The sequence below is a fragment of the Mesoplodon densirostris genome, chromosome 10 (assembly GCF_025265405.1).
Source record: "Mesoplodon densirostris isolate mMesDen1 chromosome 10, mMesDen1 primary haplotype, whole genome shotgun sequence".
NCBI lineage: Eukaryota > Metazoa > Chordata > Mammalia > Artiodactyla > Ziphiidae > Mesoplodon > Mesoplodon densirostris.
Window position 1 is genome coordinate 107,547,547 of NC_082670.1, and position 141,462 is coordinate 107,689,008.

Below are 141,462 nucleotides of genomic sequence, written 5' to 3' on the forward strand. Positions count from 1 at the left end.
AGGCGGGAAGGGACCAGGTTTCCAAGAATGTGGCATTCCAAGATTTCCAGGTCTCTAGTCCACCACCATCTGGCACAGGGGAAGCTGGGGAGAAAAAGGAACCCAGGCGCCACGGCCTGAAAAGCGCCCACCCTGGCAAGCTCCTTCCTGGAGTTCTACAGAGGCCCAGCACCGGCTTGTCAGGGAGAGAGGTGACCTCCCTGGGGGTGTGCAAGCAGGGCCTGGACAGCCACTGTGGGGAGGAGTGTCCAGAGCTGGGTGATAGGCTGGGGACAGGGGCCTTGAAGGCGGAGGCTCTCTGGAAGGGCAGGATAAGCTGTGGCCACAAAGCGGGCATCCTGGATTCCAGTCCCGTGTCAGCTGCAGGATGGCTGTGGCCGGGCTGTCAGGCAGTCTTGGCGGGACTCCCCGCCTCGTTCCTGGCGAGTAAAGTTGGGCAAACCACCCTCCCTCTCCACAAGCTTCAGCTTCTCATCTGAAGTGCAGGTCTCTCTCGGCTCTGTGCCCCCCAGTCATGACTGCGCTTGTCGTGACTGAGTATCACCGTGCAGCATTTACTAAGAGCCAGGTTCTGTGCTGGGGCCCTGCTGTGCATGACACATTTTGTCAGTTTTCTTGCACAAGCTTCCCCGCCACTGTTCTGCCATCATCCCCATCTTACAGTTGGGAGACTGAGGCTCAAAGAGTGTAAGCAGGTGGCCCCAGGCCACATAGCTAATTGGCCGAGGCACACAGGACGGCAAACAGACACTGTTACTGGGACCTACGCGCTCCTCGAGGTGGAACTCCGTTCCCACCTCATAGATGCAGATTCCAGTCTCCAGGGGGAGACTTACCTCAAGAGCTGGAGCCAGGACTGTAGCATGTGTCCCTGCTAGTTAGAAGGGAGGGGCTTGAGAAGAGAGTAGCAGGATGGGTGCAGAGAAGCGGAGAGGGAGGGGCCCAGTAGTCAGCCCTGGTTCCCAATGGGGGTCCCGAGAGCCCGCAAGGCGCTCAGATCCTGCCCAGCCTCCACAGTCCTTCCCAGTGGTGTTCTCTGTTGCCCCCATGTGGCCAAAGGAATCGACACGGCCCCTTGGAGACGGCTTTGGGGTCTTGGAGCCAGCTTGAGTGAGGACGGGGTGACTGGACTGGGCAGGAGGCCAGGGGGTCCTGGGGCATGGGGCACAGCCCTTTTCTGGAGTCTCACCCACCCCACTCCAGCCATACCGGCACATTCTTACTTCCTGGCTTTTGCTCTTGCAGATCCCTCTGCCTGGGACCCTTCCGGCCTTTCACACGGCAGCCACCTTCCCATCATCCAGGTGTCTGGTCCTGGGACACCTCTGCTCTCCAACCCAGGACCCCATGTTCTCTGTGCCCCAGACTCTGCTCTGTTGCCCCTCTTCATACTTGTCACCACCTGCCATCACATTCTAATTTTATTTGTTCACTGTCCCTTTCTCCAGCAAAATAATGTCAGCTCCAGTATCTGGCATACAGTAGGTTCTCAATGATGACTTTTGAACAAACAGCTGCATGAGCATTCCTGTCAAATGGCCATCGCAACCTGCTAACCCCCATTATGGGGCAGCTTTGAGTAAAATGGGGGCACTTCCTCACAGGTTTGGGCCCTATCTTCCCAAGGGTCCCAGCCCAAGGGTGCCAGCCCAGAGGCCTCCCAGGCCCTCCTGCCCCAGGACAACCCTGCAGAGAATTAGGGACAGCAGCTGGAACCCCTGAGGCTGTGCTTCTCCTGGCTGAGCCACTCCATCTGTCCACAGGAAGGAGTCTCCAGGAGCTGCTCCCCATCTCAGAGTCCACTGAAGGATCTGGAGCTGAGCACAGGAATCAAGAAACTCAGAGAAGAGCAAAGCAGAACCAGACATCCCCTCCCTCATTACAAGCATAGACCTTTGGTAATGTGGCCTGACAGACACAGTCATTCACTCAACAAGCAAATCTTCATGCCGAAAGGTCTGCAGAAGTGAACCTGGCCTGGATATTGTTTGCAGGAGAGGCATACGGGCTCAGCCCTGCTTCGTCCCACCCTCCTCCGTCTAGCCACGTGACCCTGGGCAAGTCCCTTATCCTCGCTGGCTTCAGCTCCTCTTAGGTACAGTGTGGGGCTAATGAGATGGTCACGAAGTTCCCTAGGACCCTGGCAGCCCCCATCTCATTGCCAATGATGCTGTCCCCATGCTGAATCTGTGCCTTTCACAAGAACCTGCCCCTGATGTGCTTTCCTGGTCCTGCAGCGACTGCCCATGGTGCCCTGATGCTCAGGGAATGGCATCTTCAGCAGGGGGCTGTGCCCAGGCGAGGCGGACAGCCAGTGGAAGTGAGGGCTGCCATCCACCTGCCCGGCGCCCTTCCAAGATGGCCTGACAGCAGCTGCCGTTGCCCTCTTCCAGGTGAATGGCCTGGCCTGTCCCAGGCCTCCCCATACAAGCCCCTCTCCTGCTGTGTGGCGGAACTAGAAGAGGCAGCCACCCACGTTTATTAAGCACCTACTGTGTGCCATGAGGCATCCTGGATGCGCCTCCTCAGTCCTACATGAGAGGCATCTGCATCCCATTTACGGGCGGGGAGACAGGTTCGGAGCACCCCACAACGTGCACACAGCACCCAGCTGGCCGGCATCTCCCAGGCCACGGTCTGGACGCCACACAGACTTCACCTTCTACAGCTCAACCTCCTAGGGCCTCTGGTCCTTTTCTTCCCAGCAACAGAAAAGTCTGGGCCAAATGTCTCGTGGACGCCCCCAGCCATCAGGGTTCACACAAACTGCGTCTCTCAGCTTCCTGACTCTGCACCTCCAACTGGGTCTCTGGGTTTCTGAGCCCATGAGTCAAACACGCTGTGATGAGTGATAATAATCCCCACTTCACAGAGATGGTGATGTGCAGCCATCTCTCAGGTGAGGAAACAAGGCACAGAGAAGTTAAGGGCTTGCCCACCGGCACTAGCTACTTAGTGGCAGAGTGGGGATTTGAAGCCCAGACATCCGGCTCCAGGCTCTGTGCTAAAATTTAGAGCGCATGGAGCCCAGAATTCTGGTGCTGGGATTTGGAAAACGCAGTATTACAGACACCAAAGAGACTGCAAGCTCTGTCATGGAACGTCTTTGAGAACTCAGCCTTCGGCTCTCCAGGAAAAACATCGGTGCCCAGAGATGTCTGCGCACCCGTGCCCTTTTGAGAAGTGGCCCAGGATGCCTTGAGGGGGCGGCTTCCACCACGGGCACCTGTCGGTGGGCGCTCAAGCGGGAGCCGCGGCGTGTTGGGGTCTGAGCCACCGGCCCACCTCCCCAGGCAGCGATGAGCAGCCAGACCAAGGGGTGAGGTGGGCGGTCCATCGCCTGGGCCTGGGGAGCAGCCGGGAGACCCGCAGCGCCGCAGCGCCCCCTGGCGGCATCTGGCGGTGCGGCTCCGACCTTCCTGCGGTACCCGGGGAGCCCAGCGGGGAGCCCAACGGGGCGCCAGGTGGCAGGGGAGCGGGGATGGGGCGCGGGGCGGCGGGAGGGAGCGACTCCGCACGGCCGGGACCTGCCACCTGTGCGAAGGGCGGCCCTTCCAGGGGGCCCGGGCTTCCTACCCCTCCAGACCGGGCAGCAACAGGACGGGAAGAGAGCGGCCACACCCCAGCCCGGGGTCAGGGACCTTCCGGCCGCGATTGGCCAGGAGGCAGAGGAGGGCTTCCTGCAGCGCCGGCGCCCTGACCTCTCAGGACGCGTCTTTGGTGGAACCTAGCGGGGACCCCCCCCCCCCCCCCCGCTCAGCATAACTGCATACTGCCCCGTAGGCCTGGGCACTGGGAGGGGGCTCAGCATCGATCTTCTCAAAGCAGAGCTGTGAGCTGATGGAAATGCCAGGGCTGGGGGTGCAGAGAAGGGCGGGGGACTTGCCTAAACACAGGGTTGGGTCCAGATGCCTTGGTTCCCTGGACCCCTGATCCTCCACCCTCCCCCCCGCCCCGTGACGTCTGCCCTTCCATCAAGTGTCTCACAAACTGATGGAGTGAACGGCAGGCTGGAGGGTGAGGAGGATGGCCGGCCTTGCCCCTAAACAAGCACAGACCTCAGGCAGCATTCTTCCCCGAAACCAGGCAGCGGGGGCCCCCAGAAGGCAGCCTTCCCTGGATCTAACAAAGGGAGGAGGATGCTCCCTCCGCTGGAGCCTCAGCCTCTGTTTCCATGGCAACCTCTCTTCCAGGACAAAGCGAAGACTCAGAATTACCCACATCACATTAGCAGGCTGTACCAGAGGGAGGGCCCAGGCCTTAGGGTACAGAGGAGAAACTGAGACCGAGAGAGGGGCTGCGCCATGCTCCGAGTCCACCCCCAGAGCCCCGAGTCGCCCCCATCGTACCACTCATCACACCACTGGGTCGGTCTAGCAGGGACCCCAGACGGTAATCACACAACTAAATATACAAAACATTACCAGTGCATGTGCTTTAAAGGTAAATTAAAAAGGCTAAGAAGACAAGGAATGCTAGGCAGTGGGGTCGGGGGTTTATTGAATATGTGGGGTCAGAGAAGACCTTTGTGGGGAGGTGACCATTGAGGAAAGACCCGCAAGAAGGGAGGACAGGAGTCTTATGAGTACCTGGGGAAGAGCAGCGCAAAGGCGGCGATGCACCAGGTGGGATGAGGACCAGCGAGGAGGACGTGGACGGGAGTGAAGGAGAAGAGGTCAGGTCGGGGGGCGGGGGGGGGGGGCGGGGCGCGCAGGAGCCGGAACGAGGACGGTCTCAACAGGCCACGGTAGGGAACGGACACTTATCCTGGGTGTGATGGCAAACCATGGGGGCGGGGAGGGCCTGAGAACAGGCCAGTTGCTTAACATAACTGCTCAGGCAGTGAGGAGAAAGGGTTGTGCAGACGGGAGGGCTGTGGCTCAGGGATGAGGCTGAGGCCACTGCCAGGACCCAGGTGAGAGATGCTGCCGGCTGGAGCAGGGCTGCTGACAGGACAGGAAGAGGAGCTGGCTGGGTTCTGAAGTGTTCTGAGGGTTAGGGGAGGCGGAGCACCCGGGGAAGAGGTCGGGTTCTGGAATGTTCTGAGGGTCCAGCGGGCAGGGCTCACTGATGGTTTGCATGTGGGGACTGACAGGAGTCCAGCCACTCCAGATTTCTAACCTGAGACGCCACCGCCGTGCACCCCCTGATCCAACTCTGGCTCACCTGCCCCTTCCCCCCAACCCTGTCCACTGTGACTTCTGGAACTCAGTTTGCAGCCAGAAAGCCCCCTAACACCACCTCTCCCTTGACTCCTTGAACATCTGAGCCACGGCCAGTGCCTGAGGACCCCTGCTGAGGAGGCTCCCTCTTCAACCCCGATGCCTGGAGGGATGGACGGGAAGGCGTTTGGCGAAGACCACGTGGATGGGGGAGGGGAGCTCCCCAAAAGAACATGGGGTTGGGGTGGCTGGTCCAACACGTAGGGAAGAGCCCCCCAGACAGACACAAACAGCCAGTGTCCCACGTTAACCAATGTGGATGTACACTGTCTGAGGGGCCCAAGGGGTGGCTGCTAAGATTTATGCCCATTGACAGTTGAGGAAACTGAAGCTCTCACCAATGCCCTAGCCAATGTCTCAGCTGGACCAGGCTGGTCTCAGCTCAGGCCCCCTCGCTCAGATGCTCCCCCCCACCACGGGAGTTCCCATCCCGCATCAGTGACGGGGGACCTGTGTTCACTCTGGGCCAATCTGTGAGGGCAGCCAGGATCTCAGAATGTCTCTGCTCTTCCTGACACCTCCTGGCCAGCTCCCGGCCCGCAGGCCTGGCCAGGCTCCCTGCAGGGATGGCCCAGCGTCAGCCCAAGGGCGTCAGCCCAGTGACCAGCTCTCAGGGTGGGGGCATCAAAGCATAAATCCTGACGTGGCTGACAGTGTCCCGGGGCAGGCGCAGAGACCCACTGTCCCCTTCCTGTCCCCGCCCTTCCTGGTGTGTTTCACAGGGTCAGAGTGGCTGGGGTAGGGAGGACAAGCACATAAACCTTGGCCCCAGCTGGGCCGGACCAGCCTTGAGCTTCCGACCTGATAAATGGACAGAGGAGAGGATAAGGTGTGGCCCAGCACTGACCTTTTAGGGCCGAGAGTGAAAGAACCACAAAGGGCTGAGCCCATGGGGGACCATCGGGGAGACCCCCCCCAAGGAGCATGCGGCGGGTGTGCAGCTCCCAGACCCCAGCCTCGGACCCCGCCCAACGCTGCCGTCACCACCAGCCAGCCCTGCTCCTCCTGGAGCTCCGGGCCCAGCCTAGACAGTTAAACCAACTCTGATTACCACCTGAATAGCTGGAGAGGACCCAGCCTTTCTCACAAGCAGCGCATGGGTGGGTGTGGGGGTGTGCAAACATGTTTGTTTATTCATTCAATAAACATTTATTAGTGCCTACTTTATGCTGTGCCTGGTGCTAAGTGCTGGGGAAACAGAGATCATGTTTATCTGGGTAAATCCTGACAAGGGCTGCCCCCAGGGCTGTGTGAAGGCGCTGGGGGGCAGAGCGGGACGTACCAGCTCTATGTGGGGTGGTCAGAGCAGAGGTCTGCAGGGTGAACGAGTCTGCCAGGCACTCCCAGCACAGGGAGCAGAATGGGCGGAGGCCTGGAGGTGTGAAGGCGCTCAAGGGAGCCAGGAAGGGCTAGTGCTGGGGTGGCTGGAGCACCAGGATGGACTGGGAGTGATACCAGGCCGCGGAACTTGGACTTGAAGCTGGGAAGGATGAGGAGTCGGGATGGGAATTGCACAGGAGAGGGGCCAACGCTGAGACCCCCCTTCTAGCTCGGCCTCAGGCATCTTCCTCTCCTGAAATGACAGGCAAGGACGCCGAGGTTCAGAAAGACCAGGAATCCTGCCCCTCATCATCCACGGCTGCACTCCCTGTGTGGCCTGGGCAAAATACTCAACCTCTCTGGGCCTCGGTTTCTGCATCTGTAAAATGGGGGTGATCACGGGAGGGAGGATGAGTTTGGTGACGCAAGAAGGCGACACGGAGCCCACCTGTCTCCCTCAGACGAGGCACGTCAGACCCCCCCCCCCAATACCACGTGCCACCCCTGGAAACACCTGAGCAAAATCCCCTCTGAGGGCCAGAATGACCAGGCTGAACATGGGGCTGTAGGTCAGGTGGCTGCCAGAACCCAAATACCAGAGAGAGACCCCCACACACACACACACGCACACGGGCCCCCCCACATCAGATGCACTCCACTGGTTCCTCCACACTCAGGCTCACTCACCCACAGACACAACCACTGACGCCCCATAGGCCCCCGATGCGAGGGAGAGTCTGTGCACACCTGCTGCCCCTTTTGCACCCAAGCGTGCAGATGCAGACGATAAATTATATGGTCAGCACCTTACACGGGGCACTCGCTGGTGTCGTCATTCCTCCTGGGAGGGGGTCGCAAACACTGTGTGTGTGCATGCATGTCTGCCTGTGCATGTGTGTGCACATTTGTGTGCACGTGTGTGTGCCAGAGGCACCTTTGGCAGTCTGAAGGACACTGTAGGTTTTTAACTGCCAATTAGATTGAAATTATAGTTATCAAAATACTAAAAAGAAGTCTATACTACGGCACAATGTGGGCCTGCTTCCTAACACGATTCAGCGGCAGGTGGTAATTTCAAAGTACTGACGAGACTAAGCGCTGTTTTGAGATTCCTGAGATGTGATGGCAACACAGCTAACGCTACTGCGGTTTGTTGCCTGCGCTCATAATGAAAGGAAACGCTTCATTTCCATTAGAGGTTAGTGACAAACAAAAGATGTCATATTTTGTGCATCTATATTCACGGACCCCTTGATTTCTGCTCCAGGACCGGGCCGGCACTCTGCCCAGCCCTGCCCGCCCAAGCGAGCACAGCTTCTCCCCGGTCTGCGCCTGCGCGGCCGCCAGCAGTTCCGCGCGCTACCGCCAGGTGTCGCCGCGGACCCCCCCACCTCCACCCCCGGCCCAGAAGAGCCCGCCCAAACCCAGACCTCGCCTCCAGCCTAGCCGACCTCCTGCCCTCGAAACCCCACTCTGCACCTCGAACTTCCGCTGTTCCCCCAGAGCCTCACACCTCCGTGCCTTTCTTCGTGCTGGTTCCTCTGCCCGTAATGCCTGCCCTGCTACTCCACCTGGGCAGTGAAAGCCCACTGGAAACAACACTTCCTCCAGGGAGCCTTCCCTGATGCCAGTGTAATAGCTCCTCTGAGTGTCCACAGCCCCCGTGGCTTCCTCATCATTGCAGTGACTGTCCAAATGGTTGTACCTGTTTCTGTCCAAACCCCACCAGACTGTGAGTTTCCAGAGGCTAGTTAGGGCAACTCAGCGATTTTTTTATTTTTCTGAGCAGTTTTAGGTTCACAGAAATATCGTGTGGGAAGTGCAGAGTTCCCACATACCCCCTACCTGCACACATGTACAGTCTGCCTAACCATCGGCATCCCCCATCACACAGCTGCATTTGTTACAACTGATGAGCCCTGCTGCACTGTTAGTAATAAAAATCCATCATTTATATGAGGGTTCACTCTTGGTGGTTCACATCCTATGGGTTTAGAAAACGTATAATGACATCTGTCCACCATTATAATATCATAAAGAATAGTTTCACTCTGGTCTCCACTTATTCATCCCTCATCCCTCCCTCCCCCCAAACTCCTAGCGACTACTCCTCTTTTTACTGTTTCCATAGTTCTGGCTTTTCTAGAATGTCATAAAAGTTGGAATCGTACAGTTTTCAGCGTTTTCAGATTGGCTTCTTTCACTTACTAATAGGCATTTATGGTTCCTCCTGTCTTTTCATGACTTGATAGCTCATTTCTTCTTAGTGCTGAAAAAATCCCATTGTCTGGAGGTACCACAGTTTATTTATCCATTCACCTACTGAAGGACATCTTGGTTGTTTCCTAGTTTTGGCGAATATGAATAAAGCTGCTATAAACATCCATGTTCTCATTTTTGGGTGCACGTAAGTTTTCAGCTCATTTGGGTAAATACCAACGATGGGAACTGCTGAACTGTATGTTAAAGAGTATTTTTAATTTTGTAAGAAACTTCCAAGTATCTTCCAGAGTAGCTGTACAATTTTGTGTTCTCACCAGCAGTGAATGAGAGGGCCTGCTGATCCACTTCCTCACCAGAATTTGGTGTTATCAGCATTCAAGATTTTGGCCATTCTAATAGGTGTGCGGTGATATTTCCTTGTTTTAATCTATAATTCCCTAATGACATATGATGTGGAGCATCTTTGCACCTGCTTGTTTGCCATCTGTAGATCTTCTCTGGTGAAGTGTGTGTTCAGATCTTTTGCCCATTTTAAAATTAGGTTATTCACTTTCTTATTGTTGAATTTTGAGTTCTTTGTGTTTTTTAGATAACTGCCCTTTGTCATCTGTGTCTTTTGCAAGTGTTTTGTCCCTTGTCCTCCCATTCCCTTGAGCCATGAGCTGTTGCAGTCAGAAAGATCTGGGTTTGAGTCTCTGTATGACCTTGGGCAAGTCACATGCTCTCTCTGAGCCTCAGTTTCCACTTCTGTAGAACGGGAACAGAAGCCCTCCCTCACAGGTCACAGTGGGATGAAAAGCAATCTTAGTGATGCAGAGCCCCGAGCACAGCGGCTGAACCCCTGTGGTGTCTCCCGGTAGATGCTGGTGGAGCCCAGGCATGTCAGTTCTCTGGGTGGCACCATTTGCCCCCAGTTCCACCATTAAAGCACCTGGCCATCAATGGTGGTCCCATCCATGGCAGGGCAGGCCAGGCGAGGTCAGTAAATCCACTTGCCAGGAAGATTCTTATGGGTGGGAATTCTTGGTCCCACAGAAAGGGCAGAGGGGCAGAGCCCAGGAGACCTCAGCACTGGGGCCACGGACACACCTGCTGTTCAAGGGAGGGGTGATCATGCTGCCAAAGTCAGGGCGCCACTCAGGCCTATGTCCCCTCGAGGACCGCTCCTCGCTCCGCGTCTGGTGCCCTCACCATCTGGCCTCCCCCAGACCTCCAGCCTCCGCTCCCACTACAGCCTTCCCTCCAGCCACACTGGGCCATGGTCAGGGTCTCTCGTGCGCCGCCATGAGGTACCACGGCCCTCCCGGCCACCAGAAACGCCTTCCTTCATCCCACCTGTCCAAATCCATCCCTCTCCATTGGTCATAGGTAGAGCTCCTGGGCTGGGCTGCAGCCACGAGGGGGCACCATTGCCCGGCTCATGTGCCTGGAACGCCCAGCCTGTTGCAAAGAACCTCCTCCACCCCACTGGCTTGCAGAAGAGCAGGAGGGGACAACGCCTGCCTCACAAAATCATGGAACGTGGACAAGACAGAAACTCCAGGGCCCCATTCCATGTCCAGCGGACCTTCTGGACCCAACTTGCACACCTCCCGTGACGGGGCGCTCACCATCTCCAGCCAGGCTGTCACTGCTTTGCCATGGTCTGTTTCACAGGGGCCATGAGGTTCTAAGGGGCCATGGGGGCTACCGAATCGACACATTTTAAAAGAATAGCTTTACCTGGGGAAACCACAGGAAGGAAGAGGCCTGGGGTTTCCAGAAAAGCTGAAAACCTACAAGTTTGGGTGAAAATTCTCCATGTTTACATGTTGGCTCAAAACTTTTCTAAACACTGTGCCAGCCATGCAATGGAGCCCACGGGCCCTCAGCTCGCCGGGAGGGGCCCTGATGTTGGGGGAGCTCAGTGACTTGGATGAAGCAAGCCTGGGCACCCACGTACAATGCTCAGAACCACCACTGCCCACCTCCCCGCACACAGGCCAATGGCCCTGCCCGCTCCTCCGCTTGGCATGTGTCAGCAAGTGAGACCACCCATGGGACACAGGGCACAGGAGGCTGACTGGTGCCGCCTTTCTGGAGGGCAGCCTGGGAGGCATCACAGGGTTTACTGTAGGGGGGCACCCCAAGGAGGGCTCTGCAGCAACAGACCAGACCCACAGTGACAATGATACAAGTTTAAAGCGGTGCAAAGCAATTAAGAGACTGAATGACACCTATAACAAGACCATTACAGAACGAAAAATACTACCAAAAAAAAACAAGACCTATAACAAGACCATTACAGAACGAAAAATACTACCAAAAAAAAAAAAAAAAGCCCCCTACAGGGCTTGCCCTCATGCCTACCATCTACTCTCCAGACTGCAGCCAGAGGGATGTTTGTAAACTGCAAAGGTGGCCCCCCAGTGCTTCAACAGACCCCCACTGCCCTGAGAATTAATTAGGGTCGCACCTGAGGTCTGCTGTGACTCCGCCCACCGCCCCCCACCCTCCAACCACGCCCCTCACTCCTCACGTCTCCAGCACACCAGCCCTCTTCCCCAGCTCAGAAGCTTTGCACGTGCCATTCCCTTTGCCCGGCACACCCTTCCTCACTTGTTACTGCATTCTGTTGGACTTTGCCTGTTGCATCTGACAGAAAACAATCAAGCTAGCTTACACAAAAGAGAAGGTAAAGGCAGAAAATTCAAAGGTCGGGTGGCCTCAGGCCTGGTAGGTTTCAGAGCTCAGGCTCTGCGGTTGCGCTGCCACCTCCAGGGCTCCACCCAGCCTTCAGTCTCAGCTTTCACCCGCTGCCACGTGGAGGTGGCCGCTCCAGGCCCGACAGCCCCTCAGGTTCAAGGCCAGGGGTCAAGAGAACCACCTCCATCTCAGTATATCCGCAAAGACCTCGGGTACATCCGGGGCCCATCCTGGAACCAATCACAGTGTCGGGAAACACGGGTGTGATCGGCTCAGGACCATCACATATGAACTCCACTGTGCAGGAGGGAAAATTCCCAAACAGACTGAATCTGTTATCAGCCTGGCAGCCAGCAAAGGAGGCGAGGGCAGCTCCTGCGGGGGCACCTGCTGCCTGGTGGTGGTGAGGGAAGGTGGCTAACAGCAGTCTCTTCAGGCACAACAGCGCTGGCTCTTACTGAAAGGGCCGGCCCCCTCCGCACCTCCAGAGGGTCTCCTCCATTTTGAGGACCCCGGGTTTCCACACCAGCCCTTAACGTCCCATGGCAGCCCTTGGCTGAGCAGTCAAACGCCCCTGGATCTCTGTGACTCTCACACGCAGGTCTTCAGCCTGCCACACAGCTCGGTCTGCCCTTCCACTGCAGGGGCCAGGTGCCTCTTTGGGAGCTGCCACCGAGGGCCCCTGCCTCTCACCCTTAGCCAATACCTGCCTGTTAACCGCTCCAACTTTCTCACTGTCCCTCTGCAGGGCAATACAGCTTAGCGGCAACCAGCCAATTCTGCTGTTATATTTTTCAAATGCTTGCATCGTTGCATCTGTTGCAGCATCCCCTCCACCAGGACATGTTCCCGGGTCACCACTGGTAAAATCATTAGCAATTGTGCTGCTCCCTTGTGTCAGGGAATCGGTGTGCCCCAACTACCAACCAGCTCCAATAAAAACTCTGGACACCAAAGGCTCAGAGGAGCTTCCCTGGTGGGCAATGCTCATACATGAAGGCTGGGAGGAGGTCATGCCACCTGAGACTCCATGGAGAGGGCACAGCCAGAAGCTGTGTTAGGACGCCTCCTGGACCCTGCCCTATGCGTCTCTTCCCTCGGCTGATTTGGATGTGTATCCTTTTGCTATAATAAAACCGTAAAAATAAGTATAGCACTTTTCCGAGTTCTGTGAGTCATTCTAGTGAATTATTCAACCTGAGGGTGGTCATGGAATCAGCAGCCAGCCGATCTGAAGTGAGCGCGGTCCTTGGAAATTGCAGGTGGTCTGAAGTAAGACGTGATGGTTAACTTTATGTACCAACTTGATCGGATCATGGGGTGCCCAGATACTTGGTTAAACATTATTTCTGAGTGTATCTGTGAGTGTGTTTCTGGAAGAAATTAGCGTTTGAATTGGTGGATTCAGTCAAGTAGCCAGGCCTCTTCAGTGTGGATGGGCATCATCCAGTCTGTTGAGGGTCTGAATAGAACAAAGCGACAGAGGAAGGCAGAATTCAGCCCTTCCTGCTGACTGTTTGAGCTGGGACACTGATCTTCTGCCCTCGGTGCTCCTGGTGCTCAGGCCTTCAGACTTACACTGAATCACTCCACCAGCTTTCCTGGGTCAGATCGTGGGACTTCTCGGCTTCCATAACTGAGCAAGCCAATTCCTTATTTTATCTACCTATCTATCTACCTATCTATCTATCTACATACACACACACACATATGCATATATATACACTATTGGTTCTGTTTCTCTAGAGAACACTGACTGATACATAAGGGCAGCTGTGAGAGGATTATTTCCTCAAACTGTGCAATTTGCCAAACGTGGATTTGGGACCAGAAGCTTTCCATTTGAGAGACAACTACTGGCTGGCTACTTTGATTGAGACTCCTCATGTCTGAAGACCATAAAATAATCTTGAAACCTGAAATACCCATAATGTCTTGGGTGATGTCAGAGAAACACTAAAAGGGAGGGCAGTGTCCGGAAGAGTTCCATAACAAAATGGAAATGGTTTGTGCAGGAAGATGCTCCAAGCGGAATGAGATGAGGTACTCAGCAGAATCACAGGCAGGCAGATTTCTCACCTACAGCCGACTTTGGAAGCACATGAGGCTCTAACCGAGGAGCTGCCAGGTCCTACAGTCACTTGCATGGCGCCCTGTGAAAGCTCTTGACTGACAATGGCATATGGACAACAGCCTGTTTGGAAGGCTGCCCCTCGGCTGGAAGAAGGTATAAACAAACGAGCTTGGTGGGCTGAACTGCATGCTGTTTGCCCCCACGTTTGGCTTTTCATTGACTTACAGGTGGTGGCCAATGGCCTGGCCCTACAGTCAGGCAGAGGGCAATGAAAACCTGGCCTATTACAGGGATGTCCATATGGGCACACCCTATGGGAATCACCATGGGGACTGGAGAGGTGCCTTAAAGTGGGACACACCGACGCCCTTCAGATGAACCCCCTTCTGGGATCAGAAAGTGATTGGAATTCGCAAGGAGGTACCCTGGGGTGCTCCTTGGAGGTGGCCACCTGGGTCCATGGAGTAAGTGGGCATTTGGGGGCCGCAGCAACACAGGGATGGGTTGAACGTAGACAGACTCCTCTCACACCCCCTGAGACACAATATGTCAACAGAATTGTTGTACCAACTAGAGATATGGACATCATAGGCAGCTATGGGGTAGAATCCCCGGGGGGAAGGCCTGCCCATAGCTGGCCGGATGGACTGATTATGGAGGCCCCAGGAGCCTACAAACGGGTCCTGACAGGAAGAGACATCTACTCTGGAAGGGGCTTTGCACATCCAGCCCAGTGGTAGATGCAAATGCTCAAGATACTACAAGAGTGTGGGCACGAGAGACAGTGTGCCAGTTTGGACCACCAAATCACGTCTTCAAACCGAGGATCACACGTTACACCCCACAGTGTCAACAGCAGGCAGAGAGACCTCCTCCTTGGAATGATGTTGAGGCAGAGAGTTAGAATGGCATCTGACACCAGTCGTCTAACATGGGGCGGGGAAGATAAAGACGCAAAGGGCTGGCTTTCAAGCCTTCCTGAGTATGTGTTCACCCTCAACACCAGGAAGCCAAGGCAGGCCCCCACTAGAAAGATTCCTCTGCTTTTCTAGGTGATCTGGGATGGGGGGTGGGGGTAGGATTCTGTTGTGACCGCACAATTCTTCACACAGGGGGAGGATGCTGGCATGACACCATCTCAGCTTTCTTTTTTTGTATCTGATGCAGCTGTCCCAGGAGCAAGGCTGCAACTGTGCATGCAGGAAGCAGGGCTGATTCCTAAGCAAGAAACCATAACTAGACTTTTAAACCTTGGTGTCAGAATTCCTAAGGGCCTGATGGGGTGGACAATGCCTTCACCCCATCTGGCAAAGTCAGGGTTGCAGCTGTGTGTCGCCCGCTGGTTGAGACGGCCCCCTGGTTAACTCTACCTATAGGAACGGAGTGAGCCGGGGGCCGGGGGGGAGGTGCTCGCTGGACGAGCATTGCTGCCTTTCATCTAGACCAGCACGATGGCCAAACCTAACATCCATTCCCAACGTGGAAGAACTGGGGTACAAATGGAGAGACAGGGAATCGTAGCTGAGGGGAAAGGAAGAATGGGTTACGCAACAACTACGTTTGTCCAGGACATTAATATCTCATGAGGCTTGGAGAAACAGGCAATACCATCTCTCAGCTCCATTATACCAGACAGCTGAAAGGGTGAAGCCGAGCTCACTCCTGCCTTTGGAACCTGACAAAGTGAAATGGACGCTGCAAACCTGAGTGGCCTTGTCCTGGAAGATATATAGTCACATGAGAGACGATTCGCTGGATGAACTGCTAATGACTGGCTGGCACTCCAGTCTCATTTTGCAGGTTACTCCTACCTTCCGTGATATGTCCCCATAGCCCTGGCACCACTGGTGAAGCTATAATACCGACAATGGCCAAATACACTGGGACACGGAGTTACAGCCTCAGCAGGATGGAACACCAATGGGAAACGGCTGGCCCGAGAGAGACCTGGATTTACCTAACCGTTAGCTCATTTCTATGCTAAGCAGCTTCACACACGTTCGTCATTACGTGCGAAGAACGGTCGGTCAGGAAGTGAGAAAAGTACCACTAAATGTAGATGTCCAGTTTCTGGACAGTGTCCAAAGTGACAAGCCAGGTGAGGCCCACATTTGGAGGAGAGGAGGGAAGAGGGAAACGCAGGCGGAGGAGAAGTAGGATCAGAAGCGAGCACGCTCCCACTTCCATCCTTTCGGCAACCCAAGGTGAGGCCCAAGGCAGGGCCCCAAGACACGCAGGCACTGCACAAAAGGAAGCGGATTTTCTGTTTTCACTTTTTTACTTTATAACCCTTTTGTACTATTTGAATATATATATATTTGCAATATACATGTACTACTTTTATAATTAAACAAAAACACTTAAAAACTATTTTTTAAAAAAAGTGAAGAGCTAATCACAGTGGAACATGAAACAGAATATCATCACTGGGGACAGGTCACCCAGCTGAGTCCAAAATCTCCAACGTGGTCGCTGATTCCAGTCTTGGTCACGTCCAGCCTCGGATCCTCCGACCCCATCCACGGGGCACCAGCAGTGGCCTGCGCAAAACTCCCTCCAGGGGCACAGGAGAGGCCGAAACGCGAGGAACAAGTCAGCAAAATTAAGTTAATTTACAGGGTCAGAGTAAACTGGCCCCAGCGCCCGCCCCCGACGCGGCCGGCAGGGAGCACGGAAAGACGCGTGCGCCGGACCAGCGGGGGATCGGGGGTCTCTACGCGCTCGTCCGCGGCCGCGCCTCACAGGGCAAAGGTGGTGAAGAAGATGTGCATCTTGGCCAGGAAGGTGGTGACGGAGCCCTGCCGCCAGAGCTTCATCTCCACGTCCAGGGCGAAGTCCCGCGGCTCGCGCACGGACCGCTGGAGGAAGACGACGCCCGTGTAGGCGTTGAGGCGGCGCGTGCCGAAGTAGCCCTCCTCGTTGCCCTTGGTGATGGTCAGCGCGATGGTGTCGCCGGCGAAGGCGGGCACCGGGCTGATGCGGAAGATGTGCGCCGGCACCAGCAGCCCGGTCTGGAAGTTGAGCCGGTAGTACGTGATGCGCGCCGGCGCGTTCTGGCACTCCATGAAGTCGTGGCACAGCGCGCGCTCGCACTTCCTGCGGGCGCACGCGGGGGCGTCAGCGGCGGGCTCGCTCCCACCCAACACTCACCCAGCCCGACCGGGCGCAGGCCTGGGCGCCGGCCCCCAGCCCAGCTCCGCCCTCGGCAGCCTCGCAGCCCCTGCCGGGTCACGTGACCCCCCTGGACCTCAGCTTCCTCGTAGGACGGGTTAATGGCCTTGCGGTTTCGCTGGTGGGAAGGGGTGAGGTTATAAACATGCGGCTCTCAGCACAGCGCCAGGTAGCCTGTTAGCAGCTCGCTCTCGTCCCGGTGCTCCTTCCTACCTTCCTTCCTTCTTACCTCCCTGCCTGCATTTCTTCCCCCGCACACTGCCTGTTTGCATGGATTCCCTGGCCACGGTGTTTTTACTCTTGTCATCTTTTCTCAGATTCCCTTTTCTTCCATAATTGACTCTCCTTCAGAGCCATTTCCTCTTCTGACGGGATGGCCTGCCCTTTCCCCTCCCCGAGGATCAGAGAGCTCCGAGTCACACCGGCCCCAGAGGACGCCGGGAACTCAGCCACGCTACAGGACCGTGATGACAGAACCTGCACCAAGCCCCACGGGGCCCAAGGCCTCGATTTCTAAGCTCAGCAACAATCTGGTCTCTTCTGGGTGCAACGAGACACTGTCACCTCCATCACTAAATCCCTGTCTCAAAGCTCAGTGCTTCCAAAATGTGTACCAGGGCTCAGCAGGTCTAGAGGATGTTCTGAGCAGAGTTCCCCAGCTGGGGGACCACAGGGCACAGCCACGCAGGGTTGGGGTATGACGTCGCCAACACATGGCACTAATGCAGCACCAGGCCGTGCCATACACTGTGTAAACTCATGACAAGTTTTCACTCATGCCGTGCTGACACCCACCCTGGGGCTGGCACTACCATCACCCATGTTGCAGGCGGAGCAGCTGAGACCCAGGGAAGGGAGGTCACCTGCCCAGGGCCACCCAGACACACTCACCCAAGCGTCCCAAAATACCTGCACATAGACACTCCCCGGCACCGTGTGTATTAGCAAGCACGTCACAGGGTCAGCAGGGCAGCCGGCAAGTAAATCACGAGCGCATACATGCTAAGAAGAGCCACCCCAGGCGGGCTGCACACACAGACGCAAAAGACGGCGACCAAGCACAGAAAGCAAGCTTCGAACAACCGAGCACGTCCACGTGACAGCACCACGCAGAGAAAAGAAGATGGACACTCCAGCAAGTACTCTACGGAAATGTATGTTTAGTAAGGAAAGGACAGGAGATACGGCGAAACACCAAGAGGCATCACTAGGCAGTGTGGTCACCAGCCTGCGAGAGGGCCCCTCCTGTCAGTCACACTTTGAATGTTGCCTCCCAGGGTACCCCGTGCAGTGCTGGACTGTGTGGCCAGGGGCAGAAGTGATGATATGTCACTTTTAGGATTAGGTTAGGTTACAAAGGACCATCACTTGCCTTCTTGATGACCCATGCTGGGGGAGCTCCGGCCCCATGGAGAGGCCACATGGTGAGGCGCTGAGGCCTCCCGCCCAGAGCCATGAGGGGGCAGCGGGATCCTGCAGCCCCGGTCAAGCGTTCAGAGGACCCAGACCTATGCGACCCTTAGCCAGGACCACCCAGCTAAGCGGCCCCATGGCTCGTGACCCTCCAAAACTGTGTGAGATGATAACTACTTGTCACGTTAAGATGCGAAGTGCTGGAAAAAACTTGTTACACAGCAAAAGATAACGTGTGTGTGTGTGTGTGTGTGTGTGTGTGTGTGTGTGTGTGTGTGTTTGAGAGAAGAGAAGATTTTTTTTGTGAGTCTTCTTCCTTTCATACTCTATGCTCCAAGCTTTCTGCAAGGTGCTCTTTTGTACCATTTATGGTCATCAGACCACAGACCTGGCAGTGGGGCCTGTGAAGAGCAGGAGGTGGTGAAGGCATGCGCCACCGGTCACCTGGCCTCCGCCCTGGGCAGTGTGGATTGGTGCAGGGTCCCCGGGCCCGAGGCCGGGGTCGGGGCACTCACGTTTCAGAGACTCGGACGTAGTTTGGAGGACACTCGAAACGCAGGCAGCGGAAGCTGCCCTGGATGTTATGGCAGGTCTCAGCCTCAGAGCAGTTGTGGGTGCCCAGGGCACACTCGTCCAGGTCTGGGGGAGCAGAGGAGGGCGATGGGAGGGATGCCCAGAGCTGGAGACCCTCGTCCGAGCCACCCCAGCCCGCCCCAGGGGCCTGGGTCTCAGAGCAGCCCGTCCTGTGGGCGCACAGCTCACATGCCACCCGAGCGTCACATACTTCCGTCTCTTCCACTCTGTACAGTAGCCAATGGCCTGGGAGCCTCTGTGCTGCCAGCACAGGCCATTCCCCAGGCCCCGCGCCAGGATGGCCAGGGAGGAGGGGTCGGGGGAGATGTCCTGAACGCGAACGGGTTTCCGGCCTGAAGCGCTTTCAAAAGCAAAATCACTGCGGCAGCTGAGCTGTCCGAGAAGCCCATGCTGTGTCCCCACCATCAAGCAGAACAGGGCCTCAGGCTCAAAACTGAAATCACGCTCTAGGCACATATATTCATTATTCCCACACAGCTGTTTACGGGTAAGATCCTCACCTTTTACGGAGTCCAGACTGGTTACTTTTTAAATTAAAAAGCAGATAGCTCTGCAGCCAGGAAGCCTTGGCCAGCTTCTGGGACCCCTGAGGCTTTTCTTGTATAGGCTGGGTAGGTCTCCTGTCTCCCACAGGACCCCCGTCCCGCTCGCAGGGCAGGGCCCAGAGCAGAGTCCAAGCCTTGAAGGCTCTAAGCTGGGTCAAGCAGCAGAAAGACCGCCACCTGCCTCATCCCAGGCGCAGACCTCGGTGAACACGGCCACCAGTGGCATCGGCCATTCTCTGCCTATGCACTTGGTGTCAGAGCTCTGGGAGCACAGCCAGCTGCATGAGGCTTTCTGGGCCTGCTCGGAGGCTGCCTGAGGCCCCGGTGGGGCGGACCCCTCACTCACCCTTGCAGGACCTCCCGTTGGCCGTCATGGTGTAGCCGCGCTCTGGGCACACGCACTGGTAGCTCCCTGGCACGTTGAGGCAGCGGAAGGTGCAGAGAATGCCGGCGCCCTGAGCACACTCGTCAATGTCTGCCGGAGAGAGTGTCCGCCCCCGTGAGCCCGGGTCATCCCGCCACAGCCGTGGAGGCCGGGGGCCCATCTTACAGATGAGGACGACAGGGCTGAGAGAGGAAGAGAGCTGCCCGAGGCCACAGAGCACCCGGGACCCGCACTCCAGGGCCTGCTTCCCGGGGCCGCTCCATACGTGCTATGCCAGCTGAGGGCCAATCAGGTACCAGACAGGGCGTGGACAAGGTACAGCTGACCCCTGAACAACACAGGTTTGAACTGCACAGGTCCACTGACACGAGGACCGTTTTCAATAAATACTACAGTACGACGCAATCTGTCCTTGGTTCAACCACATGTGCGGAACCGCGGATACAGAGAGCCGACTGTAAAGTTATATGTGGATTTTTGACTATCGGGGAGGGGAGGCCCTAACCCCCGTGTAATTCAAGGGTCAACTGTAATTAACTTAATCCTTCATCCCACTGAGATCAGATGTGGGAAGCATTTGTCCAAGGTGGCACAGCCAGGAAACGCCCGGCTGGTACTCAAGCTCTGATACGACGCTAAGGCCTCTGTCTGCTGTGTGTCCCCAGCCCGGTGGGGACTCCAGGAGCCTAGCACACGGGAAGTGGTGTCTCTCAGGAAGGGGGCCCTGGGCAGAGGAAAGGTACCTGTGCAGGTATGCCCGTCCTCGGCCAGCTGGTAGCCCTGACGGCAGTAGCACTGGTAGGAGCCGTAGATGTTGGCGCACTCCTGGCTGCAGCGCTGGGCCTCACACTCATTCACGTCTGCAGACAGACCAGCCGGAGGTCACTGAGGTATCCTCCCAGCCCAGAGGGCCAAGGTCCGGCTCACCTGGAGCCTTATCTTGAGAGACCATCAGTTCCACCCTCCCTTCGGGCCAACGGAGAACCAGAGGCCCAGAAAAAGGCAAGGGGCCTGCCTGAGACATGCGGTGAGGCAGGGGCAGCAATGTAGTATAGCTTGCTGGTGCAGTCCCGGCCTACTGCCTGGAGGAAGCAGCCACAGGTGGGGCTCAGATCCCCGCACAGGGAGCTAGATGCTGCCCTACTGAGGGTCCACAGCACTGGGCAGAGATGGCTCTGGGAGATGTCACCTAGATGCTAACAAGGACCTGCCCTTGACCCCCAGGGCCAGCCCTGCTTGGGGGTGGGGGAGGGGTGAGAGCCGGCCTGCGAGGCAGCGGGTGAGCTGTGTGAGTGGAGGACGGGTGAGATGGGGCATCTGCTGGACTCGAAGCTCCTTGTGGGCAGGGACTTGTCTCTCATTCATCCAACTAAGACCTGCCGGGCTCCGACAAGCGCCAGGCCTGTGCTGAGCGTGGGGACACGGCCACGAGCAAGACGGACAACCACCTCCCGTCGTGGAGCTGATGTTCACGCGTGTGCCGGGGAAGAAGTGGGGGGATTAAATGGGTGGAACACCTAGGACGGCAGAAGGTGGCGCGTGCTACGGGAAAAGAGCAGAGAAAGGGCAGGGGTGCATCCGGGAGGGCTGCAAGTGTTAGAGTCGTGCGGGCATCTGGGGAAGCGTTCCAGGCAGGGGGCACGGTGAAAGCACCGGCCCTGAGGTGAGGGTGCGCCCTGTGCACGCACAGAAGAGGAGAAGGCCGGTGTGGTCAGAGCAGAGTGTGGGGAGGGGGTCAGCTCGCACGTGGCCTTGAGGCCACTGTCTGACGCATGATCCTCGGGACCTCACAACATACACAGCTTTCACACAAAATGATGGAAGGCGTGAATGAATGAATGAGTGGCTTCTCTCCTCTACCAGGCTCTGAGCTCCCGGGGGCCAGAGGCCACGCAGGTTCCATCTCTGAGTCTCTACCGTCCAGCCACAGATGGAGCTGGAGAGAAGTGGCCTGAAGTAGGGATGGTGGGGGGAAGGCAGAGGGCCAAGAAGTGAACGAATGAACTACACCTGGGGCGGGAGTGATGCTCCATCCCCACAGTTGTCTGCAGCCAGCCTGGCCGGGGGGAGGGCTCACAGGTAGCTGTAGCCCCCGTGAGTGAAAGGGAGTGACAGGGTCTGTTTTGGGAGCCCATCCAAGTGCTGTCTGACACAGCCAGGCCTGGGGTCGCTCCCCTGTCCCTGGGCTGGTCCCGTCCCACAAGAGCCCGGCTCTTTGGCCAGGCCAGGCAATCAGAGAGAGGTGCATGGCCTTCCCAGGGGTCTCAGCAGACTCACCTCCCCAGGAGGGAAATGAGGAAAGCACCTCCAGGGGAGGTGCTGGGAAAGACGGTGCCAGCTAAATGGGGCCAGAGATCCCACATCCCCTTTACTCTTGGGACCCCTCCCCACTTCACTGAGCAGCCCGGGACCCCCGCACCCCGCCACACCAACCCCACCAGACCTGGCCCAACCACACCATGAACATAGGTGGGAACAGTGTGACGGTCCCTCACGTGTCCCCTCCATCAGCCCCAGGCGCATCCCACATGAGTGAGGACTGGGCCGCAGGTCCAGTTCACGTGCTTGGTTTAACACACAGTGTGTTTAAGTTTAGATCCACCAGCGACGTGTAAAAACCAGCAGACTTTGCATAAATATCTAGATTTCTGGGATCTGGGAAACCAAGATGGGGTCACTCGGGATGGCACTGACAGGTGCTGTGTGGCCGCCGGGCCATCCGCGTGGCCACGGGCCTACCTCTCATCTCGCTCACTCTGCCCCCTGCCTGAAGCCCAGGGCACCACAGTCATGACCAGGATCAGCACCTACCAAGGGGCAGAGAGAGGCTGGGCCGCCCCCCCTGCCTGCAGGGAGCTCCTGCCCAGGGGTGCAGACAACACAGACACCCGCCCTTGGGTCTGAGATGGCAGTGGGGGGCCCTGGCGCGACACAGCCTGCAGCTGAGGCCTGGGGCCCTGCACGGCGGGCCACGGGTCAGAGGCCGGGTCGGCCGTACCTTCGCAACGCTTGCCGTCGGCCGCCAGCACGAAGCCGGAGCTGCAGGAGCAGCGGTAGGAGCCGAGCGTGTTCTCGCACGTGTGCTGGCACAGGCGGCTGGGCGAGGTCCAGCACTCGTTCACGTCTGCGGGGCAGGCGGCAGGCACAGGGCTCAGGGAGGGCGGAGGCGGCCTGGACGCCAGCCCCCTCCACCCCCGGCGAGGAGAGGGACCCAGGAGCCCAGAAGGAACGCGGGGGAAGAGGGAGCAGGGGAAGAAGGCAGAGGAGGTGTTGGACGGAGACCAGAGGCAGACATGGAGACAGACGGCATGGCAAAGGGCAAGCAAAGAGCACGATGGGGACCGAGAGCAGAGCCTCAGCTGGACGGGACGGCAGGAAGGCAGTCCAGCCCAGAGAGCGCCGGGCACGTGGTCAGAGCAAGGCTGGCCGGGGGGAGGGCCTGGGGCAGGCGGGCACCTCTCAGGGGAGCCGGACGGGGTCCCGGCCACCAGTCCCACCTACCGACACAGGCGCGGCCGAAGGCGTCCCGCTGGAAGCCAGGCTTGCAGTCACAGCGGTAGGAGCCGGGGAGGTTATGGCATACCTGCCCCTCGCCGCAGCGGTGCACGCCCGCCTCACACTCGTTCACGTCTGCAGGGGGAGGCGAGCAGGGCACCCTGAGGCCCGGACTCTCCCCCTGCGCCAGCCGCCCCGGCCCAGGGCACCCGGGAAGCCAGAGGCTAGGGGGAGGCGGGCCTTACCCACACACTTGGTCCCGTCCTGGTTGGCATGGTAGCCACGCCCACAGATCACTGGGTTCCTCTGGCACGTGTAGGAGCCCACCGTGTTGATGCAGCTGAAGCCTGGCCGACATGGCTCAGAGAGTGACGTGCACTCATTGATGTCTGCGGAGGGGGGTGCGGGTGACAGGGAGCCTGCTGTAGCCCCTCCCGGAGCCCCAGCATCTGAGTCCAGGGCTGCACTGGGAGGTGGCCAGTCCTGGGCCCCAGACCAGCCCAGGTTGGGCTGGCAAGTCAGACTGTCCAGTCCCTGAGTCCCAGGACCCGAGGGCTTTCCCTCCCAGAACCCAAGCGCTGTTGGGTAGGTTAAAAAAAACGTGATACACCTTCATCCAGTCCAGTCCCACAGATGGGTAAACTGAGGCCACAAGAGAAGTAACTCAGCCACGATCAGACAGTTCAGGATAACAAGAGCTTCCATTTGGCACGTGCCTCGCGGGGCCCAGGCACTGACACATGCATTCACAGGGGGACACTGAGGCCAGGAGAGGGAAAGTGCAGCAAGCCAGGCCTCCCTGATCTGTAAAGCCCTCAGAGCCTATCCCCACAACCACCCCTCCTAAAGACCCCCAGGGCCAGGCAGACACAGCCCCTCCAAGCCCCACTCACCCACGCAGTTGCCCTCGGGGTCCTGCAGGAAGCCCTCCATGCAGCGCTGCCGCGCCTGGCAGTAGAAGGAGCCCTTGGTGTTATGGCACGTGGAGCCCGCCTGGCAGTTGTGTGTGCCCAGCTCACACTCGTCCACGTCTGCCACACAGACCAGGCTGGGGGTCAGGGGCTGGCGGGCTGGCAGGCCCCTGCCCGCACATCCCCACAGTGACCTTGACGGTTACAAGGGTCTTCTGCGTCACAGGGAGTGGCCCATGCCAGCAGTATCAACGTCACCCCCTCACTGAACTCTGCCGTGCTACGAGGCATTGTCCCAAGGGCTCTGAGACGTACTTATTTACTCAGTGCTTACATGTACCCAGAAGCAGGCTATGACGAGCCCCCTCCTTCACAGGGGAAACTGAGGCACAGGCAGGGTTCCATAGCTGGGGAACTGCTTCTGGGCAGCCAGGCTTGGAGCTTCCAACGATGGAACTACCAGACCTGGATGGCACTGCTGTCCCCACCTGCGGTGTGGCACCAGCAGGTCACAGGGGCCCCTCCCCGCTGTGCAGCACCCAGTTTACAAAGTGCCGGCCCCATGCTTCCCCTGTGCTTCCTGCACAGCAGGCATGTCGGGCTCTTTCCACAGACGAGGAAACCAAGGCACGAAGCAGAAAGGGGACACAGAGGGCTAGTGGCACAGCCGAGACTCCCTCGGCCTCCTGACGGCCTGACCAACCATGTGTGTCTGTGTGTTGTTCATCCATCCACCCCCTCCAGTTTCCAAGGTTTCCACCACTTTCCCACAGGAGCCCAGCCTCTAGGCAGCCCTGTGCTGGGTTCTAGAACCCCCTCCAAGGACCCCTGGGAGGCTGAGAACACAGCCCCTGCCCAGCCACTCTGGTCTAAGAAGGAGGCCCTGGGATGAGAGGGGCAGGGTGCTGGGGCGTCCAGGGAGACGGCCCCCCTCCCCACGTGTCAGGGTTCTCTAAAGGGGGGCTCACCCTGGATCTGTGTGAGCCCTGTGGGCATGCGTGGGTGTGCACAGCTGAGCGCCGAGGGGCCTGGGCTCATCTCCTGCCAGCTCATCCCACCCCTGCTCCGAGCCCAGCTCAGGGCCCGGCATGGAGTGCCTTCAGCACCTGCCTGAGCTCCCGCCGCCATTTTCCGGGCTTGCGACAATGGAGCACTGCTCTGGGTCCCACCTCCTGGGTGACTTTCTTCTATACGTTTTCAGTTAAAATAAAACGCTTCCCGTCACGGGTGAAACAAACTCCCAACTGCTCGCCGACCTGGGCCTGCCAACCCGCAGCCTCCTTCCGCCGGCAGCGTGCTCCCCCCCCCACCCCAGACGCCCTTTCTGATCTTTGTGCCAAGACCCCTCCCCTCCCTAAGGGCGTGGCACCTGCTGTTCCCTCTGCCTGGAACACCCTTCCCAGGGGCCTCTCATCCTGCAGGTCTCTGCCACAGGGGGCCGGCCTCTTTGGACCCCACCTAAAGCAACACCCAGCCCGTGCCTGTGGGCCCGCCGGCCCCCCCACCAGGAGGCCAGAGACAAGAACACGCCCCCACCGGTACCCCAGCCACCCAGAACCCTGCCAGGCCCACAAACGACGCTGGGGAAGCATCTGCTGAAACGGTTCAATGGAACCTCTCTCTCTTCTGAGGCGGCTAGAATTTTCTGCTAAAAAGGACAGAAGTGACCCTTCTGTGGAAACTGAGGCATAGGAAGGGGAATAACTGACCCAGACACACTTAACTCGGGCCCCCCCGCCCCGCCTCTGCCCCTAAACCATCATCTGTGGGGTCTTCCCACAGGCAGGAAACCCCAGGGCTGGGAGCTTGCCAGAAGGGAGAAGGCTCTGGGTGGGAGGTGGGCTGCGGGCGGATCAGAAGGCGGGGTGGGGGTGGGAGGCAGGCGGGGCCTCCAGCCAGCTAGCCTCACCTGTGCACTCGCCATCCTTGAGCATGTAGCCGGACTCACAGGTGAGAGCCTTGTGGCAGCGGAAGGAGCCCGCCGTGTTCATGCAGTGCTCGCCCCGGCTGCACGTGTGCAGGTCCGTCACGCACTCGTTGATGTCTGCGGGGAGGGTGAGGCCGTCAGAGGCTGCGGGGCGGGGCGCTCCCGGTACGGCGCCAGCCAGCCAGCCCTGCCCTCAACATGCTCACTTCCCAGAGAGCAGCACGGTCTGTGCAACCACCCATTCAACAAAGATTTATGGAGCACGTGCCATGGCCCCAGGGGTACATGGTGAACAAGACAGACAGAAAGTCTGCCATGGCGCGGGACACTCAGGGCGGGAGGACCAGCAGACAGACAAACCTAAGAGGGAGGGGGGTCCTGAGTCTTGTGGAAGAGACTGAAGGAGACCAGGAGTGGGAGGTGCAGGGGGCGGAGGCACGAAGGATCCTCAGGGCAGAGGACACTTGAGCAAAGCATTTGAGGAGGTGCCAGAATGAGCCGAGCACATATCCTAGGCAGAGGGGACAGGCTGCCAGGCAGGTTCAGGCTCTGGCCCAGAGGGGTGTGACTGGGGGGGAGAGGAGGGTGTTAGGAGATGCGGGGGAGGTGGGGACCATCAAGGGCTCCAGCAGAGGAGGTAAGTGGGCTGACTTATTGGTAACAGGGTCTCCTGGCTGAGTGCAAATACTCCAGGGGTGAGGGTATGTTAGACTAGTAGGTGATGGGGCTTAGGCTGCCACCCACGGAGGCGAGGAGAAGCAGTCGGGTTCTGGACGTGCTGTGAAGGTCAAACCGACAGGATCTATGATGGAGGCGACGAAGGAGAGAGAAAAAGAGGAGCCCATTGGTCTTGGCAAAGCTTTCTGGACGAGCAGCTCTACAGATGGGGGCCCAGCACCTGGGCTGGGGCCAGCTGGGAGGAACAGGCTCACAGGGGAAGGCTGGGAGCCCCTGACGTCACACTGGGCTTGAGGATCAAGAGGCAGCCAGAGGCCTGCCTCAGAGCTCATGGAAGGGGTCTGAGGGGAGACATTGACTTGCAAGTGGTCACTGCTGAGGTCACCCGGGGGTCAAGTACTGAAGCCTGGGATGCACGGGTGGGGAGGGGAGAAGCCAGCAAAGGAGGGAAAGAAGTAGCATCAGGGAGGGCGGAGGAGACCCAGAGAGGTGGCCAAGTCAGACGTCCCTGCAGGTGGGCAGAGGACACCCCACGTCTCCGCCACGCTCCACCCGGCAGGGGAGGTACAGCAGTCATGCGGATTCGTTCATTCACTGGACACACCTTAACGAGCACCTATTCTGTGCTAAGCCCAGGTGGCCTAGCGGTGCGTCACAGCCTCTGCCCCCAGGGAGCTGCCAGTCGGCAGGCAGGGAGAGAGGACAGGTCCGGTGGAGACGCTGGGGAGGAAAGCTGCGCAGTCCTGGGCTCAGGCCAGAGCACTGCCCGCTCTGGGTCCTGCACTGTCCGAGCTACTCTCAGGGACACTCATGTCTGAGCTGAACCTACCAGGATGACAAGGACCCGGTGGAGGGGAGGGGTACAGGGCTGTGGGGCAAGAGACTGTCCCAAACTCACAGGTGAACCAACTGGTGTACAGGCCCAGCCAAGGCTGGTTGGGTGGGGAAGAGGAGGAAGAAAAGGGAGAGTTCTGGCCCGTGGTTTCCAAGGAAGGGTTGGCTGGGCCAGACAGAGACTTCTGATTTATAAGCTGCATTAACAGAGAGAGACACATTCTCAGGAGCCCAGAAACGTCATGGCCAGAAGCCCCCCCTAGCCTGGGAGGAATCATGGTGAGAGATGACAGCAGACACCACTGATTATGTGGCTCACTTAGGGATCGGGCGGCTTACACGAACTGCCCTCGATCCCCCAGAGATACTGCTTCACAGATAAGGAACTAGGTCTCACAGAGGGGACGTGACAAGTCTCCCAGCCTGCACGGGACAACAGCAAGAACAGAACCCAGAGCGCCCAGCCCTTTCCCCACTGCTGCAGAGTGGGCCCCAGAGATGGGGCTCCCATCATCTCAAAGCCAAGCGCACCTGGAACACTGTTCCCAGGGCCCAAGATGTTCCTCAAAGGACAGGGCACAAAAGGCCAACAGCAAAGCACAGGGGATTCCCCACAGAGGTCACCTGTCTGTTAGAAGTCCTGTGGACTTGGCACCGCCCAATACTGTCCCACTTCAGCTTACATACCCCCAGTGATGGGGAGCTCACTACCTCTGCAGGCTGCCTCAGTATAACACATTTGTTGAATCACAATTACGGCATCAAACACTAGCAGGTTCTTTACATGGACTCATGTAACCGCCACAGTGCCCCTCTGAGGTAGACATTAGTCCTCTTTTCACAGGTGAGGAAACTGAGGTTCAGAGAGATCAAATGACTGGTCTCAGGTCCTACAACTAGAAAGCGGCAGAGTGAGGACCTGAACCCAGGCAGTCTGGCTGCAGAGGCCACTCTCTTAACCCGGGCACCCGTCTCCCATCTCACCAGCCAGGGTTAACAGAACATGCCTGGAGCTCACAAACGCACCGCGGAAGACTCGCCTGTGGATGAGCAAGTGACGGAAAGAAGGAGAGCTCACAGGTGAGATGAACACATAAGCGGAACACAAGGACCAAGAGGGGACGGGGGTCCGTGCCGGATGATGAGGAGGGAAAGGCTGAGAGAATGACCATAACCTTTGCTGAATGGAAGGCACCTCTGCTCTTTCATCCCAGAACCCATTTTCCAGCTGCCCGGCGACCCCTTTTAGGACAAGGTCTTCTCTCCAGGGAACCCTGCACACCTGCGTCCTGGGAGGGTGCTCACAGGGTGGACCGCCTTTTCCCAGACACACACAGACACGACCCGGATGGGAGGAGCTGCCCCGCCACTGACAAGCAGGCTCCAGAGGGCGCATGTTGGGCCGGCGGCTGGAGGCCAGGGGCACACATGTCTGCAGCGGCCACTCTGCTGCCCGGCGGCGGAGGGTGAGGAAGAGGACATGTCCAGGTTGGGCATGGTCCCCAAGCACAAGGACGACACACGGGGGTCTGGGCACGTGCAGTGCAGCTCCCACCTCCACACGTTTGTTGCAGCCGTTCCTTCCTCCCTCACGCCCCTCCCAACTCCCAAATCCCCATCGTCCTTGGAGACACGTGCACACGCCACCTTCTCCAGGGAGTGTGTCCAGACGCTGCCAGCTGGAATGGCCTCTCCCTTGGCCTCTCCTTGCGTCCCTGCCACAGCATTTCCCAGTCTGCCCCGAGCCCCTGCTATCCTGGGTCTATCTCTGTTCAGGTCCATGATGTTTCCTCCATGAAAACATCAGACCCCCAGCCGTGGGAGAACAGCAAGTCCTTGCTGCCCACAGAGCAGGCCTGGAGCCCCAGCCCTGGCCCACAAGGGCACCGAGAGGCAGGAGGGCAGGTGCATTACTGAGCACCAGCCCATCCATGCACAGGCCGGGACCTGGGTACCAGCCCTTTCCAGGCCTCCGAGCCCCAAGATTAGAGGTGAGGAAACAGGCTCAGAGAGGTGAGCACTACTGCTCAGGGTCACACAGCAAATGGACGCCTAGCTGGGGTATTTGCCTCTGAAGGGGCTCTGGCCGCATCTAAGGACAACCTCAGCAGCTGAGGTCACATGCGCACTGTGCCCCGGGCTCTGGCTACGCGATACACATGTCACAAAATCTCCACAAACGGGGAGCAGTGCCCTCAGTGCTCCCTTTTTACAGATGATAAAACGGAGGCTTGGGAGGAAGTTCAAGCCCACAGAGATACTAAGGGGTCCTGATTCGAACCCAGGCCTCCCTATCCTGCTGCCCACATGTCTCAATGACCTCATTTCAATGACCAGCCAGGTCACACCTCAGACAAAGTTCTGACTCAGGCACGTCCCTGGGGAAAGCAGCTTCCCGGTGGCGTCGGTGGAGAAGCAGGACAGGAACCAGGACACGAGGGGCATGACATGGAGCATGGGGTGGGGGGCCGTGCTGAGAGCTCACATGCAAAGGGCAGGCCCTTTAGCATGTGGCTGCGGTGTGGCGGGCTTGGCGTGGAGCACAGCAGGGAGCCGTGACGGTGGCGGCAAGCGGGGCTCTGGCTTACCCACGCACTTCCTGTGCGCGTTGAGGATAAAGCCCTCGGCACAGAGCACTGTGTGGTTGACACAGTAGAAGGATCCCAGGGTGTTCACACAGAACTGTCGCCAGCTACAATCGTGAGTGCCCAGCAGGCACTCGTCTTGGTCTAGTGACGGCCGCGGGAGGAAAAACAGAAGGGCCATTAGAGAAGCGTGGCCTCCAGTGACATGGAGCCTCCAGTGACAGATGGGGAAACTGACACCCAGACGGGCAGGGACCTGCCCAGGACCTCCCAGCCCATCAGGGGTCCCTCTGGGCTTTGGGCCCAAGTCCGAGTTTGTCCAACTGAAAGATGTCAGAGCAGGAGCCCTAGCAGAGACAGGTGGTGAAGTGAAGCTCAGAGAGGGTAGACAGCCTGTCTGGGGTCACACAGTGGACGGGACCAGAGGCCATCTCCCACCCATGCTCTGGAGACCCTCCACATCCACAGGCAGCCACGGGAGCCACACAATGGCAGGAGTTGCAAACCTAAGTGCTTAGGGGGCCAGGCTGGAGGCATAAACAGGAGAAGGGCCAAGGGGGCTCTAGGGCACTGCGGAGCCTGTGCTCTGTCCAAAGGGAGACCAAGGCTGTGGGGTCCTTGTGGACAGATGTTACAAAGTTTCAAGAAAAACCTGAAATTTGGACATTTAAAAAAAATTCTTGAGCTGTCACTGTTGGTAACTTCTTTATTTTAAACAGATGATAAAACATCACCTGCTTAAATATCATCTGCACGACTCCCGTGTGGGGCAGGCTACACCCACAGAACGGCCTCTGCATCCTCTGGCCTGGACCCCACAGCCTCTACCACTGGGGGCGCTGCAGAGAGAAAGGGAGGCCTGGAGGGATAGGGACACAGGCCCATGGCCTGAAGGAGTCCCAACCCAGAAAAGACAGTCCTCATGTCTTCAGGGCCCTGGGAGATGAGGAGCAAAGCCAGATCTGCCCCCACCATCTGAGAGAAAGGCCTGTCAGTCACCACCATGCTGTGTGCTCTGGGCAAGTGTCCTGTCCCCTCTGGGCATGAGGGTGGTTTTCACCCACACCAGAACAGTCCTGGGCGATCGGCTAGAGGTGGGTTTCGGCTTCTGACATGGATGTGGGTCTCTTACCAGGCAGACTTAACCCTGTTACCCATGGACCCAAACTAGGTTCATGCCTCCTGAACTTGAACCTGAACTAAAGCATCTCCTAGACCATCTGCACGCTGTCTGCCTGCCCTGCCTCCACACACGAGGAGGTGCTCAAGGTGTCATTCACTGTGGGAACCACCCCAGCAGGTGTCGGATCCGATGCCCCCCAATTCACAGGGGGAGGTCCCAGCCCGCAGAGACCCCATCGGGACAAGACCCAGACTGAGCGGGTTCGTAAGTAAGGGAGGTCCGTGCTTTTAAACCCTCTTCGGCCCTTCTGTGAAGGCAGAGTCACCAACATCCACCGTCCCTCCTTGATTTCAGAACTGAGAATGTGCCCTCCGGCTGGGGCTGCCGCTCCCCAGCCTTGTTCCCCACGGAGGCCAGCGGCGCGATGTCCTGCCGCAGGACAATAGGGCAGGCACTGCCCTCTGTCGGCTCCACCCGTGGCTGGAACGGGGGCAAGGCGGTCACACACCAAGTCAGGCCACTCAGATGGGGTGACCCTCGAGGACAGAGCTAGTCAAAGAGTGTGACCCGGGGAGTCTCGGGCCTCCCCCACTCCACGACCTACTAGGTCAGACCCCTGGGGCCATGTGGACTTCTCAGGATCCTGTGGTCCCAGGTCCCCAGGTGACCCTGTGGCACACTGAAGTTTGCGGAGGCCTGCTCCAGGGAGTGGCGGGGCCGCGGCCAGCCCGTGTGCCCACCTGGGCTGCATGCACACCTGGCACGTGATGTGGGCGGACGTGGCTGTTTCAGCTGCTCAGTTTGCAGCTCGTCGTCATGGCAGCCACACCTGCTCCCCGCTCACCAGCACAGCAAGGTTTGGCCCTGAAACACCTCCCCCGCTCCGGGCCCAATCAGGTGTGCGGGGCCCACTCAGGTGTGCGGGGCCCACGGCGGGGGGGGACTCACCTTCACAAGACACGCCGTCCGCCATGATGGCATAGCCGGGGAAGCAGGAGCACATGGCGGTGTCCCCGACCACTCTGCACACCTGTTTGCAGGGCCCGTTGTCTGCGAGGAAACCGCAGGGAGGTCAGAGACCACGCGGCTCCGGCCTACAGGGCACCCCACTCCTGCCCCTTTCACGAGGTCACCCCTTCAACCCGCTCACACGCCGGCTGGTGTCTGGGACCTCCCCCAACACACCCCTCCCTCAAGTAACAGGGATGGGGGTGAGGAGGAGGCAGGAGGACGGAGGGGAGGAGAGGAACGGCGCAGAGAACGCCCCGCACGTATCTGAACGCAGGCTCCGTGATGCCTGGGCGAGCAAGGATTGTACTCTCTCAGTTTTACAGAAAGCGAGGCTGAAAGCGGCTGATGGGCCATCCTGGGGTCACCCACGCGTGCCCCAGGCTGCGCCCCCCATTCTCACCTCTCTCAGCTCCTCACCCAACCTCCGATGGCGAGGCCAACCGACCCCCCGAGCCGGAGCAGCAGCACGCCCTGGTGGGGCCACCCCGCACACGCCCAGCCCCGAGGGCTCCCCGCCTGCCCATGGCCAGCTTACCTTTGCAGGTGTTGGGCTGCGGCACGGGCAGCGCGATGGTGTTGGGGGCCACCTGGGAGGATTCGGGCCTCAGCGCGGACTCCTCGGCGGCCTCCGGCTTGCGGCGGTCACCGTCTGTCACGGACAGAGCAGACAGGACGGGGGTCTCGCGTCTTCAGGCAGCCTCGGGCCCTAACAGGCGCCATGCCGGGCTCTCGAGGTCGGGGGGCAGCTCATTTTACCCACCCCCATCCACCCCACGGGAGAGGAAACTCAGGCCAGATCCGTCTCACAGCTAATTGGGGCAGGGAGGGTGGAAGAGGACCAGTCTGTGGACTCAAATGAATCTACCCCTGGAAGCTGGCAGGGAGAGAGTCCTCCCAGACCAGGTGCCGGAGCCTGACCACCGCGGGCCCGGTACTGGGGATGCAGCTGGGTAGGCAGGGGCCTCCGTGGCCCAGGTCCTGGCCCTGCACTTGAATCCACGGTGGGCCGCTGGGGCTGTCCTGCAGATGGAGCCCCAGGAGGGAGCCCGTCTGCCTGTTCTCACAAACCCATTGCTGGGGACCCTCGGCGCTGGCGGGTTCCACAGTGTGGGGTGGCGGGAGGCGAAGTCCCCCACGATCCCCACCCGAGGAACACCACGCTCTGCGGGCAAGATCAGCCCTGCCCCAGCTCCTGCCCCGACCATCCGGGCCCTCACCTGGGCGGCAGGTACGGCCATCGTCCTGCAGCGAGAAGCCAGGAAAGCAGGCACAGTGGTAGGAGCCCACGGTGTTGATGCACAGGTGTTGGCACAGCTCCCCCGGGAGGAGCAGGCACTCATCCTGGTCGTCACCGGGCAGGCTGTTGGGCAGCTCAGTCTCCGTGCCCAGTGACAGGGCCTCCCGGCTCGTCAACTCTGCCTCTGAAACTGGGGCAGGGGTCCATGCTCATGATGAGACCCAGGCTGGCGCCAGCCTGAATGGAGGGGTGGGTGGATGGGTGGATGGATGAAGGATAAACGGGTGGATGGATGGGTAAGTGAATGGGTGGGTAGATGGAAGGAAGAATGGATGGATGGATGGATGGATGGATGGATGGATGGAGGGGTGGGTGGATGGATGGGTGGGTGGGTGGATGGATGGATGGATGGATGGGTGGATGGATGGATGGATGATGGATGGATGGATGGATGAATGGAGGGGTGGGTGGATGGATGGGTAGATGGGTAAGTGGATGGGTGGGTAGATGGAAGGAAGAATAGATGGATAGATAGATGGATGGATGGATGGATGGATGGGTGGATGGATGGATGGATGATGGATGGATGGATGGATGGATGGAGGGGTGGGTGGATGGATGGGTAGATGGGTAAGTGGATGGGTGGGTAGATGGAAGGAAGAATAGATGGATAGATAGATGGATGGATGGATGGATGGATGGAGGGGTGGACGGATGGGTGGATGGATGGGTGAGTGGATGGGTGGGTAGATGGAAGGAAGAATAGATGGATGGATGGATGGATGGAGGGGTGGATGGATGGAAGGGTGGGTGGATGGGTGGGTGGATGGATGGATGGGTAAGTGGATGGGTGGGTAGATGGAAGGAAGAATGGATGGATGGATGGATGATGGATGGATGGATGGATGGATGGAGGGGTGGGTGGATGGAGGGGTGGGTGGATGGATGGATGGATGATGGATGGATGGATGGATGGATGGAGGGGTGGGTGGATGGATGGGTGGATGGGTAAGTGGATGGGTGGGTAGATGGAAGGAAGAATAGATGGATGGATGGATGGAGGGGTGGGTGGATGGAGGGGTGGGTGGATGGATGGATGGATGGAGGGGTGAGTGGATGGATGGATGGAGGGGTGAGTGGATGGATGGATGGATGGAGGGGTGGGTGGGTGGATGGATGGATGGATGGATGGATGGATGGATGGATGGAAGGGTGGGTGGATGGGTGGGTGGATGGATGGGTAAGTGGATGGGTGGGTAGATGGAAGGAAGAATAGATGGATGGATGGATGGATGGATGGATGGATGGATGGATGGAGGGGTGAGTGGATGGGTGGATGGATGGGTGGATGGGTGGATGGATGGATGGATGATGGATGGATGGATGGATGGATGGATGGATGGAGGGGTGGGTGGATGGATGGTGAATGGATGGAGGTGGATAGAGAGGTGGGTGGACGGAGGGGTGGATAGAGGGACGTGCATGGGTGGATGGATGGATGGGACGGAGGGGTGGGGGGTGGATGGAGGGGTGGGTGTGGGTGGTGGATGTAGGGGTGGACGGATGTGTGAATAGATGGATGAGAGGATGGGGGAATGAGTGGTGCAGTGATGGACCAGAGGATGGGAGGGTGATAGGTGAAATGGATAGGTGGATGGGGAGGAAGAAGTATGGATGTGTAGGTGAACAAAGAAACAGGAGGGAGGGTGGGTGGAGAGTGGAGGGAGATGGGTGGCACTAGCTGGGCAGAGCGGATGATAAGTAGAAAACTGAATGAGATCAGCATCTCGAAAATAACAGGAGTCCATCATCGGAGGCCACAGAAGAACTCTGTCCAGAGCAGAACTTGTGCCTTGAACCACAGACGAAGGTGACCAACGTCCCCACAGAAGGCCAGAGGACACCCAGCCTCGCCTAGAAGCCCCAGCAGCTCTCCCCCATCGCCCAGCTAGCCCAAATGCCTGGCCTGGGGAGCAGCACCCACCTCTCCGTGGTACAGCCTCAGGCTCCGGAGGCCGGCGGACCTCAGGCACGATGAGGGGGTCTTCGCCCTCACAGCAGGAGAGCATGACGTGGTTGCAGGGGTAGCCGAGGTTGGGGTTGGACTCACACAACTGGCTCTCGGCCCGCACGCGGAGCCCCAGGCCACAGCAGTCACAGCATTGCTGGAGAGAGACGTGCCGTCACTGCCCAGCCCGGCCGCTCAGGGCCTTCCGCATGGCCTGTGAGCCTGTGGGACTCACTCTGGACCCCCAGGCTCTGGGGAGGGGCTGATAAATGGGAGCGAATTCACCCTCGTCTCCACATTGTGCCCGGGATGCGCTCTCCGGGTGCAAAGGTGTCATCTGTCCCCATTTCCCATGTCTGGCTCAGCTAGTGCAAGTTTTTTGCAATAATTCATAAATGGCCTCTTATGAAAAGAACTACAAGTTAACCCACAGCCACACCAATTAACTGCTCCCATATTTACCAGCAGACTGCAAATCTATTCAGGCTACCTAAAAGGCAGCACTTCCCTTAAAGTTACAGATAAGAGATACTGGGTGAAGCTTTCAGGAGAGCTTTTAACTGGGGCTGACTCAACTTGAAAGTACATCTTTTTTGCTCTCCCCTTTCCTCCTTTTTGAAACAGATGTGATGGCTGGAGCTCTAGCAGCTATTTTGGGTCATGAGGTGACCTTAAAGATGGAAACTACAAGCTAAAGATGATCGAGCAGAAATATAGAAGCCTGGGTACCTGAAGATATTACATAGATTCACCCCTGTCCCAGAGTGCATGCCTCCAAAAATAAAGTCTTTGATTCGTTTAAACTACTGTGGTAGACTGATAACAATAACAGCCCCAGGTGTTCACTCTTCACCGTGTCCTCTGTCTTTGCAGTCTGATAGTACAGTTCCTCCTGTCGAAAGAGAGGGTGCATTTCCCAACCTCTTGATTGTGCCTCATGACTTGCTTCAGCCAACAGGAGGAGACAGAAGTGATAGTGTGCCTCTTCTGAGCCCAGGCCTCAAAAGGCCTTGCACACATCTATTCCCCATGTTGGAACCCTGCTCAGCGACTACCTAAACAAGCCCAGGCTAGTCTGCTGGAGGTTGAGACCACACGGAACAGGGAAGTGTCATCCCAGCTACAGCCATCCTAGATCTAGTGCCAGCAGAACCATTAGCTAGTGGCAGCCAAGGTCAGCTGGGCATGGCCCAGGTCAGCACAACTACCCTGACTCATGACCTGAGCCGGTCATCAGCCACTAGGTTTGGGATGGTCTGTTACACAGCAGTAGCTCACTGATACTCCAGACTGCATCTCCCAATGGTGAATATATCCACTTAGTGAACATATCCATATACTTGGTAAACAGTTTGCATTACCTCTGATCCTCACAACCAGCCCGAAAGACATGAACTATTATCCCCATTTTATAGATGGAGAAGCTGAGGATGAGGAAAAAGGACTGGTCCAGGGTCAAATATATAAACACAAATGGAATTCTAAACTCGCCGGTCACCAAGGTCCTTTCGCTAATATCAGTTGTTTTTAGGAAAAACTGACCCCAATGAGACAAAATTCGATGTCAAAATCCTCTGCCAAATGGTGCCCTCCTCCAGAGGCCCCTCAACCGTCATCCAGGATTGTGGTTTCTTCAACTCTGTCCCTTTCTCTCCCCCAAACACAACATCCTTCTGTGATACTTCCTGAAACTGTTCCAAGCTTGCCCTCATCCTCTACAGCACAGACAGCCAGCTGTTAGCCCCCAAAGTCCGTTTTCCCTCCTTCCAGATGTGCAGTGGGCACACGACCTCTCCAGAATAAGGACTAAATTTCCCAGCCTTCCTTGCAGCTAGGCAGCCACCAGACTAAGTTCTAGCCAATGTGAGGTAAGCGGACGTACTGCCTGTCCTCTAGAGAGGGGCTTTCTTACACCCACATTCACAGCAGCAATATTCACAGCAGCCAAGAGGAACAATCAACCCACGTGCCCATTGATAGACGAGGGATAAACAAAATGTGGTCTCTCTATACACAGACTATTACTCAGCCTCACAAGGAATGCAGTTCTGCCACAAGCAACAACATGGATGAACCTGGGGGACATTACACTCGGTTGAAATGCCAGTTACAAAAAGACCAAAGAAAAAGAAAGCCCCGTGAGGGAAGGGATTTTTGTGTTATTCATTTCTGCATTCTTAATGCCTAAAACAGGGCCACCACAGACTGGTGTTCAAACAGTACTTCCCGAATGAATTGGTCCATATGGTAACTGGTGATGTTTTCTACGCAGATGCAGAGCTCCCCTGCCCCCAGGCGTGAGCATCCTCCCCTCAGAGGAGCCCCACAGGGCGGCCCACCCCCTCGGCCCTCAAGGACCTTCAGGCTCAGGCCATAAGCGCCCCAGGGCAGGCTTGCCTTATACAGGGAGACACCGCAGGTGTCCTTGTCCTCATCCCCGCATGCCTCGCCCTCCTTGGCCCCCATGACGCCGGCCATGCAGCTCTTCTCCTTCAAGTAGGACACACAGCAGTGCTTCTGGGCCGTCCTGCAACAGAGGTGCGCCTCAGCCCCACCAAGCGCCCCATCCTCCCAGGGACCCCGCCAGGAGGGACCGCAGGCCCCGTTTCACAGAGGAGGCTGCAGCTCAGGGAAGAGAAGCCCCCGCCACGGTCCACCGCAGGTGGGTCCCCTGCTGGCGCCAGGGCATCGGCAAGGCCAGCACATCCTCACCAAGTGACGTGGGTTTTGTTCTCAGCTTAGCTAAGACGACAGGCCTGGGTCCCACTGGGCTCTGTGTCCCTGACCAGATGAGGGAGGGGGTCAGTACTCCAAGCCCCCCGACAGGGCTGAGAAGGAAAGGGAGACCCCATCTCAGGAAGAGCTGGGCGGTCGGCCTGGGACCGCCAGGGTCCCTGGTCATGCCTCCAATAACTGTAGGGCTGCCCCGGGCAGAGACAGCTGATGGGCCAGCACACAAAACAGGGAGACGAAAAGGTGGGCTTCAGTCTCACTTGAGGAAGGGGTTCAGCCTCACTTGAGGAAGGGCGTGTCCCAGCAAGGGCCATCCGGTGATGGAACTGGCTGACTATGAAGTAGTGAGTGTCCCGTCACAAGACGGATACAAGCACACACTAGTTCAAGCCTCCTGAATGCTGCATGCTCTAACTCCTAGGCAGCCCAAACTGGTGGGATGACCAAAGTGAAAGGAAAGGGACAAGGCTAGAATTTAAATGTTTCTAACAGAGGCATTGTGGGCTGGACAATAGGAAACATGGAGTCTAATCCTGGCCAAGCCCCCAACGAGCTGTGTGGCTTTGGGTGAATCACATCACCTCTCTGAACCTTTCTTCCTTATCTGGAAAGAGGAGTAGGCTGGACAAGATGGCATCCCTGGAATAAAGAAGGGGTAAATGGCTGAGCAGGATGTCACCCGGGCCTGGCACAGGGAGGGCGTGGGTATAACTGCTTCCTTTGCTGAGAACACTTGTCAGAAGAAGCAGTCAGCGCACACAGCAGAGCATGGGGAGCAGCCAGCCTTCCTGAGACCCCAGGGTAGCAAAGTGGGGAAAGAAAGAGGGCTGACGGCCCCGGCTCAAGGCTGAGGTAGGAAATTCGAGTGGGCTGAGCACCGCCCAGCAGCAACAAGCACCTGGTAAGAGAAGCACCTGGCCGTCCCCAGGTGACAGCGGTCCCAACGTGTGCTCTTCCGACCGTGCTCACCAGGCCGGCGACAAGTCTGCACGGTTAGTTCACTCTTGGGGCCAGTCTCGGGCTCCCCACACCCGGAGAGAGCCCGGCCAGCCAGCCAGGCAGCCACATCCAGCCACCTGCGGGCACCTGGACGCAGGTGGAGTGGTGCTCACCTGGCAGTGCGGGGCCCGGGGTGGGGAGGAGGACACAGGGACGTGGAGCCGGCGCCCACCCTACCTGCACACATCGCTCTCAGCACCGCTCTCGGGGATGTCCAGGCACTCGTCGTTGTCAATGGCCCACTGCTGCCCGGCCGCACAGCACGTCTCTATCAGATCCTTCGTGGACACTGTGGGTGGTAACACAGGCAGAGTCACCAGCTGGAGGAGGTGCACAGTTCCCAGGTGTCTAGTCCCAGCGGGTGTAGTAGATGCTGCTAGTGCTGGGCCAGATCCCCATGCATTACTGGACTGGGAGCTCACTCACCCACTGCCTGCGCCTGTTGCCACCAGCAGCTCACAAGCACAGCCTTCTCTGCAGAGCTGCCGGGGAGGGTAAGTCCACCCAGGGGGAGAGGGCTGGGAGGAGGATGGCCAATCACTGAGTAGTGGGGCTTCAAGGGCCAAGCCCGTCGCAGAGGGGACAGCCCTGTGTGGCCACTCCCACTCCAGAGCTCTCCGTGGGACCAGGAGCATCACCAGCTCCTTCCCTGCCCCCCTCCCTGGGCAGTTTCTCCAAATGAACCACGTGTACAAGAACCGCCAACTCAGGCTCTGCTTCCAAGGGACCAGATAAGACACCAAGACAGGACAAGACATAAGAAATAGCAACAGCATCGAGGAAAGCTCCTGGAGAGGAGGGCAGGAGTCGGGGGTTGGGAGAATGTCTTAAAACTCAAAGGCACAGACCATAGGCTAAAAAATGGATGAATTTTCCTACCTCAAAATTAAAATTCTCTGTATAACAAAGAACTCTGTGGAGAAATATAACAGACTGCTGACAGGTTAAGAGATGTTTTTGGAATGTTCTAAAACTGACAAAGAACTGCTACTGAGAAATACAGTAACCTCCTGAAAACTAACATGAAAAAAACCAACCCCAAAGTAAAATACCTATGAAACTGGAAAAATGAGAGTGATAAATGCCAGGCACAGGTGCGAACCCTCGTGCCCTGGGGTGTGGGAGTGGTGACTGGAGCAGCCAGTCTGGAGGGAGACCCAGCACCTCTTACACAATTAAACACAGGCATCATCCAGGACCCGGCGGTTCTGCTCCTGGGTGTGTATTGCAGGGAAGTTGTTACCTGGACCCGTAGGTAACCAGTACAGGGATGCTGACTTCAGTGTGATTTATGGAAGTGGGTTGGAGGGAGCCTGGATGTCCATCACTGGAGGAGTATGAATAGAACACGGGGACGTCCTCCACGGAGGACTCCACAGATGTCAGAAATGGCAGACAAGAAGTATACACAACATCATGAACCTGGACACGTGTACACACAGCAACACAGAGCAGCAAAGGACAGAGCGCTGAGGGGAAACAGGAAATAACCACGTGAGATCCATTACATGAACTGAAAAGACTGCATGCAAAATTACAATACACATCTACATAAACACATAAAAGCAAAAAAAAAAAGAAACCCACACAGATTGAAGAGAATGGTTGCCTAGGGTAGGTGGAGGGAGAAATGGCAATGGGGAAAGGGGATAAAAGGGAATAAATACATCAATGAAAAAAAAGAGGGCCTCCCTGGTGGCGCAGTGGTTGAGAGTCCGCCTGCTGATGCAGGGGACATGGGTTCATGCCCCGGTCCGGGAAGATCCCACATGCCGCAGAGCGGCTGGGCTCATGAGCCACGGCCGCTGAGCCTGCGCGTCCAGGCCTGTGCTCCGCAACGGGAGAGGCCACAACAGTGAGAGGCCCACGTACCAGAAAAAAAAAAAAAAGAGAGAGAGAGAGAGTCTTGCTAAGATGATAAGGAACCAGGAAATAAGGAATGCAATTAATGCAGCCATTTGCCTCCGAGGTCTGAAAATAAACGACATTCGAAGATGAAGCCCATCTCGGACACCTACATATGTGCTGAGGAGCACGAGGGTGTCACAGAATAACTATGAACCTGGGTCCACACCTTAGTACTACCATGTATAGCCATTTCTCCTCCCTAGAGACTCAGTGTCCTGCTCTGTTATGAGGACCTACAGGTGCACAGCTGCTGAAGCCTACAAGGATCTCTAAATGTCCTTGAGCAGTTCACATAAGCTGGCAGGGCTGAGGAAGAAATGCACCAAGAAATGTCAGCAGCCTGCAAGATTCTAGGAACAGAAAGAGCTCACTAAGAATCATCCTCTTCACTGGCTTAGTGGACGTTTCAAGTCATTGAGCTCTTCTGAGTTTCAATTTTCCTTCTGAAAACCGGGGAAATAAGCTTCAGTATCAACCTGAGGGCTGTTCTGAGGCACCAGGAAGAAAAAAATAAATTCTTGATAACCAGTGTCTACCTGAAACAAGTAGCAACATCACACCCAGTGGTGAAACATTAGACACACACCACACTGAAGTCAGAAATATGACGAAAGTACCTACTGATACTACTGTTTAACAGTGTCCTAGAGATGCTAGCAGATGCAACAAAGCAAGAAAAAAAGCAGCAGCAGGAGTATTAGAAAAGAAGAGACGACAGTCATCATTTGCAGATGTTACGAGTTCATCTTTCTAGAAAATCCAAAGGAATCAATATTAACACCATACTTAAATGAATACTAATTTATTATTATTATTATCATATGGTGGCCAAAAACAAAATCAACATACACAAATTAGCGCTGTCCTATACACCAGCAACAATTAAATAGAAAAGGTAAGACAAAAAAAATCCCACTGAAAAAAGAAATAAACCTGGAAATCAATCTATGTAAACACACTAAATCTACATGAAGAAAAAAAACTGTCTCACAGATATATAACAGTTTACTTTGTTAGAAATATATACCACGTGTCTAGATGGGAAGATTCAATACCGTAAAGATGTCAATTTTCCTTTATTTAACCTACAACTTAGGTGGACTCTCAGAGTCCCAAAATAATTTGTCATGAAATTTGTCAAGTTGATTCTAAAATTCATCCCAACTAGGAAATGTCTAAAAATACCTGAGAAAATTTCCAAAAAGAAAAGAAGAGAGCATACTTTAAAGTTTTAATAATTAAAAAGATAAGGAAATCAACGGAACAGAATAAAATTCAGAAGCAGGATGATGTGCATATGGGAATTTAGTATATGATAAAAGTGGCATTCACACTCAATGGGGAAAGGATTGACTATCTGATGTTGGGCTCTACCACACATCACACACAAAAATAAATTCCAAATCTATAAAGTCAATATTAGAAGAAAACCAAGGAAAATAATTTTAGGATAAAGAGAGACTTCTTCAGAAATAAAATCCACCAGAGAATGATGTTGTACTCTTGTCTCACACCATATACAAATATCAACTCAAAATGAATTACTGAAACCATACAACTCCTAGAAGAAATCATAGGGGGAAAGATCCTTAACGCTAGTCTTCACAACAAATTTTTGGTCATGACACCAAAAACACAAGCAATGAAAGCAAAAATCAACAGGTGGGACTACATCAAACTTAAAAGCTTCTATACAGCAAAAGAAACAAATTAAACGACAATTTACGGAATGGGAGAAAATATTTTCAAACCATGTATCTGATAACGAGGTTGACATACAAAATATATAAGGAACTCATAAAACTCAATAGCAAAAAACAAACAAACAAACAAAAATATATATATATATTAAAAAATGGGCAAAGGACCAAAAGAGACTTTTTTCCAAAGACATAAATGGCCAATAGTTATGTGAAAAGGTGCTCAACATCACTAATCATCAGAGAAATGTAAATCAAAACCACAAAGAGATATCACCTCACACCTGTCAGAATGGCTACTATCAAAAAGACGAGAGATAGTAAGCATTGGTGAAGATGTAGAAAAAAGGGAACCCTTGTGCACTGTTGATGGGAATGTAAATTGGTGCAGCCACTATAGAAAACATTATGGAGCTCCTCAAAAAAATTAAAACTAGGACTATCATACGATCCAGCAATCCCACTTCTGGGTATTTATCTGAAGAAAATAAAAATACTATCTTAAAAAGATATCTGCATCCCCATGTTCATCAAATTATTCACAATAGCCAATAGCCAAGACATGGAAACAACCTAAGTATCCATCAATGGATGAACGGATAAGGAAAGTGTGGTGTGTACACACACACACACACACACAATGGAATATTATTCAGCCATAAAAAGGAAGGAAATCTTGGCTTTTGCAACAACATGGATGGACCTTGAGGTCATTATGCTAAGTGAAATAACTCAGACAGAGAAAGACAAATTCTGTAATACCACTTATATGTGAAATCTAAAAAAGCCAACCAAACTCATAGAAACAGAGTAGAATGTCTGCCAAGAACTGGGGGAGAGCAGGTTGGAGGAATGGACAGATGTTGGTCAAAGGGCACACACTTTCAGTTACAAGACGAGTAAGTTCCGGGACCTAATGCACCGCACAGTGTTTATAGCTAACAACTTGAGAGTTCCAGTGAGAGTAGGTCTTAAATGCTCTCACCACAAACAAGAGAATATGGTAACTGTGTGGGGTGACAGGTGTGGGAACTAACTTTATTGTAATAATCATTTCACTACACGTGTGTATATCAAAGCATCACATTGTACATCTTAAACTTACACAATACTATAGGTCAATTACATCTCAATAAAGCTGGGGGAAAAAAAGAAATAAAATCCACAAGCAAAAAGGAAAACCTTAATACAACCGACTGGATAAAAGTCTAAAATGCCTGTATGGCAAAAGACAGCCCCAGTCTGATCACATCACTCCCTTTCCAGTCTCCACACAGCATTTATCACTATGTGATACCCTCGTGTTTATTTATGAGCTTACTTTTTCATTTGTCTGTTTCTTCCCCTACAATGTCAGAGTTGCGACTTGAGTCTCTGGGCCCCTGAGAGTGACGCCACCATTCCACGCTGAATCCTCTCTCATCACGCTCCGTGCACGTGGGGGTCTCACCTTGTTTGAATACCTGTGGTGGTGGGGATCTCGCTCCACCCAGGCAGCTTGTCCCTTTCCGCACAGCTCAGCTCAGAACATCCTTTCTTGTACTGGACTGAACTTTTTCTCCCTAAGCCTTCTCCAAGATTGCCTTACAGAGATTAGGAGATTCCGACAGAGCCCTGGGTCTCAGCTAGATGACACGAGATGGGTGCCCTATCAGGGGAACAGGAACGGCTGGAATGCACTGGTGCTCACCACCAGCCGGGCGTGAGGCCAGGCACTTTCACCCCCACCGGTATTATGGTGAGTACCTGTGCTACGCTCTCTCTAGATCAGGCGGGGAGTTAGAAGTCCCAAGCCTTAATTTCTCCTCTCCGGCCTCAGCTTCCTGGCTGTGCACGGGTAGCTTGACGCAGCCGATCCTGGAAGCCCTCTCTGAGAATCTAAGCGCCAGCCTGAGGAGGCTCTACTTCCCTGTGGACTGAATGGGGCTCCCTTCCTGCCCCTCCCAAGCAGGTTTCAGCCTGCGCTTGGCAGCCTGCCCTCCATTCTCTCCTGGCCTTTCCCACCCTGGCTTCCCCTCTTTCCAGACAAAGGAACTCAGGGGTGTGACCCCTTATGCTGGGGAGGCCACCCACGTGGAGCGGGAGGGGGAATCAGCACAGGGGCCAAGCGCGGCGCTGCCCAGTACCGTCCAAGGCGTGCGAGAGGGGGCCGGGCAAAGCCCACGAGATGTGTACCCCTGCTGCTTGTTCAGAGGCCACCCCTAGGCCCCCTCCCTGACCACCCCCTCCGAGGCCCTAGCCTGTCTCTCCCTAACCCCTCAGAGTTTGAGCCCCAGGGCCTCTTCTCCCCGGCCACGCCCCAGCCTGGCTGACCTCACCTGGGCGCCCTCCTTCATGTCCGTCTCCTGCAAACACACAGCTGGCTAAGCGACCACCAGCGGGCATCCCCGGCAATCCCACGGCCAGAATCTGTTCAGCAGCCAATTTTCCCCGGACCATCTCTACCCTGGTCTTCCCTGTGCCAACCTCAGGACCCTCCTGGGCCCGTTCCTTCCTCCTCACCTCCCTCCTCCCATCTGTCCCCCGCAGGGCCACCTCCAAAGTCACCCCTGTCACCACCTCGCCCCTCACTCTGCCACCATCTCTTGGGCCCGAGGGGTACCCTGCTCCCCTGTGTCCTCCTCTGGTCCATCTTCCAGATGGCGTCAGAATGACCATTCACAAGTATGAATCAGACTGTGTCTCTCCACGGCCTACAGCCCCCCAGAGTCCCCCCTTTCTTTACCAAGACCTACCTGGTAGGGCCCTGCGACCCCCCCACCGCGTCTCCTTTCCCACTCACTCTCTCCACTTGAACCCCTCAGGCTCTTCCTACCCCAGGGCCTTTGCACGCACTGTACTTTCTGCCTGGAATCCTCTGCCCTTTCCCTGAGCCCTGCCCGACCCCCACTCTCTACAGGGCTGTCCTTGTTTGGGACTCTCATCTCCTCAGGCAGGATCTCCCTGACTTTTGAATCTAAACTAACCTGCACCCCAACCCTCATTGCAGCACCCTACTTAGTTTTGCTCATAACACCCTGGCCTTCGTCACCTCAGAGTCATCTTGGGGAGCCCTGTGGTCCACGGACCCCACTGGAAGGCCACTGCCCTGCAGGATAAAGCACCCCTGCCTGGAGCGACAATCGGGGCCCTCATAGCACAGCCCAGACTCACGTCTCAGCTCTTATTCCACCAGCTAGCAGGCTTCTCTGTGCCACCGTATCTTTACATATGCCGCGCCAAGCTGGGAACGTCCTTCCTCTACCCTGCCCAACTACCCAGCCTTAACAAGCCAGTCTGCACACCACTCCCTGCCTCTCCATCCTCTGTGGTCCCGCCAGCATCCACCTCCGTCCCGGGCAGAACAAACAGCCCCTCCTCCAGCCTCATTCACAGCAGCACTTGGTACATACACAACGTCACTGCCAGGGACATGCCAGCCGCAGACAGCAAAGGGAGAGGGTATCAGGGGCCAAGAACGGTCGCAGTCATTTCAGGGTCCCCAGTGCCCGGCACAGACCTAGTACTTGATAAAACCTGGGGCTGGGTGGAGCACCCCAGGCCCGTGGTGTATACCATCTCACGCAAAGCTCACACTGACAACGTGAAATAGGACAATTACCTTGATCTCCCAGATGTATAAATAGCGATCTAAGGGTTTAAGACACACAGCCAATGGCACAGACTTAGGAAAAGGAGGGAGAAGAACTTTACACTCACACACATCACCTCCACATAGCAGTTTCTACCGAGTCTCAGAAGTGAGCCTGGGCGTGTCTGACCCATCACCGTGAGCGCTGGTGTTCAGCCAGGGCACTCCTCCCTGCCTGGGGGACGTAGCCAAGTCACTCATCCTCAAGCCTCTGTGCCCTTGCCGGTGAAATGGGCAAATCACCCCTCCCGCCCGCATTTCACAAAGTGGGGAGGGGAGAAGCCAGTGTCCGGCAAAGGACAGGAGCTCAGTAGGCAGTACCTCCCCACCCCTGGCACACAGAAGGCGTTTGGTGACTACTCTTCAGTTAATTAATGAATTCCAGAGGACCAGGCTGATAAAAGGATGGACGGGACGGTAATCCCTCCAGAAGAGGCAGGAGGGGCGCCCAGCAACCCCTCCCTGCTCTGCTCTGGGTTTTCATGGACTCCCCCATTTGTGTTCACTTTGCCTGCGCTCGGCCAGAGGGAGCATGGCCTTCCTTGCCTGCCGGTTAGGCACGAGCACCGTGGCCAGAGAGGTGAAGGCCACCTCCCACTGTGACAGCTGCAGGCTGGCTGGCAGGCTCTCACCAGCCTCGTGGGTGACCCGGGCCGGGATCAGCCTGGCTCCCAGATGCATCCCCACGGGCTGCCCCTCAGAGTCAGGACACCAGGCCCCGCCAGCCAGAGAGCACGACCTTGACTCTGGCAGGAGTCCCACCTCTGACACTCCTGAGAAGTGGAGGGAGGATAAATCCACTTTGGAAAATGATCTACCGTCATCCAGGAAAGCGGAGACAGGCAAACCCAATGACGTGGTGATTTCACCCCCAGGTCCATGCCCAGGAGAAATGGGCGCCCGTGGTCTCCACCTGGGGACCCACAAACAGTAGCTCCAAACTGGAGACAACCCGAGCGTCCAAGGACAGGAGAAGGTGGATACTAGGGCATGACCAGGCTGTGCAAATGGGCGCGCGGTGACCACACGGTGAATCACGGGGACACGGCCTCAGGGCAGAAGCAGTCACAGAAGGACACTGCGCACTGCCTTTCATGTGAAGTTCAAACCCAGAGAAAAGCAAAACACCTGCTGAGGTGGTAAAACTGTAAAGAAAAGGAAGGAACTCGTGCTCACAGAAGCCAGGACAGTGGTAACCAGGGAGGAGGTCAGGGCAGCCATGGCTTCTGTCCCCAGGGCTGGTGCCTTGGCGGGTGCCCTTCTTTAACTGTTGAGACAGTCCCTTATGCTCTTCTATTCACAAATACTCCATGACAAAAATATTACTGGAAAAGGTAGTATGATTAGAAAATTCTAAGACTGAAGAGGCAAACAGTCTTTTAAAAATGTGACCCAGGGCCTCCCTGGTGGCGCAGTGGTTGAGAGTCCGCCTGCCGATGCAGGGGCTGCGGGTTCGTGCCCCGGTCCGGGAAGATCCCACATGCCGCGGAGCGGCTGGGCCCGTGAGCCATGGCCGCTGAGCCTGCGCGTCCGGAGCCTGTGCTCCGCAACGGGAGAGGCCACAACAGTGAGAGGCCCGCGTACCGCAAAAAAAAAAAAAAAAAAAAAAAATGTGACCCAAAAAGTGATACAAGCCAGACACAAAAGGACAACTATTATATGATTCTACTTACATAAGGGCCCTAGAATAGGCCAATTCACAGAGACAGAAAGCAAAATAGAGGTTACCAGGGACAGGGATGGGGGAGGGAGAGTTAGCGTTTAAAGGGGACAGAGCTTCAGTTTTGGGAAGATGAGAAAGTTCTGGAGATGATGGTGGTGATGGCTGCAGAACAGCGTGCATGTTCGTAACGCCACGGATTAGTACACTTAAAATGGCCAAATCTAGGGGCTTCCCTGGTGGCGCAGTGGTTGAGAGTCCGCCTGCCGATGCAGGGGACGCGGGTTCGTGCCCCGGTCCGGGAAGATCCCATATGCCGCGGAGCAGCTGGGCCTGTGAGCCATGGCCGCTGGGCCTGCGCGTCCGGAGCCTGTGCTCCGCGACGGGAGAGGCCACAACAGTGAGAGGCCCACGTACTGCAAAAAAAAAAAAAAAAAAAAAAAAAAGGCCAAATCTATGGTATGTGTATTTTACCACAATAAAGAGAAAATAATGCATTGCAGTGTAAAAACAAAAAAGTGACCCAGCATTTCCCCTTCTAGAAATCTAATGGCTGACAGACGTGCCACGGGCACAGGGCAGTGATTAAATGATTGGTGTTATATCCGCCCAATCTCATGCAAGTGTTAAAAAGAACGCGTTAGATCTTCACTCACTTCTGTGGAACAGTTTCCAAATATATCACAAAGAATGAAGAAGACAGGCTCAGTGCTGAACAGTATGTATAGTAAGTCACCGATGATCTTTTTTAAAGTAACACGTGGACACACGTGGAGGATTTCTGGAAGGAGGTCCCAGAAACGGGTAGCAGCGGGTGTCTCAGGGAGGGACCGGGCCCTGGGGAGGGAGGGAGCAAGCTGACATCCACTGTTTACCTCTTTTGTGTCTTTTATGTGTTTTCCTTACCGTGGGCAGGTATTACCTATTCAAGAAACATGCTGTTATAAAAAGATCCTGAGATTCCAGGGAATCTAAGCTCCTTTGATCACAGGCAGTGGGTGCCCAGAACAATCCGACCTGGAGGTCATGACCCCTCTAGATAGTCCCCTCTCCCGGACATCAGAGCCTGAAAGAATGGTGGCTTCGGAAATGCTGTAAAAAACGCTACACCTGCAGGGTGATGAGCGGCCACCTCCACCAGCACCCTGTTTGGACAGGATGTTTGCGGGGCCTGAGCAAACAGTCCAGGGAGTGCTGCAGCTCTGATGTTCTGTATTCTGGGGTGGGGGTGGGGGGTGGCAGGGTTGTCACCCGCAGGCCCTGGTGGTGCCGGGAGTCCTTTTACAATGACTAGAAGATGGGCAAACAAGAAGGATCCTGAGTGTTGCCTTCCTGCCCCAGGATCCCAAACACAACGGCTGAGAGCCAGCAGGAGCTGCTGGGCTGAGCCCACCTGCTGGGCCCACCCAACCTAGCCCCTTAGAGATGCCTTCATCCATCACCTGGGGCAGGACAGCCCCCAGCGCCCCCTGCCCTTTGCAGCAGCACCTCCCCCAGCCTAGCTTCCTCGTAGGGGTGTTGACTGGCTCCCTCCCCCCGCCCAAGTCAGCACCCCACCCACCTGCTCACCACCCCAGCCCGGCCTGGGAGGCGCTGGGCCAGCCTGGCTGACTAGCTGGATCTCTGGCCTGGCCGAGCCGCCTGGCGGGCCCCAACCTGCAGCCACGGTACCTTCCCTCCAGCTCTAGGAAGAGGGTCGTCTCCCCACCATGGTTTTACAGGTGAGCAGGCTGCAGCCCAGGTCACACGCCCCAGCCAGGGGCAGCCACACGACCAGATATCAAACATGACCGGAGGACTCCAGTAACCCGAGGCAGTGCGCAAAGACAGCCTGACGACAGAACAGAACAGAGAGGCCAGAAAAGACCTACTCATCTGCACTTGGCTCCTGACTAAGGTAACAGTGCAGTGGGGGAAGAAGGTCTTTACCACACCCAGCATGGGGGCAACTGAACATCCACCTGAAAAAAGAATGAGTTCTGACTCCTACTCACACCACCCAGAGAAACAAATCTAAATGCGATCTAATGTGAAAGGTGAAACAAGTTAAAATATCTAGACTGTAACACAGGAAAATATCTTCATGACTCTGGGGGAGACAAAGATTTCTTGAAAAGGACACAAAATACAATCACAGAAAAGTAAAGATCAGTACATTGTATTTCCCTAAACCTAGGAACCTGTGTTCCTCAGAAGACAGCATGTGCAAGGTGCTCGTCAGAACATGTCCTCACGAGGGTGGAAAGAAATGTCCGAGAGCAAGATAAGGCACCGGTGATCCAACAAAAGACGCATCATCAGAATCTATCAAGAACTCCTAGAAATCGGCAAGACAAAGAAACCTAATTTAGAAACGGGCAAAGAACAACAGAATTCCAACAGTAACACGAGAGTGTCCCACTACACGGCCATCAGGTTGGCGACAATGAAAAAGAGACCACATCCAGTGTCGGCAAGGACTTTCACTCATGGCTGGTGGGGACGGAAATTGGTGATGCTTCGGAAAACTGTCTGGCAGTGTCAGCTAAAGCTGCCAAACCCCTCCAATACAGCAATTCCACTTCTGGGTAAATACCCGACAGAAATTCACACAGAATGTCCACAGCCACTGAATTAATCACGGCCCCACACTGAAAACAGCCCAAACCTCCATCCGCACTAGGACAGATCAATAAACTGTGATTTATTCCTACAATGGAAAAATAAAGAGCAACTTCTTTAAGTGAATTACTGCTACATGCAAGAGTCTGGATGAGTCTCAAACACAGGATCTTGAGCTAAAGAAGTTAAACGCAAACAAAATCATACCATATGGTTCCCACTACACAAAATAAATTCAAGAATAGGCAGGAGTCACTGATGGTGATAAAAGTCAGCCTCGTGGTTTCCGTGAGCGGTGGGGGGACAGTGGGGGGAGGGAGAGTAGAATTGGCTGAGAAGGGACACCAGGAAAATTCTGGAGTGCTTGAGATGTTTTATATCTTGATTTGAGTGGAGCTGCCTGGAACCCACTGAGCTATTTTATGAAGATGCATGTGCTTTACATACATAATACTTTATAAAACTACATAATCAGACATAAAATAATTTTAAGGGAGGACTGTTATATTAATCTAGATTGAAAGATATTCAAGAGTATCTATAGTATACTTTAATAAACACTTTCAGAAAGAAGGAAATTCAAGAGGTAAAACAACCAAATATGAACCAAAAAAGGTCTCACCACCCCTGAAAAAATATGACTTTACTAAACTGGCTATACGTTACACTTTGGGGGCAAGTGGAGAAGACAAATGTGGTACAAGGGAACTGGTAACTGTGTCAGGTGTAGGATCACAGTACGTAGTAATACAGGAGATGGCTTTATTTCTCCGTTGCAACACACCGTGTCAAGGCTGAAATGTTGCCATCATGCACACGTGCGCACATGCCCACGCACACACTGTATCTCAAACCAGAGAGAAAGAAGAGCAAGCACTGGACCGTTATGGGGCTGAGACTTCTTCCCTGAACCCCCTGCCCTTAGAGGGTCTGGCAGCTGGGGTCCCAGGTGGGACTCTGGGATGCTGGTGCGCTGTGGCTGGTGAAGCCGCAGTTACGAGGCGACTCGACGGCGGGCCTTGCTCATGTGGAGGGGCCCTGAGGCCCCACGGTGCTTGGCTTCAGGCTGGTCCCCGGGAAGCTTTGGGAGGTGGGGGGGGTGAGGGTTGGATGACCCGTGCACAGGCCCTACCCTCCCTCCATGGCCTCCCAGGGAGCGGGGGGTGTGCGTCTGTCATGGGCATTTTAATGGGCTACGTCTATTGGTACTTTCACAATGAGAAAAGCCGCTTGTACAAAAACAGGCTGCCCTGACGGGGAGCAGTGCAAAGACTTGCGACGAGCTCAGCTCTGTTCAAGAGGACTATGCGGCCCTGGCATCTGGGTTAGAGGATGCTGCCCCAGAGAGAGTCAGCGGCCACATGGAACCTGCAGGAAAATGCTGAAAAACGGAAGGGGACCAGCCTCATTTTCTGAGAAAATAACTTTCCCAGCACGAGGACAGAATAAAGAGATCCAAGCACTTGGACACGGGAGTGGACAGCTCGCGTCCTAAGAATGAACGAGTCACCGGGGAGATCAGTCTAGAATCACACCATTGCAAGCGTCCTTCCAGCACAGAGCGTGTGACCGAGGCTGGATGCCCATCAGGCGAGCCTTCACCTAAAAGGAGAGCTGTCCCTCCCTCCACCAGGCTCACCTCCGCCGCCAGCCATGTCCACCCCCTGCTGTGCTCCTGGAGGCCTCCGCAGACCCCCAGCCCCACCCAGCACAGCCTTCCAATGTAACTCACACTTCACACAAACCAAACGTGTGGACTTTCACCAAGACACCTGGGACGCATTCTGTTCCTCCTCAAAAAGAACTGCGAATTTTCTCTCTTTCATTATTAGTTGAAGAAACCGCGGCCACCCCAGACTATGCTATGGCTCAAACCAGAGTTTGATGGCATTTCGCTTCTTGGGATAGCACTTTGTTTTATAGATGAATCTTGTAAATGACTTAATTCTATTTAACTGTTCTTTCCAGATAGTTTAATTTAATTACCAGTCCATCGTACACGCACACAGTTTAATAAGAGATGATGTTGAACTTTAAGGCAATTTTGATTTTCCCGGGCCAGTATTTACTATAAGAGAAATGTAAACATAACCTTATTTCCCACCTTAATGAAAGGGATTGGTTAAAAAAATACAAAAATTGAAAATATCACATAAAAAACTGGACATGTTTTTTTTCTCCTCTTAGAGGCAAACAGGAAGCAGGTCACCAGCGTGGCTTCCTGCAAAGCCCCAGGTGGCAGTATTGGGCCGGGCAGTGGCAACATGGAAATCCTGCCTGGGGAGCAGGCAGTGGGCACCCTGGGGTCAGGCATCAGACGAGGTGCGGGGTTGGGTGGGAGGGCTGTTCTGGCCAAGGGTCTGGGGGTGGCAAGTCTGTGACCTCAGGCTCCTAGCGTTCCCAAGTGGGACTCCATGGGGCCAGGTTGGGCTCTTCTAGACCAAATTCCCAGTGACCCCACCCAGCGACTTTCCATTTCTCTTAACCCACATACCTGGGCCACGGCCCCAACTAGACCTTGACCAGATCTCTTCCCCTCCCCACCCCCAATATCTCCATCCTTTGTCCCACTCCCCCTGCAGCCTGCAGAGTGGCTGGTGAATATTCAAACTGAAGCAATGAGCCCCAATCAAGGGGCCCAGGACCCCCCCACACTGAAGACCCTAAACTGGGTGTAGGTGGAAGCAGAGCTAGGAAGCCAGAACCCTGCTCAGCTTCCCACTGGCTGAGCCATCTCAGGGCACACCCTCGGCCTCTCTGTTCCTGCATCCGGGCTTCAGGGGCCAAGCGGTGGTGGACAAGGAAGAGTGAGACCTTCCCAGGTGATCACCCACCACCCCCTGGCTGCCCACCTGCCAAGTGAGGCCAACCCAGGGGGGAAAAAACAGAAGCCTGGCCGATCGTTCTCCGCCTCCGGCCCGGACCTCTGCCCCGACTCCTGAGGCACCTCCCCTCCCCTGGGGGTCAGCTAGTGGCTCCGACACTTCCAGGATGGGACTGACCACGAGCCGCCCTCACCCACTGACCTGGGGTCGCCCATCTCAGGAAGCACGCTGCCGCACCTGGGCCTGGGAGGTGGAGTCCTGTAGACCCCGGTGCCTCCACAGCCACCAAACCTGCCGTCCCAGATTCACCTTCTACCCTGCCCACTGCTGATGGAGCCTGGCCCCCACTCAGGCATGGGCACCTCTACGTAAGGCCACAGCTCCCCTCCGGGCCTGGCGTGACAGCTCCCACTGCTGTTGTGCCCTCACCCTGAAGTCCCCTCTGTGACTCTCTCCAGGGGCTTTGAGCCTGTGCCACCTGTTTCCTGGGCTTTGACTCTGCTGGGCAGGGAGGTCTGGGGGGGAGCACACTGGCCTGGGAGTCGGAACTTCGGGGACCCCACCCTTGGAGCTCGCTGTGAGTCTCTGCCAGCCCCCTGCCTGCCTCTGGGCCTCTGCGACCCAGACGTATAATGAGAAGCAGCTGGCGCTCCGTGAGTCTAAACTGGCAGCAAACCGGTGCCCACTTCATGCTTTACTGAGGCTTTGATATATGTGAATTAGTTGCCAACATTTACAAACGGGGAGATTTTATATAAAATTCCAGATCTTAGGCTTCTTTCGGAAAACTTAAAGTGATGGGCCACGCTGGGCTCCGAACTCCAGGGCGACAACTGGAGCCAGGGAGCGGCTGCAGCTGCGTCCTCGTCCCCATGGCCAGCGGCTCCCCTCCACCAGCTGCCTCACCGGAGGCACCTGGCTTTGCTCCCTCATTGCGTCCGCCCCAGGCCTGCGCGTCCCAGCAGGCACCCCCACCCCGGGCAGGAGTGTGCTGGGCGGGGAGGTCTCCACCGTTCTGGTTCCCACTGCATCCCCAGCACCCGATACAGTCTGGTCCAGAGCACGGGGCCCATGAACTGTCATGAATGAGTACTCAAGTGGGGCAGGGAGTGGGGGGCTGGAAGGGAGACAAGACAGCTTGTCTCCTTCTCTCCCCGCGCACCCCGTCAGCTTCTGGGAGCACTGGGTCCAGGAAGGCTCCCCCCAGCCAGACTGGCTCGTTCTGCACCCCCCTACCCTCCACCATATGGACCCCAGAGAACCCCAGAATCTCAGACTCTGGGGCTGGGGGCCTGCCAGCCCTGCCCTGGGCCCTGCTTTGCCCCTCCTGGGCTGGGGACACAGGGCAGCCCTGGAGCCTCGATCTGCTGACAACAGGAAAATACCTACTCGTGCCAGGCAGCTGGGCAAACCCTGGGAGGTGCTGGGGCAAAGGCCGAGAGTCAGTGGTTGACAAACATCTGCTTCACTGCCCTCAGTGACCCTGGACATTCATGTGACCTCCCTGTGCCTCAGTCACCTCAGCTCTGAAATGGGCATAATGATCGTCCCCCTGCACATGGGTGTCACGAGGCTTTAACACACTGATCAATTCACATCCGAGGATGCCCACAGCCACGTGATAAACGCTGCCCCTGCGAGGGTGAAGGAGGAGACCCTCCCCGTTTCTGGGACATCAGCCCCGCAGCTAGGCTGTGCCACTGCAGGTGAGACCTCAGGATGGGGGTTTGCTGACTCCGTGGGCAGACGCTGGAACAAAGCCGCAGGGCAGGGACGGAAGAGTGGAGGGGCAGCACGCCCTGCACACCTGGAGGCAGATGGAGTGACCGGCGGGGTGGGAGCAGCCAGTGAGCAGCTGAACACCCTCAACCCAACCGCACGAGACCTGGCCCCTTTGCCTTTTCAACAGCAGGACAACTCCCGGCCACCAGAAAAGACCCACATCTGTTCATCTAAACAAAAACAAATCCATGCCCCACCACCCAGAGTGCAGGGCCCTCGGGCAGGGAAAGGAAGGGGTTCACAGTCACAGCAGCTGCTCTGAGCCAGCTGACGCACTCTCCCTACCCCTGTCAGTAATCCTGGGGGGACAGAGATTACTCTTCCATCTTGCAGACACTGAGGCTCAGAGAGCGTGAGTCCATCACCTGAGGTCACACAGCCAGGGCAGCAGAGGTAGGGTTCACACCCACGGATGCACCCTCCAAGGACCAAGCTGGCTCATCCCCAGCATTTCTCGGCCCCAAGCCCTCTTTCCCTGTATGGAGACCCCAGAGTACACAAGGAGGGCCCAGCAAAGCCCCAGTCCATGCAAAGCTGACCTTGGCAAGACGGAAGTTCCTCCTGAAAGCTCCAGCTGCTGCAGGACAAGGGACCCAGAGGCCACACAGCCTCTGGCCCGGCGCGGAGGAGGTGCTGTCAGGCAGACGACGTTGACCCTTCCCCAGGGAAGGTCACAGCCCAGACTTCTGACCTCCAGTTCACGGAGGCACCCGGGATTCCGGAAGGCTCAGGGTGCAGGAGGCTGGGGTGGGGTGGCTTGGCTCAGCCTCAGGAGAGCCGCTCGGCATGTGAATGGAAAGCAAGCTGGAGCTCAGAGGCCGCCGCCCTCCCAGCAGAGCCCTCAGGGCTCTAGGGACAACCAGGACACCAGTGTAAGCAGAGCCCTGCTACACGGCAGACCCCAGCGCCTGGTGCCCGACACCAGCTTTCTCCCAGTGAGAACATGCTCTAGGAGGGAGCCCTCAGTAAGCCCACTTTACAGATGAGAAAACTGAGGCCCGGGGCAGTGAAGTGATTTGCCTAAAAGTCTCACAGAGAGTGAGGGGCGGAGCAGCCTCAGCCCGGGGGAGCCTTGGACCAGGCCAGAGACGCCTGAAACACCGAAGGACCTGGATCCGGAGCTGGGCCCACCACTTACTCGCTGCTGGCCTGTGGGCCCATGTTCCCCTGGGAAGGGGAAGGGACTCATGGTAAGGTCGTGTGGGGACTGAGATGAGGCAGGAGGAACACCGGCCGGGGCAGGGGGTAGCTTCCTGTCCTGACCCCCCCACCCTCCTCCCTGCCTTTCCCACACCCCCGTGATGCCCATGAAGAGGAGCCCTCGACCCCGGGCCGGCCTCCTGACAGGCAGGCAGCCCAGCGTGGAGAAAGCAGTGGCCGAGCCAGTTCTAAGCCCGGGCCCAAGAGCTCCTGTGCGCGTCTCATCTTTCACTCAGAGCCCTGTTTCTGCGACGGGAACGAGTTCGCGGAGCAGAGGCAGCCGCCCTGGCAGAGGCTGTCCCAGACCAGCCACTCCCGGCAGCCACTCCCAGCCTGGGGCAGCAAGCCCGGCTGACCTGTGGACTTGGGATCAAGTAGAAACGCCTACTGTGTGCCACAGAGGTTCTGCAGTCGCCTGCGACTCGCATTACTGAGGCAAGAGACTATTCGTTACATGACCGAGGCCTGTCCCCGGCAGGCAGGACAGGCACGGGTTTGGCGAGAGGGCAGACAGACCACCCCCCAGGCCCACGTGCTGCTGGCGGGGGTGTGGCCGGACTCGCTGGGGAGCCCTGGGCCAAGGCGGGGGCACGGGGGTCGGGGGGAGCAGCGCACACTCACAAACTAACGCCCCTGCAAGAAAGCTCCCAGCAGCCAAGGTGGGAACATCTGGCTGCCCCTGCTCGGTTTTCTCCCTAGCGTTTTTCACCATGCAACACAGATTTTACCTAATGAATGACTGTGTGCCCCCTGCCCCTGCCCCGATCCCATGGAACACAAGCCTCGTGAGGGGTACCAACTTCATCCATTTTGATTACGGCTGTATCCCTGGCACCTAGAACTGTGCGGTAGGCACTCAATAAATATTTGTTGAATAAATAAACTGGGGAAACAGGCATTCCCATACATGGCAGGTGTGAGCAAAATCTGGTACACCATCAATGGAGGTGAGCTGGCAAGTACCGGGTTTTAAGTAGGCATCCTGTGGCCTCTACAGTGGAGCCCATGGCAGCCAGCACCTCCCCAGAGAAAAGTGTGCAGACGATCATCAAAAGATTGGTACGGCAGGTGCACGGCAACCCTCTTCCTAACGGTCCAGGGTGGAAGCAACCCCACAGCCCTTGGCAGGAGAAGGAGCCACCAAACTAGGGTCTGACCAGACCATGGAGCAGCTCTCAGCCGCAAAGAGGACCGACCACGGAGCCCCCAGCATGTGGACCTAGAAATGCTGTGCTGAGCACAAGAAGCCACACATGAGAGCAGACTGCGTGGCCCCATTTACGAAAGTCTGAGAGCTAGTCACAGTCAGGGAAGCGGTTCCCAGGACGGGCATGGAGGAGGGGACCTGGGTTGTCTCGGGATGTTTCATGATCTGAGTGCCGAGCACACGGGGTGTTCCTTTGTGAAATGTATTACTGATTTGCATGCTTCTAATAGGTTCTCCTGGTTACATTTGGATAAATGGCTTACAAAGAGAAAATAAAGAAACGCATGTGCACACGGACCCAGCGATTCCACACCGGGTGCAGCAGGAAGCCATTCACTGCGGCAATGGACACAACGCAGCATCCGTCTGCCAGGATGGTAACAGCTGGAACATGCACACAGAGGAGCCCTGGCTGGTAAAGGGAGCTCCCCACGTGCCCACAGGGAGAGTCCTGAGGGGGGCTGTCCATGGAGGAAAGCACAGAACAGAAAGGTGAGCACAAGATGCTAAACGTGAGGAGAACAGCGCACACACCTGCACGCTTGCCATCGTAGGACCTGTGGTTCCCAAGTGTGGTCCTATAGGCCCTGAGGGTCCCCGGGACCTAATCAGGGACCCACGGGATCAACATTATTTTCAGAACAACACTGCAACACTGGTTGCCTCCTTCACGCCCTTTCTCCTATGAGCATACAGCGGAGTCTTCCAGACTCTACGTGACTTGGTGATGATGTCATCACTTTGATGGCCAATGGAATGTGTACTTGTGTATTCTGTGTTTTCTAGAATGTTCTAAAGTAAACTCAAGAAAAGATGCTCGGGGCTTCCCTGGTGGCGCAGTGGTTGAGAATCCGTCTGCCGATGCAGGGGACACGGGTTCGTGCCCCGGTCCGGGAAGATCCCACATGCCGCGGAGCGGCTGGGCCCGTGAGCCATGGCTGCTGAGCCTGTGTGCCCGGAGCCCGTGCTCCACAACGGGAGAGGCCACAGCAGTGAGAGGCCCGCGTACCGCAAAAAAAAAAAAAAAAAAAAACAAGAAAAGATGCTCAACATCGTTAGTCGCCAGGGGAGTGCAAATTAAACCTTCAGTGAGATACCACTTCACACTTCACACACTAGGGCGGCTACATTCAAAACGACAGACGGTAACAAGCTGGTGCCCCTGTGCGCTGTGGCTGGGGATGTAACATGGTGCAGCCGCTGAGGATTACAGTTCGGTGTTTCATCTTATGGTCACACACAGAGTTCCCAGATGACCCAGCAATTCTGCTCCTGGGTACATTCCCAAGAGAAATGAAAACATACGTCCACACAAAAATATGTCATGAATATTAACGGCAGCAGTGCTCGCAATAGCTAAAAGGTGCAAACATAGTGTCTACCACCTAGTGAATGAATAAACAAAATGGGGCCCATCCACACACTGGAATGTCTGCCACGGAAAGGAATGAAGCTCTTATTCATGCTGCAACGTGCAGGGGGCTTTGAAAGCGTTATGCTTAGCAACGGAGGACCGTCCACAAAGACCACATATTGTATGATTCCATGTCCAGGAATGTCCAGAATACGCAAATCCATAGCGACAGGGAGTAGACTGGAGGCTGCTGGGGGCTGGGAGGAGGGAGTGGGAGGTGGCTGCTACCTGCATAGCAGTAGGGTGACAAGAATGACCTAGAATTAGATTCTGATGATGTTCTCACGGCCCTGACAAAAAGTACTGAACTGTACACTTTAAATGGGAGGGCTTTATGGTACATGAACAGTATCTCAATAAAGCTGTCTAGGAAGGAAGGAAGGAAACACAGTTTTTAAAAATTAAAGAACCCCACCACAGGCCGAGCCTTGGCCCCAGACCCTCTCTAGGCGGAGCGGCTGTGAAATGCACCCATTCCCTCCAAATGCCATAAGCTCTGGGGCAGCCAAACCCAGGGGGCCCAGCTACAAGCCACTCAGACCCACGCCTGCCCCAAGTCCTCCATGGGAGCCATGAGCCCAGCCCCTCCACTGGGAGACTAGGGCCCCCTGCCCAGCTCTACTATGACCACCAGAAAAGCCTCCTCCCCTCTCAGGGTGCCATTTTCTCTTCCATAAAACAGAACGACCAAACAGACTCTCTCAAGGTCGCCACAGGGTGAAACTCAGTGCCTGACAGATGCCCCCAGCAGAGGACCCAGCTCTCCTCGGTTTTATCACCTTCGTCACCTTCAGAGCCCCCCAACCTCCCCCGAAGTCTGACGGGCAGGCAGCCCCTTCTCAGCTCCCCCAGTGGCTGGCCCAGGGCACATGGGCCTGGTGTGCCCGCAGCTGCCGATTTTCAACGAAAGCCAGAAAGCTGGAATTTATGTGAAGTCTTCCAGCTTCTAAATGTTTGCAACAAAATTCTAGTGCTTACAAAGATGCTCTGCAGAAAGAAGCTGACAGGTGACAGGGGTGTGCACCATTAGCGGAACAGCAGACAGAGGTGGGACCAACCCCAGCTACGCGGGGTCATTGAGGAAACCGGGGCTCAGAGGCATCGCGGCCCAGGCCCCAGGTCACACAACGAGCGCACGTGAGCTTCGGCCCGGGACTCACCACGGATGAGCAGGGGCTGCGGGAAGCCCAGGCCCCTCGTTTGAGGGTCCTGCTGCCCTCGGCAGACCCTACGCTGCCAGGGAAGAGTCAGACATCCCAGGTCAAGGCCCGTGGGCTGGGGGTGAGGAGGGGAAGGGCCGGCTGGCCCACCTGCAAGCTCTCCTCGCAGGGCGCCCCCTCCCCAGGCCGCTTTGGGAGCCAGGAGCTCCTGTGGCTGATTCCGGCACACAGAACATGAGCTCAGGTGTCCAGACTCCCAGCCTGGCTCCCTCTGGTCCCCAGGCTGTGCTCAGGGACCACTCAGACCCCACACAAGCTTAAGTCTCCCACAGCTGAGCCAAGAGAGGAGAGGGGAGGGTCTGTAGGAATCCTCTGGGGAATAGGGAGAGGCCGGGCAAGTCTCCCTCTGCCCCCTGGAGCCACAGCCCAGTGATTCTGGGGGGCCCTGGAGACCCCCAGACACTGAAGGCCCAGGGCTGGCTCCTGGGGCTGCAGGGTGAGGCGGGGAGAGCCCGCTCCTGTGCTCTCCTCCCTTCACCCAAAGGAAGTGCTGCAGGACACAAATAAGATCCTCCCAGCTCCTGCCCACCACCTGCAGCAGCTCCCCACTGACCTCGGGGAAAGGCCCAAATCTTCATCCTGAGGGTGAACACCATCGCCCTGGGCCTGGCCCCTGAGCACTTCCCAGCCTCTTCTCACACCAGCTACACAGCCTCCTTTCAATCCAACTCCTTCCCTCCAGCTGCAGGGCCTTTGCACGTGCTATGCCCTCTGCCTGATGCACTCTCTTCTCTCTGCTCCCCACCTCTCACCCAGTCAGCAACTCCTTCGGCTCAAACATCACTTCCCAGGAAGACCTCCCCGATCCCCAGGGGAGTCCGATCCCCCGGACAGGCTCACAGAGCACAACCACCCCATTCCTCGGTCCTCGTCCTATGACTACCACGTTTTCTCCCCCACTAAACCATAAGGTCCCAAGGGCAGGGGCAACACGGTCCATCCGGCATCTGTCACAGCCCCTGCACACGCCGGGCACCAGAGATGACTATCAGGGGTGAGGACGCGAAGAAATGGCGGGGGCACCTGGATCCACCGCTTCCTGCACGTGTGTCCGTGGGCAAGTGGCCCTACTCCTCTGCTGTGCACCAAGGGGGTGGCTGTGATGATTAAAGGGGCCAGTGATCTCAGAGGGCTTACGATGGTGCAGGCACAGGTCATAAGCCGATATGGTGTCTGCAATTAATATACAGTTATTTGAATTTTAAAGCTTCTCTAGTAACTGGAACGTCAAACCGTTCGAGGAGCGCTGCCCCACAGGATCCGGTGACGTGAGGCCCCGAGGAAGGGGCTCCTTTCCTGCCACGGGGTCCTGGGGCCTGCAGGTTTTGCTGGAGCCCTTTTCCAGGAGAGGGGCTGCTGCTACAGGAACCTCCAGCTTCTGAGGGCCACCCTGACCCGGGTTCCCACCCTTGTGGCCCAGGAGGGCGGGGGGTGGTCCCCGGCTCCCTCCATCATGCCAGCGCCGTCGTAGAAGGAGCCCTCACAAGCCCCCTGAGGGACAACAGACGTCAGAGCCCTTCTCCCCGGCAGGGAGCCGGGCATGTGGCTTCCATTACGCTCCATCTGGACATGCTCAGAGGCAGCCTGGATCCCTGGCACAGCTCCGGCTCAAAGACAGGACCCCCACTGCAGCCGGGCCTGGGGCAAGGGCTGGAAACCTCCTTCTCCAGGCCCCAGGGCTGCCATGGCAACATGGCCGGGGGTCACTTCCGCCCCACGGCCCGCCTCTCAGCCGGCCCCACGGGCAAGCAGGACAAAGCTGCCACCTCCCCAGTTCTCCCCACCGAGGGCCCCTTCATCCCTTGGGAACCCCCAGGGCTCCCCCTACAACAGCAGTCAGAAGGCTCTAAGGCCCTCACTGCCCCAAGGATGCTCATCGGGCCCCTGACCCCCACCCACCAGGCACCCCCCCGCCAACCTCCCCACTCCGTGTGCATTGCTGTGACCACGGACAAATCTGTGTGGGCTCATCCATTACGGCCCTCCACCCCCGTCAGACCCCAAAGGGGAGAGGCTGTGCCCGTCCGGTTCACTGGACGGCCCCTGGTGCAGAGAGGGTGCGCCGCACCTATCTGCTGAAGAAATTAAGTGGGTGGATGGAGGAACAGATGGTGAATAATGACGGCTGACATTTTTAATTACTCGGCAGTGCTAGGCCCCATGCCGAGCTTGAATGAGTTAGCTCACTGAATCCTCAAAACACCCCCAGAAAGCAGGGCCTTCTCTGCCGCTTCCAGATGGAGAAAATGAGGCAGAAGGCGGAAAGCGGCTCGCCTGAATCACAGAGCACGTGCACCGGTGGGTGTCAGGCGGACACTGGGTGAGCACAGCAGGGAAGATGGATGGGGGAGGTGGACGGCAGCCAGCCTCTGCTTACACGGTCTGGGCCAACTCCTGGGTCCCATTTAAATTCACCCCGCCGGCCCACCACTCCCAACTTCCTACACCTCCCTTTCCCCGAGCTCCAAGAAGCACAGCCTGTCCGTGCCCTGCTCTGGGCTTTGCATGGGCTGGGCCTCTGATGGGATGAGGGGCACTCAGTCAGGGGCCCCACCCCCAGGCGACCTTCACCAACAGCCACACCCCAAAATCCATTTGAGAAAGCCTGGGGCAGAGGAAAGAACCCGGGGCTCCTGAGAACGAAGCAGCTCTCCAGGGTTCCAAGGCCCACACCACAGAGAGGCCTCTGGTAGCAAGGGGGTGGGTGATGGGGACAGGGACGGGGCCGGGTCTATTCTGGAAACCCTGGAGGCTGCACGTACCATCCCCGGCGCCAGGCCTTTAAGCCCGCCCGGGCACACGTGGACTTCATTAGAGCCCCGCCCCACGCACACGCCCCGCCCCCTGCAGGCTCGGGGCTGGGTGGGGAGGAGCCCCCGGAAGCCCCCTGCCCTGGTCCCCGCCGCCACGAGCCACACCTCTCCACCCTCAACCTGGTCGGCTGAAATTGAGAAGGAGCCCAGCTCCCAGCTTGTGGGAGGGTCGAGTCACAGACGGGGCCAGGCACCTAGGAGGTGCTCAGCAAGGGTGAGTTCTGTGTCCGTCCACCGAGAGCAGGATGGAAGGAGCCACCAGGGCAGGGGCCTGGGGGCTGGGGGAGCCTGCAGTCTCGGCCTCAGCACACAGCAGACGCCCAGCAAGGGCCACAGCTCTGGACACACGGGCCCCCTCCCCCAGGAAACCGTCCCAGATGCCACCCGGGCAGTCCCCGCTCACAGCCTGTGGACCACACTGGCCAGTTCCTGCCTCCCAGGGGCCTATTAGGGCCTGTCCACAGTTGCTACCTAATGAGGGTTTACAGAGTGAAGGACACAGGACTGAACAAGACATGGACTCGCAGCTGTGGAGAGAGATATCTAGACACCCAGACAACGCCTAGGGCTCCCTCAGAGCAGAGGGCAGGGAGCTACGGAGGGGGGATGGAGGAAGGGTCATACAAGACACAGACCCAGCGAAGGATTCCTGGAAGCGGTGCTGCCTGAGCTCACTGGGAAGAGTGTGAGCAAAGGGGTGGGACAGAGGGGAGATGACAGTGTAGGGTGCTCATAGGGTGGCAGGGAACTAGCAGGAGGGGGGATGACTGGCAAAGGGGTGGCCAGAGTTCCCTCATTAATTTGCCCAGTGTTTCCAGAGCACCAACTGTGGGCACAGCAGAGGAGATGGCAGACAGGGTCCCTCCACTCATGGCTCTAACGTTCCACCGGGGGAGACAAAATTAAACAAGGAACGATGTGCTACAATGCCAGGTATTACTGGGAGGAATTCAAGCAGTGTAAGAGGAAGGTGGGGTGCTCTTTGACTGGGGTGGTCAGGGCAGGCCTCTCTAGGCAGGTAACCTTGAACAGAGAGCAAATGGAACGAAGAAGCAAAATTCATGGACACCTGGAAGAGCACTTCAGGAAGAGGCAGTGGCAAGTGCAAAGGCCCTGGGGCTGGAAAGTACTGGAAGGGGCCAGGAGGCCGGTGCAGCTAAGCACAGTGCGGAGGGAGAGGGTTGCTAGGCACCGAGTGTTTATGCTCCCACCTCCAAACTCATGCGTTAAAACCCTAATCCTCAGTGGGATGGTATCTGGAGACAGAGCTTTGGGGAGAAAACTAGGTCTTGAGGGTGGAAGCCTCGTGATGGGATTAGTGCCCTTCTAAGAAGAGATGCTGGAGAGCTTGCTCCACCTCTGATGTAACCCAGATGAGATGTGGCCTCATCTGCTCTGCCAGGTAAGGGCACAACAAGCAGACAGCTCTGCAAACCAGGAAGCAGGCTCTCATCAGACAACCGATCTTAGACTTCCCGATGCCAGGGCTATGGGAAATAAACGTCTGCTGTTCAGCCACCCACTCTATGTATTTTTGTTACAGCAGCCAGAAGGGACAAGAAGAGGGTGAAGAAGAGAAGGCCTGGGAGGCCCCAGGGGCAGGCTGTGCAGGGCCTGAGGGCCCTGAGAGGACTTCAGTATCTACTCTGAGTAGGTGGGAGCCACAGCAGGTACTGAGCAGAGGAGGGACAGAAACCACTTGTATGTTAGCAGGACCCCTGGCAGGAAGCGGTGACAGACCCGGTACCGGGCTCTTGCAAGGAGCCCCCACAAGAGCCTGCATCCCTTCTGCTGCCATCGCAGAGGCCAAGAGCACAGCAGCCACGCCCAGAGGCTACTGTCAGGGAGGTGTGAGCAGGCAGCTGTATCAGGGTTGTGAGCTCCCACTTCCTGCCAGGGCACCCGTGGACCCCTCCGCAGGGGCCCCCCCAGCCCTGATAAGGTACATGTAAGAGGCCCTAGGCCACAGCCCTATCAGGTAGCCCAGCACCTACCGTGACAGGGACCCCACCCATCCACCCACCATGCTACCCCCAGAAGCTGAGCCAGGAGAAAGCTCCATCTCAGAGCCTCCAGCCCGGAGCTCTGGGGATGGTGCTGGCTGTCCCTGGCCTGGGCCCGCAGACCCAGCTTCCCCTGCTGCAGGCAGCTGTGCACAGACCTGGGCCAGGCTACGGAGCCCCGAGGCTGCCCCTCCCCTGGGATGAGTGGCCCTGGAGGAACCAGGAAACAGTCTTACCTGCAGGGTCACCTCTGGGGACAGAATGCACAGAGTTGGGGTCTGCGTCTTCCTCTGGCCGAGAAGGGGGCAGACCCTGTGGCTGCTTGGGCACTTCCTGGGTGGGTGGCACGCGGGCCGCCTCCTGGTGAGGTGTGGTCAGGATGGCGTGGGTGCTGGGCTCTGCCGGGCCCTCGGGAGCGCTCTGCGTGGCCTGTGATGGGAGGACACTGGCCGTGCTTGACGCTGGAATGGGCCCAGCTCCCTCCTGCCCGGCGCTGCGGGGGGTGGCCTGGGCGTCCGGGATGAGGTTCTCTTCGGGCCGTGCCCTGGCCTCTGCCGCCTCCTCTTGGACAGGGAGACCAGGGGCTGGACCTGCCGTGGACCGTCCATCCAGCCCCCTGGGGCCACCTGCTGCCGGCTGCTCCCTGACGGTCAATGCCTCTCTCTCCTCCTGTCTGTCCTCTGTCACTCTCCTGGCCTTGGCCTGCACGGGGGCTGGGGGACCCAGGGCAGCAGCTGCCGTGGGCCTGGGGAGGGCGGCCGGCCAGCGGGTGGCCTGGATGGCTGAAGGTGGCTGACCCCCAGCTCCCAGAGCAGCCGGGCCCCCGGCGCCCGCCTGGAGCTCGCCCTCCAGGGCCGCCGCGGCCTCCGCCTCGGCCACCTCCTGGTCGTAGCTGTAGGGGTCTTCGTAGTGTCGCTCAGGGTCACCCTCCTCGGCGTCTGAGAAGTTTCCGGGGGCGGCGTCTCCGTGGCAGTCGGGGAGCCGGTAGCAGATGAGCTCGCCGCCGGCGTCGGGACAGTGGCAGGCCCGGCAGGGCGACAGGTGGACGGTGTGGCCGGCGGCGTACTTGCGGCCAGAGTGGACACAGCCCACCTGGCCACACTGCGGGCAGCTGTCGGCCGCCACCACGGCCTCGATGCAGTTGGGCGGCAGCTCCGGGCACGGCATGAACTGGCAGCTGATCTTGCCGCCGCCCGGTGGGCAGGAGCACTCGGTGCTGCCGAAGTCCACGAAGTAGGACTGGCCGGCGGGCACGCGGCCGCGCACGAAGCCGCCCTGCAGGCAGTCGTAGTACTGGTAGCCCTCGCAGGCGCAGCCCTGCTGCACGCACGTGGCGCAGCAGGCACCCGGCTCCAGCGCCTCCTCGATGCAGTTCTCCAGCGGGGGGCACTCGACGCCCGTGCAGTCCTGCCCCGGGACCGCCGTGCTGGGGCTTGGGCCCAGGGCCAGGGCCACGGCCACGGCCAGCCAGGCTCCCACAGGCTCCCCGAGTGGTGCCATGCCCTGCAGCCGGCCACGCGTTGCCTCCAGATCCACCGTTCTCTCTCACGAGGCCCTGGGGGGATCGGAAAGGACACAGATCAGCACCACGTGGCGGCCACAGGGGGACACGTGTGCACGGCTGGGCAACCTCCCCACCTTCACTCACACGCGTGCACTCGTCCTCACGTCCCTACGCACACACTCCCACTCGCACCTGCTCACATGCACAGACAGGCACTGCCGTCGCTCACGTGTTGGCAGAGTCGCCAGCGTGGCCCTGCCCAGGGCCGCTGACCCCCACTCTCACCTGCCACCTGACACGTGTCCCTGGCTGGGACCCTCAGCCGATGGTCCCGCACACACTCACACTGTCACATGCATTCTCCAGGCACATGGCTGGCACGCCTGGGGCATCGGGGTCTCACGCCCTCCGTGGCAGGCACACAGAGGCCTGGTTACAGCCCTCCAGGCACAGTTACACGCGCTGTCTCACCCACAGCCTCACCCACGTGCCAGGCGGGACACCACGGGTGGTCTCACACACACAGTCACCAGCACCCAAACAGTTTATCTCCCCCCGAAACCCAGCTTGATCCCCAGCCATGCACCCAGAGTCCCGTGGCTGCCAGCCAGAGGGCATGGCCAGGTGGACGCTGGGCAGGAACCAGGCCCTCCCAGGCCTCGGCACACAGCCAAGCCCCCTGCCGTGGCCCTCGGACCCCAGGGCCCAGGAACACCCCCCAACAGATCCCCTTGCACTGCAAGTTACGCTGCAGGGGAGCCTCCTGCCAACCTCCTCAGATGCCTCAGCAAACAATACCACCGTCCCCAGAATTATCCTGGACACCCGCTGTCCCCCGCACGCGCGCGCATGCACACACACACACAAACACACACCAAGTCCCATCCATCCACTGAGCTGCGTGAACAGCTCTCCGCCCTCTGCCCACTTCTCTCCACCGCTGCAGCCCCGCCGCGGCTCGAGCTGTACTCCCATCTGCCCTGGAACACGCCTGCCACCTCCCTCCCCGCCATCCACTCCTGCCCTTTCTCTGCAAAGCTGCTGTGATCTGAAAGCAGCTGACCCCGATGTGCATGGCTTCCTGGCTTCCCAACCAGGAAGCAACAGTCTGGGTTCCCTGTGAGAGCCACCCTAACCCTCCCTCCAGGGGCCCTGGCATGACACTCCCGCAGCCCCTCCTTGTTACCCTCTACAAGCCACTCGAATGTCACCTTCTCACCGCCCGCGCTCCTCCCCCCACCTCCATCCTCGCCAAAGTCGCCGGTCCCACAGCCCTGGGACCCGCGTGGCTCGGGGCCAGGCCTGCACCCCCGGGCTGCATGCTCCTCAGTCACAGACAAGGGCTCCCTCTCCACCCATTCCCGGCCCCGAAGCTGCGCTATCATTTGCAGTCACTGCAACGATGGTCGGATTTGGAAAAAAAGACAATCAAGTGAGATCTCTACTATTTTAACTTTGTAAATTTCAAACCTAAAAAACAGAACAATAGGAACTTCTTTAAAGTCTTTAACAGAGAGGAGAAAGAAGCAACCCTTGTGCCGCCCACCTCCTGGCTGAGCTGCGGGGAGCATGACGGCACCGCAAGGACCCTGTCGGGTGGGGCAGTGACGGGGCGACTCAGCGGCCACGCAGCAGGGGAGGAGTTCTGCCTCCGAGGCCAGGCAGCCAGGATTGAGGGCACAGGCCCTCCAAGCCGGCACCCTCCAGAACTGGGGCTTACCAGCAAGTGAGGCAGGCCCCGTGCACACTCTGCCAGCACTGGTACTCTGGAGCGGGGAGCAACTCCAGAGGTTACTGAACACCAGGCAGTCATGAGGACAATGAAGACATGAATGAATGAAAGCCAGGAAATGGGATAGGAAGAGCCGGGGTGTGGGAGAGCCTACTTTAGCCAGGGTGGTCAAGCAAGGCTTCTCGAAGGAAGTGGCATTTGAGCTGAGGCCCGAGCCAGTCGGTGGACACAGCCCCATGAACGTCTGGAGGCAAAGCATGTCGGGTGGCAGGAACAGCGAGTGCAAAGGGCCTGAGGCAGGACTGCACAAGGGAGGTGGGGAGCAGCAGGGGCCACTACAGTGGAACCAATGGGCAAGGGCCACTACAGCGGAACCAATGGGCAAGGGCCAGGGTGGTAATGCCCAGATAAGCCCTGGAGCCTGGACTGACCTGATGGGACGCTCTACTTACAGGCTTCGTCTGCTGCTGTGCTGAGAATGGGAAGGTGGGCAAGAAATGGGCAGCGGGAGAGGACGTGGCAGGATGTGCTGACGGCCTGGGTGGGGGTGAGGAGGGGAGTCCAGGGTGAGCAGAAGTTTGGGCCTGAGCACCTGGAAGGATAGAGCTGGGGCTTCTTAAGGCAGGGAAAGCCACGGAGGAGGGCCACAGGCCTGCATGGGAGATGGGCAGCCTGGTTTGGGCCTTGTCGAGGTTAAGAAGCCCAGAGATGGTCCAGGTGAAGATGGTAAGGGCGCCTCCAGGGACAAGGGACTGTGCTGGGCGCGGAAAGAGGCCGGTGGGGGGTGTCTCTGGACAAGAGCTGACACGCACGTCCCCCCAAGCTGAACGGCCGCCTCAGGAGGGTGGAGGACCCCGTAGGACAGGGGCCCAAGATCCCATGACAAACCACGGAAATGGGAGGGACGAAGGCCCTCCCTCCAGTCTGCCCTCAACAGTGTCATTTAAGAAAGAAGCTTCCTTACCCCGTCCCCCCCACCCCAGCCCACCCCTGCCCCTCCTCATCACACACTCACAGGAACCCTGCATCCAGGAGGCAGTATATTCCCGCCACAGCCCACGCACGCCTCCCAGCGGGGCCTGGCCCTTGGACCCCCTACCGTCACAAACTGCCCACAACTATGTGAATCCAGATCTTGGGTGCACCCCAGGCCCAGAGGAAAGACAAAGAACATCAGCCCCCCGCTTGGTGTTTTCATTTGCTGTGCAACCCTGGACAAGACCCTTGCCCCCTCTAAGCCTCGGCTCTGGATCTGTACACAGCGGAGAGGCTCTACCACGCCTTAGGTCATAGTTGGGGCCCATGGGCACTACCTAGCCCACGAATGCATTGTGTGTCCCACGCAGTGAGATTTTTTTTTCAATTTTATTTATTTTAATTTATTTATTTTTGGCTGCGTTAGGTCTCCGTTGCTGTGAGCAGGCTTTCTCTGGTTGCGGCGAGCGGGGGCTACTCTTCGTCCCGGTGCATGGGCTTCTCATTGCTGTGGCTTCTCTTGTTGCAGAGCACGGGCTCTAGGCGCACAGGCTTCAGTAGTTGTGGCACACGGGCTCAGTAGTTGTGGCGCACGGGCTTAGTTGCTCCGCAACATGTGGGATATTCCCGGACCAGGGCTCGAACCCGTGTCCTCTGCATTGGCAGGCGGATTCTCAACCACTGCGCCACCACGGAAGTCCCCGACGCAGTGAGCTTTTAGTTTTCAATTAGGAACCAGCACTTACAGATTGGAAATGCTCACGTGAAAATTCCAGCTTCTTACTTCTCTGGAAAATTCCTGAGCCCCAGCCACCCTGAGGTGTCATGCAGCGTGTGGCTTCCCGGTTCCCCACAAAGCTTAGGCCACAGACTCTCTGCTCATTCACATGTGGCTGGACGTGCTTGAGCTCAGGGTCCCCCCAGGCTCACCTCTGAACTGGGAGCCCCATGGTCATTCCCACTGTGGTCTCCAGCTGGGAGAATGGAAGTCTGGGCCCCTGCATGCTGCTCAGAACCCCCGTCAGTCTGAAGGGGGTGTGCCCACCTTTGAGAGGGATGGGGCCGGCTGGGGTGTGTCCGCAGGAGGTGGCCCAGTGGCAGGGGCTGGGTGCCTTGGGGTGGCTGCCCTGGGGAAGAGCCGCCTCAGGGGCGCCTGGCACATCTCCACAGCTGCTCAGGACGGGTTATGGCCCCTCAGGTGTGTACGGAAGGTGGAGGGCAAGAGACTTCAGCTCCACATGGGGAAAGCTTTCTCCAGGTCAGAGTCAGACCAGGCTGCAGGTGCGGAGGGAGCTCCCCGTCCCTGGAGACAAGCTAGCGGGGCTGGGAACACGCATATGAGTGAGAAGTAGGAGGGCACGATCTCTACATTGCTGGTTCTCAGATTCAAACACGCCCCTCCCGGGAGGCTCCAGCTGCTGTTTCCCACGGCCCCTGCAGGAAGTGGCCCCCTGAATGTGTGGCTTCTGCAAATCGGCCCCCCTCCAATCTGGAAAGAGGAATCACGATGGGAGGGGCTGAAAAAGGGGCCCTGACCTCCCTGAAGTGGGGAGCCCCGGCAGGCAGACTGTGGTGACAAAGACCCCTGAGGCTGGGCCCGAGGCTGGGTCATGGGGCACACACTCCGAGGTAGGGGCTCATCGGGGACCCGGAAGACACAGAGAAAGACCCCCAGGATCACCCGACACCCACAAATGAACGAAGCTGGGTAATGCACTCACGTTAACAAGACTATGATTGTTACAGTGCCAGCTGGCCTCCACGAGCCCTGGAGCGGACACCAGGAGAGGGGCACGTACACAAGCAGGCCACCCGTGCGTGCGGGGTGAGTGCCGAGCTCTTCTGCCCCGTGCACTTCCCTGAGAACTCTGCACCATATGGCCACTGGGTATTCGTCCAGTGGTGGAGGGGACACAGGACACGGGTGCAGGCCACTAGGCCGGTGACCAGCCCCCAGACCCACTCCCTGCCCTGCCCTTCTCCACCTGGCTCTGCACCGGCAGGGACAGGGGCGCTGCCCTCCTCAGACTGCATTCCCGGGCTCCCGCAGTGCCCAGGGGCCACCACTGACAGGGGATCAGAGGGCAGGGGAGGGGTTGGGGTATTGGTTCCCCACCTCCCTTGCTCCTTCCCTCCAGAGCAGGGGTTTGGTGGTGGCTCCTTCCCCCTCCCCCATGGCCACAGCTCCCGCTGGAACCCCACTAGCCTGCAGGAGGGCTCAGGTGAGGGCATGAACACATCCAGCCAACCCACAAGCCCACCCCCCTCTGCTGCGACTGGCGGCGGGGGGCTGTAACCACAAACCAGTGAGACTCAGAATGGTGACCACTCCCACAGGGGACGCAGAGGGACGCCGACCTCCCCCCCCACAGGAGCTGGCAGCTTCCGCCCTGGTCTCTGGAGTCCTGAGCCACCAGGAAAATGGGTGAGGACCCTGCCTGGGAGACCCTGCAAGCCCAGTGTCCACTCCCACTGGTCACACGCTGGCATGTGAATGAGGCCATTTCGGACACCCCCATCAGCCCGGAGACTAGTATAAATACCACCAGTGTCCCCAACGATGCCACATGGAGCTGAGAGAAGGACCAGCCACACCTGCCTAAACCCCTGAGCAAATACACCGCTACCACCAGGTGTCGGGCCGCTGGTCATGCGGCACCTGGACCCGCAAGCACTGGGACCCAAGTCAGCAGCCCCAGCAGAGAGTCCAGGGGGGACCTTCTAAAGGACAAAGGCCCCGAGTCCTCGGCACACAGCAAACGTGGGCAGAGGAGATGCTGTGCTGGGTTCACACTGGCCTGAGACGTGACAGCCACCGCGTGCAGGATTCCCGCTTGGACCTGGAGCAAACAGACAGCTGAGAGACACTGGGCTCCCCCAGGCTCCGAGATGGGCCACGGGCCAGGGGACATGAAGGAACAGCATCATTCCATGAGCTCTGACAGCTGCAGATGGTGGTGTTTCTGAAAGACTGACACTCTGAGTACCACCAAGCCTGCGATGTGCCCTCACACACTCAGCACGAAACAAAGGCCACGCAGCCAACTGTGCCCAGCAGTGAAAGCCGGTGATGGGCGTCTGGGCATCCTCTCCAGGCTTCACACTCCATAACCAAGAGACGGAGACAACAGGCCTTAGACGAGAAGGAAGATGGGAGCCCCCAACACCACGCCGGGGTGCATCCAGCTCTGCAGGGCTGGAGCAGGCTCAAGGCAGGAGCGGGGAGGTGGCGGAGGCCCTGGCTGGCCAAACCCCTGCTAGGGTGGGGGCAGCGGGCTTCTCACGTAGTCCGGGGTCAGCTTTTCACAACCAGGATGTGGGGGGACGGAGCAGGGGCACACTCAGCAAGGGTCTCTTCCCGGGAGCGTCCAGGGAGACAGGAGGCTGAGGGCTCTGGGCAAGACACGCCCACTGTCCCGTATCCTCCCTCCCCCACCCCAGGGAGTCCGGGCAAAGGGGGCTGGTGATCAGAGCTGACGGCGCCTCTGCCGCCCTCACTGCTACCCGCCCGCAAACACAGATACACGTCCCTACAGTAAATGACCCCGTCCTGATAAATGAACCTCAGTGGCCACCCACAGAAGGCCCCAGATGCACTCTCTCCGAGTGGGTAAGGCCACCCTGGTGCCCTCCTCATGGCCCTGGGGCACTGACTGATCACCAGTACCACCACTACCGAAAGTGGGGTCTGGCCTCATGTGACACCGAATCACAAGGTAAGGAAATTCTTCCTTTCTCCAGTTCTCTGAGCCTTCTGATTCTGACAAGAATAGGCTTGCCAGAGCTAGCAAATAAAAATACAAGACATGTAGTTACAGAGGAATTTCAGATAAACAGTGCATCATGATTTAGTATTAAGTATGTCCTGTGCAATATTTGGGAGATACTTATTCACCACTTCTCTGAAATTCCAATTTAACTGGGCATCCTACATCTTTACTGGGCAGCCCCAGACAAGAACAAAGTCTCAGGTTGGTGCTGGTGTGGTTTCAAAACATTAAAAATGTTTGCTGGGGATCTTTCTTTTAAACAAGAGGCAGCTACAGCCAAACCCAGATTCTCAATGGGGACGACAGCAGGGAAACAGACACTCAGGACCCTGCAGACACACCAGTTACAAGCTCGCGAGTAATCAGGACCACCTGGCCCGCCGGCCACCACCTCTGAGGGCACTGCCGCTCCCAGCTGCTCCCAGAAGCCTGCTCAGATGGCTGCCCGCTGCCCCCAAGTCCAGCCAGAGGGTAGTCACCAACCAGCCGCCTGGCCGTCTGTCTATGGAGTGTGTTTGGGGGCCCACACGGAACTTTTGAAATTAGTTGCTGTTATTAAAACATTGCAATGTTAATAATTTATAATTGATTTAAAGTCATAACACTTAAAATCAGAACCTTTTACACCAAAGTTGGATTCCCAACTTCTCTAGGAAAATTAGAAGCTGGGCCTGAGGGCGGGGTATCACTGGTCCAGGGCAGCTGGTCCACGCTCACTCTCCATCGGCATCACTGGGCTCCCCCGTTCCCCTCTATCTCTGGAACCCTCCTGGGCCTCTCCTGTCTACACAGAAAGGAGGGAGGCCCAGAGGAGGTAGGAGTTCCTGCTCCCCCTGGCCCAAAGCCACTGCCTGAACGGCCTGGTTTCCTGGGTTAGGACCTGTCTCTTCTGTAAGTGGCAGATACTGGGAATTGTGCCCCCTCCAAGGAGCCCGCTCCCACCCAGGTAGGCTCGAAGGTCAATCGTATCAGAATCCAGCGGCATCCCCACAGCCGCACAACCACGGGAGGGGACGCTCGAGTTAATTACACACTGTCTGAAGCCGGGACCTCCCAGAAGCAGAGCCTAAGATGGGGTTCTGAGCATGTGGTTTATTGGGAGAACCCCTGGGAGAAGAGCACGGGAGACAGGATGGCAAAGGTGTGGTCTCAGCTGAAGTCTGACACCAGCCGGATCCCACAGGAAGGTCTGCAACATGACTGGCACCCCAGGGCTCATCCCACTCAGGGACATCAGTGGGTCACTGGCCAAGGATGGCAGTGGGATGAAGTGGGGGATCACCTCCCGGGCCCATGCGGGGAACCAACACCTGTTGGCCAAGGGCGTCTGAAGAAGCGTGCAGGTGTGAACCACTAGCAGCGGCTGGGGGACGAGGGCGCCAGGAGGAGGGACCAGCCCGGGCAGCGGCGGGGGCACAGGCTCGGCCACACACACATACACACGCCCCTGCAAGAGCGGGTCAGAGAGTCTGCTCCTAGAAACGGTCCCCAAACCTAGCTTTAATTTCAAATCGGGCTGAGATCACCCCAGGCTCAGAAAGGTAAGAAAGTAATGTACTAAAAATAGTATTTGCACACCGATGTTCACAGCGGCATTATTCACAGTGGCCAAAAGGCAGAGGTAACCCAAGTGTCCATCAACAGATAAATGGATAAACAAAATGCGGTCTCTCTACACAATGGAATATTACTCAGCCTTAAAAAGGACGTTCTGGGACTTCCCTGGTGGCACAGTGGTTAAGAATCCACCTGCCAATGCAGGGGACACAGGTTCAAGCCCTGGTCTGGGAAGATCCCACATGCCGTGGAGCAACGAAGGCCGTGCACCACAACTACTGAGCCTGTGCTCCAGAGCCCGCAAGCCACAACTGCTGAGCCCGTGTGCCACAACTACTGAAGCGCGCACGCCTAGAGCCCATGCTCCACAACAAGAGAAGCCACCACAATGAGAAGCCCGCGCACCGCAACAAAGAGTAGCCCCTGCCCGCCGCAACTAGAGAAAGCCTGCGCGCAGCAACAAAGACCCAACACAGCCAAAAATAAATTAAAGTTTCTAAAAAATGGCTAAGAGGGTCAGTTTTGTATGTATTTTACTACAGTAAAAAGTAATAAAATGTGCACTGTAGGGCTTCCCTGGTGGCGCAGTGGTTGAGAGTCCACCTGCCAATACAGGGGACACGGGTTCGTGCCCCAGTCCAGGAGGATCCCACATGCCGCGGAGTGGCTGGGCCCATGAGCCATGGCCGCTGAGCCTGAGCGTCCAGAGCCTGTGCTCCGCAACAGGGGAGGCCACAACAGTGAGAGGCCCGCGTACCACACACACACACACACACACACACACACACACACACAAAACATGCACTGTGGAGCCAAAAGTGAGTAATCAAAGAGCAGAGAGAGGAAAGGAAAAACAGTGCTGCCCTGAGGACCCAACAGGAAACAAGAGCTGCCCCTGACACCTCCTCATCACGGTAAGCTTCCTGGCACCCAAGGCCAAAAGGGAAATTAGAGGATGACCTGGTGCTCCTTGTATGATAAGAGGAAGTCATCTAATTCACTGGGAAAAATAATAAACGTGTTCTTGGCACAGAAACTTAGGAGGGACTTTAGCTGTTGATCAGGTTCGTATGAACTATCACTTCCTCAGCACTGACATGATGCCAAGCACTGGCCTGAGAGCTTCTAGGGATGCTGATTTCATTTAACCATGCTCTGCAGATAAGGAAACTCAGGCCCGGACAGGATAAATGACCTGCCCCCGGTCACACCATCAGTAAAAGGTGGTGTGCGGACACGAAGCCAGGTCTGCCTGGCCAGGGGAGCACAGCCAGAGTCCTTCAGTTTGTCGATATTCACTGCACACCTGCTACCTGCCCGTCCCCACAGCAGGTACTGCAATGTGGCAGTGAACAAGACCCATAGAGGCCCTCCCCCCGTGTGGCCAACATCCTGGTGAAGAGAAGAGACAAATAACAAGTAAGTAAGAAGACAGTAAGGAGGTTGTAAGGGACAGGGCCTGGGGCCCTCCCCTGTGGCCAGAGCGGGCAGAGAAGCCCTCATCGAGGAGGTGATGCTTCGGCTGAGACTTGCCTGGCGCAGATGCGGCGGCCGTGCAAAGATCTGGGAAAGGCATCCCAGGCTGAGGTAATAGCATGGGCAAAGGCCCTGAGGCAGGAACCAGCTGGACCCACTGTGGCCGGCATGGAAGGAACAAAGAAGGGAGTGGGAGGAGGTGAGGTGGGCAGCAAGAGGGAAAGGGGCGCGGGGCGTGAAAATTAAGGAAGGAGACAAGGTCAGAAGAGGACACTGGTCAGTCAGTCACCCACGCCCAGGGCCCCAGAGAATGGAGCAGTGTCTTGACTTAGTGGACACTGTTCCAATGGGGTGGGGGTGGTGCACCAATGGGCCACAGCATGCTGGGAAGTCCTCAGGAAGACGGAGGAAGATTCCAGCCCCAGGAAGCGCAGAGCTGGGTAACACCTTAACACCATGGAGGGAGTACGGCACCTGCGGGGTGCGGGGGGGGGGGGGGGGAGATGCGGAAAAGACCTGCGGAGGGGGGAGGGTGCTGGGGTTAGGGCGATGGGGGGCGGGTGTACGCTGACTTCCATGTACTTTTTGTATGTTTTTATATGTATTTTTTCACAAGGGCAGAGGCTTTTAAAAGAAAAGAGCCTATTATAATAGTCCAGAAAAAGGAAACAGAGAAGAGGCCAGAGACTTCTTGGCAGAAGAAATGGATAGGAGGGGAGGGATATGAAAAACAATCACAAATCACCGAAAGAAAAATGATCAAGCCTGGCTTCCACCGTTAAACACTTATTTTCCTTCATTTCCTCATGGGCAAAAATCTCAATTGATGCCATCGTTTGCAAAACGACAAGTCTGGCCTGGGGAGAGCAGGCAAGGCTGAGGGCACAGGGGGCTGGCCTGAGACCCCCGAGGTGGGGGTGGGGGGCTGGGTCCAGAGCACAGGGACACCGGGTCTCAGGCCAACCCTGGGTGCAAAGTGCTGACAGCAGTCAGGTCCAGGTGGAATGCACAGAGGGTGCTGGGGACCCGTGTCCTCACGCTCATGGGCCCCTGGGGACCCTCCATGGGTGAGCTCATGAAAACACTGGGAAAATCGGCCTTCCAGTACAACAGCCAGGTTTTGTTCCCTTCCCTTCCCTCTCTTAGCTAATAAAGAAAAAATAAGTAAAATGAATAAAAAGCTCCTTAAACCCTGGGTGAGAAGTGACCCTGCATATATAATCACTAATCTCATTATCAACATAAACAGGTGAAAAATTACACAGATGAATGTCCGTGACTTATAATCAACCTTTGAGAAAAGAAAATGTTGCTTTTGGCACAGGAGGGGGCTGATATTTTCCTTCCCCACAAGTCGTGACTCTGGAGAGGAAACGCTCTTTGGGCAGAGCGATGAGAAACCGTCCTGCCCGCAGCCAAGGCTGAGCTCACCGCTCTCCCCACCTGCGTCCCCAGTACCCTCCACCCGGCCCCAGACACGCATCCGGCTTGCCCGCGGTCCTGCCTGCCGAGGACTTCTCGTCTGATGTCCTCCCACCCTGCTCGAAATCCTGATGGCTCCCTACCACCTCTGGCCCTTGGGTAATCCACCCACGTCCACCAAAAAAGGAAAATGTGAACAAAGCTTAGTAGTGGACATGGGGTGGTTTCTCATCATCCATCGTACATTCACCCTCCTTCCAAGAAGGGCCCCTGGATTTCATTCTGGGGTCCACACTACTCAACTGTCAGGCCAATCCGTGTTTCTCATCCCTCTCGCAACAATGCCTAACTCAGGGATGGACACCAGGCCAACCTGAGCCCATGAGACCCAATTCAAGTGAGACATCAGGCAAATGGCCTCTTGTTCCCACTGTATCAGACAACAGATGATTTAACCTTGAGGGTCCCTGAAGCCATCTTGTTGTCAGGTGGAGACTGTCTGAGGCTGGAGTCAACTCAAAAAAAAAAAAAGGGAAAAGGAAAAGCCACGATAACAGAGTCACAGTGACAGCTGCTGAGATCCAGCCATACCTGATCCAGCCATACGTGAAGCTAATTGAAAAGCTGAACTTTGCAATGACAAAGTTGCTCAAGCAACTTTTTGCTCAAGCAACCATTTTGCTCAAGCTAACTTGGACCAGGTTTTCTGTCACTTGCAACCAAGATTCTTAACAGATATTTGGGCTTATATATATAAAAAAAATTGTTGCCTGTCATTTTAGGGGTCTTACAGACTCCCTGGAACTCACTCATGGACCCCGGTTGAATACCCTTGGACCAAGGATAAAGTGAAAACCCCTAAGGGTGGCATTCTACGTCCTTCACCATCAAGCTCCCACCTATCTTCCCCTCCCACCTTTTCTTTCCATTTCCCTCGGTCGCCCTCCATACACCCAATTCCTGCTAACCTCAAAGACTCTGGTTCCCAACTCCTGATCTTGGTTTGTATCATTGTCCCAAACCAGGGTGCCCTCCCTCCTCAATCTCTCCACACCCAAACCCTACCCCCTACCTTAAGGCCAAGCCCCAAGGGCAGGTAGATGGATGAATGGGTGACTGGATGCGATGGATGGATGGATGGATGGATGGATGCATGGATGAGTGGACAGATGAGTGGGTGGGTATCACGTGGAAGACAGATGGAGGAGAAGGTGGACTAGAGGATGGTTAAGTGAACTGGTATGTGGATGGATCGTTGATGAAGAGACGGTTGGGTGTCAGATGGATGGTGGTCCCATCAAGGATAAATGGTGAGGGAATGGATGGCAGATGGAGGACAGATGGATGGGAAGGTGGAAAAGTGGCTGGATGAGTAACCAGCCTGTGGATAAATGTCTAATAGAGGGGCAGGTGGGTGGGTGGAAAGATGGGCGAGGAGATGGAGGAGGCGTGGATGGGAAGGTGGGTTAATGGTGGGTGCATCAGCATGGGGACAAATGGCTGAAGGACGGCTGGCCGACTGGGCAGGTAGTGGACAAGCGGACAAGCGGATGCATGGACGGTGGGTGGCCAGCGGATGGTTGCGTGGACGGTGGGTGGGCCAGCGGATGGTGAGCAGAGCGAGGAAAGTTCCCCTGATGCTCCATCAGTGCTCTTCCCAGCCTCCCTGGAAAACCCAGAGCAAGGGCAACAGCTCTCCCGCAGGCCAGCAACTCAGACGATCCTTGCCCGTGGTGAGCAGCGTGAAAAGTACAGGCCCAGGGAGAGTCAGACTGGCCTGCGCTCACAGCCCAGCAGAGCCGCCACCTGCTGTCTGACCATAGAGCAGAGGCTCCGGCTCTCTGAGCCTCACCTTCCCGGTCTGTTCAACGAGAAGCATCACGTTCCCCTCACAGGGTGCTGCGGGATGAAATTTAAAAGTATCTACAGGGCTTCCCGGGTGGCGCAGTGGTTGAGAGTCCGCCTGCCGATGCAGGGGACACGGGTTCGTGCCCCAATCCCGGAAGATCCCACATGCCGCGGAGCGGCTGGGCCCGCGAGCCATGGCCGCGGAGCCTGTGTGTCCGGAGCCTGTGCTCCGCAACGGGAGAGGCCACAGCAGTGAGAGGCCCGCGTACAGCAAAAAAAAAAAAAGTATCTACAGAGGCTAACCCAAGACATGGTACAGTCAGAGGTGACAATATTTCCCACCCTATTAAAAAACTGTTCCAACGCCTAGAAAAAGGAAGGTGGCTCCTCCTCCCATTTTATGCGACTAGGAAAGTCCTGATACCAAAAGCAGATGTGGTTCTACAAGAGGAAGGTATAGGCCAGTCTCACTTATGAATCTAGCTGCCAAGCCCGAAGTAAAATAGCAGAAAATTGAACCCAGCAGCATATTACAGGAATAATAATACACTGTGTCCAAATAGGGTTTACCTCAGGAATGCAACTGTAGTGCAATACCAAGAAATCAATGCAACTCACTAAAAGACAAATCTACGTGATCAGTTCAGTAGATGCTAGTCAATAAACGTCAACATTTTGTGATTAAAAGCTCTGAGAAAAGTAAGCTTCTCCTGGTAAAGGGGACCATCTACTCGGTCCCTACGGGAGGGGCCCCTCCGTACCAGGCACCGAGCATGGGTTTACCCGTCACCCCTCTCACAGAATAAACTGGCCTTTGGGGGATTTAATTCCTCCCCTGAAAGGAAGACAAAGGTGGGAGATAAACTTTCGGGTCCAACCCTCCTCCAGAGCCTCCCAAACCATGGCATGGCCCCTTCTCACTCCTTCTCCAGATCCTGGAGTTGAGTCCAGGGCTCCATCTACACTAAGAAACCGCTCCAGGAGGTGAGGGAGTCCCCAGAGCGGGGCCCGGACCCCGTCCTCACCCTACCTCTGAGCTCACGCAAACCGTCTCCTGCTTTCTCTTTTCCTTCTCCTTTGGATACAAGATGTGTTTTCAAGGGAAGCTGAAAGACCAAGGGTCCCTGCATGAGAGGTGCGTGTATGTGCGGGTCTGTGTGAGTGCTGGGGGGCCGAGGGGTGGGGGGGAGTTTGGGTGTGTAAGTGCATCTGTGTGTATGTGAAATCTAAGTCTGTGTGAGTGTGGGCAGGTGTGTGCACGTGAGGCGTGTTTAGGCATGTATGTTGTGTGAGTGTGTGTGTGAATGAGCCTGCGTGTGCATGCACATGCATGCTGGACCGCCCTTACCTGGTGGGTCCTGTCCCTTCTCCAGCCCCAGCAGGGGCAGGGGGTCCCTAGTCCCCGAAGCCCCTGACCCTGACCTTCTGCCCAGACCACGCTGCGTCCTAGAACCCAGGACTTGCTTCCTGCTCCCGCCGGGTTCACAGCTGCACTGGAGCCCGTCAGCGCTTAAGGCATCCCGTGTCCTGTCCGGCCTCAGCGCAGGCAGCCCTGCCAACATCCCCTCAGCGAGGTTCACGCAGCGCCCTGGGAGGCGAGCTCTGCTACCACCTTCTCTCTAAGCAGACGGGATGCCCACCGGGGCCGAGGCTGGCAGGTTCCCTCCCCACGCTAGGAGCTGACATCTCACACGGACGAGACTGAGGCAGGGACCCTGCTCTCCTGCTCAGCCCTGACCCGGGGTCTGGCCCACATGGGCACTCAGATGCTTTTGGTGGGTGGCAGGGTGGGGATGGGTGGATTGATTAAGTTGTACGGCCCCAGCACAGGGCTGACACAGGACATGAGATGAGTTATAAATGTGAGCGTCACCAACACGCATCCCCGTAGGGCCTTCAAAGACGGAGAAAAACTTGCCTGAGGCCCCCTGGCAAGTCAGGGGCTGAGCTGGGAGCCTCGCACCGTAACCACCACTGTCCACCCTTCAGACAGAAGCCCCAGCTCGGGTGTCCTCCTCTGAGCCTCACAGAGGCGTGGGACGCTGCTCCGCCAGGGAAGCTCTGCAACTCTCTCGTGCCTTTGCCGGGCCAGCGCCCCTATTCATTTGCATGGCCCTGAAATTTAGGAATTTCTCAAGGCTGCCAGCAGGGCAGCTGGTGTGCAGCCAACTGCGGGGTCTAGCCCAGGCTGCGGCATGACCGTAGGGCCCCCGAGGCCGTCAGCCGCCCCAGCCAGAGCAGAGATGGGCAGCAAGTGAGATCAAGCCCTGGGTCCCAGAGGTCAGGGTTCAAATGTGAACCCAGCTCCCCCCAGGCTGCCGGGCGGCTCAGAGCACGTGACCGCGGAACAGACACACTCCCGTCTGCTCACGGGCCCAATCACAATGGCCTCCCAGCAACACGGGGAGGACTCACGGCGGGGACGTAAAGACCCCAGCCCCTCACCGGGCAAACAACAGGCATTCAATATGCAGTCAATATAAAAAATAAATGACCTGCCCTGGGTCCTCTGAATCCTTCACAGCTCCTCAAGTCTGCCCGTCCCTCTGTTCCCTCTGCCAGGCACACCCTCTGCCCCTGAGCAAACTCCTGTCCATCCCTAAAAACCCAGCTCAGTATTCCCTCTTCAGGGAAACCTTTCCTCAGAGTTCATGGCTGCCTTTTTTGACCTCCCTGCGCTCTGTACATGGAGTTCCCGACCACGTGGACTTAAGTGTGGCTGGGCTGGAGGCCAGGACCCCGCAGTGCCAACCCCAACCTCCAACTCCCCATTCTAACAGGAACTACCCCAGGTGGTGAAGAGCTGCCTCTACTCACACTGGGACATCCTCACGTTCCCTCGGGATGGGTCCACCACGTGAGATGGGGACAGGGAAGGAAATGTGGGGGCCATTTATGGAGAGCAGGCTGGCGATGCTGTGCGGCTCTCTGCCTCCTCCTCCTGGTAGGAGAACCCCAACTTTCCCACTCTTCAGGCTACGTGGCCCACAGAATGGCCCATCAGAGGCTCCTTCCTCCTTCACAATGACTGGTGAGGGATGGTCCTGTAACCCAGTTGCGCGGGCCCACGGGGAAGCCCCTGGGCCGAAGGGAGGGAGCCTGGAGCTGCTGGGCCACCCGACTGCCACATGGCAGAGCCCGCCGGAGAATAACCAACATGGAGGATGGACACAGAGGCCCCACGGCGTCTCTAGAGCCCACAGATACAGCCAGGCTGGAAGCCAGCCGTTGTGCATTTTAGTCCCACGACATTTTTGCTTAAGTCGTACTTTCTGTCACCTGCAACCAGAACACTCCTGACAGCTGTGATGAGGAAGCAAGAGGAGCAACTGTGTTGTATGTATCACCGACCAGATTCCTAGAACATCTGAGTCTCTGGAGTTACTGAACTTTGCCCCTGCAGTGGACACCTCCTGGGGTGGCAGCCGGGTTCATTCAATGCCCATCCTCAGGGACCAGCTGCAGCTACAGTCACTGTCAGGACTAAGTGACCCCACCCCTAGCCACAGCCGACAGACTGGCCCAGAGTGGAGGTTTGCCCAAGCTGGGCCAATCAGAGCTCTCCCCCAACAAACTGAGCCAATCAGAGTTCTTCACCCTCAGCTCAGCCAGTCAGAGCTCCCCCACCCCAAACTGGGCCAAACAGAGCTCTTCCCCAGGATTTTGAACTGGAACTAGAAGAAAACAAAGACCATCTCTGGCGGGAAGAAACTGTGAGTTGAGGGTGGGCACACTTAAGTCATTTTGAGAGAATCACCCAGACTCACAGAGAAAAGCAGAGACAAAAAAAGATGGGGCGTGAGGCAGCCTTGGTGGCATGGAGTCCCCAGCCCTGCACTGACCGTGCAGGGACCCCCTCAGACACAGATAAGCCCACATGAGGGAGACCCTCCCCCACAGCGATGGGAAGGCCCCTCCTGAGGCCAGGAGCAGGGAGAGCACTATGGGGGTCTGAGCCCAGGTCGTGGTGGGCTACCTGGCCATGTGCTCAGGCTCCACCATCCCTGTGGGACCCCCCGGGGTCTGGGGCCAAGGAAGGGTCACTCCTCCCACCCCACGCATGGGAAGCCACAGCCACGCCGAGGGGGTGTACCTGGGTCAGGCATGTCCTGCCTTGGGGACAGGCAGGTGATGTCACCACAACCTTTCCATCCCCAGCCAATCCTTAAACAATTCTCTGTCACTTGTGAGAGTGTAAGGTTGGGCACTCAGAAAACACGTTAGGGGACTGGTGGCACAGTGGTTGGGAGTCCACCTGCCAAGGCAGGGGACACGGGTTCGAGCCCTGGTCCGGGAAGACCCCACCTCCTGCGGAGCAACTGAGCCCGTGTGCCACAGCTACTGAGCCTGAGCTCTAGAGACCGTGAGCCACAACTACTGAGCCCACGTGCCACAACTACTGAAGCCCACGCGCCTAGAGCCCGTGCTCCGCAACAAGAGAAGCCACCGCAATGAGAAGCCTGCGCACCGCAACGAAGAGCAGCCCCCGCTCGCCGCAACTAGAGAAAGCCCGCGCTTAGCAACGAACACCCAACACAGCCAAAAATAAATAAATAAAATTTTAAAAAAGAAAAGAAAACACGTTAGGTGGGGGGATGGTACGAGGACTGGGGCAAACTTTCCTCCACGCCAGGTCCGTGGCTAAGTAGGGCCTGACCGGCCGTTACTGTGGTGTCAGTGGTGTGACCCGCAAGAAGTAACATTAATGACTGCTCAGCTGGGCGCCGAACTTTACAGTTTACAAGGCACCCTCCCATCTGGCCAGGCCTAGTCCCCCACCTCCTCCCTGGACTGGGCCCAGCCTCACCTTGCCAGGCACCATCGCCCTCTTTTCCCGGCACTGGAGCCCTGGCCCTGAGCTCCAGCCTGTCCCCCACTAGCATGGACCCCAGGCCAGAGGACGGCCCAGGCTAAGCTGACTTTACCCTCCAGGGCTCTGCCCAGGCAGCCAGAAGGGCACAGAGCTGGGGTGTAGGGGACACCCCAGCCCCCACGTGGGAATGGGGACCAGCCGCTACCTGAGAACCAGGAACTTAGTCTCAGAGAAGACATCTCTGCTGGAGGGACAGCAGCCTCCTCTCATGGCCCCGCCCAGCAGGAAATGTGCCAAGGGGGGCCCAGAAAGCAGGAAGGGATCCCCAGAAGATGCAAGGTGTGTAATGACCAGCTAGAGGGTCCTCTTCCAGTCGGGCTAGAGCTGACCTCTCGGGGTGAGGTGAGACCTCAGGGAGAAGGCAGAGGTACCAGCGGCCCCGTGGTGAGTAAGCATCCATCCCCCTTTATCCTCTTACGCAGTCAGGATGGCAGAGAACTCTGTGTGGAGCGAACACCTCCCTGACCCTTGCCAACCTTCCTTCGTAGCACAGAGGGGGCAGGAGCACTGGGCTTAAGGCCGACAGAGGCAGGGAACGGCAGGGGCTGGGTTTAGTCCTGCACTGGGTCTGTCATCTTTGCTCTCACGGGTATTGCTGATTTAGAGCGAGTGATCCTGATTCTATCTACAGTTGTGAAAAACGGCCTCCTTTTAGTATAAGTGTAAGTAAAACAGGGGAGGAATTATTTAAAATCTATTAACTATAATGTAAAGGCACAGGAGGTGGGGGCAATCCAGCAGAAAACTTGATGGCATCGTGCTAATGGTCGCTTGAGCACATGCGGAAGCCAACATGCCCTGGCTTTTTTTTTTTTTTTTTTTTTTTTTGCCAAGAAAGGGCACAAGACCCCCTATGCAGTTCCCATGTTCGGACAACACGTGAATTCATCTGCTCTGAGGATATGCAGGGGGTCAGATGAGGGAGCTCGGCCAGCACTGAACCCCCAGGAGGATGGCTCATCTCTCAGCTCCTGAGGACTCGGGAAGTTGACGTGGAAACCAGAGTGAAGCATGGTGGTCTTGAAAGAGAACATGTGTGTGCGTGTGTGTGTTTACAGGCGCCTGTGTGTGTTTCAGGTCAAGGAGGGTACCGTGTGGTTTTGCAAGTGTGTCAAGACCATTGTGGGGCGACTCTAAGAACAGAATTTTCTGGAGCGCCAAAAGCTCACTTGGTGATCGCACAGACAGCTGGATGAGAGACCCAGGCTGAGGCAGGAAGAACTCTGGGAGGCTTATCAACAATGGGTGAGCCCGGAGCACAAGGTCCAGGGCCAGCCCTGATGCAGACGATGGCATCTCAGTGATCACGGAGAAGGGGGGCATGACCCTCGACAGAACCGAGCTAACACGTGTTAACTAAGCACTGTATACGTGCCAAGAGCCGCGCTGGGGGCTTTCCACAGGACCCTCCTAGGCGGGCACCACCACCAGGCCCATGTTACAGATGGAGAAGCCAAGGCCCCCATCATCTGGGCCCAGGCAGGTGCCTCCCTGGCCTGGCGGGGTCCTCACCCCACCTTCACCCAGCCCCTCAGAACCCTCTTCCCACGCTTCAGGCCATTCCTGTGCACCAAATCACAGCAGAACCAGGAGGGCTGTCCCCAGTGCGCAGATGAGGAAACTGAGGCCCTGGGAGGTGAGATGGCCTGAGGCCAGCGGGGTCTGCTTGAAGACAAAAGCCTCCCGTGGCTGCAGGCAGCCATCCACTCCCGGGCACATGGGCGCCCGCGGCCGCCACCCTCTTGGCCACGCGGAGGCTCTCGACGCTCCCCCCATCCCCTGGCCGCACCCGCACCCCCAGCAGACAGGCAGGCAGGCAGCACCACTTCTTCACCAACACTGACCCGGGTGGGGTCGCCGTGGCCGCCCACATTATAGCCCCCACACACCGAAAAGCCAGGCTCCCCACCCTCGAGGAAGGAAATAACCCTTCCCCAAAGCAGCACTTTCTTTGCAATAATCTCCATATATGAGAAGACAGAGGTGTTTTTGCAATATTTCCAAATTCCAACAACACTGAGGACAATGGGGCAAAATGACGCATGGCTTGACCCCAGAGGGGCCCCAGGAAGGGACCAGCCCAAAGGAGAGGAATTAGTGGTGCGTACGTGCCACAGTACCCCGCAATCCAGGGGCGGCCAGCCCGGGGCAGGACCTCGAGGTGGACAGACCGAGCTCCCGCCCAGCCCCTCCTCCTCACTTGCTGTGCAGCTGCAGTCACGCCCACCCCCTCTGAGCCTGTTTCCCTGCCGTCACCCACCCGCTCGGGCCTCCTGCCTGCCGGCTTGCCCCTCCACTCCCCCCCCAACACCTGGGCTGCCAGAGGGCCCCTCCAGCCCTCTGGCCATGCCCCTCCCCTGCTCAGAAACACCCCGAGGCTGCCCATCTGCCACCCTCAGAGCAGGACACGAGGTCCTCCATGTCTGGTCCAGTGCACGAGGCCAGCCTTACTTCCCCCCTCCTCCAATCCGCCTTCCACTGTCCACCCCTCAACCTTCACATCACAGTGCCAGGATCGCCCCCTCCAGGGAGCCCTCCCTGACCATGCCTAGGCTCCCAGAGCCTCTGTGCTCTCCTCCAGGACAGCCGTGACTGAAGCATTTCAGAACTGCCTACATGGGTCTCTGGGGCCCTCGGGAGGGCCAGGGAGGGACCACGGGCCGGCCCACACCAGAGGCTATTATGAGTGCTGTGTGCAAGGAGAGGGACCAAGGGCCCTGATGTGGAAGGAACCCCGAGTCCAGCCAGCCTCTCCCAGCTACCCCCACACAGCCCCTGCCCAGGGTTGCCCACCCTCGAGGAGGGAGGCTGCACCCCACTCCCGCTGCCCCACGAGGCCCGGATCAAGGCCCCAGGCTGCCGCCACCCTCCGGCCTGCTCCCCTCCCCGCAGCTGGGGTGGGGAGTGGAGGGAGCCTGAAAATCCCAGGAAGACCTCACCCCTCCCCGAGCTGAATCCTCACCACACCCAAGATAAAACTGAAAGCCCTCCTGTACCCCCAGATCTGACCACCCTCCTTGCTCACAGGGGTCCTGTCCTCCAGCTGCTCCAGGTCATTTGCACGTGCTGTGCCCTCTGCCTGAGTGTCCGTACTCCACGGGCCTCCTCCGACGCCCTACCTAAAGCAGCCCCACCCGCACCCTGGTCTCAGCCAGCTCCATCTGCTTTTTAGCCCAGGCGCACACGGCCAGCTCTGACATTACGGTGAGCATCCGTCTGCATCTCCCCACAGAAAGCAAGCTCTGTGGGGGCAGTGGAGGTCGTATTGGTACTGCTTTATCCCAAGAACAGTGACCAGCACCCTGGTAGGTATCACTTACTTCCTCCTTCCAACAACCCTAAGAGAGGGGTTACGACACCCATTTGACAGATGAGGAAACTGAGGCTCAGAAAAGGTCACTGGCCCGAAGGAAGCATGGCCTATGAGTGGCAGAGGTGCGATCTGAGCTTGGCAGGTGTCCAAAGCAGGGACTTCCCTGTGCCCAGCTGCCACCTGCACAGACCCCCGGGGGTCTGGACCTGTCGCTAAGCTCCGGTCCGGCTGGTAGGCGGGCTGTGGAAACAGGCTGAGGATGGGATGCTAACTGCTGTGGTGCCCACCCCAGAAAAAGCCGGCAGTCAAATCAGCAGAAGGAAACACCCACAGGAAAAGGGGGAAGACAAAAGGGGGGCATTTTTTCTTTTGTCTGATTGCCAAACTGTGCAAAAAAGTGACTTTGTTCCCATCTAATTTTAATCACAGTGGAAACCTTTGTATACCACGCCAGGAAGAAGTCAGTCTGTTCAACAACAAGGTCGGTAAAGGGAACTTAAAACCCATCCTTAAACACTGCACTTAAAACTCACAAATGAACAGTCACCCGCCACCTGCTTAACTGCTTTTGAATTTAATGTAATATTTGAACAGGCAATACAGTGGTGCGGCTCAAAATCCAGAAAATATAAGGCGGCACACAAGGGGAGTGTCACCTCACCTTGCACCCTTGTCCTCCACCTGCACACGCCCTCCAGGTAACCACAGGTAACCACTGCAACCCCCCAGGGCTTCCTCTCAGTGTTTGCCTATGAGCCTATAAGCAAACGTGGATTTACATCTGATTTGACACAAGAGGCAGCGTATTTTACACACTATTCAGCACCTCGTTTTCCTCTCTCAACAGATCTTAAAGATCAGAGCCTCCTCATTTCTTACAGCTGCGTAATATCCCATTGTATGGCTGCACCAACATCTATTTGACCAGCACATATCACCCTGGAGCTCAAGTGTGTCCACAGCCCTGCTTCCTACCTGTGGCTTCTCGAGGCTGAGACCTGCCCTGTGGCACAGGGCCCGGGACAGGGCCTCCACACTCCTGCCAACAGCCTCATTGAGAGGCCCACAGCCTCTAGATCCTGCAGCTAGGGAGGGTCTCTTAAAATGGGTATCAGATCTCATTGCTCCCTGGAGAGAAACTTCTCCGTAGCTTTCAAATGTCCTGCCCCACCCCTCTCCTCCTCCCCCCTGCCCTCCCCCACCCGCTCCTGCCTCCTCCCTTCCTGTCCCTCGCGCACACCAAGCCAGGCTCCACCGAAAGTGCTTTCTTTGCACCAGCTGTACCCTCTGCCCACACCCTCCCATCTCAGCTCAGAGATCCCCTTCTCAGAGGGCCCTGCCCTCCCGTCTGGATTGGGTTGCCCACTGCAAGCTGGAACTACATCCCAGGGCAGGGCCTTCAGTTGGTGGGGAGGCGGGTGCTCAGAGCTCAAGAAGCCAGAGAAGGGATGCATCACCTACCTCCTAGGCAACAGACCCCCGGCTCCCATCCCCAACACGCACTTCAGTACTGTGAGCCCCAGAAAGCAGTCAGACAGCACCCACTTTACAGAAGGGAAGACTGAGGCTCACTGACGGGAGGGAGAGACCCTCTGCACCACCTGTGTGGCCAGACCCAGCAACTTCCTCCCCAGCAGGAACGAAAACCTCGAGGAGGTACACGGATGAGGCCAGGGGCTGCCCACCATCCCCAAGTCCCGTGTGCCGCCGATAGGGCTGGTCCTCGTTCAGTCAGTCAACAAACGTCCAGGAGGTCACACATCACAGGGACATTCAGATCCCATGAATTCAGCCGCATACACATGGTAAACAGAGCAGAGTCACAGGAACCAGGACTTAAAATAATTTAGCAGCTGCCCCATCCCACGCCACCCAGCAAGAGGCCACCAAGGAGCGGGCGGGAGCTGGGCCTGTCCCTCGGCCCAGTCCCTCCCTGCAGGGCGCCTCCTCCACCAAGGCCAGCCAGGGAGTGAAGGAAAAAATGCTCCCACCCACAGCCCCACGTGCAAGGCAAACACAGAATTCTGACGCCCAACAGGACACACCGTGGTCCTCCTGAGGCCCTGCAGGGACTGGGGGTCTTCACTACAGTGGTCTTGGGGTCACAGTCACTCGAGAGCAGAGCAGGAAAGTGTGCTGGGCTTTCGGGCCGATCAAATGGAACCGCAGTGGTCCTCTAGGTCACGTGAGACTGTCACCTTAGGCCCTGAATTGAGCTCCACGCTGACCCCTGCTGAGAAGGCGGCTTCAGTGCCCTCAGTCCTCCCACAAGCGTTTACTAAGCACCTACTGCCTGTCAGGTGTGAACGTGGTTTAGGGAATTGGCCCAGGGTCAATGAGACCAAGTCCCTCCCCTCGTGGACTCACTGAAAGGCTGGCAAAGAGCTTGGTTTTAGAGTCAGAAAAACCTGGGTTGAAACCCCAGCTGTGCCCTTTGTCTGCTGGGAGACCCTTCCTGGGCCTCAGTCTCCCCATCTTTCAAAAGGGGGAAGACTGAGACCTTGCAGGATCATGGATGGGATCTGGGGAGAAAAGCGAAGGACGAGGCCTGGCTCTGAGATCCCTGCCTCCCTCCCACAGGGACCCCAGCCCCCACCCCCAGAGCCCAGCAGACAGTGCAGGCCACCGTCACAAAGAGGCCCCGCGGTCCAGGTCCCCTCATGGCTCCCACCACTAAGGCCATACAAGGCTCATTCAAGGCTTCCCCAGCCATGGGCGAGGGGCCTACCCTAGGTCCACTTCGGGGTGGGCACTGCTGCAAAAACAGCCCAGTTTACACAGCAGGCACAGCCGACACAGAGGTCTACGCAGGCCGGGTGGGAACTGCGGCCAAATGGTCCCCTGCCCCAGCCCAGGGGCAGCAGAAAAGCAGCGCTAGCCAAGGGCACCTCGCAGGGATGTGAGTCCTGAGCTCCAGACCTTGTGATTTTTCAGAAGACGGAAATCCGGACTTATATGTGAAAGCTGCCAATTTGTAAATGTTGGCAGCTAATTAACTTTTTAAAAATAATAACAACATGGTAAGAGCCAAACAAAACATGCACAGCCAGCTGCGGTAGGGGCTGGCAAGTTTGCGCCTGCAGGAGGTAACAGCCTTTGACTTCATCCCTCCCCTGCCCACTCCTCTTAACACGGGCGGCCGCTGGACGCCAAGAGGGGAGGCTGGGGGCAGTAGTTCCCGGGCCCTCCCTTCCTCCTGGCGGGGATCGTCACCCCCATTTGCACGTGGGGAAGGTGAGGCTCAGAGCCCCAATGATTCGGCCACAAACACATGCCAGGACCAGGCATCAGGGCTTGCTCAGGCAGGGCCCTGGACGGGCACCCTTACTCAAGGGGCTCTGGATGATGACCACCACCCAAATTTTCTTTCCATTTCTGGCCTGTCACGGTGACACCTGCTGGCTCGGACCCGCCCAAGTGGTGGTCACAAACCGAGGTGGGGTGAGACCTTGTGACAGCAAAGGGAGGGAGGGCACCCCTGCAGGGAGAGTGGGAAGGGGGAGAGGATACAGGGGGGCAGGGGGTGATGAGGAATGGGGAGGTCCCCGGAGTCGGGGCCACCCCTGCCTACTGAGCCCCCTGCCTGTGCTCCCCACACCCTAAGGGAGCCTCAGCCCAGAGCCTCCCCCGGCCCGACTCGGGGCCCACCGGGCTCAGGACGGCACGGAGGGCTGTGCCCGCCCAGGGGGGAGGGCCGGGGTCCGCTGGACTCTGAAGTTGTTGGCGTGTACGACCCTGTGTGCAAGATTCACGGTGGGGGGGGAGGGGGTCTGTTTGCCGCCCCAGGGATGTGAGAGACACGTGTGTAACACATGTGAGACATATGTGTGTGTGACAGACACGCGTGTGTGTTAACGAGGCACACGCGTTTCACAGACGGCGGGCTGACAGAGGCGTGCGTGTCTGGGAGACGCCCGTGTGCCAGGCACGTGTGTGTGAAGCCTGCGTGCGCAAGGGCGACGTGTGACAGATGAGTGTGAGGGGCCGGGCGTTCGTGAGAGCGAAAGGGTCTAGAGGGGGGATGCGGGACGGAGACGCGGGGCCGCCCCGCGGAGCCTGAGGAACTTCTGCCGCCTGCGATGGGCGGACGCGAGGGGGAGGAGAGCGCGCGGCGGCGGCGGTGCCCGACCGAGGGCCCAGTTCCCTCCCGGGACGGTGACCCGGGCTCGGGACTTGCGGGGGTGGGGGGGGCGCGGAAGAGGGATGGGGTGGCGGGACCCGGGCGGGTGGGGGCCCTCCGCCACCTCGCGCCCCGCCGGGCGCCGGCCAGGGTGTCGCATCTGCCCGCCGGGGCGCCGTCCGCACGGCCGGCCCGGGGGCGTGGAGCCCGCGGCGCGTGCCGAGGTCCGCGTGCACTCACCGCGCTGCGCTCCGCTCGTCCCGCGGCGGGCGAGTCTGTCCGCTAGTCCGTCCGCCCCGCCGTCGGCGCGTCTAAAGCTCGGGAGTCCGGCGGCGGCGCGGGGCGGCGCGAGGCGGGGCGGGGCGGCTCGAGGGGCGGGCTGAGCCGGCGCCGGGCCCCCTGCCCGCCCTGCCCCCTCCACCTCCGGGGCGGGGTCTCAGCCGCGGCCGGGGAGGGGGCCGAGCCGGCGCCGACGCTCCTCGCCCAGCCGCGCACCCGGGGCCGGACGTGGCCGCGCTGCGCGTGCGCTCCGAGCCCCGCTCTCCCGTGGCGCGCCCCCCTCGCCGCACCCCCTCGTCGCCCCGTCTAAACGCGGAGTCCCAGCCCCCGCCCTGCTGCCCTCAGCGTTCTTTGGCCCGGAACCTCAGCCAGCCTGGGCCTCAGTGTCCCCGCCGGGAACATGGGTCGGGCCACCCCGGGCACGTTGGGAGGGCCTGCGGGGCTTAGGAGTAACACTGGCAGGAGGGAGGCCCAGCTTGGCCGCCTCCCGTCCCCTGCTGCCTGCCCTGGGGGATCCCACACCCCTCCCCCCACACATACCCCGGCCTGCTGGCACCGGGTCCAAGCCTCCAGCCTAGGTTTGTCCTTTCCCTAACCTCCACATCTGCCTGTGGCCACTCTGTGACCTCAACCAAGGCCCTTGACCTGTCTGAGCCCAGCCTCCTCATCTCTTGGGCAGATTAACCCTGGGCTGTTGGTGGGGAGCCATGGAGAACCCTATGTTGTGCCCTCAGCACAGGGCCCAACAGGCCTGAACAGTCCAGGCTCTCAGCTCAAAACGTTAAGTACCGTAACTCTCACCCCCAGAGCAGAGGCCGGATGGGTCATCGTCGGGTCCCCACTCACCAGGTTTGGCAGCCTTGGAGCCTGTGCCTGGTAAGGGGACCCACAGGGAACAGGCTACCTTCCAGATGCTTTCTGCAGGCCAAGGGCTCAAAATCCCATCCCAAAACCCACACAAGCAAAATCAGGCACTGCCAGATCAGGGCAAACATTTGGCACCAGAGCAGACCCGGTGAAAGGGGGACTGGCCCCAAACCCACTGGGCCCTGCAGGCCTGGACTCTGGCACAGGGACTCACACCCTGGTCCCTCCCCCACCACCATCTTAGGGTCCCAAAGAGAGTCGGGATCCCAGAACTCTGTCCTTCCATCTCTGTCTCTCTCTCTTTGCCACCTTCTGTCTCTCTCTTCTTAATGTAGTAAAATTCACATAGTGTAAAATTCACCATTGAAAGTGTACAATTCAGCGGCATTCAGAGCATTCACAACTTTTTCTCTTGTTATCTCTTAGCCACTCCGTCTTGATCTCTCTTTGCTGCTGTGAATCGACGTCTCTCTGGAGCTCTCGGTGTCGCCTTCAGATGGCCCGTGTCTCCCTGGCTCTCTGGAGCGTCTCACTCTTCACCCACCCTGTCTCTCCTGCTCTGGGTCTCCCTCTGGGTCTCCATCTCAGTTTTGACAGCAGTCTGTCTCTCTGTCTTACTCTATCCTTGGTCTCTGCATTTCCCTCCAACTCTGTCCTTAGTCTCTGTGTCTCTCGCAGTCCTGGGGCCACATTCTCCAGGACCTGAGGCCTAGCCCAGGACCTCTGGGAGCCCCTTCCATCCCTGCCAGGAGACACATGGCCCAGCGGCTGCCACTTCACATCAGAGCAGCAGCCGTGGGCCCAGAGTGTGCCCCACCCCCATGCCAGGGGCCTCCGGAGCCCAGGACTGGGGTGAGGCAGCGAAGAGCAAAAGCAAAGAGAGGGGAAGCCACCTGCCTGGGATCACACAGCTGGGAGGCGGTAAAGCCAGAAAGTGCCCAGGTGCTCAGACAGGGCTGGCCGTGGAGGAGCCACGATGAGACGGAGGGGCAAAGCCTGCACTGAGAACCTGGGGCCAGGCTACCCCGGCTCTCTGTGTAACCATGCCAGGCCCTTCCTCTCCGGGCCCTTTTCCCCACTGGAGCTTGTTCTCCCTTGGGGCCCCTGCACTTGCTGTTCCCTCTGCCTGGAATGCCCTTCCCCCAGGTCCCCATGGCTGGCTCATCCTTGATTAGATACAGGTGCAGTATCACCACCCCAGAGAGCCCTCCCTGAGACTGCAGCAGAGATAGCAACTGCCCCTCCCTCGGTCACTCTCTCCCCTCTCTACCCCTCAGAGTACTTGTCACTAGCGGCCTTTTTAAAATTCATTTATAAGTGACTGTAGGTAAGATAGCCTGGTAAAAACTCCACCACCACCCGCCAGCTGTGTGACCTTCGGCAAGTTGCTTGACTTCCCTGGGTCTTGACTGCCTCAACTGTAAAATGAGCTGAATGATATCGGGGCCAATCTGGTGGGATTGTTGGGAAGATTAACTGAACTGAAATCCAAGAGTACTTTGAACAGGGCTTGGCCCCAGGGGTGAGCTCAGTAAGCATCTGATGACTGAGTGAGTGGTAGATTGAATCCTTCCTTCTGTCATTATTTGTGGAAGGCACCAGGCCTTGCCTCACGTGAGCCTGGGCAACTCTCTGCCCTCCAATGCCCTCCCTTCCTGCCCCAGGTGTCTGAGCCGAGATTTGGCCTCCCCTTCCAGCCCGCCCCCAAGGCCTGGCCAGCTTTCCAGGAGAGAAAGTGGAGATACTTCGCTGTTATCTGAGCTGGAGATGCACTAAGGCAGCCGCCCCCTCGGAGCCCTGCCAGGGCTGTTATCGCAGACGGAGTGCACATCACCCACCAGGAATTTGGGGCCCGGGGCCCGGCCAAGACACGGTTGGAGGGAGTTCCGGGCCGATAAGGCCAAGACAGAATGCTCAGAGTGGGCAGCCGAGTTACATCGGTGACATCTCGGCAGCCTCCCGGGCATCGAGGCGCCAGGGCTGACGGGTGTGGGGCCCACCTGCACCCCCGGCCAGCCCGGGTGGAGCGGAGGAGGCCCGCCGGGCTTCCGGGGTCTGCATCCTCGCTGGGTAGCCAGGAGGAGGTTACTGTGCCTCTTCTGGCATCTGAGAAATGAGAGTGACAATAATAACCCACACGACAGTAGCGTAGGGTTTAGACGCATGGGTCCTGTAGCCACATGGTTGGTTTAAAGCCACATGCCCCTGTGTGATGTTCACGGTGGCTTTAGCCCTCTGCCCTCAGTGGCCTCGTCTATAAAATACTTCCTGCCTCCTATGATTGTTTTGGAGATGCTTAGAGCAGGTCTGGCAGGTGATGAGCCCTCAGTTGAATGTTTGTTGTTCCTAATGGCACAGGACCTAGACCAACCTGAGCTAGCGTGGTGCCCCCATCTCCCTGCACGCCTGGGTGCCGGCAGCATGGGGACAGCCAGCTCCTTGGATGGTGGGCCTGACCTCTCTGCCAGGACTTGGCCTGCTTCTGCTTCTGGGGGCCAAGGGCCCCCCCTTTGTCCGGGGGTGAGCTCTGCACTGGGCCGGCTCCGTCATCGCTCTGGCCTCACATTCAGCATCCGATGTAGCCACCATGACTGGGCAGCATGGAAAGTGAGTGTCTGGGCCCAGCCAGACTCGAGAATATTCCGTGACTACAGGATAGATATTCAGAGCGGATGGGCAGTGATTTTCACACAGAGGCGCTCCTCACCCAGGGGTGGCACTGCCTGTCAGACTACTGCCCAACAAGCCCCAGGGCAGCACCACCCAGACCTCAGCTGTAGGACAAATTCGTCCTCTAGAATCACCCCGGGGCGTCTACACCTGACTCCAGAACGGGTCAAGCTGAGTCTCCGGAGGATGCAGCTGGGCATCAGTATTTGTTAAGCCGCAGTTGCCTGGAGATGCTGCCAAGTGTGGAAAGCACAGCCTCCCTCTGCCCTTCTTCCAACTGTGTCCCTCCCACCTGGAGCCCACGATGCCTCATGCCAGGCCCTGGCATCCCCTGCTCAGACGGCCCTGAGTCCCAGGGTCTGTGCTGGCCCTGCCCCCAGGTGTGGACCGCGGTAGACACACCCCAGGCCCAAGGGGTGGCCGAGGGCAGCGGCTGGCAGGTGGCATGAATGGAGCTCAGATCTGTGGGCACACAGGCAGTCCTGGGAACGCAATTCAGGTCCTCTCTGGTCTGGACTGCACCCACCTCTCCAGCCTCTTCACTCACCCCATGCACGCTCCTGTCCGTAGCCCCAACCTCCTACTCTTCAACCCAATGAAAAGCTGATCGTGCACTGAAGACTTCCCCACCTCCTGACCTTCCCATCCCCTGTGGATGCTGGGCCACCCGGGGCAGACATGACCAGCCATCCCCCATTCTTCATGTAAGAAACAAAACTATAGAAACTTGACACAGACCCATGGCTGCCTGGCTAAAAACTACATTCCCAGCCTCTCCAGCATGCAGGTAGGAAAGTGAAAATTTGAGGCCACTGAATGGGAGCAAAAGTGGTGTGGCCCCTCCCTCCCTTTCTCCTTCCTGCTGGCTGAAGCGATGGCCTGGGGTGGGCACGGAGCTGCAGCACCGCCTTGACTACCAGGTGGAAGTCACACTTGGGTGGAAGGCATCCCTGAGCATCATGGAGCCACTGTACCTGGCCCGGACCTTCACCTAAGAGAGAAATGAGCTCTCAAATGCAGTAAGCTGTGAGTCTGTAAGGCCTGAAGCCAGCCCACCCCTTTCAGTTCCAGGGGCCACTAAATTCCCTTTGGGGCTTCAGCCAATCTAAATTTGGCTTTTATTACTTGCACCCAAGAGCCTTGGCTAATAGCCTGAGTTTCACTGTGGTGACATTACCTACCGGCATTTCCCAGGCCCATTTTGGACACCGGGTTAGTTAGCCATCAGGATCCCTTTGGATCCCTGAGCCATCAGGGATCAGTTTTTTATGATCCCCAAGGATGCTCTACCTTAAATAAATGAAAAACAAACCCGTATCTGTTCATCATACACTTTAATAGGCACCCTACACTGATTAATTCATTTGATCCTCAAAACAATCTTAGTGGGACTAGATATTATTACCCCCAATTTACAGACAAAGAAACTGAGGCTCGGTGGCATAGCTAGGGCCCCAGCCCAGAGCAGTCTTACTCGAGTTCACATGCTCTCCCTGCCCTTCCCGAGGCAGGAGGGAAGCACCTCGCAGTCAGGCAGTGGGTTTTCCATCCCCAGGGTATGAACAGGGACCGGGCGCCCCCTTGGCAGAGTGGCTGGAGGGGCTGATGCACGTGGAGTGGGGTATGCAGAGAGAGGAGGTGGGGGAAGCCATTACAATTTTTCTCTCCCTCACACTTTCCCAAGCTGTCTGCTTATTCCAGGAAAGCTGCCCAGCCTAACGCCTCCCATCTGGGAATGGTCAGCCCCTACCTCCTGTGGCCTAGCTCATTCGTGACTCATCCCCGCCCATCCCTCCGCCTGGTGTGATGAAATTTCTGGCACTTCTGAAAAGTTCTGGCCACCCTAGACAAGACTTGGCCCAGCCTTGCAATCAGGCCAGCTCTCCTGGCAGGGGGGAGAGAAAGGAGGCCAGGGGCACTCCGTTCAGGGGCTGGGACCTCCCTAGTGGGCTGGAAAACTAGGCTGAAGGGTCTCAGAGCCGTTTCCCTACTGGAGCAGCCCAGAGATGGGAGGCCTGGTCCCAGCAGGTTTCTTGCTCACTCCAAGCCTCAGTTTTCCCATCTGTGAAATGGGAGAGGCCGACTCTGATTTTAATAAACAACTTAGGAAACACGCATAATAAAACATTCAACACCAGCAAATCCACCTTCACAAGAGAACCTCTTCCAACCCCTTTTGTTTTATACATATAAGTCATTGCATGAATGAATGTATATATGTATACCCACAAATTCTAATGAACACTTTTTCTGCTACATTTTTTTTTTTTTTTTTTTTTTTTTTTGTGGTACGCGGGCCTCTCACTGCTGTGGCCTCTCCTGTTGCGGAGCACAGGCTCCGGACATGCAGGCCCAGCGGCCATGGCTCACGGGCCCAGCCGCTCCGCGGCATGTGGGACCTTCCCAGACCGGGGCACGAACCCGTGTCCCACTGCATCGGCAGGCGGACTCTCAACCACTGCGCCACCAGGGAAGCCCCTCTGCTACATTTTTATGTGATATATTGTGGCCATTTTCTACAACAAAACATGTATCTACACAATCACTGTCAAGAGCTGCCCAGTATTCCACTATCTGCTCTAACCACAGTTGATCTGATCCTCCACTGATCATTTCCAATTTTTTTATCATGAAAAATGATTTGAAGAATATTCTTGAATCTGTATTTTGGGACATTTGCCCACCTCACAGGAGTTGCAAGGGCGAAGGGCGTGTAGATTTGTAAATGCTTGTGGTGTGTCTGACGGGGGAAGATGTTGTCCCATTGTTTGAAGCTGATTGCCTTTGTAAATGTTTACCAGCCATTTGTGTGTCTTCTGAGAACTCCATGTACATGTCCTTCATTCACTTTCATTCTTGAGGCGTTCATCTTAATCATTTTGAAGACTTCTCTGCATAGTAGTAGTGCTGGCCCTTTGTCTGCCAAGTACATACAGCAGACACCTCTGTTTTAACTTTGTTTCTGTATATATATATATTTTTTTACATGTAGAACTTGTAAAGTTTGATGTAGAAAAACTTTCCAGTATTTTCCTTTGTGCTTACAAAGGCTTTCTCCATTCTAAGACAGACGTAGTAAGCAACCTATGTCTTCTTCCAGCACTTTTTTTGTTCATTCATTCATCCATCCTTCATTCATTGTTACCCTTTAATCTAACCCCAAGTCCTCTGGCTACCCGGGTCCACAGAGCTGGTGGCTGGACCCTTAGCACAATGCCTTGTTGAGGGACAGGAATTTCTGGTAATTCCTGGAAGCCTCCCCTTCTAGGAATGTGGGGAGGGGAAACACATCTCTAAATAATGAACCTTGGCATCTGAGGCTGCAAATGACCTCCAGTTACCTGACAGGGCTCCACCCAACCAGTCCTTGGGTGCCAAGGAGTTTAGGGTAAGGATGCTCGTGGCGGCCATGGTAACGCATCACTCAGATCTCCTGCTCCAAGCAGAGCGGGTGACCGCCCACCCCCTCCATCTGAGCTGCCCCCCAGCCAGCAATGGAGCACAGTGGCTACAAATGCAGGATCACTCCAGCAAGACCCAGTATCCCCCCAGCAGAAAAGTGGCTGAGGGCCCCCTCGTTCTGGCTGAAGCTTTTTGGAATAATGGTAAAGACAGTAACTGAAATAGTCATGGTGTCATACACTTTATGAAGCTCTGGTACGACCATGTCTCTTGCATCCCTCTCCACCACACCGCTGAGACTCAGAGCTGGGCTTGGGTCCAAATCCAGGCTCTCTCTGTCCCACCACGCAGCTTGTGTGAGCCCCGTGCCCACTCCCACCCCAGAGTCCCAAGCCCTTCAGTCTAGGCCCCCCAGTCCAGAGCCATGGCCCAGCAGGCTCTGTGTTTCCTGATCCAACTCTGAGACCCCTGGGCCCCACTTGGCCATAGCGATGCCAGGGCACAGGGCCCAGAACACCCTTCCCTGAGTGGAGGAGCCTGGATCCTCCTGCCCCAGGTGAACCTGGAAGAAGGAGCCAGAAACTGGGCTATTAGGTGTGGAAAGAAAAGCCTTCCTCGCACGAGTCCAGGTGGGATATGATGGAGTTCAGATGAGGGTGGTGACATGAGGAGAGATACTGAGGAGAGAGACCACACAGACTGGTGTGATGCTGGGAGCCCGGGAGAGAGAGGGGCAGGGGTGACTCCTGGGTTTCTGGCTCGGGAGGTGTCACTGATGAGCTGCAGAGGGGTGCCGGTCTGGACTTCCTGCTTTAAGTCACAGAACACTTGACTCAAAGAGGCTTAAGCCGGGCTTCCCTGGTGGCGCAGTGGTTGAGAGTCCGCCTGCCGATGCAGGGGACACGGGTTCGTGCCCCGGTCTGGGAAGATCCCACATGCCGCGGAGCGGCTGGGCCCGTGAGCCATGGCCGCTGAGCCTGCGCCTCCGGAGCCTGTGCTCCGCGACGGGAGAGGCCACAGCAGTGAGAGGCCCGCGTACCGCAAAAAAAAAAAAAAAAAAAAAAGAGGCTTAAGCCATAAAAGGGAGGACTTCAAGCATAGCTGGATCCAGGTACTCAAATGTCTCCAGGAACAAGTTTCTCCCCCCTTGTCTCTGAGCTCTCCTCCCCTCTCCTCCATTTTCCACCAAAAGCACCTCTCCTGGGGACCAAAATTCCCAGCAGCTGTGGCCCACAACCCTTCAAGTCCAGACAAAATGAAGCAATACTCCACTGGTCGTAAGGTTCTCTCCAGTTGGAGGGGTTTAAGTCATATGCTCAGGCCTGGACCAATCACTGCAGCCAGAGGAATGGGCTGTGCTGATTGGCTCAGCCCAGGTCATATGCTCTCCCAAAAGCCTGGCTGGGGGGGAGGGTTGAACCTCTAATTGGAAACTGGGGTCCGTTGCCAGATGCTGGAGAGGAATCCATGAATGACCCCGACAGGGAGGGTAAATTTGCATTCTTGGATTTGAAGTTGATTTTTTCTACATTCAACTCAGATACTGTCAGCTAATAGCACACATTCTTAAAGCATGTTCTCTGTAAAAGCCCCAGCAGACATAAGGGGACTTCATCAAGCTCATCAGTGAATGGCTCTCAGCCGAGGAAGCCCTGAGCCAGTCCAGCGAATGAGAGCCCAGAGATTCCTGGATCTCACACAGGAATCTGTGTGAGAAGAAGACTTTTCTCTCCACACCTAACAGCCCAGCCCACAGTCATTGACTCCTGCTGGGCTGGGTAGCAGAGGCCAGGCACCACCGTGGAAGCCTGATAGGAATTCTGTCGCCTGTGGCTGGTGACTAATAATAAAACAAGCAGGTTACACCCATTGCAAAAATGTTAAGCCAGCAGGAGAGAATGTGACATGAGCCCAGTGGCTGATTCCCATTTTGTGAAAATGCCAGAAGGGGAGATTGTGAAAGACAGGGCCTTCCAGATCCAGAAGTCCTCTCCCAGGCTCCTCCCCTGTTGCAGCATCTCCCCAGTTTTCCTGAAAAGGGTGACTACCTCTGGGTACATCCCTAAACTGTTATGCCATTTGGGCTGTATTTGACCTTGACCTCAACAAACACCGTGTAAATGTTCCTATTTGCATCGACGAGCGCACCCATGCCAGTCTGCAGCCGGTCTGCATTTCCTTTCAGTGCTGTGTAATACTCCACTGCCCCTAACACACTGGGTGACTCTCCTGTGTATCAATATTTAGGCTGCCGTCTCATTTTCCCTATTACAGGTGATGCTAACCTGACCGCTCTCACACCAGTCTTCCCGTGACATTTGTACTAGTCCTCTGGGGCCAGGGGCCAGGAGAGGCAGTACTGGGTCGCAGGTGTGCACATTTTCAAGTTCACCAGCTCAAGCCAAACTGCTGTTTCCGAGTGTTTGTACCACCATGCGCTCTCGCCAGCTGCTGCCGATGCTGCACCTCCACTCCAACCCTGTTAATGTTAGCCCGCGTAGTAGGTGTGAAATGGTATCTCAGTGTGGTTTTAATTTACACGTCCCTTGTGACTAATGAGGATGAACACCTTGACATGTGTTTGCCAGCCATCTGCATTTCCTCTTCAGTGAAATTTCTGCTCATGTCTTTTGCCCCCGAAGATATTGTTTTCTTCTTGGCCATCACTGATTTCTAAAGCACAGTCTGGCCATGTGACGCCCTGCCTTTAAGCCCTTCTGTAGCTTCCCAGGGGCCATGGAGCAAAGCCCACGCCCGGAGGCCAGGCCGGCAAGGCCCTACAGTGGTTGGGCTGTGATCTGTGTCTACCCTCAATAGGAGCAGAGTGTTTCTGACTCTCCTCTCACAGCGTCCCTTCCCCTCCATGCCTACGGGGCTTCTTCCACTTGCTTGCCCACACCCTGCTCTCTGCAACCTCCCAGCTCCTGCTCGTGCTGTGGCACCTGGCAGAAACACCCTCCCTCTCCCCACTGGCCCCACATCCTTGCCTGCCTGCTTCTTTCTCAGCCTTCAGGTCTCAGCTGAAACATCACTTCCTCCAGGGAGCCCTCCTGGCTTCTCCCCACCCCAACCCAGACTGTGGGGCCACAGTGCCTGTGTGCTCTGTCTCCGGGCACTGCTCCTGTGCCATAATTGTCAGCAGCCTCATCAGCCTTTGCCACTGGACGGCAAACTCCCTGACGGTCAAGAGCATGACTGTTTCGCTCACACTTATGTTCCTCATAAGTGGGAAGATGGCTGCACAGAGCCAGATCAACAAAACTCTCTGTGGAGGACAGGGATGGACAGGGGCAGCATGGGCTTGTTTAAGAAACGTGGTGGCCCCGACGCAGACCCTGGGAGGGACCCAGGGGCCACTAGGAACAGGCATTAGGGTGGAGGAGGGGGGAGCACTGGACTGGGAGTCCAGGAGCTGGGTTCTAGTCCGGCCAGACTAAGCCCTCTCTGTCTCCCCGTCTCACAGAGGGGAGCCCTGGCCTTCTTCCCATCAGAGATCATGCCCTGGGTGGCCAGCCTGAGGTATGACCCACCATTTCAGGCCACGGGGGTGGGCAGATGTGGGACCAAACAAAGGGGCCGTGTTCTGGACTCTTTCAACAGCTTGGCTGCAGCTGAACGAAGCCACAGGCCAACATGTGGGAGGAGGGGGCGGCGGGCAGGCAGCATCCCAGCATCCCTCTCAGCCTCCAGGCCCTGCCCTCTGAGTCTCGTGCGCCCGAGAGTGCCAGTCAAATCATGTTCCTCCCTTGGCTCATGCAAGGCTCACACCAGCCCTCCAGGCAGGAGTCGCCACCAGCCCCATTAAACAGATGAGGAACTTGAGAGGCTTGGAGGTCATTGTCCCGGGCCCTCAGACTCTGCCAGGAGGGGCAGAGGCTGCGCCTACCGTCGCTGCACTGCCCAGAGTCTCCCTGCCTGGGGTCACAGCATGGTGCCCTCCAGTGCTCTCAGCAGCCAGGGCAGGGGCATCCTCCACCCAACCTCCTCCGACCCTGCCCTGAGAAGATGAGGTGCAGCATAGCCTCCCCTCAGCAGATCAGAGGACAGGCAGGGGCGGCTGTCATCACCCGGCCTGCGGCACAGCTTCAAGGGGGGGAGCGCATCTCAGGCCCACTCACCACTTGGTGTCAGGAAATCTGCGGCGCATCCACCCACGTCCCCTCCACCCACCGCCTGCCAGCAGGCCTCCCGCAGAGAGCCTGGCTCAAGTCCCGTCCCGCCGCCCGCACGCTGTGTGGCATGGGGCAAGGGACTCCCTCTCTGGGCCTCTGTTCTGTCATCTGTGGAGTGTGGTAGAGGCTCGTGGGGGAGCAGAAGGACACGGTGTGTGCGAACGAGCCCCACGCCCACAAGGTTTGTGGAAGGAAGAGGACGGAAGTCTCCAGTGTGGGCAGGGAGGAACAGCAGCTGGAATTCTTGTCTGCCGCCGCTGGGAGCTTCACACAGTACGATCATCTCAGAAAACTGTTTGGTAGAATTGGCTAAAGCTGAACACTTGAACTTGGATAACCCGGAAACTCTCCTCCAGAGGAGGTGAGCGGGCGTCCTCCAGAGGCCCGACAAGAAGATCCCCAGCAGCACTGCCCGTACTTCCCCAAACTGGAAGTCACTCGAATGCTCACCACAGAGGGGATGGACAAGCGAGTCAGCGTGTGTCCGCACACCTGCAGATGGTATCTTAGTGAAAACAAACAATTCCCGGTCACGCACGACAACACAGACATCGCTCACTAACTCAGCCCAAGAAGTCAGTGGGAGCGGGTACCCCCAGGGTGGCTGGGACTGGGAGGGAGCACACAGGGGACTTTCGGGGGTCTGCTCAGGTTCTGATTCTTGATCTGGGGCCCAGCTGCATGAGTCTGTATGATTTGTGAAAATCCAGCACACACACACTTATGCCGGGGACATAAGAAGTTACCCAAAGACAGGACTGCGGTGAGCTGCGATGTCCCCCCAGGTCTGTTTATGTGTGTTTTGATTAGGTCTCCAGAAGGTACCAGAGTGGTCCAGTGGCAGACAACGTCCGTGCCCTGCCCGCCGCCCTTTAGCCCACGTGGGAGGTCACCGCAGCCCCCTTGGTCAGCCCTGCTCACACATGGCTTCTGGTCGCAGGGGTGCACCTGGCCCATGTGTGCAGGGCCACCTGAGTGCAGGATGGCTGGGCAAGCACCTGGTTTTCTCGTGCCCCGCCAGGGCAGTTCTGAGGGGTGTACTGCACAGGCCCTTCAGGGTCCCCAGCTGACTTGGGCCCAGGTGCCCCGGTGATGACTCGCTAATGAACACGCCCCCTGCTGGTGACTTTCCTCCTTCTCCTGCCTCCACCCTCACTGTGCTTTCTGGGGTCACTACTTGTACCCGAATCCTTGTTCCTTGTGTCCTTAGATGTCAGAGCAAGAGGGAGGGATGGAGGGATTATCCCTATCTGGGGATCCAGAGGAGGGAAGGCAGCCTCAGATCTAATCAGGACATCCTGTGGGGTCAGGGCTGAGTCACCGCCTTATCTGAGCCTGTCAGTAGCCCAGGGTGTTGAGAGAGACTTTTGCTTTTCCAGGAACTAGTGGCCAGTACCCAAAGCTAAGGACAAAGATGCCCACCGAAGCCCACATTCTATGAGAGTTTCAGATTATGGTTTTCTTACATATTTTCTTTTTGGGGGGCGGGGCGCTGCACCACACGGCTTGTGGGATCTTCATTCCCCGACCAGTGATCACACCCAGGCCCTCAGCAGTGAGAGTGCTGAGTCCTAACCACTGGACCCCCAGGGAAGTCCCAAAGCCCACGTTCTAAAGAGAATCAGAAGCCTGCAGCTCCGGCCATCCCCCCAGGAACCCCTCATGCCCCACCCACCCATCTGAACCTGTAGCCGACCAGGAGGACATGGGGCACTGGCGGGGGCATTCAACAACCATCAGGGCTGTGCACTGTTCTTCAGGACATAAGCCAAACTTCCCCTCCCCCAGAAGCCAAATCTCCGGGAGATCAGGTGGATCTGCAAGGACACAGGCCCCTCACTCTCAGTTTGGATGTCACGTCCTGCAGAGGCCCGGCGGCTCTGTATCCTGCACATCCGTGTGCAGGAGAGAGGAGGGCAGGAGAGAGTGGGCAGGGCAGAGAGCAGCTGCAGGGACTGTCCACTGGTGCCCGATGGTCACCACAATAAAGGGGCCTGGCGTGGGCTGTTTTGTCTGTTTCCCACCCTAGAGGGACGCCTGGCAATAGGGGGACTACAGCAGCAGGGGGCCCTGCTGGGGCAGGAACCGAGCAGATGGGAAAGCGTCCAGCTGGGCCCAGGTGCCCCAGGTCAGGGCTCTCCGCAGAGGGGGCCTCTCCCTAACCGCTTTTGGAAGAATCACATGTGCCGTGAATGTGATGGTGGTGATGGAGGCCACACTGGGGACACTGACAGCCGCTCAGTGCAGCCCAGGAGGCTACAGAGAGCAGCAGAGAGAGGACAGCAGACTTGGATGCCGGCCTCCTCCCTGCACCCACCCCCACCTCCGCAGGCTGGATGCAGAGGAGGGCGGGGAGCAGGGGAAGGCCGGCCGCACCCTCCCACCATGTCCCGGGCCACAGACCACATCCAACCCGGGAGGGGAAAAAGGGGAGGAGATTTGCAGTGGCCGGAACCCGACTTTCTCTAGCTGAGCCCTCTGGGATCTGCCGGAGGTAGAGATCATGGAACAGCCAGCCCACGGATGGAAGGAAAAGAACCTTCTGCTTTGTCCCCCCAGGAGTGCAGGCTGCTCAGTGAACCGGTGGCAGTGAATTAGGAAGCTGGGCCTTGTGAAGGAAGAGACGGGGGCTTCCAGGGCACCAGGCTGCGACACAGCTGCAGGAGCCCCCCATCCACCAAGTCAGGCCCCCACCTGCCACGCAGACTAAGGGGGCCTCCGCCCGCTTGATGACTTTGCCAGTGGCCACCAGCCTCACACATCAGGAGACCCCCCGCTCCCCAGAACCCCCCAGGCTATACAGATGGGCTCAGGTCTACGCAGACCCAGGAAGCTGCACCCGCACTGACGACCTGGCCCTCAGTCTTGGGGCCCCGTCCAGCTTAGACGGCTGAGCTGGTGAGAGCATAGCGGGGCAGGGGGAGCTGAGAAATAGAAGACTCCCCCAGGTACAAGGAAGGACAAGCACAGGCCAGTCTCATCCAGAGACACAGATGCCAAAATCCTGAACAAAGATGAGCAAACCAAATCCAGCCGCCTCCGCAGAGGGAAGGCATCATGTGCAAGCACGGCCCATTGGGGAGCCTGGCCTCACCTGGAGGGCAGGTGGGCCGGGTCACCAGAGACGCAAAAGGCCATTCCACCGTCTCAATGGGCACAGGAAAAAGTGCTTCACGAAGTCAACGTCTTCGCACAGACTGGGGTGGCGAGTAACCTGATAAAGTGTGTCAGTATATCAGTTCCACTTCTGCAGAAGATGGAAGGCAGGGCTGGACGAGCCCATGCCTAGTGTCCAGTCTTATCTCAACACCGCTTGCTCTTCCAGACAACAGCGTCCCTCAGCACCTCCCAGGCCGGGCCCACCACTGTGCTGATGTCGTACAACAGCACTGGGTCCCCACCTGGTGGACTAAATACCCCGTGGGCCATGCAGAGCCCTTGCCTTGGGGCAGAGCTAGCTGCCCTGGGGCTTTGGGAACAGGAAGCACTGGCCCTGGCACCACCATGCCAGCCTCCCTGGCCTGCCTTTCCCCTCCCCATGGGAACATCACGGCCACCATCTTTAAATTGTAGTCATTTATACATGGCACATAATTGTAGTAAAATACACATAACATAGAATTTACCATCTAAGCTATTGTTAAGAGCACAGCAGTTCAGTGGCCTTAAGAACATTCACACAGTTGTGCAGCCATCACCATCATCTCCAGAACTTTCTCATCTTCCCAAACTGAAACTCTGTCCCCATGAAACACTAACTCCCCCTCCCCCATTCCCCGGCCCCCCCACAGATACACACCCCCCCCATCCTCCTTTCTGTCTCTATGGATTTGACTGCTCGAGGGGCCTCCTAGAAGTGGAATCATACACTATGTGTCATTTTGTGACTGGCTTATTTCACTGAGCTGAATGTCCTGAAGGTTCATCCATGTTGCAGCAGGTGTCAGAGTTTCTTCCTTTTATGCCCAAATAATACTCCATTATGTGTACAGACCACATTTTGTTTATCCATTCATATGAATAAATGAATCAACCCTGGGGTGTCCAAGCCAGTCCACCTTTGGCTATTGTGAAGACTACTGCTGTGAACATGGATGTGCAGATATCTGTTCAAGACCCCACTTTTTTTTTTTTTTTTTGCGGTACGCGGGCCTCTCACTGTTGTGGCCTCTCCCGTGGCGGAGCACAGGCTCCGGATGTGCAGGCCCAGCGGCCATGGCTCACGGGCCCAGCCGCTCCGCGGCACGTGGGATCTTCCCGGACCGGAGCACGAACCCGTGTCCCCTGCATCGGCAGGCGGACTCCCAACCACTGCGCCACCAGGGAAGCCCAAGACCCCACTTTTAATCATGAAATGGAAATGTTTTATGCCTGGACAAAAACATGCACCCACCAAGTGAAAGCATTTCTCTCAGAGTTTGCACTTTTTCCCCCACTGTTTTTAGATTTTAAACCCAAGTAAAACTCCACGTGGTCACATAGAAAGAACAAAAGTAACTCAAGTCCTGCTTTTCCATCTTTATAATCACTGTACGGTCCCCAGTTACTTCCAATCACTGCCTAAACACAACAGTAGGTGGCACCACAAGCAGCAGAGCCACCAAGGCACCGTAAGTGGCCTCAGTACTCTGAACCGTCACCAACTTACCCCCCAAACACATGCCTAGAGCTGAATCCACACGTGCCAGGGCGACTGCATCACGGGGACTTCAATTAAATTCCACGTACAACATAATGCTTATGAAAAGATACGTCATCAAACTTCGCACATCTGAAGCATGCATCTGTTATTAAAACAACCGTATCCACAGCAATGGTTGAGCACAGTGAAGTATTTTATCCTTGACCCCTTTTAGACGTTTTGGCGCATGGTGATAAAAAGCAGACTGCCTTTATTATTGATGCAAATCATGTACAGGCGAGGCCCCCATGTTCGCTGTCAGGGGCATGGGGGGCTGTTCCCCCCCACCCCATCCACACGGCCCCGGGACGTCGCCAGCTGTGAGAAAGGGTCCTGCTCCCCAGGCCTTGCCCTGGGGCCACCACGCGGGCCCTGTGGCTGGAGCCTTTGTCTTGTTTGCTGGGCCCACCCAGTGGGCATCAGATCAACAGGGTCCTCGCCCTGAGTGTGTCCCACCTGGAGCGACCACCAGGCCTCTGATCTGAGTAGTGGCAGGGCTGGCCTGTGGGGGGAATATCTGAGGATGCGGACATTTCCGGCTGTGCCCTGTTACCCCAGAAAGATACTTGTCAGGCTCTCTCTGGCTCTCATTGTCCCAGCCCAGATGGCCGCGAGCCCACCGCTGCAGAGACGTGACCCAGCAGCCAAGCCCCATACCAGCAGGGATGCGGCGCCCAGCAGGCAGCCTGGATCAACCCATGCCTGCTCTGCCAGACTGGTGACCCTAATCCCACGTGCAGACGGGGGCCAGCCAGAATCCCTCCTACGCACAAAAGGCCTTTGTTCTGCTGCCCTTGCCCCTGGCCCCCCATCTCAGCCTTCCCCGAGGCCAGGGAGGAAGGAAGTTTCCTGCCTAGCATCTACCACCGCCAGGCACTGTGCAGGCCAGCCCTTGTGTTGCAGCTGCGGAAAATGCTAGAAAGGTCAAACATGGGCTTTGGTGTCACACCCAAGGGGGCCACTCCTGATGGCCACACACCAGCTGCACAAGTCTGACCCCACTTCCTGGACAAAGAGATGTTCTAACGCCCGAAGCAGACCTTAGGGCAGTGGGAGTCCCCGTCGTCCCCATGTGCCCCCTGCTCCTGGCTGTGTCCCCCAGCCCCCAGCCAGCCTGGACCCCAGGCCCTGGCGTCTGTGGAGCCCTGGGTCTGGGCCCTGGTGTCACCGTGACCCTGGTCACGCTGAGCAAGCAGGCTCTCCCTCTCTCTCTGCATTCTGACCCGGTGTAACACCTACAGGTGTATAACCCAGTGGGCCGCAGATAGTTTCCTCTCTGGATCCTTTACTAGGGTTGCCAGGTTTAGTACATAAATAAAAATAGAGAATGCCCAGTTCAATTGGAATTTCAGATAAATGACAAGCAATTTTTTTAGTATAAGTGTCTCAAATATTGAACATACTTGCATTTTATCTGGCAACCCTCTCCTTTACACTCCTAACAATTATTGAAAACCTCAAAGAGCTTATGTTTATGGGATTACAAACACTGATATTTACTGTATTAGAAACTAAAATGGAAAAATTGCTAAAATATTTATTCTTAAAAAACAAGAAATAACATATTTTTATGAAAAAGAGCTCCCTTTTGCAAAACAAAAAAAATTAATAAGAAAAGTGGCATTGTTTTGCACTTTTGCAAATCTCTTTAATGTTTGGCTTAATTGAAGATAGCTGGATTCTGTTATTTGCTTCTGCATTCAGTTTTCTGTGACATGTGATTCTGGTTGGACGACGTGAGGAATACCTGACCTCACACAGATAATGCAGTCAGCAAAGGGAGGAGTATTCTAATAGCCTTTTCAGATTGCTGTGAATAACTGTCTTTGCTTTCACACCAAAACTCAACAAATGGTAATTTCTTAAACTTCAGTTGCTACATGGAATCTGAAAACATATGAATGAACTTTTCATACTTGGTTACACAAAAAATCCATTGGTCTACCTTGCACTTTGAATGGGTCTTTTATTTACACAAGATTTTGTATTAATAACAACCTGCATTGGTCATTTGAGAAATACAGGTTTCCTGGTCTTCCTAATGTTTACCTATTTCATTAACTAGCTACTAAACTTCACATTTGTTGATAACACTGCCTATCTCATCAGAAAAGCCTTAAAGTTTTGGCTTCTAGTGCACGTGGAAGTTTTCCCATATTCTAACTTTCTAGCTCAAATTTTATCACTGGCAACAATTACTGTCAGCTGCTTCCCTTGAAGTGACAGCTCACTTCACTTTCAAGAATATGTCTGTCAGATGCCCAAGTCTGAATAACCCGTGTTTTTCTTTCAGTTTTCCTTTCCATAAAAAGGCAAGTGGTTGAGCTAGCAACTCAAATAGTCATACACATGCTTTTCCCTGAGACAACCATCATACTTGGGGATGATTTCTGTGTGCTTCCCATGTCTTCACACACAATAGGAAAAAGATGCGTGCTCAAGAGCAATACAGTTAGTTATGTCCTCGCTTTAGCAAGGATGTAGCGCAAGGGCAAAGAAGAGTGAAGAGTCCAAAGACCACTACTGCAGCTGTGCTGTGGCCCTGATCCATGCTGGACCTGCCATCTTTTGCATCATAGCAAGAGAAAAGGGCAAATAATATCTTAGGATTATTAGGAAGGTAGTTTTGACCTTGTGGATCTTCTAAGAGAGTCGTGGGGATGGCTAGGGCTGTGCGGACCACACTTTGAGAACCTCTGAGTTAGCATGGACTCTTAGCCCCTCCACCAGTGCCTGGCACTTAGGCAGCGCTCCCTAACATACCACAGAGGAAGCTGATGTCTCCTTAAGACGCAGGATTGACCATCATGGCTTCTCCTCACTGCCCAGAGGGACCCACGGCCACAACTCTGCTGCATAGACATTCAAACATTTTTCTATGGGTTTCCATACATGTATAATACACACCCCTAGGGAATAAGTAGTATTAATTCAACACATACTTCCTGAGCACTGACTCTGTGCCCATCACTGTTCCAGGCACTGGGGAAGCAGCAATCGACAAGTCAGATTCTCCGCTCTCATGGAGCTGACGGCTTAGTGGAAGAGACCACTGGACAAGACAGTGTGTCCGACAGTGACTCAGGCAGCAAGAGAAGTGCAGGAAGAGCTGGCACCTGCTGGAGGGTGAATATTTAGCAGGGAGTCAGTCTCCTCTGAGAAGGTAACATGTAAGCAAAAAACCAAATAAAATGATGGAGTAAGCTGTGTGCATATTTAGGGAAAGAATGCACGTGCAAAGGCCCTGAGGCAGGAGTATGCCAGCTTCCTGTATTAGCCAACAGTACACAGGGTTCATTCAACACCCCTGAGGTATTTACAAAGTAGACTGCCAGGCACTGTTCTAGACCCTCATGGAGCCAGACACAGAGAGACGAGAGAGACAGTAAAAAAGAATAAATGAACAAATAAATAGGTAACCTGTCCGAAAGTGGTAGGTAAAAAAGAAATCCATCAGGGAAGGACAAGGACAGACTGGTTGCTGTTTTTAAAACAGAAGCTAGGGAGGGCCTCCCTGAGGACATGACATGAGGAGGAAGAAGAGAGCCTTGCTGGCTTCATTCCCATTTCATAGACAGGGAAACTGACCCTCCAGAGGCACAACCACCCAAGGGCACGCAGCTGTACAAGGAGGAGGCAGGAGGGGACCCAGGGGTCCCAGAGCAGAGCCCCCTCTTGCTGCCTCAAGCCAGTGGGGCCCAGAATTCAGGATGGGGCTGCAGGGGGGCTAGGCAGCTCTCACTAACAGGCTCACACTGCCCCAGTCACTTCACGAGCACCCAGTGAGAAAGCGCTATTATTACCCACATTTTATAGGCAAGGAAACTGAGGCTCAGAGAAGACATCTCACACTTGGGGCTACAGGCTCACTGACTCTAAAACCATGATTTTTTTTTTTTTTTTTTTTTTACAATTTTCAATACAAAACGCTTCATTATTTAATACTGACGTATTCCTATATGCCATTCCAGGTCCGGCCACAGTGTAACAGGGGCCAGCGCTTTGGGCCTTGTTACGGCCCAATAACATTCCACTGTGTGGATAGACCACGTTTACTGTACGCGTTCATCCATGGATAGACCTTTGAGCTGTTTCCACTTCCACTTTGTTTATTTGCACAAAACTGTAAACCATAGTGCCCGTCTACACCCACGTGAAGGCAGAATACTTCCCCACATTGTCATAAATAAAATAGTCTGGGGCTGAAGATTCAAAGTGAGAAGTTTCACACCACGACGGACAAAGCACTTTGCTATTCTTTAGCACTTGCTTTGTGACTTTTTACTACCTCAAGTTTCCAGCAGAAGTGGAGAGCACGGTATAACAACCACGCCAGGTGCCCGCCGCGAGGCTCCCTGAGTTTCCGACCCCAGGACGAGTCTGCCCTCACCCCGAGACCAACACAGCCCAGGGTCCTGCAGGGCTGTCAGGAAGGGGTGCTGGCACCGGGCCTGCTAGGGGATCCTCCAACTGGTGGCCACCCAGGTGTCCCTGGTCACACTGCCAGCTTCCCCCCATTAAAGATTTTGGCCTGGGCTCAGGCAGCGTTATCTCTGGGTGGATACCTTCCCTGTGGAGCCGTCTGGGCAGGACGGAATGCTCAGAGGGCGGGGACCTCCCTGAGGGGGGCCCAGCACTGTCCCCACCTGGGCAGCTGGCCACCGTCCCCTGCCTCATATTTCCCTGCCCCATCTTTCCCTGCCCCTGACCTCGTAATCCCCTCCAACCATCCAAGGACAGCCTGGCTGGAGCTGGAGTTGGGGAAACAGAGGCCCAGAAGGGTCAGGGAAATCTCCCCACATCTCTGGGATGCTCAGGCTGCAAAGGGGGCACACCCGTCAGAGAGCTTCTCCCTGGGGTGCGGCGGAGGGAGGGTTGCCCTGTCCCAGCCTGGCGCTGCTGGGGAAGGGAGCTGGGGGTCAGGTGGGACGGGGCTTCCGCAGCGCCCCAGGGCGTGGGGTGCAGACGCACCTGCAGGAGGGAGCCAACCTCAGCCTGAGCCTGTGGGTATCTGCGGGGGCAGCCGGGCATCCCTTTGGTCACACACGGTGACCACCGTGGTCTCACTCTGGGGACTCACTTCCCTCTGGTGGTGCCTAAGTCTTCACAGGGTTTTCTAAACAGTCCAGCGCTGGTGCAGGACCCCAGGCAGGGGTCAGGGCATCAGAGAAAGGTCACCCCCAGCCCACCCCAAGGCCTGGAGTCATGGGTGAGGGGGGAAGGGACTCAAGGTCAAGTTCAGTGGGGGCACCATGATCCAGCTTCCCCACCGAGGAGGCTGTCCCTCCAGGACCAGCCTTGGGGAAGGGAAGCACCAGCTCTGAGGACGTCCAGGGCTGCTGTGTCTAGTGATGCTAGGACACCGGGCCATGGGGAGCCGTGCCCCCCACCAAGCCTGAGCACGCCTGCTGTGTCTGCTGAAGGGCCACCTTCTTGCAACACACTCAAAGGCATGCTGAGGTCTACAGCTGCTCTGCGGGGCCACACAGGCTGGGTCAGCTGGGTCCTGCCAGCCCTCCCAGGGACGGAGGTCTGACCCCAGGAGTCCTGGCCCCAGGCCTGGAAGCCTGGTCCCGGCTCCCTGGCTCCGCACCCCATCTGCCAAGCCCGGCTAGACGTCCTCCCCTCACTCTCAGCAGCTGCTCCCCTTCCCCGCCCCCCAGGCCACGTGTCCAGCCGCCACAGGGAGCTCCCCAAGTCAGCCCTGTTCCAACCATCCTTTGGGGAGATATTTGCTCACAGCCTGCAGGTTTCCCCGGCTCCCCTTTCCAGCCCTCAGTGGGGAGCACCGCTGTTTGCTCTAGACCCTGGCCGGCAGCCCCTGGCGCTGGACCTGGCGGGCAGTGCCCACTCTCCATCCCAGGCCCAAGAGAGCTTGGCAGACCCCTGCCCTCCCGTTCCTGGGATGGACCCAAGTTCCCATGGGCAGAGAATCTGTCTCTGGGCATGCGTCGTCCGGGAGAGGCAGCCGAGGGCTGGGCTGGAGGTTCCCAGGGCCTTGGGAACCAGAGCCAGTGCCCACACTACCCACACCTGCATCCTCAGCCCCCCGGACAGAGAAGGGGGATGGAGGTGGCCAGAGGCACAGAGCGCCAAGTGCGCGTGGGCTGTTGGTACACACGAGGGCCAAGTTGCACACGTTGGGGGCATTACTTCCCCGCTTTGTGGAAGAGGAGCGGGGACTCAGAGAGGAGAAGGGCACTGGCCAAGGTCACACAGCCGGGAAGCAGCCCAGGCAGGATTAGCAGCAGGGCCCTGTCTCCTCAACGCTCCTCAGGCCGGCCTCTCCCTGCCTGGGGCCCGGGCCTTCCTGACCAGGGAGGGAGGGGACAGCAGCCTCTCTCCCATCAGCAGGTAGGGCTGTGGGCCCTGCCCTGACCATGACCCTGGGGCCTGAGTGCCCACTTAGTAGCTGTCTCCCTGCTGGGTCATGTTCATCAGGTCCTATAACTGGGCTCCTGCCTCCATTTTCCTGCCGCCCCTGCTGGTTCCAGCAGACAGTAACAAGAACCCACCTGGGCCCAGCCCGTCCCCAGGATCCACCTGGCCCGGGACAAGCTCCCCAGGCCAATGTTATAAATCTCCCCTCCACTTCCCGAGGGCCCCTGTCCCATTCTGGGCAATCCACAGCCCAGGAGCTGCCGCTCAGCCCAGACCCAGATGGGTCAGGGTGGGAGGAGGGGGTGGAGAAGGAGGGCAGGCAGGGACCCTGGGGGAGGTGCCCCCACCCCTGGATGCGCACCTGGGCATCTTCTTCCCTAAAAGGGCAACGGCCATTTCTGCCTCTCACATGCCATCAGGAGGTGGCTCCCGGGGCCCCACCCCGCTGCTCCCCCGTCCGCTGTCCCCCAGGCCTGGAGTGGGAAGGGCACGCGGAGACGCACAGCTCCATCCCCTACTTTTCAGGTGGAAGCAGGGAATGGAGGGCCAGAGAACACCAGGCCTACCGCTGGCCACCCAGGGCACGACTCGGTCAGCCAGGGGCTGTCCCAGGCCAAGGAGCCGGGGAAGCCAAGGGGCAGGGGGGCCGCCGGGGGCTGACGACTGCCGTCTCCTCCAAACAACAGCGAGGGACGGCGGCCAGGCGGGTGGGGACAGCTTGTTCTCACAACCGGGCCCAAGGGATGTGACTGACCACACCTCAGCTATGCTGGACCTCACATCTGCTCGGCGGCGGCCCTGTCCCCACCGCAGCCTCAGTTTTTAATTCTGCGCAAAGGGGGCCTGGACATGGCAATATCCGGGGCCATAGGTCCACCGTTTCTATGGCCAACGGAGCTGTCCCCTGCCTCTCGGGGCAGCTCCCAGGCTAAAAGAAGGAAGAAGGAAGACAGAAGGGGAAGGAGAGCAGGAGGGGGCAAGGGGCTTCCACCTACCCCGTGTCTATTGGCTCACAGCTTCACTACGCACCGGGTCCACTGAGGCTCGAGGCCGGACAGACCTGCTTCACCGTAAGACTAGAACCCGCGAGAACGATGACTTACAATCATAATAATCACGGCAACGCATTTCTGGAGTGCTCATTCTGTGCCAGGCATTATTCTAAGTGCTTTGCGTGGGCCAACAGCAAGGCTGAGAGGTAGGCACTGAGGTTATCCCCATTTTACGGATGAAACTGAGACCAAGGAGGTTAAGTCACTCACCCGAGGTCAGAGGAAAGTGCCAACCAGCACCACCCACTTTACCCCTATGGATGGAGAGGGTGAAGCTTCGCTCCTTCCATGCCCGCCAGCGTCTCACCCCGAGCCCCCCAGCTTGGCTGCCCGCAGCTCCTTGGAAGCTGCAGGTGGAAAAACAATTGTGGTGTTGGCCCGGGGCTGCTGGAGGGGCCCAGGGCTCCCTCCTCCATGTCCCACAGATGCCAAGCTGCCCAGACAGAGAGACCTGGGAAGGGCCTGGGCAGGGGCTGGAGATGGGCAAGCGATGGGGCACTTGTTCAGGATTCAGAGGGGGGGCTGGGCTCCCCCCACAGACGTGGGATGGGGAGGTGGTCTCTAGGCTTGCCTGGCAAAGACTGCGCCTGGCCTGTCCACACGCGCAGCCTGCAGGGCGCAGACCACCCTGACAGGCACCAGCCGGTCCCCCTCACCACCAGAACACAGATGGAGCGCTTACGGAGCACCTACTGCGTGCCAGCTGGCCCTGTTCTGAGGATGGTGCTGGGGGGCAGACCCCATCCGTGAGCGCTTACTGTCCTGCAGGGAGCACAGAGAGTGGAACCAGAAAGGACCCGACTGCTCCTCCCACCCTGCGAAGTTCCATCTGACGGATAAGGAAACCAAGGTTCTAAGCAGTGAAGCGACTTGCCACCACGCCCTGTGCCAGCCCATGCGCTGAGCACTCTCTAGGTGCCAGGGTGCTCCCATGCCCACCTGACTCCCCTGACGACCCGGCAGGCGGGTGTCAGCTTTCCGTCCCTTGAGAAGTGGCAACTACGGCTCCGAAGCGGGGGCGCTTGCCTGGGGCCACCTAGCTGGAAAAGGCCACGTCAAGATGCCACCCCAGATGGTCCGACGCCAGAGCCCCCAGCCTTCTCCAAACCTTGCCTGGAAACTCCCGGCATTTCGAGTCGTGAGCTCTCCTGAGCCGCGCAGAGTGGGGTCAGGGCGCTGGCCTCTGGGCAGACCCTCCTGTGCGGGGGACAGCTGGGAGCTGGACCTCGGCCAACACCATCCTTTCACAATGATACATTATTTATCTAGCTTAAGCCATGTGCCCTCTCCAGATAATTTTGGTCTATCCTTTTAAGCAACAACACAGTTATACTTAACCATTCAAGAGGAAGTGAAGCCCACACAATGTCTCCTCTGTGCTCCTAAAGAAAAACAACCATGCCAACCAAGTTCAGGCCACAGCACAGCAGAGCAAGAAACTAGGTGCTTGTGGAGAGAGGGATGGTTACTCATGCCTACACAAAAGGCCCCAGACTGATATTTTGTTGATGCTGTTCTTGTGTCTGCTTTTAATGGTTGTTCTGTCTCCTCTCTTATTGTTGGAATGTTACTTCTAGAAGCACCTAGGGTTTGCTTGGAAAGCGGCTAACAAGCTTGATGCATCTTGCTGGTCGATGACTGGACAAAGGCTCTTAACAACAAAGGGAATTCATCACGAGAACAAATGCCACCAAGTCCTGCTCGAGCTCCGGATGCTCTGGGGACTCCAGGACTGAACTCGGGGATGTGACACTGCAAAGCTGCCATCCTGGACAACAGTTCTGTGCCAAGTAGAGCAAGGTTCCACTTCCTTGAGACACTTTACTGCCACCTGCTGGAAAACTGTCCTGATAAATACACACATCTACCCTGATGACTGTGCGAACAGGACACTTCAGAGTTGTGCAGTGCACAACTTGTACAGCTGTCCATGGCATCCTGTCTTGACGCCACCAGGATTCCCTCTTTCTCCATCATGCTTTGTCTTTTTCTCCCTCCATTTCACTCTCTTGTACCTCAGACAGGCTTTATCTTTGTGATTGAAGTAGGGCTGCTCTGTAACTCGTGAGACAAGGTCCCTTCCCTTCCTGTCCCCAAATTTAAAAATCTAGGTAAAGACTCTGGTCCAGCTTGAGTCACACTGCGTCACTGAACCATCCCCATGGTTAGGGGAAGGGGACGGGTATCAGTCAGGACCGTCAAGGTTGTGCTGTGCAACACGCCGTGTAAAACCTCAGTTCATTTCTCGCTCACACTGAATGTCTGCCCCCGTCTGCCTGGGGGCTCTGCTCACCGGGGGCTTTCAGAAACCCAGACTAACAGATGCCACGGCTCAGAATGTGCTCCCCCCATTGCTGCAGCCAAGGGGAGGCACTCGGAGAATCGCCCACTGGCTGGGAAAGCTTCCCCCCGGGAGACACACAAGCCACTGAGCTCACAGTTCATGAAGCAAGTCCGTGGACACATCCAAGTTCCGAGGGTGGGGAGGTGCAGCCCTCTAGGATGATTGGCCTTGAATCACATTCTACTCTTGGGGCAGCGGGGGCTGGGCTGAGGGGGGGCAGGGCACCGTGCCTGTTGCAGGCTGGGACTGAGCGGTGGGAGTTCCTCCAGGAAGGGAGGAGGGTGCCAGCGGCTCTAAACAATTGTCCGCGGCAGCAGCTAAGCGTGAGCCAGGCCAGGCGGGAGGGCCGTGTGTGAGCGAGGGCGCCGAGCGGCCACACCAGCCTCGGGACGCTGCCGCAGCAGGAGCCCCGACGGACCCACAGGGACCAGCACCCCGGGGAGAAGAGCACGAGCAGCCTGGCCTGGACTCCACATAGATGTTTTAGATGAGGAGCCTCTGTACTTGTTTCTCCTCTGGTTCTGGGGATGGCTGTGGGTGGGCGGAGGTGCCAGGTGAGTCAGGAATGATTATCGACATCCCTCAGAGCTGCAGACCCCGTTCGACAGAGGCTACTGGCGCTTGGATTGGTTAAAGAACTTTCTCGGGTTCATGGAGCTGATTGGGAAACCGGTGCTGACTAGGTACCCACCACATGCCAGGCTAGTGTGCCCCCCTCCAGGAGCTCCTGTCTCTGCTGCACGGGTGAGGAAGCACAGAGGCCGGGGGCACATCACACAGCCAGGCAACCCCCTCCAAGGCCTTAGCCCCCCACGGCATCTCAGGACTCCTGGGGAAGGAGCCGCAGCCTTTAAAAGGATGATGGGTCCTCACGTGATCGAGGACCTCGGGAACCAGATGGGCGTTTGCCGGCCTGTGTTCTCGGCACATTCCTGAGCTCCGAAAGGAGAAATAAAAGTGTTGCCTTGTCTGCGAGCTCAAGAGACAGCAATATTGTGGTGTAACTAGGACCAGATGGGCTCCAGGAATTTCCAAAGGCCTTTTAACATATTAGACAAAATAGCCTCCCAGCCACACACCATAACTCCGTCTGGCTGCCTGGGTATCGGTTACCGCGACGACCGGGGGGCTGCGAGCACTGGCTCGAGGGGGTCCCAGCAGGGAGGAGTCTCTGGCCGGGCCCTGCCCACTCCTCCCAGCCCCGCGGGAGCGCCCCTCGGATGTGACCCTTTCCCGGACCTCCAAGGCCAGGGAACCTGCCGAGAATCTCACGCTCAGAGTCAGAAAGGGCTGGGAAGTCCCAGCAGCCACCTAGCTGGATCCCCGACCACCCCTCGCTAGCACACCCCCTGGGAGGGGAGGTCATAGCCATGGGGCACCCAAAGGTGGGGTACCTGCAGCATGCTGGGCCCAGGCTCTGGGGTGGGCAGGGGTCGTATCCGGGTGGAGACCCACCCTCCCTGCACCCCTTTTCTCCTCCACAGACACAGTTGTGTTGAGAACAAAGCGGTTGAACACACACCTGTGCATGAACCATGCCGTGAACCCAGAAGCTGCATCGTGTCCCGGCCATGAGATGATCTTCGGATGCCCCGGCTCTGAGAACATCCTGCCTCGTTCCCACCTGAATGACATCATTAGCTCACGTTAACTAAGCACCTGCTGATGCCAGGGCACCTCATGGTGGGAAGATCAGGGCTCAGGGAGGTGACTGCCTTCCTCAGGGCCGCACAGGTGGCGGAAAAGTTAGGATCCGACCACCATGTACGCCGCCTCCCGATGGGTGAGCTCCCACATGCAGCAAGGTCCCCGTCTCTCCGGGTCTCCGTTTCTGTCTGTGCAGCGAGAGGGTGGGGAGCAAGCCAGAAGGATGCATCCCACACTCACCCTCTGGACCCTAATTCTGCCCTCAAATGACCCAGAGAGTATAGGCCAGCCCACTTCCGTCACCTCACACAGGCCCCTGCAGAGGGAGGGCCAGCTTCCAAGCGGGGACACACCTGCCCAGGGTCACTCGCAGGCCAGTGGCAGAGCAGGTTCAAACCAAGGCTGGCCAACCCCAAAGTCCACGTCCTTTCTCCAGAGGCCTCCCGCCATCCCGGCAGAGCTCAGGACTCCCACTTGCCCTGTCAACCGTGCCTTGACCCTGGTGGCAACAAGGGGTGCAGAGAAAAGCACCCAGGGTGGTGGCGGAAGCGATGCTTGGCCCCCCACGGGAGGAAGCCAGGAGGCTGGGCTCTGGTACCAGTTGGCCGCCAACTTAATAGCCCTCCCTGGGCCTCACTTTCCCCATTGATAAATTGACGGTGGTGACCACCAGTACCGAGCCAGGATCCCAGCGGGCCCTCCACGAGGACAGTCTTCCCTCTCCTGCAGTGCGCCCCACCCACCGTCCAGCTGCCATACACGAGGTGGCCTCCGGGTGCCATCTGCACGAGAGGTGAACAGGCGGCCCCGGGGCAGGACGCAGAAGCCGCCTGAGCAGACAGCCACTTAAAACTATCACATGTACCTCAGCCCGGCCCTGACACCACCCTGCAGGACCCAGGAGGGCTGCCTTCTCTTTGGGGTCCCCTGTCTCATCTGGACATCGGGGTCTGACACCTGCCTCTCCTGGGATTGCTGGTAAGGGCGTGAACCAGGGAACAGCTGAGGGGTCCAGGTGGGCGGGGGGACGCCATGCCCCCCCAAGATACTCTCATTCCAAACCTTTGCCAGAAGGTCTGGTTGTGGGAAGGGGGCACTCGTTCTAGTCAAATGGCCTTGGGTCCCTTTCCTGGCTTTTCCATTGCCTGACTGTGTGACCTTGGGCAAGTCACCTGATGTCTCTGAGTCTCGATCTCATCATCTGTAAAGTGGTAATGATGACGATGATGGGTAACTTGTACTGAGTGTATGCTCCATGCTGGGACTGCTCTAAGCACTTTAGAAATATTAACTCATTTAATTCTCATGACAGTCATCCCCATTTGGGGTACCATCCCACTTTACAGATGAGTATATTAAGGCACAGAGAGGTAAAGTCACCGAGCTAGCAACAGCAGGAGGTAGGACTCAAGGCCAGTCCAGTGAGGCATGGATTAACCACTGCCCCCTGCAGCCTGGCTAACAATCACGGGACAACATCGCTCCCAGGGTGGCACCGAGCTTCCCCGTGTTGGCCCTGGGCTCAGAGCGGAGCATCCCCAGCCAGTGTTGGCTGAGCTAAATGAAACCAACTCAAGGGCAGGCGGCCCTGGAGGAGTTCCTGGCCCTAAACCCCAAGCATTTGGCCGAGGAACCAGGGAGGCGTCCTACGTCTCCTTCAGCTCTGCCCAGGAGTCCTGCTAGGCTGGGGGGCCCTGCCAACGCCCCCGCCTTTGTTTATGCCCCAGGCATCAGGCTGGGTACATTCGTTCCTGCCTCTGCCCCCACCAGCCTCAGGAGGGGGTAGGTGGGGGGACACTGCTGCCCCAGTGCTGCCTGACAGCCCGCCCCCAGCCCCCAGCAGAGAATAGGGCTAGGACTCGGCGAGAGCACCCCCTTCCCCTAGGCCTAGCAGGCTCCCACCAGCGCCAGGCACGGTGCGGGGGTCTGGGGGAGGAGGCGGACGGCCGCGATCACGCAGCACTCACGTGGTGCCAGGTTCTGAGCTGCCTCCAGGGTCACCCGACACCCCTGCTCAGCCCTGCAGGCTCAGGATGTGACCCGCCAGGAGGGCTGAGGAAGGAGGCTCTGAGAGGCTGTCACTTGCCCAAGGCCCCACACCCAGGCCCAGGCCCTGCAGGGCTCCCCGCGTGGCGGGCTTGGGGTCCCAGGTCTGCCCACTCCCCAGCATGCTCCCCAGCACGTGGTGTGGGGGAGGGGCCTCATGTGAGCTCAGACATTCAGGAGGCTCTGGAGCTGCCTGTTGCAGAAATCCCACACCCGCCAGGACCGGGCTGGCCCACACGGGCTCCTTTTTGGAGGTTCTCCCCGGAGCATGTGTCGACCCCAGAGCTCCCGGCCTGGCCCCAGTCTCACCCTGGGCTGCAGCACCCGCCCGGACGGCCAGGGCTTGGAGTGTGCCCCCTGGGTTTTGATAACTTGGAGAAAAATTTGCAAAGAGGACAAAGTGCCCAGCCCTTAAGAACAGATCCTGAACGCCTCACCGGAACTGGCCTCAGCTCTTCTCTCTGCCCTTCGGGAGAATCACCCTCATTGCTAACGCCCCCCGGGCACTCATGGCGTCCTAGGTGTTTACTCCTGGGCCCACCCTCCAGGTGACTACGGTATCCTTAAAGGCCCAGATTACAGAGGAGGAAGGAGCTGTGGGTTCTGGAACCAAGGCCTTGGCTGGAACCCTGCTGCTCCGCCTGCTAGCTGTGCGCTCTGAGCAAGGAACCAACCCCCGTGCCTCGGTGTCTGCCTCTGGAAAACAGAGGTGACGGGGCCGTGCCAGCGTTCATCCCCCTCACACCTAGCACAGCGCCCACCTGGACACCCACCCACCACCCCGATGTCTTCATCTCCTGCCCTGGCACCGGCACTGAGCCTCGTGGAAGCGCCCATTCCCCACCCAGGCTGTGCCACTAACCCTGGGGGTGCCCTGGTCACCCTGCCAGGCTGAGGACAAGGCCCTGCTCCCCACCTGCCCCCACCTGCCCCCACCCAGCCCATCCCCACCTGTGCTCCCAGCACAGGCCTGGAAGACCCCCAACACACACACACCCACCACCCCGCCAGGGCCCCCAGCCGCCTCCTACACTGGGCAGAGCCCAGCCCAGCCTGCCCTCCCATCCTCACCCTTCCCCGCCCCTGAACCCCTCTCTGTCTGGAGAGCACCCCTCCCCCTTCACCCTTGCCAAACCTGAGGCAGCTGAGAACACATACTTTGGCACCTGGCAGAGCTGACGTCAAACTTGGCTCTACCATTCACGAGACATGTGGCCTGAAGCAAACTCCTTGCCGAGTCTCAGCGCCCTCATCTGTACAATGGGAATAATGACCTTCTCCATGGGACTCTGTGCATGGACTAAAACACTAGCGTTTATCAGGCAGCTACCCCACGCCAGGCCTCTTGCTGTGTGAACTTTCAATCTTTATTTCTTTTAATCCTTAGGAGGTATGGATCCTTCATCTCAAGAACACACGGCGAGGCTTCCCTGGTGGCACAGTGGTTAAGAATCTGCCTGCCAATGCAGGGGACATGGGTTCGAGCCCTGGTCCGGGAAGATCCCACATGCCGTGGAGCAACTAAGCCCATGCACCACCACTACTGAGCCTGCATTCGAGAGCCTGTGAGCCACAACTACTGAAGCCCGCGTGCCACAACTACTGAGCCTGCACTCTAGAGTCCACGAGCCACAACTACTGAGCCCGCGTGCCACAGCTACGGAAGCCCGCGCGCCTAGAGCCCGTGCTCTGCAACAAGAGAAGCCACCGCAATGAGAAGCCCGTGCACCGCAACGAAGAGTAGCCCCCGCTCGCCACAACTAGAGAAAGCCCACGCGCAGCAACGAAGACCCAATGCAGCCAAAAATAAAATTAATTAATTAATTAAAAAAAAAAAAAACACACGGCAGCCAGGTCGGATCAAAAGAGCCTTTATGGTTCTCTGGAGCGGAGGCTCCGTGGTGACAAGCCCGTCGCCACCTGCCCCCCAAGGCTGCAGGCCGTGTTGGAGGTCAGGTGGTGTTAGGTGCCTCGAGTTCTCGTTGCAGGGACCAAGGGCAGGGGCGGGGCAGGGGCGGGGCAGTTGGGGCGTCCAAGCCGTAATTAGTGCCTCGGGTCTGGTCCGGGAGTTCAGCGTGTTTGACGCTTGGTGATCTTGGAACCCTTCCTGCCCCGCCCCCTCCAGCAGAGGGAGCGGCGAGGGGGGTGTGAGGGAGAAGGTAGGAGAATTCAGGAGACCCCCAGATGGCAATGAGCACAAGTCCCGTGGGGGGTGGGGGGGTTGATCAGGGACGGCCCTGTTTCCCTCCCCACCCGCTTTGACCACTAAGAACACACCCAGGCAACGGAGCAGTGGACTCTCCCCCCAACCCCCAGCTTCCTGGGGGTCCTAAGCATCCCCTTCAGAGTAGAGCTGACGACAAGGTCAGGGCCCACCTGGGCAGAGCACATCAGGGCCTGGCATTTCGGACGAGCCCAGTGGAGGCTGCAGCTCCCGCCGGGGCCCCGCCCCAGCCCCTACGCGTACAGCCCGCAGGCCGGGATGATGGAGACCCTCTGGTCCCCTCCAGCAACGCCAGCCTGGCCTCGCCAGCGCCTCAGTCCCCACCTGGGCCTCGGGGCCTGCGGGACCCAGCTTGGCCACCTGTCCCTCCCCAATTACCTGGTCCAGGCCTCACCTTCCTCTGTCCCTCAAGCCTCCAGAGCTAAGGCCTGTCCCTGAGCCAAGCGTTCTTTTCCCCAAACCCGGCGCTCTCCCTGGACGGGCAAGATGCTGCTGAAGCAGGGGTTTGGGGCTCCTCAGGCCTCCCCGCCCCTCCCCACCAGGGCAGGGCTCTGGGACAGCAGGTCCAGCCCTCGCTTTATTGAAGGAGAAGCCAGATGGGAAAACCCACCTGCATCCCCTTCCCTGCCGCGCCCTCACATCCAGGACCAGGGCCCCTGCCTGCTGGCTGGGAATCCAGGGATCCCAGACGCCTGGCTCCAGCCCCGCTCAGGTCTCCCACCCCTGAAGGGAGGAGGTGAGGGTGCAGAAGAGGAGGGAGGGGGCCCAACTGTGGAAGAGGTGGAAGCTTCCTTGGTCTGAAACGGTCGCACTGTTTTGAAAACAAGAACACACCCCCCGGGGGCCCTCCCTGCACCTGGGAGCTTCAGCTGCCCTCCTCCCTCCTGGGAGAACTGCCGCCTCCTCAGGGCCTGGTCAGGCCGTGACCGTGACCGTGTGGGTCCTGCTGGGACTCGGGCCCTGCCCTCCGCCCCCACCCACAGAAGGGCCCGGAGACCGCGACACCCAGTGGGGAGAGTGCAGCTGCGCGCGAGGTCCCCCCCTCATTTGGAAAAGGAGGAGCACTGAGGGGCAGGTGGACGGGCGGGCAGGTGGGCGGCAGGCAGAGGGCAGTGTGGTCAGGGCACCTCCAGGGGCAGCAGGGGTGCGTCTGAGTTCTGTGCTGAGACGTTGGCTGACTGGGGCCCGATGAGCCCCTGGCCATACAAATTAAGGATGGAGTCGGCAATGATGCGGGCTGTACGCTTCTGGTACCCGCCCGAGGTCACCATGAGGATGGGCACCTGGTGGCCTCGGACCAGCCGGAACACCAGCTCATCCCGCTTCACGACACCCTGGTGTGGGGGATGGGGAAGGCTGGCTCAGGCAGTCCCAGATCCTGGAAGGTCCTGCCACAGGTCTAACCCTGTTCCAGACTGCTGCTGCTTTTACCCTTCCCCTCTGGCTTCAAGAGAAGCCCCTGTGCGGCCCACCTTCCCTGCTGCTGCTGTGTCCCCGGAGCCTCCCCTGCCCCAGGGTCCGGAGGTACCTGCGGACTGATGGCCAGCCCCCCGAGGCGGTCCCCCTCCAGGACGTCAGTGCCCGCGTTGTACACCACCACGTCGGGCGGGTGCTCCTGGAGGGCTTTCTCCAGGTTCCTCTCCACCGTCCTCAGGTACTCGTCATCCTCCGTGCCCCAGTCCAGCTCCACCTTCCGCCTGATGGCCTCTGCGAGGGAGACAGAAGCAGCCCCGGTGTGCAGATGTGGGAAACCGAGGCTGGCGAGGACGAGCGCGGCCCATCTCCCCACCCGACTCCCCGGTGCTCGACCTCTCACTCACCCAACACGAAGCTAAAAAAAGAGCACACGAGCTGCAAGGGGGACCCAGAGGAAAAGAAGGGGCATCACAGAGGAAACACTGCCCTGGGGATTCAGGGACCCAGGTCGGCTGTCTGAGCCCAGTGTCTCCGTAAGCCCTTGCCTGGATGCACGGACACCCCATGTGCCCTTGGGTCCAAATCCAGAACATCTGACATGCAGTTCAGAAATGGGTCCCTGGGGCGGCACAGTGGCCGATGTACCCACAGCAGAACCGCCAGCACTTACTGCATACATGTCCCCTCCCCACAGGGTGGGCAGGTCCCTGTGTTTCCAAAGCTCATCTGAGAGTCTCTACCTTTTAATGAATCCACCTGCATTTACTTAGTAACTATTATATTTGAACTGATTTCTGCCATCTTATTTTATATTTTCTATTTATGTATTTTTCCTTCTTTTTTCTTTTTTGTCCTTCCCTGTTTTTGACCAGACAGCTGCATACCTAGGAGAAAAGTCTACTTTAGTCTTCTGATGGTTACCCCAATAGAAGGACTCACAGTGTTTATGTGGTCTTGGGTGGGTCAAGTGACCTTTTTAGGTCTCTGTTTCCTCATCTCCCCCTCGCGGGGATGCTGAGGATAAATAAACGAAGGGACCTCTGTAGGCCCCAGCATGTAGGAAATGCCCCGGAGAGAGCCCCATCCAAGCAAGAGGCCCTGGGGCTGAGGGACAGGGCAGCTTACGCTTGGCAAAGCGGTCCCCGGGGTAGATGTGGCGGTTGTAAACGTCCATGATGTACACACGCTTGTCGCCCATGAAGTCCCGCTCGTGCCCGTTGCCCTGTGGGGAACACGCGGAAGTCACTCACAGGCAGGTGCCCCGGGAAAGGTACCCCCAACCACACCCCAGGAAACACCCCACGTGCCCGGGTGCGGGTGGCAGAGGCCCCGCCTGGGGCTCGGGGGATGTTCCTGGGGGAGGGGAGCCCACAGCACGCTGTCGCGCGTCAGAGGCAGCTGGGGAGTGTGGGGAGGTGGCCTGGGGGGCGGGCCTGTGGGACCCTAGGCCCCGCGAGGCACTCACCTGATGGGCATCGAGATCAACGATGGTGGCTCTGGAGACACCCTCCACTCGCTCAAACAGAAACTGCCCAGGGCGGGAGAGGGGAGAGCGGAGAGGTAAGGGCCACACAGGCCAGAGGACACAGTCCTGCAGGGGCTCCCGCTTAGCGAGGGGGTGGGCCGAAGCCTGTACATGCTTATGGGAGATCAGGCCACCAGGCAGAGCCCTGGGGAGCTGTGTGGCTCCGGAGAAGCCTGTGTGAGTATTCAGGGAAGGCTCCCTGGAGGGGCACGTGCTGTGCCCTGAAGGGCCAGAGGTGAGGAGGTTGAGGGTTGGCCCTCCGCGACAGCTCAGGATTCCCAGGGAAATGCGTGGGGTGCAGAGCGGGGAACCCCCCTCAAGGCTGTGCCTGGCACTTCATTCTGCCATCTCCGCCTTCCTACACGGCCCAGCCCTAAAGCCTCCTCCTCTGAGCAGCCCTCCTTCCCCCCGCCTCCAAGAAGGTCTCCTTGCGTCCCCCTCTCCGAATGACCAGGGTCTGCTCACTTGTCCCTCCTCCGCATTAGTCCCCGTGCCCTGTGGGGACAGGAGCCACGGGGCCCATGCCGACCCCCAGCACAAGGCCAGGCGTGGGTGCTGAGGCCGCGCTGCGGTCTGACAGACGTGGAGACCGCTGCCAGCTCGGCCCCTCCCGGCTGTGCCCTCGCCCCTCTGGGCCCATTTCCTCGTCTCCTCATCCTGTAAAACGTGAGGATGCAGGGGCGAGCCCTGGAGAACGGAGGCGGCCACAGGGCCGGGCCCGTGGTAAATGCCAGCTGTTGTCACCGCCATCAGGGTCATTATTTCTATCTCGGTCTCACCCTTCTCATAATTTTATATTGACATGGAAGCTGTTCCCCTCGGTCCCCTGCCACTGTTGAAGGCTGTCACCTCTGAACCATCTCAGGCAACATGAAAAAGCAAGTGTCAGATCTGGGTTTGGGTCCCAGCCCGGTTGAGGGACCCGGGCGAGCTCCCGCCCCTTCTGGGCCTCAGCTGCCTTCTCTACAATACAGGGTGAGCACACCAGATTGGGGGATTCCAGGGAAGCTCTCGGAGGCGACCCCCCAACATGCTCTCGGGCACACCTTGATGGCGAGCGTGATGTCTGCGTAGGCGCAGAAGCCCCCGCCCCGGTCGCTGGAGCAGTGGTGGAAGCCGCCGCCTGCGAGGACAGCCGAGGTGTTGCCAGGGCCAGGCTCAAGGCCCAGACACCCCCCTCCCACCTTCCTCCCAGGGCCCCCTCCCCGCTCAGCTCCCAGGGACGGCTCCGGCTCCAGGTTGCCTAAGTCAGCTGACCGCGCGTGGGCACGTCACCATCCCTGGGTCAGGAGGCAGCTTTGCCATCGTGGCCACCCCCGTCCACAGTGGCACCAGAGCTGCTGCCCCCAGGACCCAGGCCAGGCCACGGGGCACTCACCTATGTTGATGGCCCAGCCTCGCTCCACGGCCAGCTTCCCCGCCTTTGGAAACAAGCACAGGATGAGGGGTGCGGGCGGCCACTGCCTTCACTTACTTATTCATTGAATCACTCACCCCATAAACACCATTTCCAGCCAGCTCCAAGGTGGGGATGAGCTGGGAGGTGGGATACAGGAAGCACCCACCCACCCCCAGCAAACCCCGAACTGGCTGGCTTATGAGACATGTGTAAGCCCCTGTGCAATTTGGTGAGGAAACTGGAGGAAATCAAAGTTCAGCTCTTAGGATGGAACGTGAGCTGACAAGGATTCTCAGGTAGCTTTTAAAGGGAAAATGGACAAATTTTTGTTCCTGGAAATACTGTCGCCTTAATACTGAAATCTTGTAGGAAATCATAATTTTGGGGTAAGCAGTAATATTCTAATAAACTTTCAAAATGCACAAATTTGCAAAGCTAAAAAGAAAACTACAGGGGTCAGCAGGTATTGATGCCTGTCTGGGTTAGATCATTGTACATTCAAATCATTTCAGCTCCTCGACCTCCAATCAACTCAGCAGTCTGTGGCGAATTTTAGAGGAAACTACACACAGAATGTGAAACCCAGTTTTGCTGCAAGTGTTTGTGATGGTCACACCCATGATGGGAGGGAGGGGCACCATCCATCGCTGACGTCATAGGGGTTTGTTTCCATCTGAAATTTGAGTAGCTCAGAGTCACAGTTTTAGGACATACTCTCCGGGGGGTGAGGATACATCTTATACACCAGCAAAGACGGTAACTCTAACAGGTGGTCTTGAGGGCAGAACAGTGAATTCTAATGTCCTAGCCAGACAGGAGAGGCTTTGGAAGACAGAGTTCTTTCTGCCGCCTTGAGGAATATTTAGGATTTTGCTCAACTACTCAGCAGCACAAGGCATTCTATATGGAGAGCCCAGGGTGGGCAAAGACCCAGGGTGGGAAGGAGCCTGGGGTGGAGGGCCCAGCCCAGCCGCTGCTCCCCCCCGCCAGCTTCCCACCTACCATTATGGTTCCTCCCGTCTGGGTCCGGAGGGGCTTCAGCACCTTCCTCTGTACCAGGAAGTTGGGCAGGAAGATGACAGGGGGGATTTCTGTGATGGTTGCGACAGCAAAGGACCACTGTGGAAAGAGATGCGGGCCATTGGCCTCCCTCTGCCTGGTGAGCCCAGAGGCAGCAGTGGGGAAGCAGATTCCCCCTGGGCCAGCTTTGGGGGGGTGGGGGCGGGGGGGGGACTCCGGGCGAGCGCAGCTCCTTGGGTGAGAAATGGGAGCTCCCACCGTGGCTGAGCTTTGGGCTCAGTACAGAGATGCTCACAACCGCACTCTCCTTGAAGCTAAGTCAGCCCTCGGTCCTCGGGCTCCAAGGCCCTCGGCTGCCCTCTCGTGCCCAGAAGGAGAGCTGCAGGGGACTCCAGGTCACCACGGAGCCCACCCAGAACTGGCCCAGCCCGCCCACTGCACAGAGGGGTACCGAGGCCCCGGAGAGGCGGGGGGCTGGGGGGAGGATCTTTCCTTCCAAGGCCACAGGGAGTCACTGACGGAGCCAGGACTGGACGCCCAGGGCTCCTCTCTCCAGGCACCGCACAGCCTCTCCATCCACGGGGAATCAGTCATCCCTTCAAATGGGGCTGGATGTCCTCATCCTCCACTGCTGAGGCAGGAGGGTCTGGGGCACCCAGAAGGCGTCTGCACCAAGATAAGGACACAGCCTTCCCTATAACCTCCTGAGCCCTGGGCAAGCATCCATGCACCCCTCTCCTAGACCATCTCCTGCCTGCCTGGGAACGCCCGAGGTCCAGACCCTGCTCTGCACTGACTCCAAGCAGAGCCCTGGAGGGGCCCCGGCACTTGGTAGATATTTACTAAGCGCCTGCTAGGCTGCAGGTCCCAAGAAGGCACTACTCCTGGCCTCACGGACACATAGCAGCCTAGCGGGGAGGTGCTGATATGCAACACGACAGCCTTGCTGGGGAGAGGGAGAACATGGTCTGGCTGGACAGCTGCAAGATGTGTGTGTGTGTGTGTGTGTGTGTGTGTGTGTGTTTGTGCACACATGCATAGGTGTGCATATGCACGTGCATTCGTGTGTATGCGTGTGTGGTAGGGGGCAGACCCAGAGAGGGGAAGACGGCCAGCTCCACCCATCTGTCCCGCCAAGCCCTTCACCCAGCACTGGTCCGGCACACGTGAGGCAGGGAACCACTGTTCGCTACGAGTAAGTGAGCAACGAGCCCCTGAAGGAAAACACCTGAGTCGCTGCCCCCCTCCCACCCTCAGCAAGCCAGCAGGGGACAGAGAATGAAAGAGGAAGCCATAGCCCCAGACAGAAATTAAGAAAGCAATTTCACTTACAACACCTTCAAAAAGAATAAATTTACCAAGCAGGTATAAGACTCATACACGGAAAACTACAAAACGCCGCTGAAAGAACTTAAAGAAGATCTAAGTAAGTGGAAAGACATCTTGTGTTCATGGGCTGGAAGACCTAACATTGTAAAGATGTCAGTTCTCTCCTAATTCATGTACAGATGCACAATCCCTGCCAAAATCCCGATGGCCTTTTTTTTTTTTCTCTGCAGAAATGGAGAAGCTGATCCTGTAACCCCGGGCGTCCTATTTCCCTGGGACTCTCTGAGACTCGTCCCCCCCCAGCTGCTCCGTGGCACACACGGGGGCCTGTGTCTCTTCTCCCACAGACGCCGGGTACTGTGAGGGCAACAATGAGGCCCAAGTTGTGCCCAGACTCCCTGGAGCTCCAGCCACAATTTCTGGGACATCCTTGGCATCCTTGGCTTCCTTGGCTTGCAGACCCCACACCCGATCTAAACAAAAGAAAATCCTATTGTTCCAACTTCATAACAAACCCCAAGTTCTGCCACGTACCCCCCCCCCGCCCCCCGCCGCCAGGCCACAGCTGCTTCCAGCCTCATCTGAGAGGCCGGGCTCTCTCACCAGGATCATTGCAACCACCTGCTCCCTCCCAGGCTCCCTGCTTTTGTTCTGACAGACTGGTCTCAACCATTCCCATCACAGCTGCCAAGCAATCCTGTTAAAATCTAGGTCAGATCATGTCCCCCTGCTTGAAACACTCCTGGGCTCCCACCTCCTTCAGAGCAAAGCCACAGCGACCACAGGCCCTCCGTGGTCTGGCCCCGATCATTTTCCGACCCCACCTCTTACCGTCTCCCTCCCATTCCTCCGATCCAGTCGCTTAGTCCTCGCTGCTGCTGGAACACACTGAAGATACTCCTGCCTCAGGGCCTTTGCACTTGCTGATCCTTCTGCTCAGAATGCCCTACCCCCAGATGCCCACCGAGCCCACTCCCTCAGGGCCCTCAGTCCACGGTCACATGGCAGTGAGACCCCCGGCCTATTTTGAAGGGCGGTCCTCCCCACCCCCTTTCCCGCTGTCCTTTCCCCAAGGCACTGAGCGCCTTTTAACACACCAACTCCGTCCCATCAAGAGAGGGATTCAGTCTCTTTTGTTCCGCCATCACCCTGCACCCAGAGCAGAGCCTGGTGCTCTAAACACTCGCTACATAAATGTGTCCCGAGCACTGCCCAGCGCAGGGTACACAGGGACTACATGTCGGTCTGCGTCCCACCACCCAGCGCCCCACGGCAAACTGTCACAGAGTCAGCACAAGGCAGGAGCCTGGCCCTGGCCCGACCCAAACCCCACCCTCAGTGGGGCCGACTCTGGGCCTTGCACACAGCAGGCGCTCAATAAACACTTGTTTCCCTGAATGGGCGTCATCTGGCAAACATCAGGCCACTGCACCTCCTTCAATGCCCAGTGTATTAAGCATTGAAGGCCACACCAGTGCAGGGCCAGGCATGAGCCCGGAACACGGGTATGGGGCAGTACGGGCAGGGCACACACAGGACCGCTGAGGAGAAGCAGCCCTGGGGGTCCTACAGCAGAGAAAAGAGAAAAGAAACGTCGTGGACATCAGGGGCGAGGGGGCTGTTCCCGAGAGCAGTCCCTAGACGCCAGACAATGCCTGGAACGTGCATGGGTCTCACCTGAGCGTCTGGGGCACATGACCCCACATCACTCTCCTGTGGTACCCGGAACAAAATCCAAACTCCTCCTGAGGCCTGCAGGGCTTGTGGACCAGGGCTGCTGGCCTCCCTGACCACATCACGTGCCACCTCAGCATTTCATTCCCTTCAACCTGGCCACTCAAGCAACCCTCTCCCCTTCTGGAGGCCAAGCCCCCTCCCTCTCCAGGCCTGAGACTCTGGACATTCTTCTTTTAAAACTCCACATGAGTATCACCTACTCCTCATTCTTTGATCTCTGCTCACACCTCACCTCCTCTGTGAGGCCCTCCCTGACTGCTCAAGCTAAACGAGCATACCTCTGCCTAATTACCGTTTTTTTTTTTTTCCCTTCATAGCCCTTGGTGCTCTCTGAAATGCTCTTGTACGGTTACTTCTTTATTTTCAGTCTTCTATAATGAAATACAAATCCATGGGAACAAGAAAACTTGCTTATTCTTTTTTTTTTTTTTTGCACCCAGTGCACAGTCAGTGTTTGATATAGACATGCTGCATGACTGAATACTTCTTCACCTTAGTAGGTCATGTGGAAATCATGTTTCTCCTTTTGCTCTGGCTGCCAGGGAGCTCCAAATACATGGCACAACCATAGCATCTTGGTTATGCTGGCATATCTGAATTCTCCTCCTGTCCTTGACCTCAATTTTCTATTTGGGGCTCTACTTGTTTGCATTATTGCTTATCACATAGTAAGCTGCCTTCAGGCTTCTGGGGTCCCAAGGCCAGGCATGCAGTCAGTCCCACACTGTTCCCTGAAAAGTCCCTCAAACGGATGGAGCCCTGGAGCCCATCCCCCATCCCCAGCATTATCCTGGCACTGGCTCCAGCCTGGCACCACTCTGTTCTGGTCTCTCCCTGCCCCCACCCTCACCCTCTGGACTCTGGCAGGCACGTCCTCCTGACCCAGCTGCTGGGCTGTGACCATGCATGTCTGGGCCCTGGGAAACCAGAGCAGCCAAGTGCTGGGCTTCGTGCCAAGGCCTCGCACACCTTGCTCTCCCGGGAGCCAGGTTTCAACCTCTTCCTGGTAATCTTTCATGAGCTCACACTGTCACGGATCCATCTAGAATTCTCACAGGTCAGGCCAGCGTGGAGGAGGACGGAGGGCAGCTTCCGTGGCCAGGAACCCAGAAGACCTGACCGGATGCCCTGCCTGGGGTCTCCCCCGGGCCTGCTGGACTTCCCAGGTGACCTTGAGCAGGTGGGGCCTCTTTCTGGGCCTAGGTGTTTCCACCTATGGGGGAGAAGCCTGGTGACCTCTGGCGCCCACTCTAGCTCTGAGTCTAAGATGAGTCCTGCTGGGAAGCCTAGCAGTCAGGGGTCAGGACTCCACGCCCTTGGGGACAGAGAACCTGTGGCATCCCTGACGCACCAGGTTCTGATGCTACCCCGAGCCCAGCCTGCCCTCTTCTCCCACACAGGGGACTGACTGAACGCCTCTACCCTCAGAACCACACTGACGAGAGCCATGCAGCTCCTCTAGGAGGAAGTCACCACGGGCAGACCCCATGTGGTCTGCAGGTGGGATTCAAAAATCTTCCAATGAGCTGCTACATTAAGAAATCAGGAACTGTCACTTAACGATCTGGATTTCTGGCTTCTCTTTGAAAGCTGGGCCCACGGTGGAGGCTGGGCTGCAGCCACCAGCTTGGGAAGGGTTGGAGCTCCAGTTGTCCCAGACACCACCCACCACTTGTTTATGTTCCCTGCTGGGCCCTGGGGCGTAAAAACTCGTTTTCAGCCCAACAGTTTCCAACCCGTCTTTAACTGCAGAAGCCCTTGAAACAGCATCTTATACTTTAGCCCAAGGTAAAAATAGGCCAAAGTGGAATAGCTTTGGTTGAATGGGGACAAGGGACTGGGGCCCCCCCACCCATCATCCCAGCAGGGGTCTTTGAGGCCTGTCCACATAGCACAGGTTGAAAGTCACTGAGGCAGAAGCCCAAAACCCCAATGAAGGTTCAACCCCAAGTGGCCATCCCTGCTTTCATACTCCCAAGGATGGGGAGCTCACTATCCCATGGAGTAGCCTAGCCCATCCCTGGTATCTGCCTTTCTAGGACACCTCTCTCCTGTTGGGGATCACAGACTCACATGCTCCCTCTGCATAGGGACAGGAATGGAGCCCGTCGAGGCTGTGCATCCCCAGGCAAAGCGGCCCCCTCCTCCAGCCCATCCTTCTGGCCGGCAGCCCCCAGGCCCTGTACCTTCAGCTCGTTGAGATAGCGTCTTGTGTGCACCACCAGCAGGTCTTCGTCCGAGGCCTCCCGTGCCTCCACCAGCATGCTGTCTGATAGAAGTTTCTCTTCTGAAACCACAAAGCAGGCCCCATGCATCCCTGCCGCCTCCAGGCCAGGCCCCCAGCCCCTCCCACAGGCTGCAGACTTGACCTCTGGCTGCCCTGCCCCAGGACAAGGTGGGCCCTGCTGGCTTGTGGGTGGTCTGAGAACGGGCCACCTCTCAGGCCAGTGGGGACAGCGGCCAGGCCCTCGGGCCAGGGGACATAGGACATTGTGCACAGCGATCCTCCTGTTTCCCGGGCCACTGACAGGCGGAGGCGAACTCAAGTGTGACTGAACACCTTTTAGAGGCAGGTGGCACACGGGTCATTAACGCTGACTCTCAAGGTGAGACAAAGTTCTTCTGATCGATTCTCCCTCCACCTTGGGATGACATCATGGGGGGTTTGGTATACGGGGGGCCTCTCTTTAACACCTGCCTGGCCCTTGCTCATCTCCCTTTTTTTAACCCCCCAAAAGGAGCAATCATTTTCACAGTCCGGGGCAACAGTAAGCTGCCTGAGCTGAAATAACACTGTTGTTTTCATTGCATTTATTTTTTACCATGACCTTCTATTTATGGCAAATGAAACTGGCTTCCTCCTTTTAGATGACATCATGTTTCCTTTTAAAACAGGTTTATTTAAGTTTCTTAGAACGAAGGCTAAGTCAATAAAAACTATGAAGTAAATAATGGAACAGGTGGTATGAGGCGATGGCAAGGTCCCAAGAGTGGTTTGCAAATGACTGATGTTTGGGAAAAACCGTGTTATTTCATTACCACATACGCATACACCAGACAAGACTTGCTCCTTTTTGCAACAGAAGAAATAAGGCAGAGAGGAGGAAGTGCTCTAGGGCACAGTGACAACAGGACGATGATGCTCTGGTTCTAGGGAAATCGAAGGACAAGGGGGACCTGTGCTACTGTGTCACTCTTAGAAACCAACCCTGGTAGAAACCAACTAGTTCCATACATTTCTCACAAAGAGCTCCACATATAGCAGGTATCCCCCACCCCAAACACTTCATGGCTCCCCACTGGCTTCCGGCAAGGAACCAGCTCTTTTCTTGGTGGTACCCAAGGCCCTTCACCATGTGGCCCTGGCTCCTTTCCACCCACATCCTCAGAGGGAACTCAGGAAAATGGTCAGCTCAGAGTGAGGGGGACAAGGAACCCTTATGTTGCGCTACTGGGTGACACAGGAGCCCAAGAAGGGGCAATGAACAGACTCAGGACCACTGGAAACAGAGCGTAAAGGACCACAGTCAGGAAGGCATGAGAACAGCCAGGGGACAGGCAGGATGGCTCCGCTCACCTCACCAGAGCTCTTGCCATGGCTGCACACCACTTGTACTCTTTTCTACTTAATATTTTTCTTTGAATACGCACTCTGGTGACTATTGCAAGTGGAAAATCAGTATCACTTGCCATAAACAGAAGTTAACCAAAAATAAAAACAAAAATACAAAAACAAATAACAGTGTTATTAATCTCTAATTTGATTCTATTTTCTGCCAGGTGCAGAGGCTGAGGCTCGCTGTAGATTTGTTAAAAAGGGTGGTGGGCTTAGGTGTTAAAGATGGGCTAGCCCCAAAGTGAAACTTCCCCCAGGGTGTCATCAGAGGGATTGTGCGATTTAAAGATATGCAATGTTTCATCCTATGCCAGGTAACATTTCAGGTAATATTTCCTACTTCCCTCAGTTAAAGAACCCACAATACATGGAACTAGAATATTTTTTTTCACCAGCCTACTGTGATGCCTGAATTTTCCACATGAAACAGACCCCTAGATTACAAACCACAAATGAAACAACGTGCTCCCCAGAGCACCACCCCACTCAGGGGATGAGCCATGAAGCGGATGAGCCTGGGGCTCTGAGGTCCAGGCCCCATTCTCCCACTCAATAGCTGTGTGCCTTTGGGCACATTTTCTAACTCACTGGGCCTCAAGTTCCTTCATTTGTAATCCGTGAGGTTGGAGCAAAGGTTGTCCACTTCCCGGACTCTCGGAGCTTGTGGGCTATGGACAAGGCATTCCTCCAAGCATCAGCTCCCCTTCTACTGGATCTCCAGGGGCAGAGACAGGACTTAGGGCCACAGCGATGGAGAGCCAGTGAAGGTGTGATACGGGGGCATATCATGCTTAGAAGTCTGTGTTGGAAAGATCCTTTTGACAGAACGGGTGGGAGGCTGTCTCAGGGCTGACACTGGAGGTGGGAGGGCCTGACGCTTGTGTCAGGGAAAGAGCAGCAGGTGGTGGCAGATGGGCTGGAGAAAGCAGATGTAGGGTCCGAGCGGGGCCTTCCATACCTTTTAGGAAGCTGATCACTTTGCCCCATTTTCCTGCATCAAAGGGGTGCAGCTTCTCCAGGCCCAGGAAGGTTATGTTGTAGCGCGGCGAGTACACGATGGGCCAGCGTGACTCCGGCACATGCTGGTACAGCTGGGTTGGGTGTGGCCTTCCATGGGCACAGGGACAGACATGCACAGACATGAACAGCCTCACTGTGGGAAGCAGCTTCCCCTTCTGCGCCAGCAGGCTTGGATTGAGCAGACAGCCCTGACCCAGTACCACCAGCTCCCTCGGTGGCAGAAAAAGGGCCACTTACCAACAGCAACAACAGTAATAATAGCGGCTCCTTACTGAGCTCCCTGAACCATTCAACCCAATCCTCTCAGCAGCCCTGGGGGGTAGGCACCACCATCCCACCGGAGGCTCGGGGAGGGAACCAGGTGTGCCCAAGGTCACACGGGTCTGTGGAACAGCAGATGTGAACCCAGGTGTGTCTGGCTGTAAGGCCTCAGCACCTCACCTCCACATGATAACAATTACATCAACAGCTCTGTGGCCTTAGGCCTCGCTTTCCTCAACTGTAAAATGTGTGGCTGTTGAGAGGAATGAGATAATGCATTTAACAACTGAGCACAGAAAGCGCCCTTTCCCTGAGAGCTGAGGTGACAGGTCCCAGAAACAGCAGGTCGGAGCTCACGCAGGCTGCGGCCCAACCCGGAGCCAGGAATGGGGTCACCTCGGGCTCCGCCGCGCAGCTGGCCCCCATCACACCTCCGCAGCTGCCGCACAGGGAACAGCAACCCGGCTACCACTGCGGGGGCCTCCGCTTGGCTGGTGGGGCCCGAGGGCGGACGTCAGACCTGCGCTTGTAGCGAGCCCCCGCCGGGACGGCGCCCCGCGCCGGCGCCCTTCCCGTGGGCCGCAGATTAGCGGCGCTGGGCTGGTCCGGCACGCGGGGCCGGCCTGGCCACAAGAGGCCCGAGCGCCCCTCACCCGCCATATCTTGGCCCGCACCTGGCGGGCTCGCCCGGCAGCCCGCGCACTGGCGCTCCCGCCCACCGGGACCCCCGGGAGCCCTCCCGGGCTTGGCCCGGCGCCCCATCCCGCGCCCCCATCCCCGCCCCCGCCGCACTCACATGCCGGGGCCGGGCCCTCCCAGCGCTGCCACCACTCCGCGACCGGGCGGGCCGGGGAGCGGCCCCGCCCAGGACACGCCCCCGGCCTCGGCCGTCTCCCCTGGGGGCGGAGCTCCGAAGGCTCGGCTCCGCCCCGCCCCCACTCGCGCCTGCGTCAAAGAGGTCTGGAGACCCGAGCAGAGCGCCTCTGCGGGAAGGAGGCCACGCCGCCCAACGCCCTTCAGGCGCGAAGTTCCCCCTTCCTCAGACTAACACCCAGTGAGATCTCGCCCGGCTCGGAAGCCGCGCCCCTTATGGGGAGGGCCGCTCGTCCCAGAGTTAGAAGGGGAGGCATCGCCCCTCCCCATGGGAGGGGCCAGTCTATGCCCCGCCCCCGGCCGCCAGGCCTTCCTGCGCGGTCGCAAGGCTTGGACATCCTGGGTGTTAGGGACGCCGGGCTTCCCGGCGGACTCCGAGGCGGAACCGCTGTGTGGCCTTGGGCAAACGTCCGGGCTCTGGAATCTCTGTTTCCACGAGTAAAATGGGAAAGTGGGGGCCGTGTGTTCTGGCCCTGACATCTCAGACCTAATGGGATGCATGACCACACTGACTTGAGGCCATCCACTGCCCCCCACTGCCCAGCCCCATCTGGCGGCTCTGACATGAGACAAGCGCTCTCCACACAGTTCTTTAGGCTCTCTGAGCCTCAGTGACCTTATCAGTAGAACCAGACTGGTGATCCAGTCTTCAGGGTACAGTTGTTTATCTGCACACTACCCCCTCCCCCGCCCCGGGAAGCCAAGAGGAGCCGGGCGACAGCTGAGAGTGTCTTGGGGCTGGATCTTGGGAGGAGGCCCCAACAATAGAGCCCCAGAGGACAGAGACAATGGGCTTCTCTGTCGGCCCAGCTGACCCGCCCACCAAACAGAAGCAGCTGACCCCAGGGCTGCCAGGAGCAGGGCAGCTGAGATCCCTGGCGGCTGCGTGAGGTTGTCGGTGTGACGGGGCTGGAGGTGGGGGGGCACCATGAAGGGGAAGGGTACAGACGTTTGAACAGTGTCCTCCACGTGTCCATCACCTGATTGCACGATGACCCTGGATTCTCACAACCTAATCCTACGAGGGTTACCATCATCACCTTAATTTTATCATGAAGTAACTGAGGTTCAGGTCTGGATTAAACCCGCCTGCCTGCAGCGCTGTGGCCTTGGGTAACTGGCTTCGGCTCTCTGGTCCTTCATTTCTGTGTCTGAAAATGAAGTGATGCCTGCCCCTCCCTCCACCCATGAGGAGGCTGAGAGAATCCAAAGAGATAATCATGCTAATTATTATTTAAATAGCACATAGCTTGTGTTAGGTTCAATTCTAAAAGCTTTATGCTCATTTGATCCTTACAGCACCCCTAGGAGTGGAACTATGGTTATCCCCATTTTACAGATGAGGAAACTGGGGCTCAGAATGAAGTAATTTGCCCAAAGGTCAGGGATGTGGACAGATAAACTATAGCCACAGAAAGAAAAAGTTAATATTTAATAACAACAAGGGAGAAAGTGCACACAGGGGTCCTGTGTCATTGAGAGAGGCTGACTTCATCTCAGGAGCTTGCTCTGTGGTTTGGGAAGTCACGTGGATGAACCTCTTGTTGAGAGAACAAAGATCTGGGGCAGACTGGATCGGAGAGCTGAGGCCAAAAAGAGTGGGATTGCTCTGGGGAAGAGGGTTTTTTAAGTTGTGTCCTGTGTGGCTGAGAAGAGAGGGGGTCTGAGGAGCCCTGGGGCTTGAGAACACCTTCAAACCTCCATGCCAGCCTGGACCACCTACACACGCTATTACTTCTGGGAGAAATAAACTATGTTACTCATGCTGAGTGTTTGGGGGCCTCTTTGTTACAGAATCCTAGTCTCACCAACACACCACACTGGGACAAAGCAGCGAACCCAGCAGGCAAGATCTAAAAGGCTTTGTCAAGCTCACAAAGCTCACAGGTTAGAGGGAGAGACAAATCTTAACCTACCCAGGAAACAAATAATCATGATTACAAAGTGTCGAGAAGTGTTGTGAAAGGGACAAGGTGTGATGGTGAGAGAATGACGGGGCCCCTGATTTAGACAGTGATTAGGAAGGCCCCTTGGAAGAGATTATTATTTTTCACTTTTTGACCATGTATATCTTCTTTTAAATGTCAGTGCGACAAAACGAGACTGTGAATTATCGAACATTTATATTATTTCCCCCCTTTCATGAAGTCTTGGAATATATTTCAACTGAAAATGAATAAGGAGCCCCCAAAACATAACACTTCTTTTGAACAATACAGTCATACAAAGGACAACATGAACTGTAAAAATGTACCAAAGGTGAGTAATAATTGGCACAGACCCAATATTTCAGTATTAGTTAATACTAGCTAAATTGACACGGTTTTAAGACCATGCCCTTTAAGTTCACATAAGCACCCCTCTTTCTATTCCACTGCTCTACCTTGGCAATTTTGTCCATATTTAACACCACAGCAACAATAACAACAATTATATTAGCTAGTATTCGTTAAACCCTGAATCAGGGCCAGAGCACTGCCAAGTATGTAAAATGTGTTTTGCTATTTGTTTATTGATGAAGAGATGATTTTTTAAACAAGCAAAGAAAACGGCAAGTGCAGAGGCATGGATGCCAGACGGAGCTTGTATTCAAGAAACAGAAAAAGGGGAGTGTATATTTTATTCCTGCCACAATGTGAAACTAAGTAATAGGCAGGGTCTCAGCAGAAAAGAGAGGACCCACTCAGTGGTTTATTGAAAACAGTTTAATGAAGGGGTAATTTATCTGAAGTGTGTGTCTGGGGGGTGTGTAGGAGAATCAACAGGGGATGGTACAGTACTTGCGCTGGCAACAGTGGAGAGCCTTCACCCCCTAAACCTGAAGAGAGTGGGTGAGGAGTGGTTTTCTGGAAGAAGTGAGAGCTGCAGGTATGAGTCAAGGATCCTCTGAGAAGAGCAGCGTTTAGAGAGATTCAGCCACTGCCAAAACTGGGGGTTGGTAGGGAAAATACCCCAACTTTTCTCGCCTCCCACCCTCGGATGCCCACCGATGCTTCCCATTGGCTGTCTCCCACTGGTGCCTCCCACTGGCTAGGTCCCATTGGCTATCTTCCTTTGGTGCCTCCCATTGGTTGAAGCCAACTTGGAGCCTAGCTAAGGAAGCCCAGGTGATGATGTGCACAGAGGTCAGCTTCATGAGGGGACACAAAGCAGAGTGGAAAGTTGTAGCAAGTGGATCTGGGGGATGGGGATAAGCGGAGAATAACCCCTGGTGTTCTAGGTGACCTCGAAGATCTCTGCAGCCCTTTCTGAGCCAACTCTATAACAGAAGTGAGTTAGACTTGAAAATCGACCCTGTCCCCAGTACTGTTGACCCAGAGCACTCACAAGGCCTGTCACCATGGAAACCTGAAACTTGGCTTGGCCACCTCTGCCTACCATCCAAACCATACCCCAAATCAAAGAGCTGGTCCAAGAGCTGACCAGGTGGCGCATCTGGTAGAGCCTCGGGCCTTAGCCTCAGACAGACAGGTTGGCAGGGACTTTGGAGACCAGCAGGGATGTTTGGACGTCCTGAGTGGGATGAAATCATCGCTCCCATCTCTGGGCTCCTAGCGGCAGTTTCCTCCGCCAGGGAGGACTGGCCCTGAGGAAACTCACTCCACAGCCATGGCGTCTCAGCCCACAGCTGCCTGGTCTCTGTCCCTTGAGGGCCCAGGAGGCCAGCAACAAACAGTGCACAGGCACTCCCTCAGCTGCACACATGGAGGGACACACACCCCACAGCCACAGGCAAACACCCACCGCATCACACCCAGATACACACAACAAACG

General features: G+C 57.1%; 2 protein-coding genes across 4 annotated transcripts; both read right to left on the reverse strand.

Moving 5' to 3' along the window:
• Positions 1–15,783: 15,783 nt before the first annotated feature.
• On the reverse strand, positions 15,784–92,077 carry FBLN2 (fibulin 2). Of its 3 annotated transcripts, XM_060110644.1 has the most exons (18): positions 91,968–92,077; positions 65,374–66,692; positions 39,351–39,462; positions 37,839–37,968; positions 35,418–35,598; positions 33,414–33,623; positions 32,732–32,845; positions 32,134–32,235; positions 30,066–30,206; positions 25,948–26,082; positions 24,021–24,158; positions 23,373–23,516; positions 23,134–23,262; positions 22,631–22,756; positions 20,376–20,492; positions 19,594–19,722; positions 18,624–18,747; positions 15,784–16,620 (listed from the first exon to the last, which is right to left on the reverse strand). In XM_060110644.1, exons 2-18 carry the CDS (start codon positions 66,635–66,637, stop codon positions 16,263–16,265), a joined length of 3,654 nt encoding a protein of 1,217 aa, XP_059966627.1. In that variant the 5' UTR covers positions 66,638–66,692; positions 91,968–92,077; the 3' UTR covers positions 15,784–16,262. The 3 variants fall into 3 exon arrangements, with proteins under 3 accessions (XP_059966627.1, XP_059966629.1, XP_059966628.1); XM_060110646.1 differs by lacking the exon at positions 30,066–30,206; XM_060110645.1 differs by lacking the exon at positions 22,631–22,756.
• A 31,046-nt stretch (positions 92,078–123,123) lies between these two features.
• HDAC11 (histone deacetylase 11) lies at positions 123,124–137,844 on the reverse strand. Its single transcript, XM_060110310.1, has 10 exons — positions 137,612–137,844; positions 136,493–136,641; positions 134,105–134,205; positions 128,835–128,951; positions 127,812–127,854; positions 127,480–127,556; positions 126,374–126,436; positions 126,034–126,130; positions 125,021–125,199; positions 123,124–124,826 (listed from the first exon to the last, which is right to left on the reverse strand). Coding segments are annotated over exons 1-10 (1,044 nt in total). The 5' UTR covers positions 137,614–137,844; the 3' UTR covers positions 123,124–124,610.
• Positions 137,845–141,462: the final 3,618 nt, after the last annotated feature.

What these genes read in the sequence shown, in the direction of transcription:
- FBLN2 (XM_060110644.1), bottom strand. Translation starts at nt 66,637, where the DNA reads ATGGCACCACTCGGGGAGCCTGTGGGAGCCTGGCTGGCCGTGGCCGTG. An exon ending in CCCCAGAGGTGACCCTGCAG is followed by an intron (nt 39,463 to 65,373) that starts GTAAGACTGTTT and finishes TACCACCCACAG; the next exon opens with TGTCCACGAAGGATCTGATA. An exon ending in CGACGGCAAGCGTTGCGAAG is followed by an intron (nt 20,493 to 22,630) that starts GTACGGCCGACC and finishes GTCTGTCTGCAG; the next exon opens with ACGTGAATGAGTGTGAGGCC.
- HDAC11 (XM_060110310.1), bottom strand. An exon ending in GCTATCTCAACGAGCTGAAG is followed by an intron (nt 128,952 to 134,104) that starts GTACAGGGCCTG and finishes CTCTTTCCACAG; the next exon opens with TGGTCCTTTGCTGTCGCAAC. An exon ending in ACATCACGCTCGCCATCAAG is followed by an intron (nt 126,437 to 127,479) that starts GTGTGCCCGAGA and finishes CGCCCTGGGCAG; the next exon opens with TTTCTGTTTGAGCGAGTGGA.